This window comes from Schistocerca cancellata, chromosome 1 (genome assembly GCF_023864275.1).
Source record: "Schistocerca cancellata isolate TAMUIC-IGC-003103 chromosome 1, iqSchCanc2.1, whole genome shotgun sequence".
NCBI lineage: Eukaryota > Metazoa > Arthropoda > Insecta > Orthoptera > Acrididae > Schistocerca > Schistocerca cancellata.
In genome coordinates this window covers 376,490,332-376,634,510 of record NC_064626.1, presented here as the reverse complement: position 1 = coordinate 376,634,510, position 144,179 = coordinate 376,490,332, and positions in this window count along the sequence as shown.

Sequence of the window (144,179 nt, the reverse complement as noted above, 5' to 3'; positions counted from 1 at the left end):
GCTAACGTTACGCAACAGTTTTTTCGTGATAACAACTTTGAAGTGATTCCTCATGCTCCCTACTCACCTGACCTGGCTCCTAGTGACTTTTGGCTTTTTCCAACAATGAAAGACACTCTCCGTGGCCGCACATTCACCAGCCGTACTGCTATTGCCTCAGCGATTTTCCAGTGGTCAAAACAAACTCCTAAAGAAGCCTTCGCCGCTGCCATGGAATCATGGCGTCAGCGTTGTGAAAAATGTGTACGTCTGCAGGGCGATTACGTCGAGAAGTAACGCCAGTTTCATCGATTGCGGGTGAGTAGTTAATTAGAAAAAAAATCGGAGGCCTTAGAACTTGAATGCACCTCGTACTAGCAGTCGTGTAACTTTAAACACGAAACACGACGTCAGAATTATTGTCAGAAAAATATCCTGACTGAGAGGGACTGGAGACGCGTTTCACGACTTGTAAATCAAATTGCTTCAGACAGTGAATGAAGATCCACCCCAATTTCTTAGCGAGAGAAAATTGCGACGGAGACTGCATGCGATGAACAGTTGAAAGCGATCACCTTACAGGAGGCTATTGCTCACACAGGCACATAAAGACGGTAGCAAAGTTCATCGTGCTGGAAGAATATGTGACCAATTTTCTGAACACTCTCCTACTCTATTACTGCAAAATCACCTGACTTGGACCCCATAGAACATTTGTGGGGCATGTTGGAACAGCGGTAAAAACGCCGATATCAGCATCCCCACAGTTTGGTTGAATTATATGATCAAGTCCTCGGCGAGTGGCTTAACCTGGAATTGCACAATTCTGGACTCAACTTTCTAACAGAATGCAGTCTGTTATCAAGTCCAGGGTGAAATACACGGTACTAAATGATGCTTGTAATGATTTCTCTAGGGATGACCAATTTTTTGTTCAGTGAGCTTTACTTTTTCACCACTACATGGCCACCAACCGGCACAGCAAAGACTTGTGTCTAGAAAGAGCTTCCTTCACAGTAGTGAACCACTCGCTGACACTCCACATCAACACCGGGAGAAGAGATGGTAGGTCAGATGCCAGTATCTGGAGGAGTGGCTGATCCCGCAAGAAGTTCTTCCCCCAGGCCACACAGAGAAATTGTCCACATGGAAATCACTCAACCGCCTGCGTTCTTCTGTCACAAGATCCAAGAGTAATCTGGAGAGGTGGGGCTTCCAGGTGGACTCTCTCCAGTGTGACTGCGGAGCTGCCGTGCAGACGTCAACACATCTACTACAATGCACATTACCTCCAACTGTGTGCACCATGTAGGACTTCGTAAACGCTACACAAAATGCACTGGACGTTGCAAATTTTTGGGCATCCACTGTATAGATTAAAATCACGTTATGTTTGACTGCACAATCTGTGTCTAATCATTTATTTCATTCTTGACTAGTTTAATTTATAAACCATAATGTATGTATGTATGTAGTAATGTATCTAATATTGCTTTTTTTTTAGTTTGCTTCTGACACGATAAATAAATAACTTTTTCACCATGCCAAAACTGAAGCAAAAGCGTAGTGAAAGTAATTGCTTTCGTACACCCAACTTTTTAGGCGTCTTGTAGGGAATAACTTAAATGTGAATGCAGCAAATCTTCGGACGCGTAAAAGACGCCTTTGGACGGGAAGAACAAAGAATGAAAATGGCACTGGTTATGCATTCATAGCATGGGCAGCACTAGCTTGGCGATGCTGTCGTTTACCTGTGGAAATGTCTATTACTTCAACAGAGCTGAAATTTTATAAGCACTTAACGTACACAGCACACTGTATTGTGGACAAAATTATTATCTTAACGGACTCCTGTCCAGAAGTCACCATCATGAAAAATAATTTTGCACAACGATATAACAAATGGTTCAAATGGCTCTGAGCACTGTGGGACTTAACTTCTAAGCTCATCAGCCCCCTAGAACTTAGAACTACTTAAACCTAACTAACCTAAGGACATCACATACATCCATGCCCGAGGCAGGATTCGAACCTGCGATCGTAGCGGTCACGCGGTTCCAGACTGTAGCGCCTAGAACCGCACGGCCACCCGGCCGGCAACGATGTAACACCTCACGTCTATGACATTGTGAAAGAAGCCAGTAGACAGCAAAATTTGGTCAAAGAATTCATTATAATCTGAGTTAAAGGTCACCGCGGTATCTTTACCAACTCACTAAACAAGGTTCATCTTTGGGTACAATATACTATTCAGAGGTGTCGTACACCAATTTTAAATTACAATGGGAATGAGGTGGGATGAAGAACGCAGAAGTTCGATTAACAAATAACGGCAACTCATTGCTGCACTAGCCAACAGCTCTCTAGTGAATTTGATACAGCCATGAAAGGTATGAAAAACAATCGTGGTTGCTTGAAAAATACTATAATGTGTAGGACTGACTGACGCCCCTCTTTGGAGATGTGGAAATGAGGAAGATATGGATTACATAATCTTAAGACGTTCTGAAAAGAAAAAATGACAGTAGGCCGAACACTAAAATAACTGAATGGTGTGGTGCACACAGACCACCACCGTGTTCGCACTTTGAGAACAACAAGAACTGACGAACTGACAACTTAAATTCTGCACGTGTTTCTATTCTGTGAAAATCGATAGAAAACTATTTTGGACCAAAAATGTGCCAGTAAATTCACGAAATACAACATACGAATGCAGTCCGATATAACAACATCAGGAACGAGAGCAACCGAAACGAAGAAAGATAAGTCCTTTGGAATGACTGCGTCTAAGCAGTACGACAAAAGACCAAAACGCCATACACATTTTAAAGCATCCATAGAGCGAATTTGCTAGAAATTTATGAAAAATGTACTGCTTATTTTGAAGATTAATTTAATTTTGTTCTTCCGTGTTCGAAGTAACATTGTGATTAGCGCCTAAATATAGAAAATAAATAAATAAATAGTTACATTTGTATCATTCTGAGATTGTACGTAGATTTCATACCGTATCTGATACGATGTTAAATGTTTAACCGTAATAATAATGTTCGTAACCTACATTTCCAACGGTATTGTGCCGAAAAACTTTCATTTATCCTTAAACTTTCAGTTTATAGATTTGTTAATCTTCAGTCTCTTCAACATAGTGAAAAATTTTAACATCAGTCATAGAAAATATACCGGGTGGCAACAATTAAAGTGCATCTACTCACAGGATTCCAGCGTGGGATGTAATTATCGTATGACAGTGAAACGTGGTAAATATGCTAATACGTTAATGCGGAACCGATTTACGCTGAAAAAATTTAGTTGCAATTTAGGCCAGCAGGAGCAAAATTGGCGCCGTGAATGCAAGAAAGACATTTGTATAGAAGTGTTCCATATGTAATGGATTAGGAACGGGACGTGAATAGAAAAAGCCAAACAAGTGAGACAGGCATAATGTTGATTTTGTTATTCACCGCCGCTAACACAATCTGTTCAGTATGAATACCGAACACGTCGACGAGTCGACGAGGTGCTGTACAGCGCCAGAGGTCCACTTGATGGGCAAAATTGGAACTTTTTTCCCACCGAAAATCGGTTCGCATTAATGCATTAGTATTCGTACCAAGTTTTGCTGCTATACCACAATTATAGCCCACACTGGACCTCCGTGGGTAGATGCAATGTAATAATAACGATGCGGTACTTATGTGCCAGATGGTATTCTGTAAACTTTCTCACGGAATTTAGAGCTCTGTAAAGCGTTCTTCTTACCATACAATCGTATAACAAATGTTTCTAATGGCTCAATAAGGGAAATGAGCATATCCCGATTGGCTTCTGTGTAGGCCATTGATCATAAAGTCGACTTGACAGGCCCCACTCTGATAGGTGATTTAGTTTGGAAGGGGGGACGATATGTGTTTAATCTACGAAGTAAGAAAAAGAAACCAAGCTTTAACGGATTCTATCGCACGTTGATAGTGCAACATACCCTGCAAGCTGCTGAAAAGTGAACTGCTCAAAATTCATATAGTATTTGCATGCATTTACAAAATATGATGTGCAATTCGAAAACGGCATGTGTGGCAGTGCAAGGAATAAACAAAACTCAGGTTAAACATCTGGCAAAGATAAATTAATTGATAAACAAAAAGAAGTGAAACCATCGAGGGTAATAAAATACGTTGTTACCAACGAATAGCGTTTGTGAAATGAAATTGAGATCTGAATACAATTTAACGAACAGTATAGTTAAGTATGATAAGTATTGTATCTCATTCGGATAAATATTGGGAACGGTGGGGTAAAGTGGCCACTGTAAGGGAAAACCATTCATCAAACTGTGGTTACTGACCATTGGCTAACACATTTTGAATCTACTTATTATAAAGTATCACATTAAATACTTCCCAGTAAAAAGTATATAATGTAAAGGATCTATATGAATTCTTCTAAGACATTACATAGTGGCCACTTTTTACAACCTAACGGGTAAGTGGCCAGTGCAGACACACATACTCCAAAAGTGAAGAGCAATCCACTTTCGGCTGAAGTAACGCCCCAGCTAGACTTCTGTCCTTAAATGGAAATACTTAGCTGTTCTTGGACCGAACTATGAACGGCTTCATCCACATTATAAATATGATGAGCAGGTTGAAATTCTTTTTCTTGCACTGTTTTAAGGGTACCAAAGAACTTGTCTATTTTCGGTTTGTTAAGAGCTTGTCCTCTAGCCGTTGAGGCAGGTTTCCTAAAACAATATCAGGGCGATGTCTTTGCGGTATTGTGTTAAACTGTGCCAATTGGAATGCTAATGTCTATAGGTCGTTCACTGTAAATCCACAATATCTCTTTTCCGTTTCAAAAACGTAATCAAAGGTCTCGTGTTCTTGTTCTTTATTGCACACAATCCAGAAGCATCCAATAATTTTTTACCACTTACTGCAGCTCTGTTTTTTTCCTAGAACTCTTTTTTTTTGGCGTACTACGAGCAACATAAAATTACTTTCCTGCTGTAGAAGAAGGCATCTTATCATTCTTTACCGTCTCACAGCAGAGTCCCGTGTTTGCTTCCCTGCTTTACAGATATATTTTCTAGACATCTTGATGTCCTAGTATCTAAAAGAACATCAAGGGGTCGCAGCAGACCGTTTTCAGTCGGACCTTTGTATTAAGCAAAATATAACAGAACAGAGACCATTTAAATAACATTCATTAATTAGTTCAAAATCCTCACTAAGGACAGAGTGACAGATGATAGCTTTCTATGTAAAAAGATTTGGAAGTCTGTGATATTACGAGGGGCATTCAGTAAGCAATGCAACACTTTTTTTTCTGAAAACAGGTTGGTATCATTCAGTATTCCAACAGACCATATTACTCCCCCCTCTTTTGGCTATAAAAAACCTTATTTTTCAACATGATCTCCGGTCAATGTGACTGCCTTACGCCATCTTAGTGGGAGGGTGGTATGCCCATATTCTACCACTGTTCTGGTCGACGTCGGAGTCAATCTCCTGCTGCTCCAACAACCTTCCCATTACCCACGTTGAGCTTCCCTCGGAGTGCATGCTTCATTGGGGCAAGCAGATGAGAGTCGGAAGGTGAGGGATCCACGCTGCAGGGTGGAAGAGGGAGAACAGTCCAATGAAGTTTTGTGAGCTCCTCTCGTGTGAGCGGACTTGTATGAGTTATTGCGATGTCATGGAGAAGGAAACGTTCATTTGCACTTCGAATGGAAGTGTCCACGCCTTCCAACATTGCAGGAATCGCAGCTGTGAACGGCCAGCCCGTACAGGGGAGATCGCACAGGTTTTGCGCGACCTTGTTGGCGACGATGACAGACGTCTCGCCCAACGACTCACCGTGTTTTTATTCACTGCCAGGTCTCCTTAAACGTTCTGCAAGTGCCTATTAGTATCGGCGATGCTCTAGTGCTCCGCTAAAAGAAACTCATCTGCGTCACAGACGCTATGTATAGCGCCGCCACCTACCGAAACTTCATGAAACTATAGGGGATGAAGCGGGAATATTCCACGATGTCCCACAATAAATTCCGCTTTTTTCCAACAGAAACTGGCTGAGAAAAACATGTGTTGCATTACGTATTGAACGCCCCTCGTATATTTGATGTATGGGAGTAACTGACTGTTATTGGGATAAACAGATGGCCAATTTTCCCGACGAGTAAAGTGACCACTTTTCCCATTCGGATGCCTCGTTCGCATCATAAGAAACATGAGAGAACTACATGTTGTTTAAACATCGATATTGTAAAAAATATTACTCTCGTTTAAGTGCATAACAAGAATAATATAATCTCTTACCTTACATCAGACATCTGAAAATCTGTAAACTCACTGACAACAATGATGGCATACATCAGAACTAGTCTCACCACCTCTTGGTAAGCGGAGACTCTAATATTGTTTTAGGAAACCTGCCTCAACGGCTAGAGGACAAGCTCTTAACAAGCTCAAAATAGACAAGTTCTTTGGTACCCTTAAAACAGTGCAAGAAAAAGAATGCCATCCTGCTCATCATATTTATAATGTGGCCACTTTCTCCGCCCTGGCCACTTCACCTCAAATTTCCCAATTTCAGTACTCTTTCGATTTGCCGCAGTTAATGACTTAATTTGCAAATGCTGTACATACTCGTTTAGCACACGGGACAGAAACAATGTTCTGAAAGAATTGATGCTGCAATGATAAACAAATCGTAAAATTATGATAGTGGATGCTTCATAGATATCCTGTGTAGTATTACTTTCTTGGTCTACAGCTACACTTCGCCATTCACTGAGAAGTAGATAGAACATGGTACTTTTTATTCTACCGTATATTCGAATTTCTTCCCGTTTCATTCAGGGGCAGAGCGTGGAGAGAATTACCGGTTTTGCGCCTCTCTGCGAAATACTGTAAGGTTAATTTTAAATGCAGTAACAGTCTTATGACACTCCCCTGGGGCACACCAGATCGTATTTCACTGCCGCGCCCAACCTGCTAGGAAATTTTGGATCTAGTTGCAAACCTTGTGATGGTTCATTTGTGGGGACATGAATACATGAATAACGATTTATCAATTCAGTACCTATCATTCTTTGCCTAAATGTCAATGGAGTAAATCTGCTACGAACGGCGACTGCACCTCGGCAGCAGTGAGAAATCTGCCTGGCTAATGGTCCACCATGAAAGAGATGTACATTGTGCAGCGACTTGCTGAAGTAGGAAAACAGGCGCTCAGAATCTTGCGAACGCCGGGGACAGTAAAGTAAATCCGTACATCCCAATGTCTCCTACGAATCCTATGCGATAGATGGAGTAATTATGAAACCACAGCAGCTTCGCGAACTTCAAGGCTATTTGTGAACGTCAGTTGGATGGGAGTTCTTAACAGCGAGGATCTAGAACGGCAGTGGCGTAGAAGGGAGCCAAGTGATCAATAAGAGCTCACTTTTGTGCATTACGCTGAGGCAACCAATCAAAAGAGTAAGAAGGAGAAAAGGATATATGAGCATTTAGGAAACATAGGGTTCGGAGTTGTGTGGAGAGACAGTATCGAGTAACCACCGCGAAAAAAGAAGCTTGGCGCTGTACCTGGAGCAGTGGAAAGCGGAGATACGCAGTGGTAGCAGGTAAAGGTAAACTGCGGACGGGAACTCACTGTAGTTTATTTACGGGATGGAGGAAAGCATTCTGCACGGGGGTAAGACTGGAAGACACGACGTGTTCTACGGGGTGTCACACCTAAAACCGTTACGTCTCACATACCGAGTAATCATCTCTAACTGCTTGTGGTATGGCGACACTGTCTCGATAGATGGCTACACTGCATTTTATCAGAAAGTTGAGTGCAGCTGTGCGTTTGAGCGTCAGTTCTCATGAGAATTTCGTATGGTTCAGTTGTTACAGAAATGCGGCAGTTCGCATTATAACAGCGAATTGATGTTTTTGAGTGTTACATAAAGGCAGGCTCCATCAAGTAATGTAAAGACATGTTTCAAGCGAAGTATCCTGGTAGGAAACTTACCACGACCAGCATATTCAAGATCTGTACAAGAAACGAAGGGTTATAGTATCCGTTCAGGTTATGCAGAAGAACAGGCGACCGATAGTGAGGACCCCTGAAACTATAGACAGGATTCTCCTGGACATTATAAGAAGGCCCGGAAAGTCGGTGGGGGTTATCGCAGCAGGTTGGTGTGTTTCGTAGATTATGAACTCAAATATGTGAAATTAAAAGGCTATCGTATTAGTGTGATGCCAGAGTTGAAATTTGAGGATTAGGAAAAAAGGGTTCATATTGCAACTAGCTGTTAACAGCGGTAGCTAACAATTACTGGGCCCTTTGTATTACTTAATGTGAGAGGAAGCCTTTTTTCATTTGTCAGGTTATGTAATTTCTAGAACTATAGATACTGATCGTAGGACAAACCATATATTCTGCCTTAAGAACCTCTCTATTCGGAGAAAATAGGTGTTTGGTGTACGTTGCCCACCATGCTCATTATTGGACTCACATTTTTCAGTTACGCCTTAAACAGTGCCAGATATTTAGAGATCATTGACCCTATGCACAATTAACACATGCAGAGAAGCTGTATGCCCTATTCCAACAAGTTGGAGTAACAGTTCACACATCCAACCAAAGTGTGGCCCACATGACCAATGTTTTCCTTGAACACAGACTTGTCAGAAGATACCTCTGGCCCCCAAGGACGTAGGACATAACTTCGTGTGATTTTTACACTCAAAAGCAAAGTGTACGCTGACAATCCTCACATAACAGACGATCTTAGACGGGAACCATGTTCCTGGTAACACATCACACGAAGTCAGCGACGCCTGGGTGCCCATGGCCACCAATTCCAGCATCTCTTATAAAGAGGTAACTACTTGTTTTAACGCTACTATTATCTATTACTTTTTATTAAGTTCATTGTAACTTTAACCTCGAGGATGAGGCGTCCCGGTTTTGTGTGGCACACCCTGTGTTTCTGTAAATAGTTTGCAGTAGGAATTCACAGTTTCTAAGGGTGTTATTCAGACTTTGTTAAGCATGACGCTTCAGAATGAGTGAGAGTAAGGAGATGAAAATTACCGGGGGTGAATGGGGTAGCTTCACTTTTAATTTATTTCGGGATGCTCTTCTCAACAAACTTATCCTCTTCAAGTTTTTACAGATTTTTGTGTTGTCGCTTTATTTATGGTGTACGCCGCTTTCCTTGTGTACGGTACATGTAAGTGAACGGGAGAGGTGTTCGTCTAATTTTATTTATTTTTGTCAATGTTCCGTTGTTGATATCTCTGCAGTACGCCGATCCTATGAACGAACACAGTCACAGGGATCTGATTTTCATATTTAGAAAATTGCCCTTGTCTCAATGGGTGAATTTGGATGGTGAGGCTGGCGACCAATTATACATTGTTAGCTCTATTGGTGGATAATGTTGGAGGCAGTTCAATGTGAATATTTTTCTTTGGATGGGTTAATGTAGGCGTGGCACGGTAAAAACAAGTTATACATCCCATAGGAATACGTCCTCTCTTGCAGGCGTCGATGTAGTACTGGATCTAAAGCGTTCCGAAAGCCTGTAAACTCCAAATCAGCCTGTTCTCATCTAACAGTGGTATTTATTATATTTGTGTAAAGGGCGAGTCGATGCAAACCAGGTTTGGCTTCTTACCATTTAAATCAACATAGCCATTGCGAGAGCTATTTTTTTCCAACCACTGATCGGTCTCAACAACAAATCCACAGTTAAAATCCGGTGTAGCTTTGCGCATGTATCTTGGCCAGATGTTTCTAGTATGCCCGTCGATCGCGTCATGTAGCTCTTTTCAGTCCTGCGCGCTCAGTGGGCACGTAAAGATATCTAGAACAATACTGTCTCCCGCCATGTATGAGGGCTTCATGAGAGATTTCGTGCACATAATGAAACTGTCATACGTTTACGTCTTCAAGACCATTCTCGGCCGCACTCTGCAGGGCCATTGAAGACATTCTTGCAGTGTTTTCGAGAAGTGTTTGATAACCCACAATAAAGCACGTAATTGGCTCTCCCTGCGTTTAATCTCTGCTCACATGAACCGCTGGCTGTGAATACAACGTTTTGGCACAGACAACGAACTGCAGAGCAGAGTTGAGAATTGGCGGAAAGCATAGGCGGCTGCCTTCTACGATTAGGTTATTGGAAAGTTGGTACAACGCTACGACAAACGACTAAATCAGAGGGTCCACTACGTAGATAAATAACTGGAATTGTAGCTAAATATTTCAGATAAAACATTTTCGATTTTCGCAGTGGTTTCCATTTCGTGACCGATCGGACCTTACTTTTCGAACAGCCCTCGTAAGTTTGCGAACGACCTCGCAGTTATGCTTCCCGCCACACGCGACTGTATCGCAGTCGCTCAGGTAAGTAGGCGCACAAATTGCGCTGAATGTGGGCTACAATGGCAATGACTCTCGCCGTTTTAAACTAGAACGCCTCCATAGTATGTACTGTTGAAATCCAGTGTCGCTTTCTGGTGTGCTTCATTTTGTTCCCATACACGGCGAAAATGTTTCTGGCTGCCTCCGCTGCTTTCATCCCTCTGTTCAACTCAAACAGAAGAATACATCCTAAATGTTCCCATTTCTTCACTTAGCGTTCCATTTTATAGCGTCCACAGCTCCATTCACCATCTCGACAAAATGACAATATTTGCAATCAAATAGAAACATTGAACTACAAAGAAAAAAATGACAATCAACAAATTAACTTATAGCAAGCGGAATACCAACAAGCGAAACGATAACGCTGCGGGCTTACGCACCAACTTAATAATACAATACTTCAGTCCAATACCACTTCACTTTCTCTTAAAAAGGTACGTAAAATTTATTATTCTCGGGATAAATCAAGGAGATTTGCTCACTGACTTCTCATATAGTATGTTACACTACAGACTTATATTTCTACAAAAATATTTTTTAGAGTTGCAGGGAAAGTTTTTTTAGGTTTGAGGCTTCGTAATTCTCTTGTAAATGCATGTATTATTTTTATCCTGGAGGACTGAGGACCTTTTTAAAAAATCGATACTGTACGTGAAAGGCTTCGCAATTGTTTCCTATTCCTTGTCATATACGCATGAACAGGCTCTTTGATCTCCAGTTTTGTGTAATCTCTTAATGCAATCACAATGGTTTTGAATATATATTGTAATGAAAATGAAAAGTATTAAGATCCTTAAAATAATTTCTCTAGGACTCTTTTTGCTTCTTTTTCAATACAATTCGAATAATTTTATACGTAGTGTGTGAATATACTATTGACTTCTGTGTTGACAGAATTCCCCTTTAGTGTTGTTCCTTATTGCAGATGTGGCTCGAAATGCCCATGACAGACAGTGGATAAGAAGTGATGATAGGCGTACGGAGTCATTTCTGTCATTACGAGTATCACTGAGCCTAACGTATTGGAAACAGTATCCGTCTGCTATTTCCATTTTAGCACACTGCCTGTCATTATAACTAAAGACTGAATTTACTTCGTTTACTACCTCCCAGTCCAAAGATACATCCAAGTGTTTCTCTCTTTTGTTCACTGGTGAAAACGACGTACATAGTTTTCTTTTCAGATTAATAATTATCTCATATTGCGTGAGCCACTGTGCTATATTATTGACACTTATAAAAGTTGTAATTACATGACGTTGTTGGCATGGAGAGAGCGATCTGTAAACTTGAATGCTTTAAATTCTTTATTAAAACCTTTACTTGCGAAGGTCGCAATGTCAGAAACAGTGATTACTTGTTTCAATCGCTTAAACGGCCATCCTCAGATCATTATAAAAACGCGCAGTGCCCAAATTAAAAGAATAGGTAAGACACTAAGTTGATATGTCCTAAAGGATGTTAACACTTAAATGACTAAGTGTCTTGCATATTCTCTTGATGCAGACCTTGTTTGTATCCTGATCTGAAGATGACCATTTAAGTAGTTGAAACTACTAATCACTATTTTCTACACTGTGATCTTCACAAATAATGGTTCTAATAACAAAAATCTAACGTGTTGAAGATACGAAAGCGTGTTTCTCCGGTACCTCAAAATTGCCACCTTCAGCACAGCCATGTCATCTGTACACAGTATCATATTTTCCTGTTCATGTCTTTGTACATTTTTGCAAATAAATGGAAAAGGATAGTTCTCATAACAGATCTATATATTGCCTCCTGTCATTGGGATATGAGCTATCTAGTGTGCTGCATGCTCACGAAAAACCATCGTTCTCAAGCTTATTTCATAGGGTTGCATGATAAATTATGTCATACGCATTGAATAAGTCAACTAAATCTCGATGCACTGCCATCCGTTTGTCAAAGCCCTGCAAAAGACTGCATACTCAGTTACTGTTTCCACTGAATTCCCTTTCGGCTGGTAATGTTATAATAATATGATTTTCCAGCAAAGAGTAAGTCTGTTTAACATGAGAATTTCTAATGTTTTTGAGAAGCCTGGTACTAAAGTTATTGGACTGTACATGTTAGGATCACCATTCTTCCTTTCTTTTGTACACACGTACTACTGGAATTAACTTATCAGGAAAAATTAATCACCTGGTATGTTCAGTCGCCTCGTGCAAGTCTTTCAACTAGACGCCAACTCGGCGACTTGAGCGTCGATGACGATGGAATGAAACGATTCGTACGGACGCCAACAATCAGTCCCCAAGCAGCGAAACTTCCTCAACCGACCAGGAATCGAACCAGGGGCCCTTGGATGTAGATGTATTAACCCTAATCACGAGCTGTAGGTTGCAGCAAAAAGAATTGCACTAATGTCAGATATTGTCAACTGCTCATTCCAAGAGCATGTTTATCAGGAAATATTCATTCTTGGAATGAGCAGTTAACATCTGACAGTGCTGTAATTATTTTTGCTGCCACCTGCTTATTTAGCTAGTTCGACATTTCATCATGTCCTACAGAATTCATTGCCTTTAGCTTTTTTTAACCGCTTTCAAGAGTATGAATGCCTTGGATTATCTATGGAGCGGTGACTTCCTTGGCTATTACTTCGATGACTGCAATAAGAGCTTCCACAATACGTTATTATCTTTCTGTTGTGACATCTGAGGTGAAACATGATGCTTTTACATAGCCTATTTCTCTATAAAACCACCATGTGGCTGTCGAACATAAAATATATATCCGACAGATAAATATCCGCCGGCCGGTGTGGCCGTGCGGTTATAGGCGCTTCAGTCTGCAACCGCGTGACCGCTACGGTTGCAGGTTCGAATCCTGCCTCGGGCATGGATGTGTGTGATGTCCTTAGGTTAGTTAGGTTTAAGTAGTTCTAAGTTCTAGGGGACTGATGACCACAGATGTTAAGTCCCATAGTGCTCAGAGCCATTTAAACCATTTGATAAATATCCATCACTAATCTCCTAAACAATCGCTACGTGAAAAACACTTCGAGTTCCATTAACAACGATGATCTACAATTTATGATTAACTACACGCTGCCAATTATTTCCGTCTTGCCATCCAACTACTAATGAGGAAATTTTAACCCAATCTCCGTACTCGTCCATTCCAACCTAACCCATTTTTTAGAGTTCTAGCTGGCTTTTCTTGGATCGGACATCATCGTGTTATTGAGGTTCACCGACATCAACCTTGGAATTGGATACAGCATAAGTATCTTTAAATTTACTGATTCCACGAGCTACTTACAAAGTCTAGAATGAAATTTTCACTCTACAGCGGAGTGTGCGCTGATATGAAACTTCCTGGCAGATTAAAACTGTGTGCCGGAACGAGACTCGAACTCAGGACCTTTGCTTTGCCCGCGAAAGGTAAAGGTCCCGAGTTCGAGTCTCGTTCCGGCACACAGTTTTAATCTGCCAGGAAGTTTCATACATACAAAGTGTTTCAGAATGGCGTTTTAGAAATTTGGGGACTGGTTCCTTTCACCAAAATAAGAAAAAAAGTCCAGTAAACATGGGCTCCAAAATTCATACCTTAAGAGATATAAGCGCTCGTTCATCCTCGATTCTGTGAACTACATCTCTTCTACTGCAACGCCTTGCTTACTATCTATCGGGAGAAGCTGGTATGGACCAAAACAAGGGAAAAAGTCCAGAACTTGGGCCCTAAAACGCGTACCTTATGTGCATTTGTTAAGTAGAAGAGAAGTGTTACACAGTAGCGAAGATGAATAAGTGCTCGTAACTCCTAAAGGACGCACTTTAGAGCCAATGTTTATTGGACACTTTTACCTTCTTTTGGTGTAATGAACATATCAACTGTCAGTGTGACTAAAAATTGGAGCCATGTAAAAAGATTTCATAATATTTATATACATCTATAGCTTGCAAACTGTGGAAAGTATCAAAGAGGACATTATGCATCACACTGGACCAAGTTTTGGGATTTCTTACAGTTCCATTCGCGTATGGAGGGCCGGTATAATGATCACTTAAGTGCCTCTGTGCGTGCTGTAATTACTCTAATCTTGTCGTAGTGGTCAATAAGGGAGCGACTCGTAGAGTCCTATATTTCTCCTCCTGATACTTTTTAAGCGGGTTTAGGTGTGATGGTTGGCATCAATCTTCAGGAGTACATCAGTTCAGACTCTTTAGCATTTTCTCGATGCTCTCCGTGGATAAAACGAGTCTGCGACTATACGTGCTACCTTTCATTGTACAGGGAGTGGAGGAGTGGACAAGAATATGTAAACACCACAAACGCAACACATTATAGTACCTTATACGGTGTAGCAGAATCGTTGATATTTTAAACAACTTCCCTCAAAACAGCGTCCAGTTGAGGTAACAATGATGCCGGTGAATAGCGGACAAGTCTCTTCTCTCCAAAGCAGACCGTAAAATCTCAATAATATTGAGATGTAGTGTCTGGTGGCCACGCGAGATGTGACAATTCATCCTCGTCCTCACAAAATCAGTTCTGGACGATTCGAGCTGCGTGAACGGGGATCGTGATGTCTTCGAATACAAATCACTGTTTGGGAACAAACATTGTACCATGGGATGGACTCGATCAGCAAAATGGTCATATTATTTTGGCAGTGACGCGACTTTGCAGAGTACCGATTGGTCCCATTGAATACTACGATACGGCTGCCCAAATCACGACTGAACCCTTGGGACGTAAACTCGACCAGACATTGGAAAAAGTGGTAACAAGACTCACCCGACGAAAAGACATTCTTCCGTTGCTCCACAGTCTAGATTTGATGAATCCAGCACCACGGTTTTGCGTTACGGGTATTTGCATCACTGATGTATGGTTTTGGAAATCTTGCTCGCAGTTCCATGCTTATGAAGCTCCCTTCATGTTGTTTTGGTGCTCACAGGGTTCACGAGTGCGACATTAAGTTCTGCAGTGACTTACGCAGCTGTCGTCTTATGTTTCGACACAGTCCTCGTTAACGAAGCTCTCTCACGGTTACTCAACACAAACTTTCGCCCGTGTCACGATTTAGGTGGTAACGTTTTTACTTTTACCCTGTATACGATATAAATTTTTTATAAAATGGTTCAAATGGCTCTGAGCACTATGGGACTTAACAGCTGTGGTCATCAGTCCCCTAGAACTTAGAACTACTTAAACCGAACTAAGCTAAGGACATCACACATATCCATGCCCAAGGCAGGATTCGAACCTGCGACCGTAGCAGTCGCGCGGTTCCGGACTGCGCGCCTAGAACCGCGAGACCACCGCAGCCGGCAATCTTTTATACGGAGCCTCTTCAGACACCTCACACTTCAGCTACTTTGATTACGGAAGCACCTACCATCCGAGCATCAACAATTTTCCCACGTTCGATTACACTTATCTCCGACGTAGTGCGTTCACAACTACATCTGACTAAGGCTGGCACTTGCAGCTTGCTGAGAACATTGCGCAGGTGCCGTTCGTGGTCAGATACAACAGCGCAACCTGTAGGCTTGCCTAGTGACTACATTTGTATTCAAGCATGGATTTCTCGTAGAGTTTCCATATTTTTGTCCAACCTTTGTATATATTAAATATCTCCTACTAGTCCTATTTCGTATAGGTCCTACACACCTGAGCATCATTGCGGGTCTTTCGTTAACAGTCTTGTTTGTACGCTGACTGTACTTTCCCAGTATCCCACCAATGAACCGCCGGGCACAATCCCACTGTGAACAAAATCTGACGATATTTCCGGGTTCGCGTGACACCCGTACAAAATAAAAGGGAACAATATGTGCAATCTCTGACTCTGTCTGCATCTTCTCTTGTTCTAAAATGTGTAAGGTACGAACAAAAAGTTTAGGTTCGAAGGCCGTACAATCCAGATCGGGCCCATCAGACAAAATCGTCCTGAGCATTGAGACAATCGTCCCAACGGCGGACGAGGCGACTGATACCCGGTGTGTCCTGCCTGAAGCACGGCCTCGTGCGACAGGGATCATCAAACCTACAGCACCTTTTTTAAAGGACAAAAGGCGTGATAATCGCGGGCGGGAGATAGTGACTATAGGGCGCGTGCTTCAGTGTCTCCCTCTTGAGTTGGCATTCCTTCTGCGTTACGGCAATTGCGATACAGAGGCGTGCGTTATCATGAAGCAACAGCATCCCTTGTCGCAGATGTTGTCTATCCTTCAGCAGCCAAGAAAATAAAATCAGATGTTGGTCCTCTTCAAACACATTTAGTAATAACATCGCCGTAGTTGCCGTTTTAGCGTTTACCACACTCACTTCGGAAAGACACGAATGCCACACCAATCCACCGTATACAAGTCGGTGCTTGAACAGCCAAAGAAACCTGCCTAATATCGGGTAGGTTCCCCGCGAGCACGCCATACTGCCGCAACACGACGTGGCATGGACTCGACTAATGTCTGAAGTAGTACTGGAGGGAATTGACACCATGAACCCTGTAGGGCTGTCCGGAAATCTGTAGGAGTGCGAAGAGGCGGAGATCTCTTCTGAACAGCACTTGCAAGGCATCCCAGATATGCTCAACAATGTTCAGGTCTGGGGAGTTTGGTGACCAACGGAAATGTTTAAACTCAGAACAGTTTTCCTGGAACCAAGCTGTAGCAATTCTGGACGTGTCGCATTGTCCTGCTGAAATTGCCTAAGTCCGTCGGAATGCACAATGGACATGAATGGATGTAGGTGATCAGACAGATGCTTACGTACCTGTCACATGTCACAGTCGTGCCATAGGGGTTCCATATCACTCCAACTGCACACGCCCCACACCTTTACAGAGCCTCCACCAGCTTGAACAGTCCCCTGCTGATATGCAGGGTCGATGGAGTCATGAGGTTGTCTCCATAGCCGCACACATCCATCCACTCGATACAATTTGAATCGAGACTCGTCCGACTAGGCAACGTGTTTCCAGTCATCAACAGTCCAATGTCAATGTCGACGATCCCAGACTGCTTCGTGCAGTGATCAAGAGTACACGAGTGGGAGTTCGGCTCCGAAATCCCGTATCGATGATGTTTCGTTGAAAGGGTCGCACGCTGACAATTGTTGATGGCCCAGCATTTAAACCTGCAGCAATTTGCTGAAGGGTTGCACTTGTGTGACGTTGAATGATTTTCGTCTGTCGTCTTTGGTCCCGTGCTTGCAGTATCTCTTTCCGGCCACAGCCATGTCGAAGATTTGATGTTTTACCGGATTCCTGATATTCAAGGTACACTCGTGAAGTGGACGTACGGAAAAATTTCCACTTCATTACTACCTCGGAGATACTGTGTCTCATCGCTGATGCGCCGACTATAACACCTCGTTGAAACTCACTTAAATCCTGATAACCTCCCATTGTAGCAGCAGTAACTGATCTAACAACTGCACCTATTAACTGTTATACAGGCGTTGTCGACTGCAGCACAGTATTCTGCCTGTTTACATATGTCTGTATTTGAAAACGCATGCCTGTACCAGTTTCTTTGGCGCTTCAGTGTATAACGGCATCTGAGTCGCAGTACGTCTCATATACGCTGCAGCAATGCGCTCAAACGGAAACTTTTTCATCGGTAGTCATGTAACGCGTAAAATGAGAAGGATTCTGCTTTCAGATTTTGAAATACTTGTATGAAGGGCAAATTCAGTTACACTGTGAATACTTTAAAAGAGATTAACTCTGATTCCTGAATTAATTTAAGTATTATGTAGGATCACTCTGCCGGAAGCTCACGAATAATAAAGGTTCATACAGTGTTTGGTTCCTGTTCATTGGAGTTTTGGTTTGAAAGGCAGCCTGATCATTTAAGTGAAACACTTCAGAATTTTCCTTATCGCTCCAATTAGGAACCGAGATGACATCAAATTCAGGCGTCGGTGATTGCTTTCTTCAATATGTCCATATCACTGAGTACCCCGTAAAATGCTGACAACAATTCGACTAGCACAGAAACGCAGTTTGCAGTGGCACGGTAACTTTTCTTGCTTGGTCACGAAAAGGTACTACCTATCAGTTAGGATATGCCAGTGCAATAAAGCAAAGCACATACTGTAGCTGCGGTACACTAGTATAGTTCCGAAGATATAATCAATGTGCAGGTTCAGTTTTAACGGTCGATCGTCGAGGGCTAAGCGCATTGATAATAGTAGCTTTAGTAGCATTCATGATTATAAAAATTTTCTTTTTACGGTCTTATTTATTATTTTCCCGACATAGCAATCCAAAAATATTGCCGGCCCGTGTGGCCGAGCGGTTCTAGGCACTTCAGTCTGGAACCGCGCGACCGCTAAGGTCGCAGGTTCAAATCCTGCCTCGGGCATGGATGTGTGTGATGTCCTTAGTTTAGTTAGGTTTAAGTAGTTCTAAGTCTAGGGGACTGATGACCTCAGACGTTAAGTCCCATAGCGCTCAGAGCCATTTGAACAAAAATTTCACTTTCTGTCAAGTTTCCAGAGCAATTGATCCTTGGTCCTAATAAAATTTAATGTTGGAATAGTTCATGATTTTTCACTTAAAAAAAACACAGATTCACGAAGTTTCTTTTTTAAAGAATGACTGGCTCTTTAATAGTTCCAATTAGCACTTTTCCATAATTAGTATTAATTTCCACTTTAAACAGCATTTAACGTAACTTATAATATCAAGCGACTTTAGTGTAGTGGTTCGCCGCAGCTGCGTTTCAAGTACAAAGATGATCTTTGTCTGTTGATTTATAATTGTCACTTCAAAACTTATTTCGCCCGTAATTTTACAAACCTTCATTTCTGCAATTTATGAATTTAGATTTATCTTTTGTATGCCTGCTAAAGAAAATCTCGGCATCCTAATCGCCGTGGGATATAATCCATAAACTATCACGTCCGTGCATTCAATATTCCAAAGATAGCATTAACGCGTATAATTTGATCTTCCGTTTCATTAAGGTCACTTCAACTTTAAAAAATCAACTTAACGTAATCCATAATATATTCCACTCTGATACGATTCGTAACAATTATCTTTACATAAAATTTTCAACTTAACACTTCAAAATTAATAACTTCACTTTTTATCCACTTTATTACAGTGAGACCACACAGTTATAATTACCCACGTATCAAATATTAACAACGTTGATGAGTAAGTTTGCACCATTTGTGATTAAAGCTGAACATGAACTCTCTCGATCTTTACAGTATCAATTCCATACAAATTCTTTTTCAGTTTGTAACACTCTTCTTTTTTTTCATTATTACGGCAAGACTGGGCGAGTCACTTCTGGGTGTCTGCTTTGGAACTCGACCGTCGTTGTTACATTTCTGATAGCTGGTAACTCTGACTATGTGACGACGGAAAGACCTTTCCTTCCGCCACTGCCACTCACCCACTCGTATCATGAGACAGAAATAAATACAAAATTTCTTCCAGTATTACAGTGTAAGAACAAAATATGAAATTCATTTTGCCGTATCTAAACATTATAACAAACCTACAGCTACTTACATTTCACGTGTCATGTGGCGGGAACAAATCAATGGTACAGCACTCCATACACTGTATCACAACAAGCTTTCAATTAATCATTTACGTATTTGAGATTGATGGGAACCTTTCCTGTGGCCGTTTCCCGATGAATCATAGGAACCTATGGGCCGGAAAATTCATTGTCGGCGATATGTAACTAAAACCTCATATCTACAACATTTGTTGAGTCACTCACTTGCGACTCACTGCGTAGCGTTGACAGTTCATCGTTTAGTACGAAAATAATTTATGAGTAAGGACGCCGTTACTCCAAACAACGTGTCCCTTGCTAATATTTCTTTTTTTTTCGTTTTTATAAATGGTAACAGCATTTCAGACGTATTCATCGTAATGTTTCAGTACCATGGGGTGCAGTGCAGCGGTCTAGTACTTTCTTTGCGTCTAGCAGTCGGAAGAACTGCTCCATATTTCCTTTCCTGTTTTAGAGCGCTGAACGCGTATCATACATCTTGCGTAGCTGCACCCTGCGGATAAGAAGGAATATTTTTTTACGGGGGAAGTCATTTGTCATCGAGGAGGGCTGCGTAGAATTTGTAACCCTTCTTAAAAGCAGCGTCGTAAATTGTGGTTCACACACAGCTCCAAGAAAAACAGGTGAGGTACTCTCTTGGCTTACTATGTCACCTACGCACGAATTACTTGTTCCCAGTTGCAAGACAGCGAATAAGTTGAGGAAATGAACATTTTCTAGGAAGTTGTCTTCCTCACATCAGCCGCTCAACCGGTAAACAGTGCATCTTTATGTATTTTGCTCTTCCTGCTATCTGAAATGACTCTTCTATTGCGATCAGTATTGTAGGAGAATGAGTGTTCACGATGGACGGCGAAGTTTTTCAAACGTTACGTGTTAGGGAAGCAGAAAAAATTGCGATGAGTATGAAGTAAGCACTAGGCAGAATAGGTCCCTGTCAGTGGAGCTACAGAAATGCCGTTGAGCCGTAGTTATATCATTCGTCACGTAGACGCTCTATTTTATTCATAAAAATGATAATTCGCAAAACAAACAAGCCGGATGGTAAGATTTCATCAGAAAAAAAGGGCCATTATTCCATTCTCTTCACGAGATAATTTCCATAACTGATGAAATATTCATCTCCTAGTCCCGCAACTTTTTCTCCGTTCATAGTATGCGGACGCTAGCGGTGATGTACACTCGCTCACGTAGTTGATACTGTGGTGGAACACCCTTTCGGCAGTATACTTTACTCCACGTGAAGATGAACTTCATACACTGGTACGCCACAAATCGCTCAGTCAAATACTAAGTGGTCATATAATTCTTAGCCTGCTCGTAAATCTGTCTTATCGAAACAACAGCAATAGTGTTGCTGCTTTTCGCAAGTATCGACGCATTAAAGGAATTAGGAGAGATCCTCTTGCCGCATCGGGACTGAAGAACATGATTTCAAAGTTAGAATTAATTGGAGATTTTGGAATTTTTACTGGCAGAGGCAGACGGTCAACTGCGACACAAATTGTTGAAGAACTTACTGTTTCCATGGCTGAGAATGCTGATAGCGATCTCAAGCAGAGCACGATCTGTTACGACAGCTGAACATTCCATCGTCCACTGATGTTTCGGGCAGCAGCAGAGCAATCCCCTATGCGGGACAGTGCTGTCGTGGATGCAGACTGTAACCTCCGTGACACAGTACTAGTCAAAGCCTGTGCTATGGTAAGTGAGCGGGATTCACCTTATGAGAAAGGATTTTCGCATAGATATCGACCGCGTGTACCTGAATGGTGTCAAATAAGACTTACATCCACTCTGTAATAACAATGATCCGTCAAGTAAGTTCGAAATGCAATTACACGTCAGGATGGATCAAAAGCAATCCAGAATATGCTACCAATGTGATAATAATACGGTCGCCAGCCTAATTAGGCATTAACTGACTTTCTTCCCTGTACGAGTTGGTATATATTCACGCAAAACAACAAGTTGTAACACTGCATAATGTAGTAGAATATTAGAACCAGAAAATCTATTGAACTGATAGTTTCACGTTCTGTATTGATAAGGAAAACCATGAATACGTAACACTACACTATAAAGTTTACTACAAAACTTTATACTGTCTATTAATCTGATTAAAATCGGGCATAGGTTACCCTAGAAATTGTACTTTCATGTCACACACAAAATGTCAATTTTGATAAAGATAAAACACTGAGAAATTTTGACTTTTATATTGACTTCAACTTTTTCTGGTCAAACCAATTTAGAGCACTTCAGAATTCTAGTGAATTGGGGGGGGGGGGGGGGGAGGGGAGGGAGGGAGAGAGAGAGATCCTGAAACTGTTATGGGTACTGTATTTAAAAAAATGATTACTGAATTTATTATTCGTTCAAGATTTCCAGTATATAAGTTGCTACTCTTTTCATATTATTTACTGCTCATTTAAATGGCTTTAAATCTGTCTCGAAATAATAAACTTCATTACTATATCAATACTAAAGTTATATTTCGACTTCGTTAGAACTTCGCTATTCATTTACTGGTTCATTAACAAAACATTTCTTTAAACACCATTCTAATATAGCTAGTTCTGCAAATAATTATTATTAACACAATTTTTAATTTTCATTTCGGGACACTCGGATTGCACAACGTTTGGAAAGGACCCTGTCTAGCTTAGTTGTGAGGATAATTAAATGATGGAAAAGTTCTGGTAAAATTTAGGTTATTATTGCACCTAACAACCACAGTTCACTCTCTGATCCACACCAATACAGTACTAAAAGTTTCAACCTGTTAGTATCGATGCGGCGGTTGGCGCGCGGCAAGGTGGCACACATACAACCCCAGCTATGGCTTTTGACGTATCGGCACTTTAATTCTTCTTAGCGTCGCAATACTTTTCCATTTAGTGCCTATGGAATTTTGCCATGCTGTGTTGGCGTCGGAACGGCACACCCGAGGCTCAGTGAAGCTACGTCTTCCAGGAGAGCCTCCTCGCCCCAGAAGGTGTTGCTCAAACCAGTGCCAAACTCCAACTACTACTGTGTTCGTTGTGCCGTGCAGTTCCCGCGCGCATTTTCCAGCGCTCGCCTGCCATCCACCTTTTACCGCTCCCTGACTGACCGGGTATTCACCCGAGGTTTTGCATTCTACATATCCTAACACATTGCCTACGTATGGACCAGACGCACGGTTACAATTTTAAACATCTTACAACAGTTTCAACATTTGTTACATTTCAATTCTATTACAATATTACTTGACATTTGACATAAACATTAATATTCACATTAAAACTTATTTACAATTTTCGTAACATAACGGCATGAAACAAAAAGAAATTAAATCAGAACATCAATTACACAAGTTCATCGTAAAATCAGATGAAAAGAATTACTTGTATGTACAATAGTACAGAGTCGTTGTTGTTACAAGACGTAAACATGGTACGTAACTGACAGATGTTTCCCTCCCATGTGGAAATTAAAAAGTGTTTCGTTCAATGGTTTATTCGTTATTTCTCTTCCGCACATCCTTACAAATGTTTCCACAAATCTCATTGTCCTACGATCGTTAGATTGTTATTCGGGTCCTCTCAAATAGCGAAAGTTTAACTATAACCACTCCGTAAGTAAAGTGTCATTTTGCCTAGAATAGAGCTGCAGCGTCAATACGTAAAGTCATTGCTTTGACTAATTTGACTGCAATGCCAGATGTGGCGAATAAAGCTAATGTTGCTAGAGTTAGGGTTAATTTTGTAATTTGAAGGCGCCAGTTAACCACGGATATTGAATTCATATTACGAAATGAATAAACTTTATGTTTCTTCCAATTTACACCCATGGTGGTCTGATTGTAACTCACGTGCTGAGTAGTGCAGTGATCATGTGGCCAAGGTTTTAAATAAGCAAGCAGAATGAGCTCTGGACTCTTCTTTTTCTGCGAGTGGTCGATTTGTTGCGAGCTCTTGGAAGTACTGTTTACGCCTACATCTACATGATTACTCTCCTCTTCACAGTCAAGTGCCTGTCAGTCGGCTCGTCGAACCACCTTCTAGCTATCTCTCTACCGTTCCACTCTGAACAGACCGCGGGAAAAAACGAATATCTAAAGCTTTCCGTGCGAACTCTGATTTCTCTTATTTTATAATAATGATCATTTCTCCCTACGTAGGTGGCAAAATATTTTCACACTCTGAGGATAAAGTTGGTGATTGTAATTTCATGAGAAGATCCTTCCGCAACGTGAAACACCTTTGATTGCCGTCCCAGTTTATGTATCATATACGTGATACTCTCTTCGCTGTTTCACGATAATACAAAACGAGACGCACTACCTTGTACTTTTTCGATCCACGCAGCAATACTCCAGAAGTGGACGGACAAGTGTAGTGTAGGCAGTCTCTTTACTAGATCTGTTGTATTTTCTAAGTATTCTGCCAGGAAACCGCAGTCTTTAGTTCACTTTTCCCACAACATTAGCTATGTGATTGTTATAATTTAAGTTATTCGTAACTGTAGTTCCTAAGTATTTAGTCGAATTAACAGCCTTTAAATTTGTGCGTTTTATGGTGTAACCGAAATCCAGTGGAGTCCTTTTAGTACTCAAGTGGATGACTTCCCACTTTTCATTATTTAGAGTCAATTTCCACTTTTCGCACCTTACAGATATCTTGTCTAAATCATTTTGCAGTTGGTTTTGATCATCTCATGACTTTACAAGACAGTAAATGATAGTGTCTGCAAACAATCTAATATGGCTGTTCAGATTGTTTTGTAAGTCGTTTATGTAGATCAGGAACAGCAGAGGGCCTATTAACACCTCCTTCGGGAACGCCATATTTTATTTCTGTTTTACTCAATGCCCTACCATCAATTACTGTGGACTGCGGCCTTTATGATAGGAAATCACGAAACCAGTCACACAACTGAAGCAACACTCCGTAGACTCGCAACTCGATTAGATGTCGCTTTTGCGGCCTGAGCGCCGCTTGGGCTTCAGTGTTATTTCGGACTTAAGAATATTTCGTTGTGCTGAGTTGAGAACTTACGATGTTTTTCGGAACTCTGGCTTTCGTTGAACTTAGGATCTCAAACTGTGTTTCAGTGACTGGACATTTTATAACAACGCCAATTCCATTGCTGTTTACGTATTTGTAGGCAACTGTGAACTATAGTGATTTTTGCTGCATTGTGTAATTTAGTAAGTAGAACGAACTTGAACGGTTATAGTCGCAATAACAGTGTTACTGAACTTAAGATTTCACTGTGAATGTTACCGAGATTTTACACTAGGCGCTACAGTCTGGAATCGCGCGACCGCTACGGTCGCAGGTTCGAATTCTGCCTCGGGCATGGATGTGTGTGATGTCCTTAGGTTAAAGTAGTTCTAAGTTCTAGGGGACTGATGACCTCAGAAGTTGAGTCCCATAGTGCTCAGGGCCATTTTTGATTTTACGCTATCGGACTACAAGAACTGGATGCATATTTTCGTGATTTTATTGCGCCCCTCTAAGCACTTATTCCGCATTTGTTGCTGTCTGTGAATGTTCTGCTTGCTCTACGTATCTATGTTTTACTTCACTATCTTAATTCACTGCTATCTTCTATTATCAGCTGATTTCGTCCCACCATTCGCATATATTTCTGTGTTTCAATAAATGTGTGGTTAAAAATTTAAAACATTCGCTGTAGACAACATTATTATTCAACGAGATTATTTTCGTATCGTTGCCCTATAATTTGCAATACGCGTTTTTACTTATTTATTTATTTTCATGTTCGTTAATTATGCTGATGAAACGGCTTTATGATTGATTTATGTTTCGATTAGCGCTTAAAAACCGACAGGGTAACTGACCCTTTTTGATTCATTGAGCCGTACTGAAATTGAAGGTTGCACAGTTGCCCTGGTGACGCTGCAATTAGTTGGACTCTCGACAGCAGGTGTTATGACGAGCAAGTAAAGCTACAACATCCGTGAGTAAATCCTATTGCCAGTAACTTCTTCTTTATTTTAACTATTTATATCCTGGTGTCTGAGGCGGAGTTCAGAATCGCACGAAATCACTTAAGGTGATATGGAAGATACCTGGGATCTCGCTGATTTGTGAACCAAACCAACTTTTGATCACAGGGTGGAGATTTTGGTCTAGTTCTCATTCATTTAGTGGTTGGGTATCCAGTGCTGAACGAGTTGCAGTACACATGTTAAATACATAAATACCTACCGAAAAGAAAGGACATTATTCTTGGCACCACGTATAACACTACTTTCTTTGCTGTCTAAGAATTATTCCTAGCCCTTATGCAGTTTATCTAAACATTTTATGTTGATTGTTTTCATAGCTTTGACAAATTGTAGAAATGACAGCGATTGGCACGATAAGCTGCTGTTTAGTAATGTTCTGTAATGTGAGATCAGTTTTGGTCAGCACCTATTTTACAAACGTTGTGTATACAGAAAAATTTCAGATTATAACGACGTTTTTAAATAGTAGTAAAAACAGAAGTTATTCTTACAGGTTTATCCTGTGTTTTCCATGAATGATTGACTACAACTGGCACTCGGTACATCTACCTGTGCGTCACTAAATATCGTTTATAAATATTATATTTTTACTTTATGTATGTAACTCTTGCTGCCAAAAAAGCCCTAAATGTTGCTTTTATTTGTACTACAGTTTTAAAAAATTCTGCATCCATGACGAATGCACAACAGTTACTCAATAGGGCTCTTTGGCCGAAACTTGTCACACATCACTGAATAAATGTGACAGCAGCTTAATGATATTACATAAAGTCTTTTCCACCATTAGTTAAACACGTTGAGCAGTGGCGGCTTTAATTTTGGCGGGCGTGGCACTCTGATAGGGCCACTAACTACTTCGACTCTCGATATCTACCTTGATCGTATGTCGGCAGCGAGGGTCTTTGGTCGGGGCGTGTGTTGTTGGTTTTTGGAGGACCCTGGTACCGACAGTTATCATAGGGCATGTGGATGGCAATTTGTTGGTTTTAGGAAACTCCTGCTGTCCGGTACGGGCCTCGAGGATCCGCGAGTGGTTAAGTTGGTCGAAAGCAAGCTTTGCCGGCTGGATTAAGGATTGACAACGGCGAGTTGCGTGAAGTGCAGCGGATGCTGCATGCAATCTGGTGAGCACGTTCCCGGCCAACTCTGCAAGCTTAAATTTTACGGCATCTGGAAGATAACCTGTACCGATCGAAGGCAATAACACTCCTGCCTGGAATCCTGGAAGCCCAAGCTCCTTCACACCTGAATGGAGTTAAGCGTTGTTTTTCTTGTTGGTATGTGTTATCGTAAGGACACGTCTGTATTAGTGTGGAATTAACGCGCCTCTGAGTGATTGTGTGATGATCATCTGACGTTGTAACTGATAATAATTTTTTGTTCCAGGCTATATTCCGTGCAAGTGCATTCTCTCTTGTCAACAGAATTGATAAAATTGAAATTGTAACATAGTCTGCATCGAAGACAAGGCACGTTTTATAGATTAATAAGCCCTACTGATAGGATTTGCAGGCGCTGATACTTCACCTTGCTAATTTTCACGTAATTTGAAGGAGTGTTAAGCTTGTAACTTAAATGTATAGTCACTTTTTAAATAAGTTAATATTGCCTACACCTAGACATTCTCGTTGCTAGCCTTGTTTGGGCAGAATACTGGTCCCTTCTGATGTGTGTTGGTAGGGCATTTTTGGCAGCGGACGACGCGTTCCTGTTTCCTGGGCCCTGAGCGGAGACGTATTTTCTTTCTGCTGCGGCAACACTTCCGTCGTCTCACGACGTCTACGTTGGTCAGCAATCTGGCGCCTCTACCAGCCGCCTCGTACTGGCTCAGGTTTGATACGTGCCACGGCGGACTGTCGCCAATTAATTCCGGAACTCTTGATTTGTACAATATTGTGAATTCAGCAAGCACATAAGCTTCGATGCGCGTTCTGCAAGCCAGAAGTTTCTTGTCGCTATACCTGATTTTTAACTAACTGTTTAAACCTTGTACCCGTATTAGTAGTTCTGGAGCGTGTTAAGTTTTAAATCCATTTACTTGTCAGTATTAACTGTTGAGTTTTTCCGTTTTTATCCACTGCCATTAGCTAACTCCACCCACTGGAAAGCTCGCCTGCTTGTTGCCTGTTGGCTGCGATAGCCACCTGCTGTATTTGCCAGCTTTTCTTGTATTTTGGGGCATTCTACAGGGTGGTTGTATGGGACATCAAAACAAATATTTTTTCCCTAATGTCATTTTTTCCTATGAGAATTATTTAAACCGGTGGAGGCCGTATTACACTCTTCAGTTGTTAGAGGCCGTATTACGATCTTCAGTTGTAGGCAACTGCTGTCCACCAGTGTAGCAGTGCATTGTCTCTGTTTGCTAATGGAGCGATACACCTGGAATGAGTTCACTGAGATGGTTGGTGCGTACTACGTAGCACACCACAACGGACGAGCTGCACAGCGGGTTTATCAACAACAATATCCTAATCGCCGTATCCTGCATCATACGACTTTTGCTGCTGTGTACCAACGTCTGCGTGAGACCGGGTCATTTAGCAGATTACCTGGACAGGGACGCCGTTGCACGGTAAGAACGCTGCAATTTGAGGAAGCTGTCTTGCAGCATGTAGAGCGGGATCCTTCAATCAGCACTTGTACAATTGCACATAACATGGGGACGAATAAGATGAATGTAAGAACAGTCCTTCGAGAGCAATTGTTACGTCCATTTCACTTACATCGTGTCCACAACCTAGAACCAGTTGATTATCCACCCAGAGCACAGTTTTCGCAGTGGTACCTGCAACAATGTGAAATGCATCTTACATTTCCATCCCATGTGTTGTTTACCGATGAAGCAACGTCCGGGCATGATGACTCTTCAACACGCACATTTCGCATGTTTGGAGTGAGGATAACCCACAGGCCACAGTTACTAGCGCTTATCAAGTGCGGTTCTTCGTTAATGTGTGGGTCGGTGTTGTAGGGACTGTTTAATTGTGCCGTATCTGGTACCTGGGCCATTAAATGGCAGGCACTATTACAATTTGCAGAGCATTGCCTGAATTGCTGAAGACGTCCCTCTCCCTACAAGACAACGCATGCGGTTCCAACATGACGGGGCGCCGGTACATTTCAGTCGTGTGCGTCGATTCCTGGTCCGACGGTTCCCAAATGGTTCAAATGGCTCTGAGCACTATGGGACTTAACTTCTGAGGTCATCAGTCGCCTAGAACTTAGAACTAATTAAACCTAACTAACCTAAGGACATCACACACATCCATGCCCGAGGCAGGATTCGAACCTGCGACCGTAGCGGTCGCTCGGCTCCAGACTGTAGCGCCTAGAACCGCACGGCCACACCGGCCGGCGACGGTTCCCAGAAACGTGGATTGGCAGAGGTGGTCCTGCACCATGGCCTGCTCGGTCCCCAGATATGTCCCCTCTGGACTTTTTTATGTGGTGAGAGATGCGCAACCTTGTTTACGCAACTCCTGTTGCATCAGAAGAGGATCTGCTTGCCCGGATAGTAGCAGCAGCAGGAACAATTCAGGATACACCTGGGTTTTTGCCCGTGTCAGACAGAACATGATCCGACAGTGTAACCTTTGTTTACGTGTCAATGGAGGCATTTTTGAAAATCTACTGTAATTGAAATTGGGTTGTGTTAATGTGTTGTCTCTTGGTCATAAAAAAATGGAAACGTGTTTGATGGTTTAATTAATTTACCGCCAGAGAAATCTTCCTCTACTAGTTTAAATGCTCCTCATAGGAAAATATGACATTAGGGAAAAATATTTGTTTTGATGTCCCCTACAATCTTCCAGAGTTTGTCGGTTTAAATTCTCTTCACCCTGTATATTTATTTAAGAGTCATTGTCAATGTTCCTGCTGGCCTGTGCCAGCTGGGAGTCACATTTTAAATGGTATGTCTTTCCAGTTTTCCTTGTATTTTGGGGCTTGAATATTTCTTTAAGAGTCATTGTAAATGTTTCTGCTGATGTGTATCAGCCGAGAGTCACATGTCAAATTGTATGCCTTCCCAGCTTTTCTTGTATTTTCGGAGACTGTGTATTTTATTGCTTAAGAGATTTTAGTAAGATATATGGATTGTTAAATGATTTACAACACCCACAATCAGTCGCGTGACTTCTTCCTTCTGTATTTTGGGAGGGGAGAGGGCGTTGTCTATCTGTTTAAGATGTTATCCATGCTGGGGAATTGTTAGTACCTTCATTGGCAGTCACCTGTAATTCGTTTTACTGGTAAAACTCAATTTATTGAACCAGCTTGCGGTCATACCTAGTTGCTGTGACTTCTTACTCGGATTTGGGGACCGTATACTGCTGGTTTCAAGCCCTGTTTCTAATGATATAAATTGTTAAAGTTTATTGTTAATGAAGTGATCCTGTGAGAGTTCTCTAAATTATTATGAGCGTTGTTATTCTCTTGACAAGTTTTTTAATTTCTAATCATACTAATTGTTGTTGAGCAAGCAAGTGTATTCCATGAAATGACAAACGATGAAATATGTGGGCCCACTTTTCATGTGTTTTTCCTTATAATTATTCAAACCCTTGTTGTGACGTATCAGTGTTGAAAGGTAGAAGTATCTGTTAAATATAAATCCAATGTTTTAGAATTATCTATTCTTTATAGCTTTAAATCGACATGTTACAATAACATGATCTGCGGACGAACTCCAATAGTATTATAACCACGATATATATATATGAAGATGGTATCTGTTCTTTCCCAATGTCCGGAAAAACAGATACCATCTTCATATATACATATAGTTAAGGCTCACCGGCCATTTGACCATCTTCGTCTCAGCGGATTCACGACCAGTGCCCGAACTCTTATGGTAATCGGCAAAAAGCCGCGAGTAATGAGTATGAGGGGCAGATGTACTATGAATATAGTGCCGGAGAATAAGTTGAGAATGTGGGTCTCACGGGATGCGTGCCAGAGATAAGTCCCTTCAGTCACACTGTCCTCTGTGTCCTCGGTGGCGCAGATGGATAGAGAGCCTGTCACGTAAGCAGGAAATCCCGGGTTCGTGTCCCGGTCGGGGCACACATTTTCAACTCTCCCCGTTGACTTATATCAACGCCTCTATGCAGCTAGGGGTATTCATTTCATTGTAGTTTATAATCACGAGTTTGTGGCAATTGGGCAAATAGAACGGTTGCTCCCTATGGTTGAGGGAAGTTTAGGGAACAATAATAAACCACCCGTTTTACAGCATGTGGTCCACCTCTGAAACGCAATACAGCAGCGATAATGCGTGGCCTGGATTCGACAAAGTCCTTAGTCGTTTCCGGAGGTACATATCTGTCATTAGATGTCTATGCATAGATGACGAAGTTCCAGTATAGTAAGGGCTGCTGTTCGTGGGGACGGAAATGAAGCCCGATAGCGCCCACATATGTTCCATCGTGTTCAAAGCAGGCAAACGTGCTGACCAAGCCGTAAACGTGAGTTCACTATCATGCTCCTCAAGCCACTATAGCACGATTCTTGCCTTGGGACACGAACAGTTATCTAGCAGGAAGATGTCATCGCCGTCTGGGCAGATTTCCCAGTAAATTGGTGGCTGCTCAGATTTATCAGCCGCTACTGCACCTGAGTCATGTTGATCTATAATTTGCAGTACGTGATGAAATGATGGATCTGACTCTATCAAAATTTGTTTTCTAAGTCTGGCATCAGTTACATTTTACACGATCACATCACTCAACATAACATCTGAATATAAAGCACCACGAGCGCATTTGAATTTGCATTTCCCTGTCATACCCTGCAAATCTCATATGTTTGTTCAGACGTTTTCTTGCAACGAAAGAATTGGTACCTAGCTGCTACCACATTCGCTTGTTGGTCATAATAGTTAGTTAGCGAATCAGCAACCTGTTAATAGGAAAATTCACTCGGAGTGGCGTTAAGGAACAATTTCTGAATGAGGCGAAAGACTGCACTTCCTACCGTTGACAAAAAGTAATGCAGTTTGACAGTACCTGGTACGTTGTGAGCAATGATGTGGGCGTCATACTGTTGCAACCAGTCTAGCAATTCCTCCTCTTTTTTGTTAAACTGGCGAAAAGGCAGTATGGGACTTGGAGCTACTGTTGTTACATGTTGCGTAACGTTCGCGGTTTAGTTTGCGAGTCACTCCTGTACCGTATTGAGAAGAGTTGCAATCTGCTGCATCTGAAACTGCAACATCTGTGTTAGCTGCGTTGCATCTATCGCTTGCAGCTGAGGCGCCTGAGCAGGAAGTGGAAGAGGTGGGTTGCTCATTTTGAAATAGGCAAATGCAACAAACAGACAATGCAAGCAATAACAATAAGCACACAAGCAAAGAAAATTTCTGCAACGCCCACCTGAAAACACGGAACAGAAAAAACACTGTAAGAGACAGTGTTAAAAGATGTAAACACACCGCTGCAGAGAAAAGACAAGGTAGGATTAAGGTGCCTGCAAAACACAAAATCCTTCGAGGAAAATACTATGGCAGCCAGGTTCTGGGTTGTCGCTATGGTATTCGTTCACCTCGTGGCCAATATTCCAATCTTGTTGTTCTGGGAAGCTTGCCTACTCTGTTCGCTAGACAAGCAACCAAACAACTCCTATTAATGAGTTTTATTACAATAAAAAAGATACAATAATTAAATCTGGCAATTAGACAGATGCGTCGCAAGTAAAGGGCGACGTACAAACTAATCAGTCTTCCTCAGTAGACAGCGCCAAGTCAGTGCTACGTAGAGAGTAAAAGCGAAGTGATTAACGCTGACGCTGCTATCGACGTCGCTAATGTTGAAGTTGCTATTGAGTTGGGCCCCACCAGTCAGACGCGGCTTTTATGCCCTCTTCACCTAGCTACTGTCGCGTTGTCGTCTTGTAGAGGGGTCAATCAGCGTGCTATTCGCTGACGTCTTCTCGCAGCCATCTGTTCTCTATCGTTCCCGACTGGCGTTCCGGCGCTGACTTCACGCTATAACACAGCCACCAGTAAAAGATGAGGTTTCACAAAAACTGCGTATAAGATAAAATTACACAGGTGCCTAAGGACCATTCGGAAGGAGGAATGAATATACCATTCGCTGGTCGCCTTTAAAATACATGAGTTTTTTCAATGAAACATCGGAAGATGAAACTGCACTAATGAGCCAAGACATTATGGCCATCTGCTTAGTAGCATGTTGGTCCATCTTCGGAACGAAACACTACAGCGATTTAGCGTGGCAGGGATTCGACAAGTCCTTTTTGGGTTTCTGAAGGCGTACTGCGCGAAATTTCTACGCAGAGATCGCGTAATTACCTTAAATTACTGGTGGAGCAGGTGGCGTGCCAGAGCGGAACTGACACCAGATAGCGTCCCAGATGTGTTCTATCGAGTTCAGACCAGGCGAATTTGGAGGGTGGAACATCAACGTCAGTCCACTATCATGATTTAGGCCTTGCGGCAATGACAGTTATCCTGCTGGAAAATGTCATCGATGTTGGGGAGGACATCATCAGGAAGGGATGCCAGTGGTCCGCAAGAATGTTCACTCAGATTGAATGCCGCCATTTGGTGTTGCATGTGCGTGACGCGATGAGGAAAGTTTATAAACAGAACACAGACGAATGTGGAGTCATTATAGTAACGATGCGAACAGTACACTGGAAAAGTCTGAAGACAGAAGAAACTTTGAGAAGGGCATATTATTATGATCCGGCACCTGGGAACGGGCATTTTGGAAGCGGCGAAGCTAGTCGGCTGTTCACGTGCCGCTGTGCGTGAATGGAAAGTGTTCGGGGACGGTGAAACCACGAGTAGAAGACAGAGTGGTGGACGTCTTCGCCACCTCACAGGAGGTGGACGCCACAGGACTGTCACGTCTCCAAAACAGTATAGGCAGCGGTCTGTGACAGATCTTATAGAGTACGATGCTGGTTCAGTCACTTCTCAGCGTACATTGCTGAACATGGGGCTTCCACAGCAGACGGCCCCTACGTGTTCCCATGTTGATCAAACGATATCGTCAGTTACGATTGCACTGGGCACGGGATCATCGAGATTGACCGTTATAAATGGAATCAAATCGCCCTGTCGGGAAAATCACGGTTTTTTCTGCATTACGAGGTGCATTCAAGTTATAAGGCCTCCGATTTTTTTTCTCCGGACTGGAAAGAGATAGAAACATGCGCATTGTTTTAAAATGAGGCCGCGTTCATTGTCAATACGTCCTAGAGATGGCAGCACCGTACGGCAGATGGAATTTTACCGCCAGTGGCGAGAATGAGAACTGTTTTAAATACTTAAAATGGCGACATTTTCCTTACTTGAACAGCGTGCAATCATTCGTTTTCTGAATTTGCGTGGTGTGAAACCAATTGAAATTCATCGACAGTTGAAGGAGACATGTGGTGATGGAGTTATGGATGTGTCGAAAGTGCGTTCGTGGGTGCGACAGTTTAATGAAGGCAGAACATCGTGTGACAACAAACCGAAACAACCTTGGGCTCGCACAAGCCAGTCTGACGACATGATCGAGGAAGTGGAGAGAATTGTTTTGGGGGATCGCCGAATGACTGTTGAACAGATCGCCTCCAGAGTTGGTATTTCTGTGTGTTCTGTGCACACAATCCTGCATGACGACCTGAAAATGCGGAAAGTGTCATCCAGGTGGGTGCCACGAATGCTGACGGACACCCACATGGCTGCCCGTGTGGCAAGTTGCCAAGCAATGTTGACGCGCAACGACAGCATGAATGGGACTTTCTTTTCGTCGGTTGTGACAATAGATGAGACGTGGATGCCATTTTTCAATCCAGAAACAAAGCGCCAGTCAGCTCAAGGGAAGCACACAGATTCACCGCCACCAAAAAAATTTCGGGTAACCGCCAGTGCTGAAAAATGACGGTGTCCATGTTCTGGGACAGCGAGGGCGTAATCCTTACCCATTGCGTTCCAAAGGGCACTACGGTAACAGGTGCATCCTACGAAAATGTTTTGAAGAACAAATTCCTTCCTGCACTGCAACAAAAACGCCCGGGAAGGGCTGCGCGTGTGCTGTTTCACCAAGACAACGCACCAGCACATCGAGCTAACGTTACGCAACAGTTTCTTCGTGATAACAACTTTGAAGTGATTCCTCATGCTCCCTACTCACCTGACCTGGCTCCTAGTGACTTTTGGCTTTTTCCAACAATGAAAGACGCTCTCCGTGGCCGCACATTCACCAGCCATGCTGCTATTGCCTCAGCGATTTTCCAGTGGTCAAAACAGACTCCTAAAGAAGCCTTCGCCACTGCCATGGAATCATGGCGTCAGCGCTGTGAAAAACGTGTACGTCTGCAGGGCGATTACGTCGAGAAGTAACGCCAGTTTCATCGATTTCGGGTGAGTAGTTAATTAGAAAAAAAATCAGAGGCCTTAGAACTTGAATGCACCTCGTAGGTTGATAGTCGTGTCCGAATACGCCGTCATGCAGGCGAACGGCTGCTCGAAACATGCACCGTGACACGGATGCAGCTCTGTGGCGACAGTATTATGCTGTGGGGCGACATTCACCTGGGCTTTTGGGCGACCTGTGGTAGCAACCAAAGGCACTATGACAGCTGTGCACTACGAGGACATTACTGCGGATCACAGCTTGCAGAATTCCGCCCACTCCCAAAAGTCTCGTCACAAGGCCCATGAAATCAATGCATTCAAAGCCTGCTGTAGGCATTTGCAAATATAGCAAGCAAATAGTTTCTTCATTGCTACACCGGTCCAAAAAACGTTTTGTTCGTTTGCATCTTAGTGGCAAACATGTAAAATTTCAGTTGGCCTCGGGACCTCTGTTACATCGCTGGATCGTAACACATATGAACTGTTAGGCTCCCCACGCCTGTCTAAAACCAGCGCACACCTGAAGGCTTATAATGGACAAGACATTCCCATTCTCGGAAAATGTGCTTTGCCTGTCATGTATCGCTCGCATACGCGAACTGTGATTTCCACTGTGCTACAATCACGCGATTGTGAGAACATATTTGACCTCGATTCATTTGATTTGTTTGGCTTTCTAATACAGGAAAATTTGTTGTCAGCGACTGGAGTAAATGCCAAAGACAGTGTAGCTAGCTAGCTTGCTGCAAGAATACCCTGCTCTCTTTCCCAAAGTTTAGGCAAGGTTAACAATTTTGTTGCACATATTACGATGAAAGACAATGCTCAGCCGAAATTTTTCCTGGCCCCAACTGTCCCCATTGCATTATGCGACAAATTTCCTGCAGAACCTAAAGACTTACAATATAGCGGAGCTATTGCGCCCATAAAAGCTAGTCAATGGGCAAGTCCACTGGTTTTGCTCCCTAAACCTTCAGGTCAAATTCGCCTCGTGCACGGTGATCTTCTGTATCTCTTCACCCGAGTTTCTCGGATCCCGAGGACAGCACGGCCACAGCAGCCGCCAGAGGGTGTCATTACGTCACCGCGGGACCACCCTATGGAGACGGAGCCTTCGCCGCCTCCACCTCTTCTCGTCCTACTGATGGACTCGCCCCTGCTGCAGCGGCCGACACCTTCTACATCTTGCTATGGGCTTCAGGAGGTGGACGTGTACCTTTCTGGGCGTTTTCCGGGGGACGTTTCCACTAGAGCGAAGCCGGATGATGGGGTACGACTGGAAGTCTGTCGTCCCCTGCAGCTACCCCTTCGGTCCATCAGAGCGTCCATGATCCAGCCTCCCCTCCCGCTGTCGTGTTCCATATACGATGACGGCCCGCCACTTTGGGAGAGGGGTGGGGGGGGGGGGGGGAAGTGTTACAGCTTAAAGTAAAGCGCTGGCACGCCAGTCGGGAACGAGAGAGAAGAGATGGCTGTCAGAAGAAACCAGCGAATAGCGCGTTGACCGACCATTCTCCAGGACGACAACGCGACAACAGGGGCCCCTAAGTGAAGAGACACAAGTGCCGCGCCTCGCTAGTGGGGCCCAGCTCAATAGCAGCTTCAAGATTAGCGACTTCGATTGCAGCGTCAGTACTAGTCACTTCGCCTGGACTCTCTACATAGCACAGACTTGGGATTTTCTGTACTGAAGAAGGTTCATTATTTTGCATGTCGCCGTTTTCTTGCTACACATCTGTGTAACTGCCAAAGTTAAGTATTGTATCTTTGCTTAGTGCAATAAAACTCATTAATACGAGTTGTTTGATTGTTTTTATAGCGAAAGAAGTCAACTAGGTCATTTGAGACTGGTGCGCCTTTTATTTCACACTATATATTTCGAGCACGTGCTCTGGGCACTCAAGAAATAAATTAGCAGTTACAAAGCAGTCAAAACTCACTCTCGCAGTGGTCAGGATATTTTGAAACCGACATGCTGGGAGACAAGCTAAAGTATGTTCCGGCAGCGACCTCGAAAACTGATAAAAAAAACACGCGCTGCAGGAAGCCTGCTGTTATAATTAATAAAGCTACAGTATATTAGAGACGTTACAGAGTAGCTGTTGTACACGGAGAAAACTTATATACCTAAGCTTTAAAAATAGAAACTTCGCAAATATTTCCGAAGTCACATTTTCTGGTCTGTTAGAGAATTGCTTTCGCTGTTGTTAACTCTGTCGTTGTCCTCGCCTGACAAAGTTGTGAAGCGGTAATTCTCGTTAGCAGCGGAGCCCAGCGCAGTTCTCCGCTCTAATGAATGTCGCCTGGCAGAAAAAAGCAAAGTCACGGGAGGAGCTATCGAAAGGCGCAATGGAAAATAAAAATAAAACGGAGAGCAGGAAATAATGATGGGGAAGTGCGGACATCGAGAAATACGACAAACTCACCTTTTCTCGTCAGCCTCAACAGTGCCGAAGATGTCAGATGAACGTGAACTACGGTGTACGAGAATGCGATTGCTACATTTCCAACATTATTCTCCCCTGCTGTCGCCTTTCTAGGTCCTTAGAAACGAGCAACATAGTATTACGTATTCCATGTACAGTCGTGGACAAAACGAGCGAGACCCCTCGCCTTTTCGTTATGCTGATCCGCACGGCTTTAAAGTCTGCTACACAGCATAACCGGCAAGGCGACGAAGTGCTACCAACATACTATGCACAGGCGTGAAATTGACAAACTATCTGAACTTTTTTAGGCTGTTTTCAATAATTTGTAAGACTATATTAATGCTGATTAGTGTGTTAAATACAACACGTAAAAATAAGACAGAATGAAGGAAGAAACGCTAATTGGTATGACCTGTCCCAATAAAAATGAATTTCAACTTATCGAGAAAACATAACTGTTTTAGGAAGACAAAGAACGCCGGATCGTTACGAATTATCAAAATATTATCCGCTTTCGGCCGCGAAACGGTCTGTGTCAACGTTCAGACCAGTCATACTGGATTACCGTTGCTGACCTACCATGAAAGTGTGCAAATTTAGCAATGCGTGAAGATTCATAACGAAATTCAGTTAAAAATCATTCAGTGCCACACTTAAGTCAATTCCATTATTGACAGAAGCGGAAAAAGTAGGCAGTAACATGTATGAAATTCTACAAGAGTGTCATATTGACATGCACAGGGCGCCAGTACAGAATAAAGGTAGCGATAAAACGTATTGGGGCCGCGAGAATTTCTTAAAATTGCTTTACTGATATTCTACCTGCCTCCATCGAGATTAGAACCGAAAACAAACCAGACCTTCCTTTCACTACGCTAGCAGACAACCCATGCAAACCTCTATTATTACCCCAGACATGAATAAGCCGGCAACTTCGCAATGAAAATGGTAAAATGAACTACAGATTCTGTTCCATAGAGCTTTCTGGGCTCAAAAACATGAATTTTCTTCCTTTATGTCACCGCTTATGTAATAATCATTCGGGATGTTTATCGAAATAACAAAATACTCTTATTAGAGGGTAAATTTAGTGGGATAATTCTGCACCACCTCAGGAAATAAACGGCTACATAGCTGCCAAACATATTCTACACTGTTTCTAATTCTCCACTAGACTCGCCACAGCCAGAAAACGTTCATTAGCTAAGTGTTTCTTAAGCTAGCTAGCAATGGGAATGTTGGCACTTCTAAAACGCGGTAGCATTAATACTGGGATGTGAACTACCACGTGTATAGGCAAATGGATTCTATTTGCATTCCTGTAAACGTGATTTGGATCGAAAGCGTAGCTACGATTAATATGCTGATGTATCGACTGCAACTAGAACATTTCGAATAAAGAGTAGGGGGTGTTATTTATGCAGCCCTCATCTTCAGTATCTGTCGTAGCTGTTTTCGTTGTTAGGATTTCGTCACCTAAACCGGTAAAAACGGAACCCTACAAGTCTCACTTTCTTGACCGTCTATCGGTCTACCCAAACTTTAAAACCCGTTTACCTCCAGAACGGGTAGACATAATAAGCGGAAATGTATCGCACTTCTTGTGGTAACCGGTCCCTTGGTGGTGTAAAAAAGTGAGCTTCTATGTCAACGCAATCTAAAGATACGGCCGTTTATGAAAAAAAAATTTACGTGAAAGGTCAAAAAATGGCTCCAAGAACTATGCGACCAAACTGCTTACGTCATCAGTCCCTAGCCCTATAACTACTTAAACCAACCTAACTTAACACACATCCATGCCCGGGGAAGGATTCGAACTGACGGCGCAAGCAGACGTGCGATCCGCGATATGACGCCGTTGAAAGCACGGCTAACCCGCGCCGGAAAGCTGTTAATATCATCTGATGTTGCTAACAAGTTATTTACTTCTGGTGAATGATTTTCTGCGCAGTTCATTTAAGATAGAATAACTAAAATATATTTGATGTTACGGAAGACGAAGGACGCCTAATTCATTTCCCTCTCTTTACTTATTATGTTACATTCGCAATCTGAGCATACGTATTATCCATAACCACACTTTAGCGCCACACAGATACGTGAATGAAACACATTGGAGTACAGTTTTAGACATAAAAACTGACCGCCGGCCGCCTGCCACAGAGACTAAGTCCGAGTCTATTCACTTAACGTAGCCAATAAAACTGACTGGCCATCTGCACAATCTGGCAACACTGTAAGATACGGAAGCGTTAGGAGGAAGTGTTGTCTACTTCCGAGATGTTCTCGGATTGTGTGAGCCCGTGGTCTAGTGCTAGCCGGCACGGTAGCTCAGCGTGTTCGGTCAGAGAGCCGGTTGGCCTCTGTAATAAAAAAACTGAGTGGAAGGATCAACCACCGAACTTGAACAGGATGTCCTGCGACGTCCGCAACGACCAAACACAACGATCAATAATGAACAATAAGAAAAAAAAAAGAAAAGAAAAAATGGTAATCGTCATGCATTCTAAGCTTATGGTCGCCTGTTCGTGTCCAACTATTTTTTTTACCACATTTCGGTCTAAAGTTATGATTCTGATTGAGCATCGAAGATAATTCGCTTAACATTCTACCCACCAGCAACGACAAGTATTCCAGAAACAATTCCGCAGGACAGCTCGTGGCTGCGCCGCGATCATAACAGCTTCCGTTCGAGCGTTTCCTCACACTGCAGCGGCTACCGGCCACCGGCCAGACGCCACCCGCCGCCTGAAATCCAGCGCCGCCCATGTGAACGCGGCGCCGCGTTGTCAGTGTATGTATCAACCGTCATTTTCGAATTTGAAGTTCTAGCTATCATCTTGCAGTTAAGCACTGGATTTTGCATACTTGAAAATCATGAACTACAGTTAAGCATTGTAAAATTGAGTCGCAAGTGGAAAAAGGTGTAACATCTGCAACACAACGTTTACTTTTGGTATAACAGAGGGGTGAATGCAGAGGAGGCAGCTAGAAAGATTTGAACTGTGTTTGGAGCGAGTGCTTTTGGTAAAAATACGCCAGAAAAAGATATTCGTGTTTCAACAAAGATCGTTCTGGCATGAATGATTTTCCACATTAAGGAAGTCTCGACTACTGATAGATGTGATAGATTACTATTTAACCATCATGCGATGTTTGCATTCAACAGGCAAAGTTCAGAAGTCTGGTGTAGGAGTACTGCATGCTCTAATTCGAAACAACAAAAATCAATGGAGTGACTATTATTGAACGCCATCAGGTCACTCATCGACCATTCCTATGCAGTACTGTTACTGGTGACGTATTTTGTTGCCTTTATTGTCAACTTCCTAAGAAGAAATAAAGGCTGTGCTCCACCAAAAGACGTAAACTCGAGGAAAGAGTAACGTGAACATGATATTTTACATCTGATAATTCCAAAAGTGTGTTTTGGGCTACGAATTCTGCCCCCAGGGTGTGTGCAACACAGCTGGCATTTGTTGCCACAACTGAGACACCTTTCTTTCGCAGTGTAAGAAAATCGAGCAACAAAACTACATCACCTGTGCTACTGTATGATAAAGCACTATGTTGATTTGAGAAAGAAAACAATCTAGGAGATTGATAGAAAAGTCGTCTGTCAGGCACTTGTATTGATAGGGAAGTCCTCTCTCAAGCACTTGTCCCTCTCGTCATATATTTGTAAAATTTTACCTTTCCCGCTCTTGATCGATCAACCGTCAAGGCAATTCATTTCTAGACGGAAATACTCTTAAAACTATTCTGGTTTAATGACATCGTTAGAACCAGTAGGTTTCTACAGGCGTAGAATTTGTAAACAACTTTAGCATTGTCAGATCGTTTTAGATATCGTGAAAGAAAATTCTGCTGCTGATTAATTTCTCTTTGATAATTACTGTTGCGTTTAGTAAACTAATGGAAAATGCAATTAAAATATTCACTGTACTAATACAAATTAAATTCAGCTTCCTACAGAAACATCACGACGGCAGTCTATCTTAATAAAGCATTAAGTGTCTGTGAGACGATCGAACCTATTTTAACACGAATTAGTAGGATATTACCAACTTTTGACTTCGAAAAGATCTGTATTTATTTCATTTACTGTACCATTCGCAAGTATTATGAAAATGTGACATTTCATAGGTAAAATTATGTATTCACAACAACAAAAAATATGTCGGCAGAAAACAAAAGTGGCATTATGAATTTGGCAGTACCGTAAGGTTTCCGCTCTGACACTAAGAGTTACTGAAAGTAGCAAGACGAATTTTGCTCGAGCGTTGTCTTACGATTCCCTTATTGAGTTTTTATCAGCCTGCTTGTAGCTGTGCTACAAAAGAATTAAAAATCTGGCTTTCAGCGAGTCGTGAATGGCGAACGAAAGCAGCTTGCACCTGTTAGCTAAGCATGTTACCTGGGAACTGGTTTTTTCCTAAACTGGGAAGACGTCCATTTGTGGTTGAATTGTTGGCAAATGTCAGTCAGACGTGTGCCGTTGGTCTAAGCGTTTCGGTGTGTTGAATTTGTACCAAAGATTTTTCTACAGGTTTTTTCTGCCCAAATAGAGAGTTGAAGTTTCCCACTAGTATTTTCACGTCATCCTGGTGAATTTTGCTCATAGTATTTTCGACTTGGTTCCAGAATTTTTCCCATGCACGTCTAAGCGCTACAGTCTGGAACCGAGCGACCGCTACGGTCGCAGGTTCGAATCCTGCCTCGGGTATGGATGAGTGTGATGTCCTGAGGTTAGTTAGGTTTAATTAGTTCTAAGTTCTAGGCGACTGATGACCTCAGAAGTTAAGTCGCATAGTGCTCAGAGCCATTTGAACCATTTTGAACCAGAATTTTTCGACATTTTCGATGTTTTTCTTATTTTCGATGTTGGTGGGGACACGTGCATTGATGAGTGTATATTTTTTACTGGGGCTCTGAAGGAGCATAGTACCTAAGCTTACACACTACTTAACCTAAATTATCCTAAGGACAAACACACAAACTCATGCCTGAGGGAGGACTCGAACCTCCGCCGGGATCAGCCACACAGCCCATGACTGGAGTGCCCTAGACCGCTCGGCTAATCCCGCGCGGCTACTAAAAGTATACTCGTCCACAAAACCCATGTGGACAATTATCTGATAATCGGTCAGGCTTCGCTTTGTCGCAGCTCTTTAGCATACAAGTCCATTTACTTTCAGGCTCCTCCTTACAATTCTTGCAATGCAAGGTAATTGAAAAATCCCATCCACTCGACGCCAACTGAGGAACTGACTGGTGCATGTGTTGTTCAACACACAGTAGTTGACAGCCTCACTAGAATCAATGACTGTGTGTGTGTGTGTGTGTGTGTGTGTGTGTGTGGGTGTGGGTGTGGGTGTGGGTGTTTTCGTTTTCATGCACAATCTGAATCAATACTATTAACATTAGAGAGAAAACCAAGAATACATAATTCATCAAATATGACTGTAAAGTATTTTAATGCGATGGGAAGTTACTAACTGAATATTCACCCAACCCACGTCCTGCATATTACGTTAGGTAAGATGTATTAACTCCATAGTATCGTTAGCAGAGACAGTGCGCTCTTGTTGTCGAGGCTCGCGACAAGCGCAGCGATCAGCAGTGCCCAATGCCGCCGCGATTTGTTTATGTTGGCTGAGCGTGGACACTGCAGCAGACGCTTCGCCATAAACAGAAAGAAATCACCTTGTCTCTGACCGCAGTGAGTGGATATCACTGCCTGCGTGTTCTTATAGTAACCAACGTGAGACTCTACTCACAGGAGCCATGGAGCAATTGCAATGGGTATCATGTCATTAGTCATCAGAATATTAACCAGTGATGAAATGTCCACTCTATATGAATCCCAAGAAAATAGGAACCTTCTCACAAAGGAATGTGAGGTGATATCAAAATTTATCCAACATACAAAAATTAACTGCAGGGCTTTCATGTATGCAGTAGTAGCACACAAGGAAATATTATGTCTTGGAAGCGTATATTTCATTTCCTCTTCTCATTTTAACGCCATTCTTTTAGTATGAAGTGGGAAAATAAACACGAAAAACTCAATTTCCTGAGAAGCATATAAGTCATTTCGTCTTCTCATATCATAACTTTTGTTTTAGTATGAGGTAAAAAAATAAACAGTTTAGGGTTCTGAAACATAATATGACACCAGATTCTTATCGTAGGCGCTATCGGAAACGCAAAAAGCAGGGAGCTGTCCATTGTTTTGTCCAAAAGTTGTTTCCTTTCATGCATTACTCACGTTAGGAGATTCTTATTTAAGGACTTGTGGGCATCAAGTTCTTCAGCAGAACAAGCCTTGTGTTATTGTGCTAATTACGGTATGGAAAAAATGCAACAAAGACGAGTTCCCCTGGAGCACATGTCTGTATTCAGCAATGACCGCCAGCTGCCACAAAACTTCACAGAATCCTTGCGGCGGGCAACACAACTGTGCGTGCACTTAAGACTTCATTCAGTAAGACGTCAGGAGATGAATGGAAACGTCAAATTAACGTTTCTTTCCGAGTCGTATTCAACCCAGAATGAGGTGTTATTAAGGTAGTTGAACGTTCTAGCAATTACACTTATATAATTCCGATATGAGTATTCAGATAGCCAAAAGAACCCGTTAGTGCGAAACCATCTGGAACTGCATTAACATCAAACTGCAAGAACTTGAGACAATACGTGGACTCTTCTCTTCGCTAGGTGACCTATTACTGATATTTAGGATTCTCACCTGCCTAGGCGTAATGGAAACGGAACTTCAGAGGCGCTTTCCGCTGTTCTTGACAAACATGAGAAACTTGTAATCACTGCGAGTTACAACTGCGTGATGATAATGGTTCAGGTTGTCAGTAGTTGTGGTGGTGTTATGCTGTCAAACTGCTTACGGCAACGTTAATGGTGGCGCACATAATTTAGCGCTGACTACCTACCTAAGTAAAGATAGTGTTGTGGCGTCGTCGCTTGTCTTTATTTGGCCTCGGCTTGAGTAATCCGATTTAACGAACATAGTACTACATTCGCGGGCTGCTAATGATACAGTATGACTACAGAGATCATCGTGCGGGTATTACATTAATTCTGCAATGAATTGCTTAAAAAATGTTACCCTCAGCTATGCAGCTGGAATGACTCATTACACAGGTACTCTATGTTGCACTTGGTTAAGTGATCAGTTCGCTGCAATCCTGCTTCTTCTATTTGTAAATGCTTGTATACGTCAAAAATGGTTCAAATGGTTCTGAGTGCTGTGGGACTTAACATCTGAGGTGGTCAGTCCGCTAGAACTTAGAACTACTTAAACCTAACTAACCTAAGGACATCAGACACATCCATGTCGGAGACTGGAGTCGAACCTGAGACCGTAGCTCTCGCGCGGTTCCAGACTGTAGCGCCTAGAACCGCTCGGCCACCCTGGCCGGCATACTTGTATACTGACCATTCGTTATTTGACTAAATATGAACTACAATCTAATTCGCATGTATATGGCATGGGTTAGCTCCGGCACGAAGGTATGACTAAGGATTGGTTTCCGTTGGAGTCCCGTTATTTTGATGGCAAGACTAATGTTCGCAAATCACCTCTATTGCCTCAAAAAACAATTGCATCTTAAATAGCGAAGGACCGACGTCCGCACTGTCACAGCGCGTTGAAATACAGCAACGACAGCAGATGAAAATTTGTGACCGACTGAGCTTCGAACCTAGACCTGCTGCTTACTAGACAGACGTTCTGACCACTGCACTATTACTTTTTTTTAAAGTTTGAGAATAATTTCAGCACCAGGTAGGCGGAGGCAAAGAGGGCAGGGGTCGAAAATCCGAGGCCTGGCCACAGTGCCTCCCCCATACCTGTCACTGAGCAGCTGCATTATTCACATGTATTCCATGTTTGCACTCATATATTCCTTTAAATTGTTGAACAAAATTGAAGTAGTAATTAAGGTAAAATAAATTACAGATTGTCGCCTCCAATCGTGTGCGATCCTTGTGGAACATAACTTATAACAGTGAACAGGGTGACGGAAAAATAAATAACAAACATTCATTCAGAAATATATTCACAATTTAAGTTATTATGCACTGGATGCATATGAAGTCTGTAAGGAAGCCATATATTTTTCAACAAATGGTAGAAGTTTCGGAGCCGGAGGGGGTTTGCCAAATTAGAACAGTTGTGATTTAAGAACCGACGTAAAAGAATATTCCAGGAATAAAAAAAAGTGAAAGAATAGTATTCTGCTTCTAATCAATAAAACTGTCCATCTCTTTGTAGCCCACATAAAGCAATAGATAAAAAATTTTTAAAACATTCCTTATATTTGTTATTCTTCTTCAGCTTAAAATGTTCTTCTGCAATATAAAACATGCACTCTTCTAAGTTCTAAGTTTTGTTTATTACGACGTACAACACAAACTGTCCCAGAAGCCACGAATAACTGTTATTCTTTGCGGACGGGTAACATTTCCAGTCAGGTTTAAAGCTTCAGTTATCGGTACATAACTTTCTGCGGTTCTGTGGATAGTGCTAATTTCTTCCTAGAACAGAAAACTTTAGATGAGCCGCGGAGACCCAAATAATTATACAGGAAGTTTCAGGAGGAATAATAAATATTGTAGGAGGTGGTAGTATAGACAAGTTGCAGAAAAAATGCCATATTACATGTGTCCAATTTTTATTTCGTACATACAGCTGGGTTCAATGCATTTATGTTTCGTATGTTGGTCCTTACAGGACCCAGTTGTCTACATTTCCTTGAAAATGACTTCCAGCGTTATTGGAAGAGGTTTATTTGGCTACAGGAATGCCTATGTTCCTCCAGCATGACGGGGCTCCTGCAAATTCTAGGCGTCAGGTGACACATTATCCAAACCTAACATTTTCTGGAAGATGGATCATTAGATATGGGCACTTTTCTTGGCCTTCAAGGTCCCTGGACGTTCTCTCTTTGGATTTTTGCCTGTGGGGATAGTTAAAGGCGAAGTCTACAAAGAAAAAGTAAACCCAAGAGCCGATTTGATCGTTCGGATTATGAATAGTGCAGCCCTCATAAAAGAACGCAAAGACGACCTCAGAAGATCTAGACATGGTGTTATCAAGAGAAGTCAAATGTGCATTGAAGTTGGTGGGGAAATTTTTGAAAATCAACTGTGAACGTCCTCATTTGCCTTTGATTTGAGTTTGTTAAGGTTACGTACACTCTTTGCCATAAAACTCGACCGGCGGCCGGCCGCTTCAGAGGCTAAGTCCGCGCCGATCGCGACATGGGACAAAAAAACTGGCCAACTCGCTAATTCTCTAAGTCCGGTTATCTGCACAATCTGGCAACACTGTAGACTGCGGCACTTCCTGGAGGAAAACTTGTCCCAAGATAGAGAGACTCTAGGCTGATTACGCCTGTGGTCTAGCGGTAGCGTGCGTTGTTTCTGTTCATAATGTCAGTGGATCGAGAGCAGCTGGCATAAAATATTTTTATAGCCTCTTCTGTCTGAATGCTGAAGACGTGAATGTAATGGTAGCGCAGATTCAATCTATTTCGCTTTATGACACACCGATATCAAAATTTTATCTAGTAACGATTTTGCGGCAGATTTCCTGCAGACTGTCCTCCTCTGGACGCCGTATGCGGCAAAGCTCCGGGATCCATTTGCTGGCTACTGGCAGCGGCCGTGGCGACAGCAGCGGCGCTGCACTCCCCCGTTCTTTATCGAAAGCGCCTGCTACCGCTCATCGCTTTTGATGATTTAAAACGCTTTATTATTAAATGTTGCTCCACAGAAAATTTCTACAATTTCCATTCACGCTCAAAAGCAACGGAGACAGACGCCCTGATTAGTAGGCGGGTAATCGGCAAGAGCTGAGTATGGCCCGAAATTAATTTTATAGACTGGAACGAAATTAAACCACCTCACTACATTCGATGCATTTATAAATGCTTCATACCTCGTTTCTTTTCCTTTCAAACTTAATTATTTGTGCAACTTTTGGTCAATGTTTGGATGTTTTCGTCAAGCCAGAGTGAGCGTCTGTGGTGTAAAGCGTATTACAGCTCTTGTTTCATTCCTTATGGTAAGTCTATGCGATAAACTGTGTGAATACCTTGCAATGCATTCTCTGTAGCAGTGCAGGCACACTGCACATTTGGAGTTCCATGTACGGGTTCATGAAGTATTTATTGTTGATCGGAAGTGATAGTTAAGGTCATCAGATTTCAACCAGAAAAATTTGTCGTTTTGAAGGTTTCAGAGAACGGAAAGGAATTGCTAACGCCGGTGTTAGAAAACGTCTACAGTTAAATGCTATTGCAAAAATTTAGAAGATGGGAACTATATTAATGAACAGGTGCACTTCATAAACAACCTTCCGACATGTTAGACCTATATGACGAACAAAGCTCAAATTTATATCGTTGACAGTCGGTTTGAATCTTTTCAGGGCCTATTTTACAGTGAAGCACCTTGGAATTTGCAAAGCAGAAATCCATGATATTAACTTAATTTACTAAGTCGAAATCGGACGAAGATTGATGTTTAAAGGCATTCTTCAGATTTCGCATAAGAAATTTTTACTAGCAGTTTGCAACTCCATTAATTAAAATGGAAAATAAAAGGTTGTAGTCAGCGGCTTCTACCGTGATTCGAACTTATAGTACAAGCACTGCAACGCACAAGGGAACCTCTGAGCTAACGACACACTGGCGGCCAGAGGCGGACTATAGTCACTGCGATGTTGCCTGAGCCTCAAAACGCAACCTTAAACACACAAACAGAGGAGGTGGAGATTACTGTTTTAACATCCCGTCGACCACGATGTCATTAGAGACGGAGCACAAGCTCGGATTAGGGAAGGATGGGGAAGGAAATCGGCCGTGCCCTTCCTAAGGAACCATCCCGGCATTTTCCTGAAGCGATTTAGGGAAATCATTGTAAACCTAAATCAGGATGGCCGGGCGCGGGATTGCACCGTCGTCCCCCCGAATGCACACACAAACAGGTGTTACTTATGTGAAGAACGCCGTTCTTGGAGTCCAGAAATTAAATATACTTTCTAATTGTGTCATCTTGCAGTGGATTATATCGTACGAGTCTTCGATGTGGAAAACGAATGTCAAGTGAATTTAGCGAGGTAACGCCGACCTACACCCGGAAGTAAATGCACTATCAGAGTGTTGACAAATACTTGCTACGACGCTGCCATTTCTCGGCTCTCTGACGAGGCAGCTCTTCAGCGAAATGCTTGCCGTGATTCTCCGATACGGTTCTTCAGAGTGGAGACGCGCGCGCACGTTTGGTTTTTATGCGGCGTTCTCCCCTGATGGTTTCTGACGTCGCCTTGTGGGCTATGTATACATATGAGACATTCAATTATCATTAATCCAGAATGATACAAGTTTCAGCTTCCGGCGTGGAAGAAGGCTGTTGACGCCGACATTATATCATTTCAACGTAGGGAAAGCAAAACGGATCATTCAATGTTTCTCATTCAACATAAAGCATGTGAGATAAATTTCCGTAAAGTTCATAATCATCTAAAAATACAAACGAAGTAAAAATACACCGGAAGCTTATTCGAATTGAATATAATGTAAGATACCAAACGCTTTGCACCTCGATGTCGAATTTGTCCACTTGCAATCGTTTGCAGCATGCACATAGAATGTCATGATTACCACGAGAATGAAGAAATATGTTGGTAAGGATGGAAGCAAGAAGAGACGCAGTCAACAAATATTCTATTCCTCATGGCATTCATTTCATTTGACACGTAAGAAGAGGTAAAGCGGGAATTTACTTTCGTTAACACGAAAGATATGCCGCACATATTGATAACGAGGAAGTCTGCGTCTTCATACGTTTCCTCCTTGAAATCTGTATGCTCTATTATATACTAAGTAGCCCGATCATTGTTTCAGTAATGTTACCCTCTTGTTTGACCCCGTAACGATGAACAGATTCCAAATGCATGTCTCTGCGTGAAAGTAGCTGTTCGAACCCTTCCTGGGTTGTTTTTTGTGTTTTATTGCTTGGAATTCCTGAAGCAGACCACTGTGCCTTCCCCCCTCGTGGGTTAGGTCTCAAAACTAAACCGCTTTGTATCCAATGGCATAATTTATTCATACAGCATCAGCATAAGACTCTTCCGAGTGAGAGAATGACAATAACAATCGTAACAAGAACAAGCAAATAATGAATGATGTTTATTCCAACGCAGAACGAGAATGCCTTTAAATATAAAAATCTATATCTATATCCATATCTATTGATCTTTGAGTTGGCACAATGCAAATATATTCTTAGCATTTAGTTACTGAATTTAGTTCTGGATGTTTGCAGAGAAAAGGAAAAGTCGGTACTTCTCGCTAGTGTAATATAATGTGAACACGACTCAAGCAGGTCCTCAAGCAGGCACTGCTGCATTCTGTTCCCTGACATTGCTCTGATGACGGTTAATGCAGATAGTTCCGATTATGAAATACAAAACGTATTGTAGGTTAGTTCCTAGGATAGTAACATTGAATTTGCGTTGTAGATGGCACATGAACGTGATGACTATCCATATTACTCATCAATATAAAAAGACAATATTTTGGGAATTTAGTAGGATTACTCAAAATGAATTCTGAAATTGGGTGACTGACCGCACAGGTGCTAAACGTCGTCAAGAGTATACGATGTCCTAATCGCATTAGGAATATGAAGATCGTCTTCGACAGCTCGCCACTTTCACATTGCTATCTCCACCCTACTCCAGACAGCTCTCGGTGGAGTTGCACTACGTTGCCGATGTTATGGAAGGCCTTCAAACCGACAACAGACCACATATTGAAAAATACAAGCGAATTCTCTTGCAGCGTAAGCTTATTGTAACTAATCTAAAAATTATTGGAGAGGAACATTGTCCTATTCAAAAAAAGTCAAATGTTACACACTGTTGACGTCAAACGGACATTATCTATGTCCTGTCTTGTGTCCTACTCATCTATAATATCAAGTGTACTATGAAAATGATTATATATAATGGATTATAAGGTAATGCATTGATACCAGATGGTGGGGGCCGGCCGATGTGGCCGTGCGGTTCTAGGCGCTTCAGTCTGGAACCGCGTGACCGCTACGGTCGCAGGTTCGAATCCTGCCTCGGGCATGGATGTGTGTGATGTCCTTAGGTTAGTTAGGTTTAAGTAGTTCTAAGTTCTAGGGGACTGATGACCTTAGAAGTTAAGTCCCATAGTGCTCAGAGCCATTTGAACCATTTGAACTATTTAACACAAAATGACATTAAAAATTTAAGTTATTCACGAGCAGCTAGTTGAGAATATGTATGAACATTAAATGACACGACGAACCGTCTTGTTCTGCATATGGATTCAAACCCAGCTCATGCAGACTAAGCAAAGATTTCGTGACTGACGGAAACTAACAGTCATTCCTGATTAGGCATACAGAGAGTGATATACCTCGATTTTAGACAGTATCAGTTAGCAAATATCAACTTTAAATTGCATAACGCAAACACTTTTAACAGACGTGAATTCCTACCCAGCATCTATTGTCCCTGTTAACGAACTACGAGAGATGTTAAATATTGCTTCTTCACAAGTAACTTACTTGAAATGCCGTGAGGTAAAGCTGTGTGTTGGACACGGATTCGAACCCGGAACCTAATCGGATTGCCATCGAAGCACAGTCAAATGTGACATATCGGAATTTCGCGGCAGTAACTAGATGTTTTAACTGAAATGACGAGACGAAACATTAATTTTTTCCTTCCCAGGACTCCAACCCGGCACCTATCGCTGTTATATTCTAGAGAAAACTAACAGTTAAATATGGGTTTGTTGCACCAGCAGTGACATGTGAGCATGTTTGAACTGAAATAATATGACGAAGAGTTCAGCGCTCACTGGGAATAGAGCCCCACACATATCGTTGTTGACTACACACAAAGAGACGTCAGCTACCGAATTTTTCTCCACCAGCTGCTCAGAATAGCATCTTGAACTTACAGTCATCTCGCAAATAGTTCTGTGTCTCACTGGGAGTTAAAAACGTCGGATATCGTTAGTGTGGACAGCGAATGAAAATACATTAAAAATCAAAATTATTATCCACCAGCAGATAGGTGTTCTCATGCTAGAGCTTGATAATACATAATTAAATCTTTAGTGCCGGGCCAGGATTCGATCCCATTCACGCATAATATGTGAAGGTGTTGAGGAATCTGCAGTTTTGAACAAACAACAAATTGTAGTCGAGCTGCATTGCCACGAAGGGATCAAATTCCGCGTTAAGGGCGGTCTGAGTTGCATTCCCAGTTCAGAACCAATTTTATCGACATACAGAAGCCCAAATAAAAGATGGAATAAGTGTCCTGTGACCATACATAGCGTTTGTGTCGTCACTTGAAATAAATAACTAGTATAAGAAAGGTTACTGGTGATAGAGTTTCTACATGTCGCCACTCCAGACTTTATTGTGGTTCAACCTGCCGTCTACTTGGTAAAGAAGGAATATCATCTTTAATGTGAATTTTCAGACCACGCAGCCATTATATCTCCTTCACTTGGTGTAGCCAGGAGAGAATGGAATCTGTCTCTCCCTATCTAAAATCATTGACAGAAGGGGGAATCGAACTCAGACCATAGGTATAACAACCTACCATCCGTCCAACAGACCACGAAATCCTCTTCTCTGCGAGTCATTTTTCTATCGTAACGCAGTTGCGCCACACTGGATGAGAATTCTGACACACAGGCTCCCTGTAGTAATTTGCAGCATGTTCAGTAAATTCATTTACTTGGTTGACCGAATCACCATGAACTAGCTGCCTCGGCTACCCAGTGCATACATTCGACTATTTTGTAATCACAGAAATAAAATCACGTTACTGCCACCTACACACAACTGCCAACATTGTAGGATGCAGAAGTTTAAATAGGAAGTGTTCCTTTCCACTTGAGCTATTCTATTGCGCTATCTGTTACTAGAAAACGTCGTTCAGTCCAAAAGAAAATCTGTAACTGTTTGTCTCTCAGAAGTCAAGACCTGGCCATATGCATAATCTCACAGTGCTGTGGAATCCAAACGTTCTGGAGGAATAGTTGCCGAGCTCTGGAGCTGTTGTAGCTACGTGTCAGCTTGTAGCATAGATAAGATGTCGCGACTTCGAATACATGCAGTGCTGTATTTTTTAAAACGCAATTCTGCTCTCTACTGAAGTTATCAATCTAATGGAACTTTGAACATAATTCCCTTCACTTCTCAACCCAAAGTAGTCGCATGTGGAAAAAGGACTAACTACTGTGACATTTTGTTCTATTCAGGTTTAAAGACAGCAGGCAGCAGATGCATCTCGAAGATGTGCAGGGAGAGCGCATCGTGCCATAATATGTCAGAAAAGTATTTTCTACATTAGCCGTCGTGTGGTAGTGATATTTGATTCTTCTTCAAACTTTGATTGACAGCTTTAACTCAGAACAAATTTTCTACATGCATGTAATCAATAAACTGCATGTGCATTGTCAGACTGTCATAGGTAACATCAGAGAATTCGCATATATCGTTGATGATTAATTTCTCTCTCATATTTACTATTGTTTTAACACCACTAAAGGAAACCTTACGAAAATTGTGCACTGTATTATAAGAAATGAAATAAAACTAACCATGATAACCTTACGACGAAAGTATCTGTACACAAGTATGCCTCTATCGACACGAATTAATAAAATTCTACTCACTTAGATTTTGATTGGGTCTGTGTTTAATTGGTATGCTGTGTCATACTCAAGAGGTATGCAAATGTGGCATTTCATAAATATAGTTACGTATTCCTAGAAACCCAAAATTCGCTTGTCAGCAGCGGAAAGAGGCGTTACCTGTTGTGCAGCATTGTAAGTTTTTCAACATTGCACTATGAGCTGAAAGCATTTTCTTGCGATTTCCTTATTGATGTTTGATCTGACTGCTTGTAGCTCTTTCACAGAAGGGATAAAAACGTCTCAGTCAGTGAGACTGGAACTGCGAACCGTAACAGACGCTGTTTCACAGGTCAGCACGTTACCACAGAGCTGGCGAGGAGGTATGGGTCTCAGTTCCCTATTACGACGGCAATAGCAACTAGAACTCGTAAACCGCTATTTAAAGGTCGAGATTAGTTGCGATTTCCACCTGCAACGACTTTCCTGGGCTGAAAACCGTAAATTTTCAATCTTTTGTTACCCTTCAAGCTATAATGACTCAGATTATTCAATGGAAATGACAGGTAAAATCAAGTGAACTTTGAGGCTTAATTCCGTGCACACCAGGAAGTAACTCGTCGATCACAGAGTTGCCAAACATACGTTGCCTTGTTGCCAAATCTCAGTTACAGTACCAGCAGGAAGAAGACGAACCGATGTGATCCTACAGCGGTCTGGGAAGTGACCATAGCTGGTGTCACCAAGTCGCGGCTGCTACGGCCTGGAATACGTAATGCGTCTGATTCGCTTTCTGTAACTAGGTTTAGGGACTGGAGCGTAGTTACTAATAATACTCAGAACTGACTGCAAACTGAGCATCATAAATCAGTAACTCTCATTATTGTTTTTATATTTCTTTCGTAAGTGCACTCAAAACTAAGAAAGTCATTCACAGGCGTTTTCGTGCCTCGCCGATAGTCGAGCACAACATACAAATAAAAATAAAAAAGAATGTGTGTGTGTGTGTGTGTGTGTGTGTGTGTGTGTGTGTGTGTGTGTGAGAGAGAGAGAGAGAGAGAGAGAGAGAGAGAGAAATAAAAAGCAATGAGAGAGAGTGTAAAAAATTGTTGTAAAGAAATTGAATCATGGTATTTAAAGAAATCTTTCATTAAAATGACATGTTCCACATCATTACGAAATGTCGTATTCATGATCTATGGAACAAGAGTTAATCTAATGTAATCTAATCTAATCTAATCACATCATATTGATGATTAGCCATGAAGAGTCATGAATTACCGAAAGTTTTGCCAATACCAGTAATCAAATCTAAACTTGAAAATAAAAGACGACAATTTTTGTAATAAACCGTGACTCCTATCAAGACCCTTTCATCCCTGTTATTTAACCACGAAAGATGTCTGATATACCTCCATTCTGAAGTAACAAAGTGTGCATGCATTTAAAGATGAAGTGCATGATGTGAAGTTCTGTGACGGAGATACGAACCCAACACGTAATCCGATTGTTAACTAAGAAAAATCAAATGTTACGTATCGGTTTTTCTTACGAGCCGCTAGGTGTCTGAATCTAAAATAAGGATACAAACTTTTGTGCCTAAGCGACAATCGAACTGCACACCTACCGTGCATCCACAAATATAGCTTAAGTATCAGTTGCTTACTCATGAACAGTAAGATGTGTGCGTGTTTGACCAGAAATAACGACACCTGTTGCGATTGTTGGCAACACATGAACAGACATTGAAATTGCGCATTAATTTTCACTAGCAGGTGGGTGTGCACTTGATAAAGCTAGAAATGAAATTATGAATATTTTTGTACTGGATCAGGTTTCAGACCCACATACTTACCTTTGGAGGAGACCTAGAGAAGATTTCAGTCTTGGGAAAAGGAACGAAATGACTGAACTATACTGTTCCGAGAGATTCAGATCCTCGAAAGAGGAGATACGAATTCGAATCACAGTCCAGCACCAAATTTTTGAACGTCTCTAGTTCAATCAAGTACAAGTAAAATAAGAGCCCTGTCCCTTTAAATGGCTGTCGGTTCATCAAATAAAATAAAATTTTCTAATGTAAGTAAGCTTACTGGCGACTGTATTTCTTTTTACCATGACTTCCGCTGTGTCATTTCCCAACGTAAACCGGCTCTGCCCAGTTGGTAATGAAGGAACGTGATGTTTAAGGCGGATTCTGGATTATAACGTCTTTCTCTTGAGGTTACCAGAGGTAAAATAAATCTGTTTGTGCCTCTTAAAAGTAAATGCCTGAACCCACGCATTGCACCTGTGATAGCTCGTTCCACCAGACCATTGTGGCCACATTACCCAGCCCCAGGAGTGTGCTGTAACGGATGATGTGCTTAGCTTACAAAATTAGTCACGGTGGAAAAAATGCGAGTCTATTAAATGGTCAAGTAGAAGCAAGCTTCTGACGCAGAGATTCTGCTATTCTCATGTCAGCAGGATGTAAAGACTCTTCTAGGCATCATAGGCTGGATGTGAAGCCATTTTGATTTTTCACAAATTCAGCAAATTTCTTAGTTCGAGAAAATCCACTGTGAAGTGTGAAGTTGCCGGATAATTCGATTATTACTGTTATTATTAATATGATTTTATTCATACTGCTGCTGTAACACAAGTGCTTGAACATCATTTAGTGCCTTTTGGTCACTATAGAAGTAGTTTCCCAAGAACAGGTTCTTTCCCTGTCTACGGAATCCTTTTCATGTTAATATCAAACACCAGCAATTACTCGTAGATTACACTAAAACTAAAGTAATTGACGAAGACGTTACTTGGTAACAAAAACGCACTGCCTTTCTTCATTTACTTTCGCCTAGAAATGGCTATAGAGTACTGACAAACCAAAAGGCAAGAGATCTTACTGCCTTCCGATATACGTTGCTGTTAGTTCTTCGACATGATTTGGTCGACATGACATGTTTCAAGTAGTGTATGACAGACAGTGTTTTAGAAAATCTATTGTTTCCCTTTGCAATAAACAGAAGTATTTTCATTCTAAGCTGTCCAAGTACAAAATTTTCGCAATATTAGTGCAAATTTAATATTCGCTTCTATAATGTATAAAAGTATTTCACAGTCGCAAAACTCGCATCCGAAACGTTGACCTTTCACTTAGTCGCTGACCATAAATTCTAGCTCAGAGTGACACCAGTTTAAATAACCTAATGTAGCGAAGACTGTTTGCCAGTGCTCTTTCTCACCGGAAAATACGCAATTGACTCATTTGGCTCCATAAGTACACTGTAACAGTAATTTCTGTGTGAAATTTGTCAGTAAGCTTTCGCCTTCCAACCGGCAAAATACGGAAGAGTACGGCCGGTAAACAATTCACAAACCACGATTTAGTGCCGATAAGACGATTTCTTTAAACATTGTCGAAGCTGAGGGGATTTAGTTTCTGCTTAAATCGTCTTAAGCAGCAACGTACACAGATATCTCAAATAGGAAAAAGCTGAATATCCAGGTACGAAGGTTGTAAAACAAACTTCCCACAGTTTGTGTCTGGTTGATCGTTTCGTCTGATAACACTGCTTAAGTATTTTGTCTAAGAGGTATCACAAGTAGTATCCCTGTAGCTGTGGGAATCATTGGTTGAAAACGAGTTTAACACCAATGGGTACAGTGCTGCTATATTTTCAAAATTATTATCAACCTAAGTCTGAGTTCATCCACAAACTGAGGCGTATTTATAATATTGAAGCTAGACTGTGTATCCTTGTCTTTCTTGAGCGGTCATTGGAAGGCGTTTACACACACGTATACAATACTATGAATACTTCGAACGCTATGGTTAACGTTGCTCTCATAAACAACTTTTTTTTTTAATTCTTCTGGGTCTTAAGCGTGCAATATGTGTTGTAGATACAGTCTCAGACCAAAAAATTGACCGCCGAGTCGTTCACGTAAGGTGGACAATACAGTCATGCTCCTCTCAGAATTCTATGTCTGGCAATTTGCTCGATCTAGCAACATGTAGACTGCGGCACTTCCCAGAGGAAGTCTTGACTCCAGTCTTAGTACATTACTCTTGACTACGACCGTAGTCTTGAGGTTAGACGCGAGACCAGCTAATATGATATTGTAGATTCGCTTGAATTACACTCATAGCTTCAGCACCGAGAGGAAAGGGGCGATAAAAATGTTGTCGATATGGGCTTTCGGTCGCCAGACGTCATATTAGCTGGTCTCGCGTTTTAGCTCAAGACTACGGTCGTGTTCCATCAGCGGTACGAATAAAATGATATTAATAATAACAGTAATAATCGAATTATCCGGCAACTTCACACTTCACAGTGGATTTTCTCGAACTAAGAAATTTGCTGAATTTGTGAAAAATCAAAGTGGCTTCACATCCAGCCTATGATGCCTAGAAGAGTCTTTACATCCTGCTGACATGAGAATAGCAGAATCTCTGCGTCAGAAGCTTGCTTCTACTTGACCATTTAATAGACTCGCATTTTTTCCACCGTGACTAATTTTGTAAGCTAAGCACATCATCCGTTACAGCACACTCCTGGGGCTGGGTAATGTGGCCACAATGGTCTGGTGGAACGAGCTATCACAGGTGCAATGCGTGGGTTCAGGCATTTACTTTTAAGAGGCACAAACAGATTTATTTTACCTCTGGTAACCTCAAGAGAAAGACGTTATAATCCAGAATCCGCCTTAAACATCACGTTCCTTCATTACCAACTGGGCAGAGCCGGTTTACGTTGGGAAATGACACAGCGGAAGTCATGGTAAAAAGAAATACAGTCGCCAGTAAGCTTACTTACATTAGAAAATTTTATTTTATTTGATGAACCGATAGCCATTTAAAGGGACAGGGCTCTTATTTTACTTGTACTTGATTGAACTAGAGACGTTCAAAAATTTGGTGCTGGACTGTGATTCGAATTCGTATCTCCTCTTTCGAGGATCTGAATCTCTCGGAACAGTATAGTTCAGTCATTTCGTTCCTTTTCCCAAGACTGAAATCTTCTCTAGGTCTCCTCCAAAGGTAAGTATGTGGGTCTGAAACCTGATCCAGTACAAAAATATTCATAATTTCATTTCTAGCTTTATCAAGTGCACACCCACCTGCTAGTGAAAATTAATGCGCAATTTCAATGTCTGTTCATGTGTTGCCAACAATCGCAACAGGTGTCGTTATTTCTGGTCAAACACGCACACATCTTACTGTTCATGAGTAAGCAACTGATACTTAAGCTATATTTGTGGATGCACGGTAGGTGTGCAGTTCGATTGTCACTTAGGCACAAAAGTTTGTATCCTTATTTTAGATTCAGACACCTAGCGGCTCGTAAGAAAAACCGATACGTAACATTTGATTTTTCTTAGTTAACAATCGGATTACGTGTTGGGTTCGTATCTCCGTCACAGAACTTCACATCATGCACTTCATCTTTAAATGCATGCACACTTTGTTACTTCAGAATGGAGGTATATCAGACATCTTTCGTGGTTAAATAACAGGGATGAAAGGGTCTTGATAGGAGTCACGGTTTATTACAAAAATTGTCGTCTTTTATTTTCAAGTTTAGATTTGATTACTGGTATTGGCAAAACTTTCGGTAATTCATGACTCTTCATGGCTAATCATCAATATGATGTGATTAGATTAGATTAGATTACATTAGATTAACTCTTGTTCCATAGATCATGAATACGACATTTCGTAATGATGTGGAACATGTCATTTTAATGAAAGATTTCTTTAAATACCATGATTCAATTTCTTTACAACAATTTTTTACACTCTCTCTCATTGCTTTTTATTTCTCTCTCTCTCTCTCTCTCTCTCTCTCTCTCTCTCTCACACACACACACACACACACACACACACACACACACACACACACACACACACATTCTTTTTTATTTTTATTTGTATGTTGTGCTCGACTATCGGCGAGGCACGAAAACGCCTGTGAATGACTTTCTTAGTTTTGAGTGCACTTACGAAAGAAATATAAAAACAATAATGAGAGTTACTGATTTATGATGCTCAGTTTGCAGTCAGTTCTGAGTATTATTAGTAACTACGCTCCAGTCCCTAAACCTAGTTACAGAAAGCGAATCAGACGCATTACGTATTCCAGGCCGTAGCAGCCGCGACTTGGTGACACCAGCTGTGGTCACTTCCCAGACCGCTGTAGGATCACATCGGTTCGTCTTCTTCCTGCTGGTACTGTAACTGAGATTTGGCAACAAGGCAACGTATGTTTGGCAACTCTGTGATCGACGAGTTACTTCCTGGTGTGCACGGAATTAAGCCTCAAAGTTCACTTGATTTTACCTGTCATTTCCATTGAATAATCTGAGTCATTATAGCTTGAAGGGTAACAAAAGATTGAAAATTTACGGTTTTCAGCCCAGGAAAGTCGTTGCAGGTGGAAATCGCAACTAATCTCGACCTTTAAATAGCGGTTTACGAGTTCTAGTTGCTATTGCCGTCGTAATAGGGAACTGAGACCCATACCTCCTCGCCAGCTCTGTGGTAACGTGCTGACCTGTGAAACAGCGTCTGTTACGGTTCGCAGTTCCAGTCTCACTGACTGAGACGTTTTTATCCCTTCTGTGAAAGAGCTACAAGCAGTCAGATCAAACATCAATAAGGAAATCGCAAGAAAATGCTTTCAGCTCATAGTGCAATGTTGAAAAACTTACAATGCTGCACAACAGGTAACGCCTCTTTCCGCTGCTGACAAGCGAATTTTGGGTTTCTAGGAATACGTAACTATATTTATGAAATGCCACATTTGCATACCTCTTGAGTATGACACAGCATACCAATTAAACACAGACCCAATCAAAATCTAAGTGAGTAGAATTTTATTAATTCGTGTCGATAGAGGCATACTTGTGTACAGATACTTTCGTCGTAAGGTTATCATGGTTAGTTTTATTTCATTTCTTATAATACAGTGCACAATTTTCGTAAGGTTTCCTTTAGTGGTGTTAAAACAATAGTAAATATGAGAGAGAAATTAATCATCAACGATATATGCGAATTCTCTGATGTTACCTATGACAGTCTGACAATGCACATGCAGTTTATTGATTACATGCATGTAGAAAATTTGTTCTGAGTTAAAGCTGTCAATCAAAGTTTGAAGAAGAATCAAATATCACTACCACACGACGGCTAATGTAGAAAATACTTTTCTGACATATTATGGCACGATGCGCTCTCCCTGCACATCTTCGAGATGCATCTGCTGCCTGCTGTCTTTAAACCTGAATAGAACAAAATGTCACAGTAGTTAGTCCTTTTTCCACATGCGACTACTTTGGGTTGAGAAGTGAAGGGAATTATGTTCAAAGTTCCATTAGATTGATAACTTCAGTAGAGAGCAGAATTGCGTTTTAAAAAATACAGCACTGCATGTATTCGAAGTCGCGACATCTTATCTATGCTACAAGCTGACACGTAGCTACAACAGCTCCAGAGCTCGGCAACTATTCCTCCAGAACGTTTGGATTCCACAGCACTGTGAGATTATGCATATGGCCAGGTCTTGACTTCTGAGAGACAAACAGTTACAGATTTTCTTTTGGACTGAACGACGTTTTCTAGTAACAGATAGCGCAATAGAATAGCTCAAGTGGAAAGGAACACTTCCTATTTAAACTTCTGCATCCTACAATGTTGGCAGTTGTGTGTAGGTGGCAGTAACGTGATTTTATTTCTGTGATTACAAAATAGTCGAATGTATGCACTGGGTAGCCGAGGCAGCTAGTTCATGGTGATTCGGTCAACCAAGTAAATGAATTTACTGAACATGCTGCAAATTACTACAGGGAGCCTGTGTGTCAGAATTCTCATCCAGTGTGGCGCAACTGCGTTACGATAGAAAAATGACTCGCAGAGAAGAGGATTTCGTGGTCTGTTGGACGGATGGTAGGTTGTTATACCTATGGTCTGAGTTCGATTCCCCCTTCTGTCAATGATTTTAGATAGGGAGAGACAGATTCCATTCTCTCCTGGCTACACCAAGTGAAGGAGATATAATGGCTGCGTGGTCTGAAAATTCACATTAAAGATGATATTCCTTCTTTACCAAGTAGACGGCAGGTTGAACCACAATAAAGTCTGGAGTGGCGACATGTAGAAACTCTATCACCAGTAACCTTTCTTATACTAGTTATTTATTTCAAGTGACGACACAAACGCTATGTATGGTCACAGGACACTTATTCCATCTTTTATTTGGGCTTCTGTATGTCGATAAAATTGGTTCTGAACTGGGAATGCAACTCAGACCGCCCTTAACGCGGAATTTGATCCCTTCGTGGCAATGCAGCTCGACTACAATTTGTTGTTTGTTCAAAACTGCAGATTCCTCAACACCTTCACATATTATGCGTGAATGGGATCGAATCCTGGCCCGGCACTAAAGATTTAATTATGTATTATCAAGCTCTAGCATGAGAACACCTATCTGCTGGTGGATAATAATTTTGATTTTTAATGTATTTTCATTCGCTGTCCACACTAACGATATCCGACGTTTTTAACTCCCAGTGAGACACAGAACTATTTGCGAGATGACTGTAAGTTCAAGATGCTATTCTGAGCAGCTGGTGGAGAAAAATTCGGTAGCTGACGTCTCTTTGTGTGTAGTCAACAACGATATGTGTGGGGCTCTATTCCCAGTGAGCGCTGAACTCTTCGTCATATTATTTCAGTTCAAACATGCTCACATGTCACTGCTGGTGCAACAAACCCATATTTAACTGTTAGTTTTCTCTAGAATATAACAGCGATAGGTGCCGGGTTGGAGTCCTGGGAAGGAAAAAATTAATGTTTCGTCTCGTCATTTCAGTTAAAACATCTAGTTACTGCCGCGAAATTCCGATATGTCACATTTGACTGTGCTTCGATGGCAATCCGATTAGGTTCCGGGTTCGAATCCGTGTCCAACACACAGCTTTACCTCACGGCATTTCAAGTAAGTTACTTGTGAAGAAGCAATATTTAACATCTCTCGTAGTTCGTTAACAGGGACAATAGATGCTGGGTAGGAATTCACGTCTGTTAAAAGTGTTTGCGTTATGCAATTTAAAGTTGATATTTGCTAACTGATACTGTCTAAAATCGAGGTATATCACTCTCTGTATGCCTAATCAGGAATGACTGTTAGTTTCCGTCAGTCACGAAATCTTTGCTTAGTCTGCATGAGCTGGGTTTGAATCCATATGCAGAACAAGACGGTTCGTCGTGTCATTTAATGTTCATACATATTCTCAACTAGCTGCTCGTGAATAACTTAAATTTTTAATGTCATTTTGTGTTAAATAGTTCAAATGGTTCAAATGGCTCTGAGCACTATGGGACTTAACTTCTAAGGTCATCAGTCCCCTAGAACTTAGAACTACTTAAACCTAACTAACCTAAGGACATCACACACATCCATGCCCGAGGCAGGATTCGAACCTGCGACCGTAGCGGTCACGCGGTTCCAGACTGAAGCGCCTAGAACCGCACGGCCACATCGGCCGGCCCCCACCATCTGGTATCAATGCATTACCTTATAATCCATTATATATAATCATTTTCATAGTACACTTGATATTATAGATGAGTAGGACACAAGACAGGACATAGATAATGTCCGTTTGACGTCAACAGTGTGTAACATTTGACTTTTTTTGAATAGGACAATGTTCCTCTCCAATAATTTTTAGATTAGTTACAATAAGCTTACGCTGCAAGAGAATTCGCTTGTATTTTTCAATATGTGGTCTGTTGTCGGTTTGAAGGCCTTCCATAACATCGGCAACGTAGTGCAACTCCACCGAGAGCTGTCTGGAGTAGGGTGGAGATAGCAATGTGAAAGTGGCGAGCTGTCGAAGACGATCTTCATATTCCTAATGCGATTAGGACATCGTATACTCTTGACGACGTTTAGCACCTGTGCGGTCAGTCACCCAATTTCAGAATTCATTTTGAGTAATCCTACTAAATTCCCAAAATATTGTCTTTTTATATTGATGAGTAATATGGATAGTCATCACGTTCATGTGCCATCTACAACGCAAATTCAATGTTACTATCCTAGGAACTAACCTACAATACGTTTTGTATTTCATAATCGGAACTATCTGCATTAACCGTCATCAGAGCAATGTCAGGGAACAGAATGCAGCAGTGCCTGCTTGAGGACCTGCTTGAGTCGTGTTCACATTATATTACACTAGCGAGAAGTACCGACTTTTCCTTTTCTCTGCAAACATCCAGAACTAAATTCAGTAACTAAATGCTAAGAATATATTTGCATTGTGCCAACTCAAAGATCAATAGATATGGATATAGATATAGATTTTTATATTTAAAGGCATTCTCGTTCTGCGTTGGAATAAACATCATTCATTATTTGCTTGTTCTTGTTACGATTGTTATTGTCATTCTCTCACTCGGAAGAGTCTTATGCTGATGCTGTATGAATAAATTATGCCATTGGATACAAAGCGGTTTAGTTTTGAGACCTAACCCACGAGGGGGGAAGGCACAGTGGTCTGCTTCAGGAATTCCAAGCAATAAAACACAAAAAACAACCCAGGAAGGGTTCGAACAGCTACTTTCACGCAGAGACATGCATTTGGAATCTGTTCATCGTTACGGGGTCAAACAAGAGGGTAACATTACTGAAACAATGATCGGGCTACTTAGTATATAATAGAGCATACAGATTTCAAGGAGGAAACGTATGAAGACGCAGACTTCCTCGTTATCAATATGTGCGGCATATCTTTCGTGTTAACGAAAGTAAATTCCCGCTTTACCTCTTCTTACGTGTCAAATGAAATGAATGCCATGAGGAATAGAATATTTGTTGACTGCGTCTCTTCTTGCTTCCATCCTTACCAACATATTTCTTCATTCTCGTGGTAATCATGACATTCTATGTGCATGCTGCAAACGATTGCAAGTGGACAAATTCGACATCGAGGTGCAAAGCGTTTGGTATCTTACATTATATTCAATTCGAATAAGCTTCCGGTGTATTTTTACTTCGTTTGTATTTTTAGATGATTATGAACTTTACGGAAATTTATCTCACATGCTTTATGTTGAATGAGAAACATTGAATGATCCGTTTTGCTTTCCCTACGTTGAAATGATATAATGTCGGCGTCAACAGCCTTCTTCCACGCCGGAAGCTGAAACTTGTATCATTCTGGATTAATGATAATTGAATGTCTCATATGTATACATAGCCCACAAGGCGACGTCAGAAACCATCAGGGGAGAACGCCGCATAAAAACCAAACGTGCGCGCGCGTCTCCACTCTGAAGAACCGTATCGGAGAATCACGGCAAGCATTTCGCTGAAGAGCTGCCTCGTCAGAGAGCCGAGAAATGGCAGCGTCGTAGCAAGTATTTGTCAACACTCTGATAGTGCATTTACTTCCGGGTGTAGGTCGGCGTTACCTCGCTAAATTCACTTGACATTCGTTTTCCACATCGAAGACTCGTACGATATAATCCACTGCAAGATGACACAATTAGAAAGTATATTTAATTTCTGGACTCCAAGAACGGCGTTCTTCACATAAGTAACACCTGTTTGTGTGTGCATTCGGGGGGACGACGGTGCAATCCCGCGCCCGGCCATCCTGATTTAGGTTTACAATGATTTCCCTAAATCGCTTCAGGAAAATGCCGGGATGGTTCCTTAGGAAGGGCACGGCCGATTTCCTTCCCCATCCTTCCCTAATCCGAGCTTGTGCTCCGTCTCTAATGACATCGTGGTCGACGGGATGTTAAAACAGTAATCTCCACCTCCTCTGTTTGTGTGTTTAAGGTTGCGTTTTGAGGCTCAGGCAACATCGCAGTGACTATAGTCCGCCTCTGGCCGCCAGTGTGTCGTTAGCTCAGAGGTTCCCTTGTGCGTTGCAGTGCTTGTACTATAAGTTCGAATCACGGTAGAAGCCGCTGACTACAACCTTTTATTTTCCATTTTAATTAATGGAGTTGCAAACTGCTAGTAAAAATTTCTTATGCGAAATCTGAAGAATGCCTTTAAACATCAATCTTCGTCCGATTTCGACTTAGTAAATTAAGTTAATATCATGGATTTCTGCTTTGCAAATTCCAAGGTGCTTCACTGTAAAATAGGCCCTGAAAAGATTCAAACGGACTGTCAACGATATAAATTTGAGCTTTGTTCGTCATATAGGTCTAACATGTCGGAAGGTTGTTTATGAAGTGCACCTGTTCATTAATATAGTTCCCATCTTCTAAATTTTTGCAATAGCATTTAACTGTAGACGTTTTCTAACACCGGCGTTAGCAATTCCTTTCCGTTCTCTGAAACCTTCAAAACGACAAATTTTTCTGGTTGAAATCTGATGACCTTAACTATCACTTCCGATCAACAATAAATACTTCATGAACCCGTACATGGAACTCCAAATGTGCAGTGTGCCTGCACTGCTACAGAGCATGCATTGCAAGGTATTCACACAGTTTATCGCATAGACTTACCATAAAGAATGAAACAAGAGCTGTAATACGCTTTACACCACAGACGCTCACTCTGGCTTGACGAAAACATCCAAACATTGACCAAAAGTTGCACAAATAATTAAGTTTGAAAGGAAAAGAAACGAGGTATGAAGCATTTATAAATGCATCGAATGTAGTGAGGTGGTTTAATTTCGTTCCAGTCTATAAAATTAATTTCGGGCCATACTCAGCTCTTGCCGATTACCCGCCTACTAATCAGGGCGTCTGTCTCCGTTGCTTTTGAGCGTGAATGGAAATTGTAGAAATTTTCTGTGGAGCAACATTTAATAATAAAGCGTTTTAAATCATCAAAAGCGATGAGCGGTAGCAGGCGCTTTCGATAAAGAACGGGGGAGTGCAGCGCCGCTGCTGTCGCCACGGCCGCTGCCAGTAGCCAGCAAATGGATCCCGGAGCTTTGCCGCATACGGCGTCCAGAGGAGGACAGTCTGCAGGAAATCTGCCGCAAAATCGTTACTAGATAAAATTTTGATATCGGTGTGTCATAAAGCGAAATAGATTGAATCTGCGCTACCATTACATTCACGTCTTCAGCATTCAGACAGAAGAGGCTATAAAAATATTTTATGCCAGCTGCTCTCGATCCACTGACATTATGAACAGAAACAACGCACGCTACCGCTAGACCACAGGCGTAATCAGCCTAGAGTCTCTCTATCTTGGGACAAGTTTTCCTCCAGGAAGTGCCGCAGTCTACAGTGTTGCCAGATTGTGCAGATAACCGGACTTAGAGAATTAGCGAGTTGGCCAGTTTTTTTGTCCCATGTCGCGATCGGCGCGGACTTAGCCTCTGAAGCGGCCGGCCGCCGGTCGAGTTTTATGGCAAAGAGTGTACGTAACCCTAACAAACTCAAATCAAAGGCAAATGAGGACGTTCACAGTTGATTTTCAAAAATTTCCCCACCAACTTCAATGCACATTTGACTTCTCTTGATAACACCACGTCTAGATCTTCTGAGGTCGTCTTTGCGTTCTTTTATGAGGGCTGCACTATTCATAATCCGAACGATCAAATCGGCTCTTGGGTTTACTTTTTCTTTGTAGACTTCGCCTTTAACCATCCCCACAGGCAAAAATCCAAAGAGAGAACGTCCAGGGACCTTGAAGGCCAAGAAAAGTGCCCATATCTAATGATCCATCTTCCAGAAAATGTTAGGTTTGGATAATGTGTCACCTGACGCCTAGAATTTGCAGGAGCCCCGTCATGCTGGAGGAACATAGGCATTCCTGTAGCCAAATAAACCTCTTCCAATAACGCTGGAAGTCATTTTCAAGGAAATGTAGACAACTGGGTCCTGTAAGGACCAACATACGAAACATAAATGCATTGAACCCAGCTGTATGTACGAAATAAAAATTGGACACATGTAATATGGCATTTTTTCTGCAACTTGTCTATACTACCACCTCCTACAATATTTATTATTCCTCCTGAAACTTCCTGTATAATTATTTGGGTCTCCTCGGCTCATCTAAAGTTTTCTGTTCTAGGAAGAAATTAGCACTATCCACAGAACCGCAGAAAGTTATGTACCGATAACTGAAGCTTTAAACCTGACTGGAAATGTTACCCGTCCGCAAAGAATAACAGTTATTCGTGGCTTCTGGGACAGTTTGTGTTGTACGTCGTAATAAACAAAACTTAGAACTTAGAAGAGTGCATGTTTTATATTGCAGAAGAACATTTTAAGCTGAAGAAGAATAACAAATATAAGGAATGTTTTAAAAATTTTTTATCTATTGCTTTATGTGGGCTACAAAGAGATGGACAGTTTTATTGATTAGAAGCAGAATACTATTCTTTCACTTTGTTTATTCCTGGAATATTCTTTTACGTCGGTTCTTAAATCACAACTGTTCTAATTTGGCAAACCCCCTCCGGCTCCGAAACTTCTTCCATTTGTTGAAAAATATATGGCTTCCTTACAGACTTCATATGCATCCAGTGCATAATAACTTAAATTGTGAATATATTTCTGAATGAATGTTTGTTATTTATTTTTCCGTCACCCTGTTCACTGTTATAAGTTATGTTCCACAAGGATCGCACACGATTGGAGGCGACAATCTGTAATTTATTTTACCTTAATTACTACTTCAATTTTGTTCAACAATTTAAAGGAATATATGAGTGCAAACATGGAATACATGTGAATAATGCAGCTGCTCAGTGACAGGTATGGGGGAGGCACTGTGGCCAGGCCTCGGATTTTCGACCCCTGCCCTCTTTGCCTCCGCCTACCTGGTGCTGAAATTATTCTCAAACTTTAAAAAAAAGTAATAGTGCAGTGGTCAGAACGTCTGTCTAGTAAGCAGCAGGTCTAGGTTCGAAGCTCAGTCGGTCACAAATTTTCATCTGCTGTCATTGCTGTATTTCAACGCGCTGTGACAGTGCGGACGTCGGTCCTTCGATATTTAAGATGCAATTGTTTTTTGAGGCAATAGAGGTGATTTGCGAACATTAGTCTTGCCATCAAAATAACGGGACTCCAACGGAAACCAATCCTTAGTCATACCTTCGTGCCGGAGCTAACCCATGCCATATACATGCGAATTAGATTGTAGTTCATATTTAGTCAAATAACGAATGGTCAGTATACAAGTATGCCGGCCAGGGTGGCCGAGCGGTTCTAGGCGCTACAGTCTGGAACCGCGCGAGAGCTACGGTCTCAGGTTCGACTCCAGTCTCCGACATGGATGTGTCTGATGTCCTTAGGTTAGTTAGGTTTAAGTAGTTCTAAGTTCTAGCGGACTGACCACCTCAGATGTTAAGTCCCACAGCACTCAGAACCATTTGAACCATTTTTGACGTATACAAGCATTTACAAATAGAAGAAGCAGGATTGCAGCGAACTGATCACTTAACCAAGTGCAACATAGAGTACCTGTGTAATGAGTCATTCCAGCTGCATAGCTGAGGGTAACATTTTTTAAGCAATTCATTGCAGAATTAATGTAATACCCGCACGATGATCTCTGTAGTCATACTGTATCATTAGCAGCCCGCGAATGTAGTACTATGTTCGTTAAATCGGATTACTCAAGCCGAGGCCAAATAAAGACAAGCGACGACGCCACAACACTATCTTTACTTAGGTAGGTAGTCAGCGCTAAATTATGTGCGCCACCATTAACGTTGCCGTAAGCAGTTTGACAGCATAACACCACCACAACTACTGACAACCTGAACCATTATCATCACGCAGTTGTAACTCGCAGTGATTACAAGTTTCTCATGTTTGTCAAGAACAGCGGAAAGCGCCTCTGAAGTTCCGTTTCCATTACGCCTAGGCAGGTGAGAATCCTAAATATCAGTAATAGGTCACCTAGCGAAGAGAAGAGTCCACGTATTGTCTCAAGTTCTTGCAGTTTGATGTTAATGCAGTTCCAGATGGTTTCGCACTAACGGGTTCTTTTGGCTATCTGAATACTCATATTGGAATTATATAATTGTAATTGCTAGAACGTTCAACTACCTTAATAACACCTCATTCTGGGTTGAATACGACTCGGAAAGAAACGTTAATTTGACGTTTCCATCCATCTCCTGACGTCTTACTGAATGAAGTCTGAAGTGCACGCACAGTTGTGTTGCCCGCCGCAAGGATTCTGTGAAGTGTTGTGGCAGCTGGCGGTCATTGCTGAATACAGACATGTGCTCCAGGGGAACTCGTCTTTGTTGCATTTTTTCCATACCGTAATTAGCACAATAACACAAGGCTTGTTCTGCTGAAGAACTTGATGCCCACAAGTCCTTAAATAAGAATCTCCTAACGTGAGTAATGCATGAAAGGAAACAACTTTTGGACAAAACAATGGACAGCTCCCTGCTTTTTGCGTTTCCGATAGCGCCTACGATAAGAATCTGGTGTCATATTATGTTTCAGAACCCTAAACTGTTTACTTTTTTACCTCATACTAAAACAAAAGTTATGATATGAGAAGACGAAATGACTTATATGCTTCTCAGGAAATTGAGTTTTTCGTGTTTATTTTCCCACTTCATACTAAAAGAATGGCGTTAAAATGAGAAGAGGAAATGAAATATACGCTTCCAAGACATAATATTTCCTTGTGTGCTACTACTGCATACATGAAAGCCCTGCAGTTAATTTTTGTATGTTGGATAAATTTTGATATCACCTCACATTCCTTTGTGAGAAGGTTCCTATTTTCTTGGGATTCATATAGAGTGGACATTTCATCACTGGTTAATATTCTGATGACTAATGACATGATACCCATTGCAATTGCTCCATGGCTCCTGTGAGTAGAGTCTCACGTTGGTTACTATAAGAACACGCAGGCAGTGATATCCACTCACTGCGGTCAGAGACAAGGTGATTTCTTTCTGTTTATGGCGAAGCGTCTGCTGCAGTGTCCACGCTCAGCCAACATAAACAAATCGCGGCGGCATTGGGCACTGCTGATCGCTGCGCTTGTCGCGAGCCTCGACAACAAGAGCGCACTGTCTCTGCTAACGATACTATGGAGTTAATACATCTTACTTAACGTAATATGCAGGACGTGGGTTGGGTGAAAATTTAGTTAGTAACTTCCCATCGCATTAAAATACTTTACAGTCATATTTGATGAATTATTTATTGTTGGTTGTCTCTCTAATGTTAATAGTATTGATTCAGATTGTGCATGAACACGAAAACACACACACACACACACATACACACACACACACACACACACACACACACACAGACACACAGTCATTGATTCTAGTGAGGCTGACAACTACTGTGTGTTGAACAACACATGCACCAGTCAGTTCCTCAGTTGGCGTCGAGTGTATGAGTTTTTTCAATTACCTTGCAGTGCAAGAATTGTAAGGAGGAGCCTGAAAGTAAATGGTCTTGTATGGTAAAGAGCTGCTACAAAGCAAATCTTGACCGATTATCAGATAATTGTCCACATGGGTTTTGTGGACGAGTATACTTTAAGTAGCCGCGCGGGATTAGCCGAGCGGTCTAGGGCGCTGCAGTCATGGGCTGCGTGGCTGATCCCGGCGGAGGTTCGAGTCCTCCCTCGGGCATGAGTGTGTGTGTTTGTCCTTAGGATAATTTAGGTTAAGTAGTGTGTAAGCTTAGGTACTGATGACCTTAGCAGTTGAGTCCCATAAGACTTCACACACATTTGAACATTTTTTTATACTTTTAGTAACCAACCCACCCACGATCATTACTTAAGATTTCTGGAAGGCTTAGGGAATTGATTTCATTAAGTCTTCGACAGTGTAGCGTGATGGTTTACTTCCCAACATATGTTTCTATATTTGTCCAAAGGTCGCTTGCTTTTGTAGATCGACGTGGCAATGGCCTTGTTACCTCTGCCCACATATTCTGTATCTGGTTGATGTTTGGTGATCGTGGAACAAACGGCAACAGCTTTATCCTCTCTTGGGCCTGAAACCAATCACGCACTGCTCTGCTATGATGGATGGGGCTCTGCTCCTGTAAATAAACTATTATCTCGTTAGTCCATGTATTTATATTTAAATAACGTATTTGTAATAAGCACATTGGATTATTATTTTCCACAGTGTTTAAGAATTCAGGCCCTGTCAGAGATAAGTGATCTATATTCAACAGTCCGATTAAGAATGTGATTTGCCCAGTCTATCACATGATGAGAGTCGTAGTCAGATATCCACATTAAGACTGCCTAGCTGAATCCGATTAGAACTATCTGGTATCGAAACGAAATTACAGAAATCGGATAATTTGAACGTTTGTATTGCAACAATGCTGCGCACATAAATTCCTATGATGGAGTAACAGGTAGCAACTGGCTAAGAAAAAGTGAGAAATATGTCTTCTAGCAGAAATGTAACGTAATTATAACCCACATTTATGTGATGGAAATACTGAATCGAACAATACACATCTATTTCAGTGGTGGGAAGATACACCATATCGGATTTGCTGATGACATAATGACAATAATAATAATAATAATAATCGCGTGTGGCGGATAGGGGAAACCCTCCCCCATATGGGTGGTACCGAGGAAATCAAATACTAGGGGTGAACCAAATACTAACACAATCCTGAACGGCTACCAAATCCGTTGAACCCAAAATCCAGACACGTCTGAGTGAAATTCACCGCTACTCTGGTCACCGTCTCTTAGCTCAATGAGCTTGGCTGAAAATATTTGCTTTCAGAGGCTTCAACACCCTCTGGTCCTGTCCGGTCCTCGTATCACCCAAGCCAAACCAATGAAACACAAGCAAACATGAACTATGCAAGCAAAGTCAACTTTACCCCAGGTGGTACACAACCCGGCTGTCGACAGGCGGCAGTTGGATTTTCGGATTCTGGGGAGTCCAGGTTAGCACGGCAGAGAATATCGAAGATTTCTGGTAAATTTGCCTACAAGGAAGAAACATACATTTAAAAGTAAACATCGATACAATGATCCAAACACGAAAACTAAATAATCTCACAAAAGAAATCCACCGACAAAAAATTCTCATCCTTGCTCTTCAAGAACCACGACTAACTGACAATGAAACCTTGCATTAGGGAAACCATTGCGTCTTCAAAAGCAAAATACAACAAAAGGTAGCGAAAGGCGTACCAATCTTCGGCATTGCATTTCTCGAACACAGATCTATCATCAATTCTGTCAAAGAAATCACACCCATCAACAATGAAAAGGTTCAAATGACTCTGAGCACTATGGGACATAACACCGGAAGTCATCAGTCCCCTGGAACTTAGAACTAATTAAACCTAACTTAACCTAAGGACATCACACACTTCCATGCCCGAGGCAGGATTCGAACCATCGACCGTAGCAGTCGCGCGGTTCCGAACTGAATCGCCTAGAACCGCTCGGCCACCGTGGCCGGCCCATCAACAAGCGACTTATGACTATGCTCATTCAGAGCCACAGTAAAAAATATACACTCATCAATGCACGTGTCCCCACCAACATCGAAAATAAGAAAAACTCCGAAAATGTCGAAAAATTTTGGAACACACTCGAAAATACTATGAGCAAAATTCACCAGGATGACGTGAAAATACTAGTGGGATACTTCAACTCTCTATTTGGGACAGAAGAAACCTGTAGAAAAATCATTGGCACAAATTCAACACACCGTAACACTTAGACCAACGGCACACGTCTGACTGACATTTGCCAACAATTCAACCACAAAAGGACGTCTTCCCAGTTTAGGAAAAAACCAGTTCCCAGGTAACATGCTTAGCTAACAGGTGCAAGCTGCTTTCGTTCGCCATTCGCGACTCGCTGAAAGCCAGATTTTTAATTCTTTTGTAGCACAGCTACAAGCAGGCTGATAAAAACTCAATAAGGGAATCGTAAGACAACGCTCGAGCAAAATTCGTCTTGCTACTTTCAGTAACTCTTAGTGTCAGAGCGAAAACCTTACGGTACTGCCAAATTCATAATGCCACTTTTGTTTTCTGCCGACATATTTTTTGTTGTTGTGAATACATAATTTTACCTATGAAATGTCACATTTTCATAATACTTGCGAATGGTACAGTAAATGAAATAAATACAGATCTTTTCGAAGTCAAAAGTTGGTAATATCCTACTAATTCGTGTTAAAATAGGTTCGATCGTCTCACAGACACTTAATGCTTTATTAAGATAGACTGCCGTCGTGATGTTTCTGTAGGAAGCTGAATTTAATTTGTATTAGTACAGTGAATATTTTAATTGCATTTTCCATTAGTTTACTAAACGCAACAGTAATTATCAAAGAGAAATTAATCAGCAGCAGAATTTTCTTTCACGATATCTAAAACGATCTGACAATGCTAAAGTTGTTTACAAATTCTACGCCTGTAGAAACCTACTGGTTCTAACGATGTCATTAAACCAGAATAGTTTTAAGAGTATTTCCGTCTAGAAATGAATTGCCTTGACGGTTGATCGATCAAGAGCGGGAAAGGTAAAATTTTACAAATATATGACGAGAGGGAGAAGTGCTTGAGAGAGGACTTCCCTATCAATACAAGTGCCTGACAGACGACTTTTCTATCAATCTCCTGGATTGTTTTCTTTCTCAAATCAACATAGTGCGTTATCATACAGTAGCACAGATGATGTAGTTTTGTTGCTCGATTTTCTTACACTTCGACCGAAAGGAATGCTCGATGAGTGACCTGATGACGTTCAATAATAGTCACTCCGTTGATTTTTGTTGTTTCGAATTAGAGCATGCAGTACTCCTACACCAGACTTCTGAACTTTGCCTGTTGAATGCAAATGTCGCATGATGGTTAAATGGTAATCTATCATATATATCAGTAGTCGAGACTTCCTTAATGTGGAAAATCATTCATGCCAGAACGATCTTTGTTGAAACACGAATATCTTTTTCTGGCGTATTTTTACCAAAAGCACTCGCTCTAAACATAGTTCAAATCTTTCTAGCTGCCTCCTCTGCATTCACCCCTCTGTTATACCAAAAATAAACGTTGTGTTTCAGGTGTTACACCTTTTTCCACTTGCGACTCAATTTTACAATGCTTAACTGTAGTTCATGATTTTCAAGTATGCAAAATCGAATGTTTAACTCCAAGATGATAACTAGAACTTCAAATTCGAAAATGACGGTTGATACATACACTGAAAGCGTGGCGCCGCGTTCACATGGGCGGCGCCGGATTTCAGGCGGCGGGTGGCGTCTGGCCGGTGGCCGGTAGCCGCTGCAGTGTGAGGAAACGCTCGAACGGAAGCTGTTATGATCGCGGCGCAGCCACGAGCTGTCCTGCGGAGTTGTTTCTGGAATACTTGTCATTGCTGGTGGGTAGAATGTTAAGCGAATTATCTTCGATGCTCAATCAGAATCATAACTTTAGACCGAAATGTGGAAAAAAAAATTCTTGGACACGAACAGGAGACCATAAGTTTAGAATGCATGACGATTACCATTTTTTCTTTTCTTTTTTTTTTATTGTTCATTATCGATCGTTGTGTTTGGTCATTGCGGACGTCGCAGGACATCCTGTTCAAGTTCGGTGGTTGATCCTTCCACTCAGTTTTTTTATTACAGAGGCCAACCGGCTCTCTGACCGAACACGCTGAGCTACCGTGCCGGCTAGCACTAGACCACGGGCTCACACAATCCGAGAACATCTCGGAAGTAGACAACACTTCCTCCTAACGCTTCCGTATCTTACAGTGTTGCCAGATTGTGCAGGTGGCCGGTCAGTTTTATTGGCTACGTTAAGTGAATAGACTCGGACTTAGTCTCTGTGGCAGGCGGCCGGCGGTCAGTTTTTATGTCTAAAACTGTACTCCAATGTGTTTCATTCACGTATCTGTGTGGCGCTAAAGTGTGGTTATGGATAATACGTATGCTCAGATTGCGAATGTAACATAATAAGTAAAGAGAGGGAAATGAATTAGGCACCCTTCGTCTTCCGTAACATCAAATATATTTTAGTTATTCTATCTTAAATGAACTGCGCAGAAAATCATTCACCAGAAGTAAATAACTTGTTAGCAACATCAGATGATATTAACAGCTTTCCGGCGCGGGTTAGCCGTGCTTTCAACGGCGTCATATCGCGGATCGCACGTCTGCTTGCGCCGTCAGTTCGAATCCTTCCCCGGGCATGGATGTGTGTTAAGTTAGGTTGGTTTAAGTAGTTATAGGGCTAGGGACTGATGACGCAAGCAGTTTGGTCGCATAGTTCTTGGAGCCATTTTTTGACCTTTCACGTAAATTTTTTTTTCATAAACGGCCGTATCTTTAGATTGCGTTGACATAGAAGCTCACTTTTTTACACCACCAAGGGACCGGTTACCACAAGAAGTGCGATACATTTCCGCTTATTATGTCTACCCGTTCTGGAGGTAAACGGGTTTTAAAGTTTGGGTAGACCGATAGACGGTCAAGAAAGTGAGACTTGTAGGGTTCCGTTTTTACCGGTTTAGGTGACGAAATCCTAACAACGAAAACAGCTACGACAGATACTGAAGATGAGGGCTGCATAAATAACACCCCCTACTCTTTATTCGAAATGTTCTAGTTGCAGTCGATACATCAGCATATTAATCGTAGCTACGCTTTCGATCCAAATCACGTTTACAGGAATGCAAATAGAATCCATTTGCCTATACACGTGGTAGTTCACATCCCAGTATTAATGCTACCGCGTTTTAGAAGTGCCAACATTCCCATTGCTAGCTAGCTTAAGAAACACTTAGCTAATGAACGTTTTCTGGCTGTGGCGAGTCTAGTGGAGAATTAGAAACAGTGTAGAATATGTTTGGCAGCTATGTAGCCGTTTATTTCCTGAGGTGGTGCAGAATTATCCCACTAAATTTACCCTCTAATAAGAGTATTTTGTTATTTCGATAAACATCCCGAATGATTATTACATAAGCGGTGACATAAAGGAAGAAAATTCATGTTTTTGAGCCCAGAAAGCTCTATGGAACAGAATCTGTAGTTCATTTTACCATTTTCATTGCGAAATTGCCGGCTTATTCATGTCTGGGGTAATAATAGAGGTTTGCATGGGTTGTCTGCTAGCGTAGTGAAAGGAAGGTCTGGTTTGTTTTCGGTTCTAATCTCGATGGAGGCAGGTAGAATATCAGTAAAGCAATTTTAAGAAATTCTCGCGGCCCCAATACGTTTTATCGCTACCTTTATTCTGTACTGGCGCCCTGTGCATGTCAATATGACACTCTTGTAGAATTTCATACATGTTACCGCCTACTTTTTCCGCTTCTGTCAATAATGGAATTGACTTAAGTGTGGCACTGAATGATTTTTAACTGAATTTCGTTATGAATCTTCACGCATTGTTAAATTTGCACACTTTCATGGTAGGTCAGCAACGGTAATCCAGTATGACTGGTCTGAACGTTGACACAGACCGTTTCGCGGCCGAAAGCGGATAATATTTTGCTAATTCGTAACGATCCGGCGTTCTTTGTCTTACTAAAACAATTATGTTATCTCGATAAGTTGAAATTCATTTTTATTGATACAGTTCATACCAATTAGCGTTTCTTCTTTCAGTTCTGTCTTATATTTACGTGTTGTATTTAACACACTAATCAGCATTAATATAGTCTTACAAATTATTGAAAACAGCCTAAAAAAGTTCAGATAGTTTGTCAATTTCACGCCTGTGCATAGTATGTTGGTAGCACTTCGTCGCCTTGCCGGTTATGCTGTGTAGCAGACTTTAAAGCCGTGCGGATCAGCATAACGAAAAGGCGAGGGGTCTCGCTCGTTTTGTCCACGACTGTACAATTTGCACAACATTTCTAAATATTACGGGACAATGTAACTGAACAGTGAGCACCGATATATCTGTACCTGAGCGAGTATTGTACTCGTTCGTCAGAATGAATGTGAAAATTGCCACACAAGCAATCTCGCATGGCCAGGAACCAAAAATACTCACAAGAGTACCACATTTTAAGCTAGCGAAATGGTTAACATACTCGAGTCGCAAGCAGAAGGCCAGCGGCTCAAATCGTGCGGACAACCAGATTTAGGTTTTCCGTGGTTTCCCCAAAACGCGTCAGGCAGACTTCGAGGTGGTTTCTTTGAAAATGACGGGGCATATTCCTGTCTTCAATCTTCGACCAAACCGAGCATATGCCCCATCTCGTATGCCCTCGATGTCAACGGGATATTATATGCCAGTCTTCTGTTGCTCCTGTTGGGAGCACTTGATCGGAGTATAAAAGGAAAACTGAAAGTAGATTAGGAAATGAAGAGTTTAGTTTAGGAGAAACAGGGACATTCGAGACACATTTCAGCACTGTGCCTAACAGAGCACAAATGTAAAAGGCAGAAGAAAACATACACTGAATTCGTAGATTTGCAGAATACTTCTGTTATTGTGGAAAGAAGAAATGTTAGACGACGTAGCATGAATCACAGAGACTTTAGGGTAATCCATTCTGGTTATGGGCATCAGGTATGTAATCACCGCTAATGGACTGGTGTAAACTGTCAAAATTAGGAAAGGTGTAAGTCAGAGTTGTTTATTGTCACCACTGATATTTAATGTATACAATGAACAAAAAAACGAAACTAGTATGGTATGGTCCGATAATGAAGAAGCAGCGGTCGCCGTATTAAGCCGGAGGTTCATAAATGATGGCGGTCATAATATGGGAAAAAGCAAAACCAAAACTAAAGCAGTGCTAGCGCAGTAAGTGAGCATACTGGATGACTTACGTCTAATTTGCACGAGAGTTTCTTGTAGAAATGGGGGAATATTGATATCTCGGAAGCGAGAAAGATAAAGAAGAAAGGTGCAAGAAAAGTATTCTAGCAGCATTTACACGTGTCAAAATGTCTCTCTGTCGAGAAGCAGCTATTAATATTTAAAACCACATACCATGAGATCACAAAAAAACCATGAACAGCTGTGGAACATATATCTGTATGACTGTGAAAGATTGACAGTGGGTCAATGGTGAAAACAGAAATGAAATGATTAGAAACCTTAGAAACAGGGAGTGTCAGAGAACGTTTAAGATCACATGTATAGTACGTGTAAGGGATAAAGTCGTCCTGCAGCGATTTAGCTAGAAAAATGTTTAATAAAGAACATACAATGCCAAAAAAAATAGAATTGTGGGTCACATATTAACAGATAAGTCTTTACTGAAAATTAAAGTTAAGGGTTCGTGGCAGGAAAGAATCGTAGAGACACGCTTAGAAAGGAGTATACACAGCCCTCACTCACAAGTGAGGTGACAAGTAGATCATCATGGTAAGAGTATATGATAACAAATTCAGATCAAATGAAACACACGTGTCACAGTAAAGCGTACCCTAACAATCGCATCAACATGCTGAGTACCCCTCTCTGGAAGCAACGCTGGCGCGTATTCTCGCATGCAAACGATGATAAAGATGCCGTATAGCTACCTGCGATAGACTGTTTCAAGCATCTTGCGACTTTTGTTGTAATTTGGCAAAATTTCTTACAGGCTCTGGAGAACGAATAAGTTCCCACTTCACCACGTCCCACACGTGTTCGGTTGGGAAGGTATCTAGTGATCTCGCTGGCCAGAACAGTCGTTGCACCCCACACAGAGAGCACTGCATCGTAGTAGCCGTATGTGGACGTGCACTGTCATGCTGAAGAAGCACATCACCTTGCTGTCGAAGAAATGGCATTAGCACGGGGATAACAACCTGTGCAGTGTAGCGGGTACTGATTACTTACAGATATTTTTAATGACATTCATATAACCTACAAAGATAAATGGGGGTAAGGAATCAAATGAAAATAAGATAACTCATTCCGCGATGAGTTGTGGCCGACCGAACATCGTCCAGGGAAGAAATTCTGGTACGTATTGCACTTCCATGTTATCAAGGACCATTGGAACAATCTCCTTGTAGCAGGACTGATATCACGTACCAAATGTGACCGCAGACTGTAATTGATCCTCCAGCAGACCGTGAATCCTGTGGTGGGACCTATGTGTCGTGAGCGAATGCACAAGTGAATAGGCCGTTCACCAGATCTATGCCATACACGCACGTGCATAATTCACATACAGACACAACCTACTCTCATCATTGAAGACACCAGAGTGTTATTACACTCTCCAGACGAGTCTTTCGCGACACCACAGCAGCTGTACTTGGTAGAGATGTTGTGTCAGTCGTAGCCTAGCCAGAGACACACGTGATCACAGTCGTACTGCTAACAGATTAGGTTTGATTAGATTTACTTTCATTCCAATTGATCCGCAGTGAAGAGGTCCTCCAGGATATAGCACATGTCAGTTTTTATTCTATTTTATTTGCATCAGGCTCGTGGCCAATAATTCCTTCGTGTCTTTCATAATAGTGCATACGTGGACACTGGTCCCATAATTTCCATGATAAACTTATATTACGGATATGGGCTCCTATTTCTCCTCCACAACTATTGCTTGTAAACAGTGACTTAAAGAATACTGCTTTTGATAAACATTATTTAGCAGTCACTACCTACTATTTTTTTTGTCGTGAAATCTGTTTAATTCTCATCAGTACTAGTCAGTTTCAGAATCACAGAGTTTTCTTCTCAAGACACAAGTTTCACCAAACAGTCTAACTCATCTAGACTGCTAGAATCTGAACTGTATTCTCCATCTGCAGATAACATTACAGGTAGCAGCAATTCACCGGCGATTTGAGACAGCTACCTTACTGCAGCATGACTACTGCCCATGGATTCTGCACCGTTAACTCATGTGGTTCAAATGGCTCTATGGGACTTATCATCTGAGGTCGTCAGTCCCCCAGACTTAGAACTACTTAAACCTAACTAACCTAAGGACATCACACACATCCATGCCCGAGGCCGGATTCGAACCTGCGAACGTAGCAGCCGCGTGGTTCCGGACTGAAGCGCCTAGAACCGCTCGGCCACTGCGGTCGGCCACCGTGAGCTGCTACAGCACCGACTCAGAGTGTGAATTGCTACTAAATGGCTTGGAACACTCACTCAACCACTGTCGAATCTCCACCTTCTCAAATAAGTTCCCCATGTGACTCTTCAGGCTTCCTGGATGTATCTTTTGCAAATACACTTCCTGGTTTTCCACTGGATCACATTGTGCAAATCCCACAATACTTCATCAATACAACTGTTTGAAATCTTCAGGTGGCTGCAGATGCTGTTGTCACTGCTACAAGACACGACTGTTGATAATTGAGCAGCGACGTCAACATTTGTCAGACCAGGAGCAACAATACTCAGGCACGGAGAGGCCATCTCAGCTGGAGGAAAGCAGAGCTCATTGTGCCGGGAGCCGCAGAAAGGCCTTTCGTTCATATGCTGTGGTCTACTTCCGGATGCTCTAGTGGTTAAAAAGTGAATTAACTCAGCACTGCGCCTGCATTGAGTCATGAATCAGAACGCCGTTTCCAGTGGTCCTTGATGACACAGCAAGTGCAACGTCTACATGGATTTCTTCACTGCACGTTGTTCGGGCGGCCACCGCTGCTCGCAGAATGTATCGATCTTGAATTCGTTTGAATCCTTATCCCCACTTATCTCTGTATCTGAACTTCACTAAACAATCTACATAACAATGGGAATGTCGACGGTGCGTGTTGTATGTCTATTTTGGAAACAAACGTGTTCCATTCACTGATGGTATTCGCTGCTGACAACAATGATATCCTTTTTACTCCTGATCGATATGCACCTGTTGTATGGGTTCAGGGTCATGGCAGGTCTCCCAGCTCGAAAAGGAAATTGTATTCAAACATTTGTACACACATCCATCTCACATTTCTAGCCACGCCCCTACGGCGTGTGACTGAGCTGTTCTCTTTTTAAACAACAGCTCTTGCAGTTTTGGAGGATGGGACGTTAACACACCAGTCAGTCAGTTACCACAGCAAGTAATTGACGTGTTTAGTATAGGTGCGTCAGCGATGTCATACATACAGCAAAAATGAACAAAACCATTAATGTTTGGTACCCTTTAAATACTATGGCATACAAGGTAAGAAGGCGTTATCCAACCGAGGACGCTGTAGGACAGGACGACAACATTTTCGCAATGTTTTTAGTGGCTCCGATTATTCATAAACGTAAATATTCTTTGACTGTTCAATTAAAGTTACGCTGGATAGGATAGTGGATGAAAAAAACGACTTTATGGACAGTACCGTGATTAATAGTGTTGAAGACTGTAGTGCTAGTGGTAGCGGCGGAAACAATACTCCTGAAAGAGAAGCTAACTGTTCTGGTGACTATGAACCTTCACAAGAGAAGGAAGGCAATACTGTTAGTATTTTAATTAGGTTTCGGAAGAACCTGCTGAACGGGTTTATGACGATTATCATACATCTCCACGTAAGGTTGGGACCTACAGCCCGAAGACGCATCCATCAATAAAAAGCATATCGACCATTAAAGTAACATTTGGTAATGTGAAGAAAAAAAGCAACAAAGAACACCCATTTCGAAGAAACAAGGCACCCAAAGAACCGGAGATAACACAACACATTCTACCCCAATTTGACACAGCAAGGAATGAAGGAAAACGTATCTACTACTGACGCGTGAAATCTTGGCAACGCAGAAAGCAAGAGCAATTGGGAATACAAGGTGTTTTGAATGGTCATAGCATTTCTCAAGATAGAATACAGAATGTGCCGTAGAAACATCACTGCTTTCATGACAACCAGAGGTGTACAGGAAGACCAAGATGTTCACCAGTTTGGGGCCCGTTTTGTGGAAGAAGTGAACCAGAAAACTGCAAGTTTCCAAATACTGAATACTGCCACACTGTATTAGGAACACTTATCTACTTGTATTTAACGATGGACTAGCTTCTGGTGTGACACTATCTAAAAAAAAGGTGAAAAATTAACAGTTAGCTTGTTCTAGTCTGCACACAATACAACTCATAGTTATACAAGAGACGCTGGACTCCAAACAAGTAGACACCTAACATAAAACTGTATATTTGTCTTCAGGAAAAAATATTCGGCGCGAAAATTAAAAAGGCTATTGAAACAATCTTCCATCAAACATGCATTTGGAGGCTAGAACAGGGAGGAAAACTTCATAACACCATTTAAAAGCGTTTCTAAGAATGTTGTTAATAATAATATCGCAAATTACCAGAAATGGAGGCCTGTACTACTTTGTGATTCTCGGACCACATCAATAGCAAATGACTCATTTGTGAGTAAAGACAGTGATGCTTAACCATTCCGCCAAAAACAGCAAACTACACTCCTGGAAATTGAAATAAGAACACCGTGAATTCATTGTCCCAGGAAGGGGAAACTTTATTGACACATTCCTGGGGTCAGATACATCACATGATCACACTGACAGAACCACAGGCACATAGACACACGCAACAGAGCATGCACAATGTCGGCACTAGTACAGTGTATATCCACCTTTCGCAGCAATGCAGGCTGCTATTCTCCCATGGAGACGATCGTAGAGATGCTGGATGTAGTCCTGTGGAACGGCTTGCCATGCCATTTCCACCTGGCGCCTCAGTTGGACCAGCGTTCGTGCTGGACGTGCAGACCGCGTGAGACGACGCTTCATCCAGTCCCAAACATGCTCAATGGGGGACAGATCCGGAGATCTTGCTGGCCAGGGTAGTTGACTTACACCTTCTAGAGCACGTTGGGTGGCACGGGATACATGCGGACGTGCATTGTCCTGTTGGAACAGCAAGTTCCCTTACCGGTCTAGGAATGGTAGAACGATGGGTTCGATGACGGTTTGGATGTACCGTGCACTATTCAGTGTCCCCTCGACGATCACCAGTGGTGTACGGCCAGTGTAGGAGATCGCTCCCCACACCATGACGCCGGGTGTTGGCCCTGTGTGCCTCGGTCGTATGCAGTCCTAATTGTGGCGCTCACCTGCACGACGCCAAACACGCATACGACCATCATTGGCACCACGGCAGAAGCGATTCTCATCGCTGAAGACGACACGTCTCCATTCGTCCCTCCATTCACGCCTGTCGCGACACCACTGGAGGCGGGCTGCACGATGTTGGGGCGTGAGCGGAAGACGGCCTAACGGTGTGCGGGACCGTAGCCCAGCTTCATGGAGACGGTTGCGAATGGTCCTCGCCGATACCCCAGGAGCAACAGTGTCCCTAATTTGCTGGGAAGTGGCGGTGCGGTCCCCTACGGCACTGCGTAGGATCCTACGGTCTTGGCGTGCATCCGTGCGTCGCTGCGGTCCGGTCCCAGGTCGACGGGCACGTGCACCTTCCGCCGACCACTGGCGACAACATCGATGTACTGTGGAGACCTCACGCCCCACGTGTTGAGCAATTCGGCGGTACGTCCACCCGGCCTCCCGCATGCCCACTACACGCCCTCGCTCAAAGTCCGTCAACTGCACATACGGTTCACGTCCACGCTGTCGCGGCATGCTACCAGTGTTAAAGACTGCGATGGAGCTCCGTATGCCACGGCAAACTGGCTGACACTGACGGCGGCGGTGCAGAAATGCTGCGCAGCTAGCGCCATTCGACGGCCAACACCGCGGTTCCTGGTGTGTCCGCTGTGCCGTGCGTGTGATCATTGCTTGTACAGCCCTCTCGCAGTGTCCGGAGCAAGTATGGTGGGTCTGACACATCAGTGTCAATGTGTTCTTTTTTCCATTTCCAGGAGTGTACGTACAGCATTTGGATGCATATTTCTTCCGGCACCATAAAAAATATTGAAAAAGGATAACAGACTTTGACACTAAATTAGGAAACAGAATTTTGTTAATGAAAATGCATTCTGTTATTGATAACGAGTTGTCTACTCCAGTGTATCAACCTATGCTTCAATATTCCTGGAAAGCGGCTGGAAACAATACCCCCGCATATGTTGCTGAGTTCAAGAACTTGATTCAAGTGGCATTTGATTTTTCAGTTCAAGAATATAATCCTCAAAACTGTCCACGTACTGCTTTCGCCAAATGTACCTGCAGTGATTTTGTATATTGCTTCATATGCTTCACTGAAGAATCTTTTATACATTTTTAAAATCCGATAGTCAGAAAACTAGGAGCAACTTTCACCATCCTAATCACAGTGGTACGAAAAGCTTCTAAATGCAGTTGGAAAATTGCTGTTCGAGAAGAAAGTCTTTCCTTATGAATGCAATGGAAATGCGGAATAACGACGCTATGCTGGGCCATTTCCGCGGTGAGAGTTACCACATTATATTGCACAGAGCGTGTTTCGTCGGAGGGTAGCTACAGTTCTCTGTGTTTTTCGTTGTAAGCTTTGATAATCGCTTATTACAGGCTTTTTCGTTGTTGTGGGGTCGATTTTTTACAGAAACAAAAGCAACTGGACTACGAAAGAGAATAAATCACTATTACAATATTACTCCGTACGGAGCCGACGCACCTTACAGGTCTCTTGAACTAAAATATCCAGAAAATATCCCTGAACAACCTCCGAAATTTTGTCGAAGGATTCGGGTTCACCGTTATAATACGTCTGAAACTTCCGGTGTCTCCAGGTTTCTTCCAGATTTCTCTCATAATTATTAAAACATATGTTATCAATAATGAAACTGTGACGTGTAGAAAATTATAACTGACGGTTTTCCCTTTCACTCATTTTCCCGGTCCGCCATCCTATCACCCATGGTCTAGGCGTGGCGTCTTTGACTGGTAATCAAAAGTGATGTTTCGCTCACACCGACACAAGGAAATCAGTGGTCAAAATTTGCATAAGTTTATTGATCAAGGAAAGAAACATCTGCTTCGATGATAATTAAAAAATCATAATTATAGTGTCTCGCAGGTATGAATTCTTGACAGTATTGTGATTCCAGAGTCCGCAGCTCGTGGTCGTGCGGTAGCGTTCTCGCTTCCCGCGCCCGGGTTGCCGGGTTCGACTCCCGGCGGGGTCAGGGATTTTCTCTGACTCGTGATGACTGGGTGTTGTGTGATGTCCTTAGGTTAGTTAGGTTTAAGTAGTTCTAAGTTCTAGGGGACTGATGACCATAGATGTTGCCAACACACCTCAATTTTGTTCACAGAATTGCGCTCTGATTACTTTAATAACTCCTGGTGCAGCACGCCACGTTACGCTTATTTCAAAAACTCTACGCAATCAAAGTCCCATAGTGCTCAGAGCCATTTGAACCATTTTTTTGTGATTCCAGAATCTGGCAAAGTCACAGAATTAGGAACTTCATAGAGACAAATATACTTGTATGGAAAATATTCTAAGAAGGGAAACTGCTCATCGCAAATCCCCTCAGATTTAGTAGTAAGATGGCCCAGCGGATAGTCCGTTAAAAACTGAACACAGATAAAGCAAGAAAACACGAAGAAGCGGTACTGGTGAGAAAGAAAACAAAATAGAAACAGTTAACGGTCCAGGCTCAAGATGTGCAACATCGGGCAAATTTGAAGAGCTACGGCATCCTGATTATGTGGGTCCGCAGCTCGTGGTCGTGCGGTAGCGTTCTCGCTTCCCACGCCCGGGTTCCCGGGCTCGATTCCCGCTGGGGACAGGGATTTTCTCTGCCTCGTGATGACTGGGTGTTGTGTGATGTCCTTAGGTTAGTTAGGTTCAAGTAGTTCTAAGTTCTAGGGGACTGATAACCATAGATGTTAAGTGCCATAGTGCTCACAGCCATTTTGAACCTGGTTATGTGGTCACGGTGTTGGACTGCCAAGGGGGACATCCATGTTCGCGCCACTTTTTTTTCGCCACCCAAAATCATGAACTGTCCGCTCGGACTGTCCATTGTATCCAAATTTGTGTCTGTGTCGTGGTGTAATGTCCGTTTGCAACAGCGGGGTGTAAGGAAGGAACCTCCAGACGTATGTATCTCCTGTTTGTTCTTCTCAAGCACCACATGTTACGACTCCCGCGTTCCGTTTTGGAAATTTTCGCTCTTGGTCTCCTTTATTGTAACATAGTCCGCACCGATTTATTTCTTGCTTTCATTCCTGCGAGATGTTTATACGGCGCTTCGCATGCTCTAACTATTCATCACATTTACTTACCACGGTAATATATTCTTAACACATGACTCATATTCTATGAGCATTGTACAAGATGACAATTGTCATGACTACAGAAGGAGAACAGACACGTCAGTGACCAGACTGACAGTTCGTAATTTTGTGAAAAAAAGTGGGTACGAGAGAGATTTGAACATGGATCTCTCGGTTTTCAGTTCAACACCATGACCACACAACCACGACACATGGTTCCTACAACTCGCTCGAGGTTGCACATCTTGATCTCGGACCGTTCGCTACTTCTATTTTGGTTCTTTTTTCGCATTTCCGTAAACTTTCTTCCTGTTTTCATACTTGATCTGTGTTCAGTTTTCAACGGGCTATCTACTGGGCCGTCTTACAATTAAATCTGGGGGGGGGGGGGGGGGCACGCGATGGGGAGTTTCCGTTGTAAGTCCAATGAAGCTGTCCTGTATAGCACCAACATATGAACAGAACAGTCTAGCATGGGTACAATCTAAATTCGCCAAGGGAAACAACGATGAATGCTGAATGCAGCGGCGACGGTCCCTACGATGAGCTCCGAGAGCGTCTTAAGACGATGGGGTGAGCTGCACCCGCTCATAGGGTTGGAGAGGCTCTCGAAGCCGGAAGAACTGACTTCTGGAGCTTTGGCGCCGACTTTATAGCGCCCGGCGACACTATTTTCTGCTCACATGTGTGGCAGTCGCGAATAGGTCCGTCAGAAGTCACGGCCTGTGCAAGCGCTGGTACCACCGCCTCGCCGGCCGCGGTGGCCGTGCGGTTCTAGGCTCTTCAGTCCGGAACCGCGGGACTGCTACGGTCGCAGGTTCGAATCCTGCCTCGGGCATGGATGTGTGTGATGTCCTTAGGTTAGTTAGGTTTAAGTAGTTCTAAGTTCTAGGGGACTGATGACCTAAGATATTAAGTCCCAAAGTGCTCAGAGCCATTTGAACCACCGCCTCGTTCCCTCCGTTCCTGCGACAAGGCGAGTCCGTGACGCTGAGGTTTGCAGGGGTTATGTAGGCTGCATGCGCGACCGAGCTGCCCAAAGGGTTGCCGTTCGCTTTCGCGACGATCCCCGGTATAACGAAAATGATCTCGCTCTTGGGATGGATCCCCGCTACAGTTTAAATTATCAATGTATATGATCAGCAAAGATTGTTGACGACTTTTGGTATAATTAATCACCCTCGTTCTGCCAACGGCCTTGTGAATGAGGCTGGACAGGCAGACAGTATTTTAGCGCACTCTCTTGGGGTGACAATCTATTCTCAGAAGGTGGAAGAATCAGCACTGATCAGAGGCATGGGGATGCAGAGAACACTGTAAACCACTGCGTTAATGTCATTTGACCTGCAGTGAAAAAGAGTCACGATGATCTATCTATTGGCAAAATATTCCAGATTAGTCTCCTATTTGGATTTCCTGGAGAAAACTACCATCATAGGAAATACATAAATAACCAAAAAAGCTTAACATTCTGCTAGACAGAACGAGGGATGCCAGAAGTTTTAACCTGCCAGGGAAGCTAGAAAACCTGAAAAGGGAAATGCAGATGTTCAGTCTAAAGATGTACGCAGTAGTGATTAGCATCGCTGCCTGCAGATCGTGAGGCCCCAGGTTCAATTCCCGATCGACTCGGAGATTTTCTTCGCTTGGGGACTGGTTGATCGCGTTATCCTGACCATTTCATCTTATCTTTATCACAAAGACGCGCAACTCGCCGAAGTGACGTCACGCAGAAAGACTTGCACCAGGTGCCGGCCGAACAACCACAGACGGACAATAATTACGTATGATCATCTCATTTCAGTCTAGATTTATAGGTGGGGGATGGGGGTGTCAGTTGGGTCAAATCGAAAGAAGATAAGGACTTCTGGTCAGACGAATACTGGGTAGTATCAGTAGCAGCAGGAAATAGTAAAACGAGAGTAGCTTTCTTTATGATAATGAATCTAGCCCTGAGAGTGAGTTACAGCGAACAGTTCAGTGATAGGGTTGTGCTCATCAGAATCGACAGCAAAGCGACACCGTCAGAGAACGTAAATGAGGAGACTGGAAGGGTCATTCAGTATTTAAAGAGAGACGATAATGTAGTAATCAAAGGGAACTGGGGCGCGCAATTAGCGAAATGAACAGAAGACTGAGTTACGGGAGACTACGAACTCGGTAGTAGGAATGAGAGACTAGACGGATTAACTGAGTTCTGCAATAAATTTCAGCTAATTAAACAAATAAACTTTTCAATAATCACAAGAAGATGTGACACAGGAAAATTCCAGGTAATTTACGTCCTGGTCAGAGAAATATTCCGAAGTCAGCTATTGGATTTTAAGATCTGCCCAGTGGAATTTGTTGAGCATTTCTGTACCACTCTGATGCCGACTAAATGATCCCATGACGAGACGCGCCGAAACGATGTTCTCTATATATTCTATCAGTCCTACCCGGTAAGGATCCAGATTGATGAACAATACTCAAGAATCTATCGAACAAGCGCAGTGGAGTTTAAGAGAATCGTCCGGAAGAACCAATATAGAAAGAAGTGCGGTACTGAAATAGTGAGGACTGATGAGATGCATCTGAAATTCTCAAAGACCGTAGATGCTGCGATACTGCATACCGTAACAGGCCGTTCTAGTGAAGAGATATCGACTCTCTAAAAAGGGCAATCACAGAAGTTTGAAAGAAAGCCATAGATACAAAGAATAGAGATATTGGCAAATCATATTACCTGTCGACAATGCCTTTCGTTCTCAGGACTAGGAATCATTGTAAAATAAATTAGTTCGAATCTGTATCAGTGTGGGTTAATGGTGCTGACAACTGTGAAAAAATTAAACTCGTCGGTGACCTTACCCATTATTATAGAAATTAAATAAATTATTTCCTTTCCCTTATCATTACCAAAATAAAACAATATCAAACAAACAAACCATATGCGAGATACTCTGTGTGAGCGTTGGCCTTGGTCGTTACGCAACTGCTTATCGCTCTGCGTTTACAAACATGGCAAGCCAAATGAGACGCGTGCTGCTAAAGAGACTACAGCACACGTCCGGGATATCCACCCGACAGAAGAAATACTTCAACTGATTGCCGAAAAAGGAAGTTAAAAATGTTCAGGGAAAAACAGGAGTGAAATAAATAGGAAGTGCAGGGAAGCGAAGACCAAATAGCAGCAGGAAAAATTTCAAGAAATCGAAAACAAATGGTCATCGGAAGGACTCCATGAGATGCATAGCGCTGCAGACTACGGTGCTCAGGTGGCTTCTGGAATATCATGTATTTTTAATTTTTAAGTGAATACACCGCCATCTAACTGTACTATTACGATCCAGGCTTCTGCTTTTTATTCCATTATCGCGTGACTCAGTTTATGTCATTAACATATATTGCATGACATCAAACTCAAAACTGACCATAAATTAAGAAAAATATTCGCTGCACACGAAATGCCAGATGTAAAATCATCATTTTGTAAAACGATCACTAACCAATAGTGGGAGCACGATATATTTAATAAATATATGTAAGTATAGACATTCAGCGTAAAGAAGGGTCAAAACAACCTTCGGTGAAATTAAAAGCAAGTGTGACAACATCTATAGTGCAATGGTAATTCCACTGCTAAACACAGATTATAGAGCATACGCTTGGAAAGATCACACCGAAGATCTTTACGAGAGCGAATAATTGTGTGATGACGGAAGAAGTAATGGGCTATGTTGAAGGCATTGGAGATCTAATATTAGAGTCACAGCTTAAAAGATCGTTGGAAGACTTGCGATCATATAAGGTAGAAGGGACATATAACGTCCCTTCTGAATTTCTAAAATCATTGGGGGAGGCGGTAATCAAACGATGATATAAGTTGGTGTGTAGAATCCATGAGAATGGAGACATGTCATTCGACTTTCGGAAGAACACCATGCATACAGTCCCGGAGACAAGGTCAGATGAGTAACAAAAATAATATATAGAAGAATCGAAATGATTGTCAAGAAATTGTTAGATTATGAGATTGGTTTCAGTCTTTCGCCCCTACGGTTCAATCTACACATCGAAAAAAGAACGACAAAAATAAAAGGAAGATTCAAAGTGGGTTTAAAGATCAAGATGACAGGATACCAATGATATGATTCCCCAATCGCATTGTTGTCCTCACTGCAAGGACAGAAGAATTATTGGACGTGTAAAATGGAATGAACAGAACACAGACTGGCAGTAAACTGAAGAAAGACGAATGTAATGACCGGTAGCAGAAATGAGATTAGCAATGAACTTAATATCAAATGTAATGACTGTGAATTACACAAAGCTGAGGAATTCTGCTACCTCAGAAGCAAGAAACTCATGACAGATGAAGCAAGGAGGACATAAGACGCGGAGTAACACATGCAAAGCGAGCATTCCTGTCCAGAAGAAGAATATTACTATCAAACATAAGCTTTAATTGGAGGAGGTAATTTCTGAGAATGTCCGCTTTGCTGTGTACGACTTCGTACACAACGGTAGAGAGAGGTGGTCTGAGTGGCTGCCGCCAGCTGTCCTGTATCGTGGCGGCAGAGGGCGCTCGTGGTCCAGAGTGACTGCAAGTGTGGCTCAGTGGGCGTGCTGCAGTCAGTCCGCCGGATCTCACACGACTGCTGTCGGCGTTGGACGGAACCTTGGAATTCCGTTGTCAAGACCGACGCCCCGGTACAGTGGTACCGATGTGTGGTACCACACATTTGCAGTGCAGCTTTGTATGATAGTGTATCATGCACTGTGAGAAAACAGAAAAAGAGGAGAATCGAAGGGACTGAGGTCCGGTAGTACAGAAGGATGTTGAGAAATTAGATAGACTGACTGCTGTGTACTGAAAAGCCAAACAAGAAGAGTTTGCGACAGTTGGTACCAGAAGCCCCATGGACATCCGTCCACAACAGGGATACCACTACGCGCAAACTAATCACACTGCCCGCGAGGACCCCTGGAGTGGCAGCGTCACCAGGAGGAAAGACGAGTGCTTAAGTAACCGTGCAAGAACAGAAGTTGTCAGTTGCAAGTTGTAAATGAGACCAAGTCTTGCTAGGCAGCTCCTGCAGAACGTTCGTCTGCTCTTCAAGTCTCCGAGTCGTCGAGGGAGGTTGAGACAGTGGCCAATATAGTATAGACGGTGGGTAGTCTTCAGTGGAAACGTAACAGTGAATAGAATTATCGTGTACGGACGGAGACCGCCTGCCTAGAGTTTTAACTGACTACTGTTAATCTGGAACTGTTCTTCCAACGGTGCATCTAGACAGAAGAGTAGCTTTCTTCCAACTTCAGTTCAGAGAACATTATCTAGCATGTGCTCATGGAACTGTAGTCAGCGCCGGGCAGGTAGCCTAACCTGCATTCTAGCTCTAGCCAGCGTTACTATAGTTCCGTAATTTATTTTACTATCCACTATCCTGCATTACTTTCATTGTGTATGTCCTGCCCTCGAACAGACACATCCGCAGAGGGTTCATCGAACCATTTTCATACAACTTCTCTACCATTCCAATCTCGAATGGCGCGTGGGAAAAAAGGAACTCCTAAATCTTTCCGTTCGAGCTCTGATTTATCTTATTTTACTATCGTGATCATTCTCCCTACGTAGATGGGTGTCAACAAAATATTTTCGCATTCGGAAGAGAAAGTTGGTGATTGAAATTTCGTAAATAGATCACGCCGCAAAGAAAACCGCCTTTTGCCTCCCCAACTTGCGTATCATAGCAGTGACACTCTCACCCCTACTGCGCGATAACACGAAACGGGCTGCCCTTCTTTGCAGTTTTTCGATGTCCTCCGTCAATCCTATTTGGTAAGGATACCAGACCGCGCAGCAATATTCCAGCAGAGGACGGACAAGTGTAATGTAAGCTGTCTCTTTAGTGGGTTTGTCGCATCTTGTAAGTGTCCTGCCGGCCGGGGTGGCCGAGCGGTTCTAGGCGCTACAGTCTGGAACCGTGCGACCGCTGCGGTCACAGGTTCGAATCGTGCCTCGGGCATGGATGTGTGTGATGTCCTTAGGTTAGTTAGGTTTATGTAGTTCTAAGTTCTAGGGGACTGATGACCTTAGAAGTTAAGTCCCATAGTGCTCAGAGCCATTTTTTTTGTAAGTGTTCTCCCAACAAAGTGTAGTTTTTATTTATTTTATTTATTTATTTATTGTTCCGTGGGAACAAATTAAGAAGAAGTCTCCATGGTCATGGAACGAGTCAATACATGAAATTATAACACGATATTGGAAACAGGTAAAATGAAATTTAAAAAAACATACTCAGGTGACAAGTCGTAAGTTTAAATATAGAAAATCAACAATGTAACTCTGGAATTTGCTTAATTTTTTAGCTCTTCCAGGAGCTCCTCGACAGAATAGAAGGAGTGAGCCATGAGGAAACTCTTCAGTTTAGACTTAAAAGAGTTTGGGCTACTGCTAAGATTTTTGAGTTCTTGTAGTAGCTTATTGAAAATGGATGCAGCAGAATACTGCACTCCTTTCTGCACAAGAGTCAAGGAAGTGCATTCCACATGCAGATTGGATTTCTGCCTAGTATTAACTGAGTGAAAGCTGCTAACTCTTGGGAATAGGCTAATATTGCTAACAACAAACGACATTAAAGAAAATATATACTGTGAGGACAATGTCAGAATTCCCAGACTATTGAATAGGGGTCGACAAGAGGTTCTCGAACTTACACCACATATAGCTCGAACAGCCCGTTTTTGAGCCAAAAATATCCTTTTTGAATCAGAAGAATTACCCCAAAAAATAATACCATACGACATAAGCGTATGAAAATATGCGAAGTAGACTACTTTTCCTGTTGAAGTGTCACTTATTTCAGATACTGTTCTAATGGTAAATAAAGCAGCATTTAGTTTCTGTACAAGATCCTGGACATGGTATTTCCACAACAGCTTACTATCTATCCGAACGCCTAGGAACTTGAACTGTTCCGTCTCGCTTATAATATGCCCATTCTGTCTGATCAAAATATCGGTTCTTGTTGAATTGTGAGTTAGAAACTGTAAAAACTGAGTCTTACTGTGATTTAGCATCAAATTGTTTTTCCACAAGCCACGAACTTATTTCATGAACTACATTATTTGATACTGTTTCAATATTACACACAAGATCCTTCACTATCAAGCTGGTGTCATCAGCAAACAGAAATATTTTTGAATCACCTGTAATACTAGAAGGCATATCATTTACATAAATAAGAAACAGCAGCGGCTCCAGCACCGACCCTTGGGGAACGCCCCAGTTAACAGTGCCCCATTGGGACTCAACATCACTACCACTCTCAATATTGCGGAGAATTACCTTCTGCTTTCTGTTCTTAAAGTAAGAGGCGAACCAATTGTAAGCTTCTCCCCTTACTCCATAATGGTCCAACTTCTGCAGTAATATTTTGTGGTCCACATAGTCAAAAGCCTTCGTTAAATCAAAGAAAACACCTAGCGTTCGCAACCTTTTATTTAATCCGTCGAAAACCTCACAGAGAAAAGAGAATATAGCATTTTCAGTTGTTAAACCATTTCTAAAACCAAACTGAACATTTGACATCAAATTACGTGAATTTAAATACTCCAGTAACCTTGCATATACAACCTTCTCGATAACTTTAGCAAACACCGATGGCATAGAAATAGGTCTAAAATTGTCAACATTATCAATGTCTCCCTTTTTGTAAAGTGGCTTCACTACCGAGTACTTTAATCGGTCAGGAAACCGACCACTCTTAAAGGAAAAGTTACAGATATGGCTAAGTACTGGGCTAACATACATAGAACAATACTTCAGTGTTCTGCTAGATACCCCATCATATCCATGAGAGTTCTTGGTCTTTAGTGATTTAATTATTAACTCAATCTCCCTCTTGTCAGTATCATGGAGGAGCATTTCAGGTAACAGTCTCGGAACACTTTTTTCTAAGAGTGCTATATGATTCCCTGTTGGAACTAGGTTTCTATTTAGTTCACCTGCTATATTCAGAAAGTGATTATTAAATACTGTACATATATGCGACTTATCAGTAACACGGACATTCCGACTACGCACTGATTCTATATCCTCGACCTGTCTCTGCAGACCAGCCACTTCCTTTACGACTGACCATATGGTTTTAATTTTATCCTGAGACTTAGCTATTCTATCTGCATACCACATACTTTTTGCCTTCCTAATAACATTTTTAAGCACCTTACAATACTGTTTGTAATGGGCTGCTGCATTTAGATTTTGACTGTTTCTAACGTTTTGATATAATTGCCACTTTGTTCTACAAGATATTCTTACCCCTCTAGTCAGCCACCCAGGCTGCCTGTTTGTGCTAGTACCCTGTTTTGAACGTTCTAACGGAAAGCAACTTTCAAAGAGCACAAGAAAAATCTTGAGAAAAGCATTATATTTATCGTCTACTGTATCAGCGCTATAAATATCTTGCCACTCTTGTTCCTTGATAAGGTTTACAAAGGTCTCTACAGCAACTGGATCAGCTTTCCTAAACAGCTGATGACTATATTTAACACGTGTTGCAGCACAAAAATCTTTTAGAGTTAAAGTTTGTGCAACATGATCTGAAAGGCCATTCACCTTTTTGCTAACAGAATGCCCTTCTAGTAATGAGGAATGAACAAAAATGTTGCCTATGGTTGTTCTACTGTTCCCTTGCACTCTCGTTGGAAAGAATACGGTTTGCATAAGATTATATGAATTAAGGAGGTCTACCAGCATCCTCTTCCTTGCACAATCACTTATACAATTAATATTGAAGTCACCACATATAACTAACTTTTTGTATTTCCTATAAAGTGAACCAAGAACCTCCTCTAGCTTTAGCAAAAATGTTGTGAAATCGGAGTCTGGGGGTCTATAAATAACAACAATTAGAAGTTTAGCTCCGTTAAATTTAACCACACCTGCACCACATTCAAACACCTTTTCAGTGCAGTACTTTGAAACATCAATTGACTCAAACGGGATGCCGTTTTTCACATACATGGCTACTCCTCCACACCGCAAAGAGCTCCTCGAAAAGCTTCCAACCAACCTGTATCCTGGTAAAGGAAGCCTCTGAATTATCTCCTTATTTAAGAAGTGTTCAGATATATCAATAATTTCAGAGTCAACATCCACAAGCAGTTCACTAACTTTATCTCTAATACCTTGTATATTTTGATGAAATATACTAATCCCCTCATTACTCGGATACCTAAGCTTTGTCAAAAGTGGTTCCTTTGTTAGAGAGACTTCCCCACAATATTATCTATGTCGCCTTTCCAATTTAAGTTGCTCGCAATTGCATTTCCTAGGTATTTAGTCGAATTGACAGCCCTTAGATTTGTGCGATTTATCGTATGCCGAAAATTTAAAGGATTTCTTTTAGTACCCGTGTGGATGACCACGCACTTTATTTAGTGCCAATCGCCACTTTTCGCACGATACAGAAATTCTCTTTAGATCATTTTGTAATTGGAATTGATCGTCTGATGATTTTACTAGGCGGCAAATTACAGCGTCAACTGCAAACAATCTAAGGGGGCTGCTCAGATTAACACCTAGATCATTTATGTAAATCAGCGACAGCAGGGGGCCTATGACACTGTCTTGTCAGCGGCGAAATTTACACCAAACTGGACGCCCTCAGTCAACAACACTGGTAAGATAAGGAAAGACGAGCCTGTTTGCATATTCCCAGTTGGGACTCCCTCTGCCTCACTGCGAGACCTTTCGGATATTTGGCTGAAAAGAACGAAGCTATACGACAGCCTGTCCTGCCCTCACGAGCTGAAAATCAAAGACGAAGTAAATAAATTAAAAAACATCCCCTGTTTGAGTCTGTGTTTACGTCACAGTGCCGCTGCTTTGTTCTGGTACGTACTGTTCCCCACCGCGGGCATGGAGTCCATTCGTCAGCTTGCCAGGCGGCGGTCGTGCGTCTGCTGCATCGCGTGACCTGTCGCCCTCAACAGGCGGCGACCACCCGCAGCCCCCCTCCCCGCTCCACCCCCCATAGTCCACCGTGCACACACAACGGGCTCTGCGGCTGATCGCACCCGCTGCTTCCCGTAACTCAGCCGCACGCAGCAGGTGCTTTGGATGTGTGCCGTCAACTACGGTAATCCCGCGTTATTACACAGGACTCGGCATCCGACACCTCACTGACGGACGATACTGCCAATTACGAGGGCGCGCTCAAAAGTAATGGCTCCGAATTTTTTAAGTGGAAACTGTTAAAGCCTTGTAAGTAAAACAAACGTTATTAACATTCTACATCTTTATTCTTCATATCTACATATTTGCGGCGAGGCGATCTACCGGCCGCTACAGAGTTACGAACTCTAGCGTGTAACACGGCGGTGTGAAACGTAACTACGCCGATGTATGAGACACAGTGTGATGTAATCCAGTTTAGAATTCAAAGAGTTTGTCCACACATGGAGCAATCTCCCCCTCAGCTTGGCAGGCGACAAACGACCGCTATGACATCTGCAACAACCCGACGTACTGGGTTCACTACAACGGGTTTAAATTTCATAGAGTGGCAATACGTCCGCCGTGTCTCAAGCAAACTGAATGTGCGTCCGCTATTTTATCTGCAGTTCAGATGGTTCAAATGGCTCTGAGCTCTGTGCGACGTAACATCTGAGGTCATCAGTCCCCTAGAACTTGGAACTACTTAAACCTAACCAACCTAAGGACATCACACAAATCCACGCCCAAGGCAGGGTTCGAACCTGCGACCGTAGCGGTCGCGCGGTTCCAGACTGAAGGGCCTAGAACCGCGCGCCCACAATGGCCGGCTTACCTGCAGTCAAGGGCGTCGTCTTCTCTCTCACCCCCTGAAACTGACTTCAACTAACTTCAGATACCTCATGTTAGCTTTATTTTTTCTCAAAAGCAGTAAATAGCGGAGATTTCAGTATGCACTGGCTGCGAGGAGGAAAGTTGTAATCGACATATGGATAAACTTTTCGGTGTAGATAAAACTGCAGGACGACTACCAACGTAAATCAATGCAAAATGAGCAGGTACCACGTGATTGTGGCCGAGCGGTTCTAGGCGCTGCAGTCTGGAACCGCGCTGCTGCTACGGTCGCAGGTTCGAATCCTGCCTTGGGCATGAATGTGTGTGATGTCTTAGGTTAGTTAGGTTTAAGTACTTCTAAGTCTATGGGACTGATGACCTCAGATGTTAAGTCCCCTAGAGCTTAGAGCCATTTGAACCATTTGAACCACGTGAAGATTATGGCGTAAACTTCGAAATGCATTGTGGTTAGCTAATAGAAACGGTATATTTATTTGCATGAAAATATGTAAAAGCAGTGTAATTATTAAATTACAGACTTACTAGATGCTACTGATGACTCATTGAGCCGTGGTAAAAATTGCTGTTTCGAAGAGCGCGCCGCCGGCCGCGGTGGTCTAGCGGTTCTGGCGCTGCAGTCCGGAACCGCGGGACTGCTACGGTCGTAGGTTCGAATCCTGCCTGGGGCATGGGTGTGTGTGATGTCCTTAGGTTAGTTAGGTTTAAGTAGTTCTAAGTTCTAGGGGACTTATGACCTAAGATGTTGAGTCCCATAGTGCTCAGAGCCATTTGAACCATTTGAAGAGCGCGCCGCAGAGCGTAGTGTGAAGCAGTCGCCCCCCCGTTTCTGGCGGTGGCGCCACTGTCAGTCGCAGCTTTGGTGTCTCCCTCTGGTGGGAAAGGGGAAAGGTTGCATGTTCACGTGCATTTAAGACGCTCGATGAGCTCGCCAGTCGATAAGTTGGTCAGTCTGAGTGAGTCTGGGTCAGTCTCTCGTTCCCAGCTTGCTAGTCTGTCTCTTGTCCGAATTTGTGTCTGTCGTTCTGAGTGCTAGTATGTCTTTCGTTCGGATCAACCTTTAAAGCCGGCAAAATGAGTGAGAGTGTGTCCACTCCGCCAGTAAGAGAACTCAGCGTGTGGTCGCCCGGTCGGGGCTTAGTTCTTGCATCTGAGTCTGCGCGTTAGGCCGCCAGTCTGCTCGAGTTTGCTCAGGCAATGGGCATTGGCGGTTGGATCGATCGGTTGGTCGGTCGCGCACTGAGACACAAGATGACTTGTCCGTCGGCGCATGTGAGGTCCCCACGTGAGTCCAGTGGGCCGCGGCGTATAGCGAGGGGTAGTGGCTTCGCGGTCGACAGGAGAGCAACAGTAGACAACCCACGACATCAGTCTGGTCGGTGCGAGCTGCGACACCATGGTGTAACTGGTTCTCCGAGCGCTTCCGGGGGCGTTTTCATCTTGTGGAGCTTGGCTCGGTTCTTTCCTAGTGTAGGGAGGTCGTTTTGCCAGTGGACGTGTTTCCTCTGCATGGTTGGGTCCGAGCCAGTATTTCCGACGTCGTGTGTCTGGAAGTGAGTGGGAGGCGCACCAGCAGTGCAGTCGCGACGGAGCAGCAGTCGCGGACGGAGCAGCGGGCACTCGGTCGGTTGGTGCGGACCAGGAGAGGCGGGAGATCGGCGCGCCTTCCTGCGTCCGTTGAAGCGGCTGGCAGTGGACGTGTCGGGAGAGCGATTTGGGGATGCTGCTCCAGGTCTTCTCCAGAAATCGCAGTTTATTACAAGTTAAGTGATTGGTGATATGTTGTTTCATTTACTTGTTAAATCCTACTTGTTTTCTTGGCCAGTTTCTCGTTCCCAGCTTGTTCGTCTGTCTCTCGTCCGCTTTTGTTAGGCAGTTAGTGTCTGTCTGTCTGTCTGTCTGCCGTACGTTAGTAGCTGCCTCTGTCATGTTTGTCGGATTCGGTCTGTTAACGAATTTATTGCTTGAAGTGTAACGGGCTAATTTCTGAAATATGTTTTTATCTTGCCTCTCATCTTGAGAGGCGGTATATGTGTACTGTAGAGCAAGTTTGGCCAAAGTTGTATAATTTTATGTAAGATTGCATTTCACGGGCTTTTATTTAAATGGTCATTTCAGCATATAAAGTTGTCACCCTTCCACCGTAAGACTTTTGTTAGATGTTAAAATCAAGTTGCACCTTTGGTGGCAAGTTAATCTTTTGATTTTAGCATTTTGTATCATTTCCACCCCTCCTACGGGGTGCATAGTTTGTGTGCTTATGTGAATTGTTAAAGCTTTTACTTTAAGGTAATCTGGTGTGTTGCAGATTTGCACCTGTGTAGTCTTTCAGAGGTTGTTGTGAGCGGTCGTGACTACGGCCGTGCCAAAAGGGAGCGGCAAGATTCTCAGCTCGAAAGCTCATACACTCAAAAATTTGTTTCTTTCTGCCTCTGAATAAATTGTAATTTGATATTTAGAGGGTGCTTTCTGCTTATAGTGTGATTAAATGTGTTAATGTTCTTGATGAATCGCTAGTAAATAAAGAAAATTCTTTAAAAAAAGTTTTGAAAGTAAATTCACGGTTCACTCATTAACAGTATTATTGACCAAACTGTCGAAAGTTCGATTTCTAGTCTCTGGTTGTGTGATTTTGAAAATTATACACAGTTGAGTTTATTACTTTTGAATACATTATGGGAGTGGCAGTGATCAATGTGTTACAAATATTTACAATTAAAAACAGTCTTGATCACGATTTATTTATCAAGGTGACCTCTTTCTGTTGGACAATCACTAGTTCCTACTCAATGGTCTGAAGATGACCACAGCAGTGGTCGCAACCGGGCACCTTGATAAATAAATCGTGATCAAGACTGTTTTTAATAGTAAACAGTTGAGTTTGCCTTGGAGTAAAGGTGCCTCTGATCATTTGTGCCGCACATATATTTCTCTTCAAAGTTATTTGAGCAGATTTATCTCGCTGTAGTTCGAAACAATGTTTCCCGCTCCATATCTGCTTACCATCTCTGCGTTAGCTCCTGTCACTTCGATTCGTGCTCTTGAACGCTATATACACATTAGTCACGTTTAATTTATATTTCTCTAAACAGATTGCAAAGAAAACTTAAACGATTCACCAAATAAAGCAATTCGTTTTCCAAACAGATTAACAATGGACTGGTTCCTCTCAATGTGAATATGGCGTCCGAGTTAACGTTGGTTGACGCAAAGGGCGGTGTAACTCGTGTGTTAGCCACTCTTCGAAATTTAAACTCGTTGGTTCACTGTCTTCGATCATCTCATACAGTCTCGACTTGTTCACATCCGATTTTCATCAGTTTCCAGAATGTAAAGAACACCTTCGAGGCCATCGCTTTGATGTATGTATATATCTATTGAACCGGGGACCTAGAAACGACGGACAGGCTTCGACCCGCCGCAGCCCTCAGTGGTTCATAACCCCACAATACGCCACAGCAGCTGTAGTGTAACGACGTAAGTTTTGCATAAATGGTTTTCTTTTGATATATGACCATGTGCAGACTTCGTCACCTACGTCAGTTACAACACACTTCAAAATTATTTAAGTTCTTTTTAAATTGTCTCTAAATGGTTCTTGAACGAAACTGTAACTAAAACATTATCATTTGAGTCGTATGCGCAGAATTACGTCACTCCGTCCAATTGGTTCGCGTAAACTTTTTCAATTTAGATGTCTTTTGTTTCTCCTCAGAAATTATATTAATGCAGGTTATCTGCTTTAATAGATATTAGAGCCACACTGAATAAACTTCCAAGTCTCAAACTCGCGATGAACGCTGTTAAAAATTAATAATCTTGTCAAATGAATTACTTAACGTAATTATTCATAAATAAATTCTCGGAACACGTATTTAAACTTTTGTAGCATCCACTAGTTTATTATCTTCCTACATATAGACGTGAACCTGAGCCTTGACAAGACAGAACTGAACATTTACAACAAGATTAACCTTTCTATGACGTCATTGTTGTACAAAACATTACAAATTCCTATTTTTTCGATTTTTAGAAGCACGACTCAACAACTCGGTTTCAGAGGATCTTCCGTTGCTCTTTGGCTGTCGACCCGCGACGTATAGTGGCCAGCAATTTTCTCTCTGGCCCCGGCAGTGAAGATGCTGTCTCCGTTCGTTGCGCCGCCCTCTCCGTACATGAAACATAAAAAAATAAATACAAAACTTTAGATAATCCACAACAATTACAAAGATTTAAAAAATACATAAACAAAACACTAAATTAAATTTATATTCACCTGCAAACTGGGCTGACACTGGTGGATGGGTGACACTTCAATTTCGCGACCCACTACACAGTCCACCCAACCCACCGCCGCCCCACACAGAACCCAGGGTTGTTGTGCGGTTCGGCACCCAATGGACCCTCCCTCCCCCCCCTCCCCCCCCCCCCCCCCCCCGGGAACGTCTCATACCAGACGAGTGTAACCTCAAACGTTCAGTCTGTGCAGCAATCACCGACACAGTGAAACTGAAGCGGAATAATCAGCCGGCATCCGCCGAGGCAAATGGAAAACCACCTCAAATACCATCCACAGGCTGGACCTCGACACTAATCCACCGGGCGGATTCGTGCCAGGGATTGGCACGGCTTCCCGCTCGGGAAGTAGCGCGGTAGACCGCGCGGCTAGCCGGGCAGGCACCAATCATTTGGTCGAGCCCGCACATCATCAGCGCATGCGCGAGCCGTCCACAGGCAAGCTGTTTACTTCCTTGTCGTCAGTATGACGCAGCACGCAGCCGCGTCCCCTGTACGCGGTTCTGTATAGATCGGAGAAGCGGTAAGCGCGCTTTTCAGGTTCTGCTTTCCCTCCTATAGCTATTTACTTGTCGATTTGGTATAAGTGGAACATGCCTCCATTTTGTGACAACCACTTCTTAGTTTTCATTCTGGTCCAAATTAAGTCTTAACAATTTTCATTTATTTTCTCCTTACCAATGGATCAGTTTGGTACAATTTGTTTAGGATCTATCCACTGTATTGGATTACGGCTGTTTTATTCTACGACGTATGGCCTTTTAGCGGTGTTTTGTTCTGACAGACAACGAATGTTGGGTAAAAAGATTCCGAACTTTCCGCTCTAATGTTTTAGTTATGTAAGTACTAACATTTTGACATTTTCACTTAAATATATTTAATATTTTCCTTTTAAATTTAAAATATTAAAATAATTTAACACATGAGTGTGTATTTCAGGGTTGTTATTCCTTCTGTATTTTTGTAATGAGCCTTACTGCTATTTTTAATATTATTCTTTTTTATAAAACAGTTTCGCGACAGTTCATTCTGTTAACGAAATACACACAACACGACTAATTTCGGAATTTCCATATTCAGCACTATTGCCCAAATGAAGCTGACATCTGACTTACGTTATTGTGCAACATCTCCTATAAAAATACCAACTGTATTGATGTCAACGCCGATCTGTTCCAGGCAGATAAATTTTCTGGCCATATAATGAAATAATAAATAAAAAAAAAACCAAGGGGGCATAATTATTGGTGCTAACTTAGCATACACCAAACATCTTAAAAAAGCATATATTTTGTTTAATATTTTCTCCTAATTTTTTCTTTCCCAATTTCGGATTTATTTCGCTTTCAACTATCGCTTATCCTAGACGAAAAGGATCCTTTTTACCACTCCCAGTGGCATTTATTTGTGATTAGTACCCTGCCGCAGCTGCTACCACCAGTAAAACGAAACGGAGAGGGCCAGATGGCCGTGGGCGAGAAGTAACGGCGTTCCAGAGCGGTCCAATACTGTGAAAAGCAGCCAGCAGCGTGGGCCGCTACACACACCTCGGTAATATCCCCTTGTTATAGCGACCATCGTGCTTACCAGCTGCATATTTTGAAGATACTACAACATTACGGCGAAATATTTTTTTTTCTTTTAGTTGTCTTTTCTTTCAACATCTGAGAGAAATGCAGTAATACTAGTTTCGTATTTTTGTTCCGATGTACCTTCCGTAGGTGCCATTTTATGGAATTGTTGTATACTTACACATTTATTAACATGTAGTATAAAATATTTCTACGAACCTAACAGTGTAAAATTGTTCTTTCAGTTACGGGTTTGAACATTGTAATCTTTGTAATGTTATGCTAGACAGGTCGAGCTTTAGAAATTCGTCGTGAGGCTGCTAGGCGAAACTGGCACCAAAAGTACCTGGAGAGAAGCGGAGAAAGGAAATTGCCGTGAACTGCGCGAGAGGGGGAAGCTTGCATTGGCAGTAGCGGCTTTCGATTGGTTTCCAGGTACATAACATGGAGTGCTTCGGTACATACTGTGAACTATGAAATGAAAATGTAAACAGGTTGAAATACTCCATATCGTGGACTGACAAGGTGGCTTTGGAAATGCGACGTGTGAATAGTGCAGTCACTAGTTTGCCGAGTTGTTGGTTTTCTCCGTGTCGATCAGACAATGAATCTAATGGACTCACAAATTAAAGAAATTAACTGTGTCAATTATTGTACCGGCACTTAATAAGGTGAAAGCCATCAATCTGGACAGTGAAAAGACTATTGTACCAAGCTGACCGCGTTCTGTGAACAGTACAGACTGTGAAGTTGAAGTAAGTACACTACTGGCCATTAAAATTGCTACACCAAGAAGAAATGCAGATGAGAAACGAGTATTCATTGGACAAACTGCAACTGACATGTGATTACATTTTCACGCAATTTAGGTGCATAGATCCTGACAAATCAGTACCCAGAACAACCACCTCTGGCCGTAAAAACGGCCTTGATACGCCAGGGCATTGAGTCAAACAGAGCTTGGATGGCGTGTACAGGTACAGCTGCCCATCCAGCTTCAACACGATACCACAGTTCATCAAGAGTAGTGACTGGCGTATTGTGACGAGCCAGATGTTCGGCCACCATTGACCACACGTTTTCAATTGGTGAGAGATCTGGAGAATGTGTTGGCTAGGGCAGCCGTCGAACATTTTCTGTATCCAGAAAGGCCCGTACAGGACCTGCAAGACGCGGTCGTGCATTATGTAGGGTTTCGCAGGGATCGAATGAAGGGTAGAGCCACATCTGAACTATAACGTCCACTGTTCAAAGTGCCGTCAATGCGAACAAGAGGTAACCGAGACGTGGCGCCCCATACCATAATGCCGGGTGATACGCCAGTATGGCGATGACGAATGCACGCTTCCAATGTACGTTCACCGCAATGTCGCCAAACACGGATGTGACCATCATGATGCTGTAAACACACCCTGGATTCATCCGAAAAAATGACGTTTTGCCATTCGTGCACCCAGGTTCGTCGTTGAGTACATCATCGCAGGCTCTCCTGTCTGTGATGTAGCGTCAAGGGTAGCCGCAGCCATGGTCTCCGAGCTGATAGTCCATGCTGCTGCAAACGTCGCCGAACTGTTCGTGCAGATGGTTATTGTCTTGCAAACGTCCCCATCTGTTGACTCAGGGATCGAGACGTGACTGCACGATCCGTTACAGCCATGCGGATAAGATGTCTGTCATCTCGACTGCTAGTGATACGAGGCCGTTGGGATCCAGCACGGCGTTCCGTATTACCCTCCTGAACCTAACGATTCCATACTCTGCTAAGTCATTGGATCTCTACCAACGCGAGCAGCAATGTCGCGATACGACAAACCGCAATCGCGATAGGGTACAATCCGTCCTTTATCGAAGTCGGAAACGTGATGGTACGCATTTCTCCTCCTTACAGGAGGCATCACAACAACGTTTCACCAGGCAACGCCGGTCAACTGCTGTTTGTGTATGAGAAATCGGTTGGAAACTTTCCTCATGTCAGCACGTTGAAGGTGTCGCCACCGGCGCCAACCTTGTGTGAATGCTCTGAAAAGCTAATCATTTGCATATCACAGCATCTTCTTCCTGTCGGTTAAATTTCGCTTCTGTAGCATGTCCTCTTCGTGGTGTAGCAATTTTAATGGACAGTAATGTAACTCAGTCTTGTCATGAACTAATATTTCACGAAATAGTAAGAGGGGAAATGCGGTGTTTTGACTGTCGAATCACGTGACCGATAAGGGAACGTTCTCTAATGCTCACCGCGGACTATGTTACACACAGTGCGTCTTGCTTTGAGGTAATACGAAGATTACAATTGTTGAGCAGTGGTGAGAAAAGATTAATAATCACCGTAGAGTCGGTAAACATCACGTGTTTTATAAGTAAAGCACATTTGATCTGCATCGCCGACTGCAGGTACTTCACCCAACGAGGAGACTGTAGATGTCGCACTTTCTTTCTGAATCTGTAAACGACTGGCCATTTTCAAGGGGACAAGTACAGGAGCAGTTGTTAATGAGGAGGATCAAGAACCAGCTTTCTGTAACTGAATTAGTCCCGGAAAGGATGGATATAAAAGACAATGATCTGGCAAGACAAACGGGCTACGAATTGGAACATTGAAAATTGGAACATTGATGGGGAAAGTAGAGGAGGTAGTGGATGTGATGAAAAAAAAAGCCAGATATTATAGGCATGGGAGGAGCGAGATAGAAAGAAGAAGGTAGTGGGATACTAAGGAAAGGTTACAGACTGTACTCGAGTGGAAATGAAGAAGAAATACAAAAGGGAGCGAGATCTGTTGTGAGGGGTGGTCTAAAAGAAGAAATACAGAAGATAAGCCACAGCTTAAAGAAGCTCAGAAGCAAAAGGAAAAAGTATCAAGGTGGTTCAGGTGTATGCCACTCAAGTGGGCTGTACATCTCAAGAGAAGGGGATTTTGAGAACTACAAAAGCAGTTCAATCAATGGATAATAGTCATGGGCGACATGAATACGCATGTTGGGAGTGAAAGACAAGGGTATGGAAATGTACTGGAAGCAGAACGAGGGGGAAGTAGAAATGAAGAAGGAAAGAGATTACTGAAATTCAGCGCGAGGAATACGAGAGGTAACTCCTGGTTTCGAAAGAAAGAGATTCACAAAGTAACGTGGTACAGCAGGAATCTAGCGCAGTAATCTTTGATGGATTTCATGCTCTATGATTGGGAAACAATGAGGGCTGTAATGGACATAAAGGTAGTACCATCTGAGGCATTTGATAGTGACCACCAGCTACTTGCGATGAGGATGACAATTGTGAAGGATTGGAAAACGACAGAGAAGCAAGAAAGGAGAATTATATTATGAAACTGAAGTAAGAATAAATCAAGGGATAATGCCAGGAGATTACACTCCTGGAAATGGAAAAAAGAACACATTGACACCGGTGTGTCAGACCCACCATACTTGCTCCGGACACTGCGAGAGGGCTGTACAAGCAATGATCACACGCACGGCACAGCGGACACACCAGGAACCGCGGTGTTGGCCGTCGAATGGCGCTAGCTGCGCAGCATTTGTGCACCGCCGCCGTCAGTGTCAGCCAGTTTGCCGTGGCATACGGAGCTCCATCGCAGTCTTTAACACTGGTAGCATGCCGCGACAGCGTGGACGTGAACCGTATGTGCAGTTGACGGACTTTGAGCGAGGGCGTATAGTGGGCATGCGGGAGGCCGGGTGGACGTACCGCCGAATTGCTCAACACGTGGGGCGTGAGGTCTCCACAGTACATCGATGTTGTCGCCAGTGGTCGGCGGAAGGTGCACGTGCCCGTCGACCTGGGACCGGACCGCAGCGACGCACGGATGCACGCCAAGACCGTAGGATCCTACGCAGTGCCGTAGGGGACCGCACCGCCACTTCCCAGCAAATTAGGGACACTGTTGCTCCTGGGGTATCGGCGAGGACCATTCGCAACCGTCTCCATGAAGCTGGGCTACGGTCCCGCACACCGTTAGGCCGTCTTCCGCTCACGCCCCAACATCGTGCAGCCCGCCTCCAGTGGTGTCGCGACAGGCGTGAATGGAGGGACGAATGGAGACGTGTCGTCTTCAGCGATGAGAGTCGCTTCTGCCTTGGTGCCAATGATGATCGTATGCGTGTTTGGCACCGTGCAGGTGAGCGCCACAATCAGGACTGCATACGACCGAGGCACACAGGGCCAACACCCGGCATCATGGTGTGGGGAGCGATCTCCTACACTGGCCGTACACCACTGGTGATCGTCGAGGGGACACTGAATAGTGCACGGTACATCCAAACCGTCATCGAACCCATCGTTCTACCATTCCTAGACCGGCAAGGGAACTTGCTGTTCCAACAGGACAATGCACGTCCGCATGTATCCCGTGCCACCCAACGTGCTCTAGAAGGTGTAAGTCAACTACCCTGGCCAGCAAGATCTCCGGATCTGTCTCCCATTGAGCATGTTTGGGACTGGATGAAGCGTCGTCTCACGCGGTCTACACGTCCAGCACGAACGCTGGTCCAACTGAGGCGCCAGGTGGAAATGGCATGGCAAGCCGTTCCACAGGACTACATCCAGCATCTCTACGATCGTCTACATGGGAGAATAGCAGCCTGCATTGCTGCGAAAGGTGGATATACACTGTACTAGTGCCGACATTGTGCATGCTCTGTTGCCTGTGTCTATGTGCCTGTGGTTCTGTCGGTGTGATCATGTGATGTATCTGACCCCAGGAATGTGTCAATAAAGTTTCCCCTTCCTGGGACAATGAATTCACGGTGTTCTTATTTCAATTTCCAGGAGTGTATAACGGAAAGGTTACCAAAGGACGAGCCAAAAACAGGTAAGAGGAATGAGGACAATTTAAAAGTTCAAATGGCTCTGAGCACTATGGGACTTAACTTCTGAGGTCGTCAGTCCCCAATTTAAAAGTGCTGTGGTAAAAACTGCAGCAGCTGTTTATCGAAGTACAGAAAACGATGGAAGCAGACACATGGTGGAATGAAAGAGTCAAGGAGATAGTAGGAAAGAAGAACAAGGCCTTCAACATGTGGTTCCAAGAAAGGACCGAAACATCAAGACAAGAATATAAGAAAACAAAGTGAGATGCAAATAAGACAGTGGCTGAGGAGAGAAGAAAGTGTCCTCAGTTGAGCCTGATATACCTAGGCGAAACTTCTGGTTCATTCAGTCTGGCGTTTTGGAACAGAATGAAGTTGTCTCGTGCACTGTGGATTGATCATCCATTTCAAAGAATATGAACAGCCCCAGCACAGGCTGTGGAATGAATCCTCAGTCCATCCTCCTGCATCACCATTATTTTCTATAAAGTATTCCCCCTACGCTCATCCATTATTACCTTATTCCATTCCTCATGTGGGAGGCTATAGACGCAGTCCTCAGCTGTATGCTTACAGATAATGCACGTATTAAACTCTTCTCTGTCAAACACCAACATCTCATCGATTGAATGCATTTCCCAGAAATTTAATTAATTTTATTAATGCCTATATAAATAAACAATACATTCATCGAATTTACCACCCATGTTATGATAGCAATTTTTTTTAGGTGAGAGTTTTTCCAACACATTGCCAATTTTAAACAGCTACGTTTGTTTGAATTTCAAGCAGCAAGGTTCTAGGCTAATTGTCAGTACAGTTTTCCTCCAACAGGATAATACACATATAAATAAATGAACACAATTTGCAAGAAATTATCTTATGTCCTTCCTCTCCAACAACTCTGCACAGAGCCATTTTCCCAACAGTTCACAAGTACAGGGGGGGGGGGGGGGGGGGGGAGAGAAACTCTGTCTTCCAAAAACTGATTAAATAAAGAATATGCAATGTAAATTTTATAAATAAACAACTGGCTCAAAATTGAACTGAGGAGAGTGTGACAAAAAAGTGTCCCCGGATTGGCATCCCTTTTCCCAGAGTGTTGGGAGAGGGGTATCGTGTTTCTCAGAAGGTCAGATTATCCCAGACAGTCATAAATCAGCCTCCAGTGTGTCATAAATCAACTACCAAATTAGTTGGTTAAGAGGGAGGTAATTTGATCCTGAATGTATGCAACCTGCACAAACAAACTGTGTCATAATAAACTTTGTCGCACTACTAGTGTCAAAATGGTGAAGGCAGCAGTGGAGGTTGGCAAACAGTGGGTGTATCGTGTGATGAGGGTGGACTGGAATGAGAAGGGGTCTCCAGAAAAGTTGGATGAGGCCACTAATTGTACCTATATCAAGGAAGAGAATAGAGAGGATTGTAGAAACTACAGTGGAGTCACACTGCTGCTACCCTATGCTAAGGTATACCAAAAGATCCTGGGTATCAGAGTCCATACAAGGATTGACGACAAATTGTGAGAGGACCAGCATGGGCTCAGACATGGAGATTAACTGTGGACCTCATATTTGCAGTGAGGCAGCTCCAGGAGCTTCACTATGAATTTGAGGGAAACCTTGTGATGGCCTTTGTCGTTATGGAAAAGGCGTTCGATAGTTCCTGTAGAAGGAAGGTCTGAGTGAGAGTCGAAAAATAGATAACAACAGAGTGGATGACATACTGTGGAAGTCTGAGTTGTGTGAAAATGGGGAATGAAAGGACGGATTGGTTCCATCGAACAAGTGATGTGAAACAGAGCAGTGGATTGTCACCTCTCGTCCTCATTGTGTTTACCTTACTGGCGTGATGATGCATAGCGTTTGTACCTGTGGTCCAGCAAGAGACGTTTGCATAGCGGCTCACCATCGCAGGTGCAGCTAAAAGGCTGTCAGTGTTATAACAACTTTACATGTCTATGTAAATAAGAGCCAAGTCTACTTCTAGGAAATCATAAAGCATCACAGAAATAGATAACGGTCGCTTTTGTTGTTGTTGTAGAAGCTTTCGTGGTGTCTCAGCTTGTCTGCATGGAAATTCTCATCCTAAGAGGACCTGTTTACGAAAATAGTGATGATCCTAACGAGGCATCCCATGCTACCCTTCCTGGAAATCGTGACGTCTCAGAAACAGTGAATGTTCACACTGTTAAAAGGCTTCATCATGTATGTGCACGCTTGGGAAAACACCATTAACCAAAAAAGCATTCCTGTTGTTTGAAAAGACAGCACTGTCTAAGCACATTCGCGAAAATCAAAACAATTACACAAACAGAATTCGAAGCACTGTCCTGCAGAAGAGAAAAATGGCTGGAATTTTCGGTGTCCTACAGCCACTACAGATGTCCCCATGCCACAATGGCGCATGAGGGACAGTTTCCCACTGTGGATATTGCCCCCATCTTGCTAAGACCAGTCTGTAGAGGCTCCTACAGGATATCTTGCGAATGAAAGGGACATTCTGATTGGCTCTTAGTGAATTTACCCGCCAAATGACTGATGATGCCAGTGTGGGGACACTGTCCACCATTTTTTTTCTGCATATGAGACTTGCAGCAGCAAAACTATTTTGTACAGATCACCATATTGCACGGACAGTTAAACTTTCCAAAATTGGTCTACAGATCGTCAAAGACAGGAAGACACTTCCTCAATTACACTGCTCTGCCACTGACAGCGGAAGTTTGACTATTTCAGCGTGAAACCGATCTCCAACCCACCTATATATCACCACATACCATATCAGTCTAGTAAACACGCAATTAGTATCCTGCCCATATAACATCATCACTTCTGCATCCTGCATACAGCTAGCGACTACCAGACACACCTACAAATGCCGCGAAGACTGTTGTACAAATGCTGGGTTGGTGCCCCTCGTCACAAAGGCGTCACTGTTTCTGGCCCCTACCTGCTTGCTTGCTTGCTTTCTGCACCCATCTCCAGACTCTGGGATTACAAGAACACATATACTATCACATGGTTTTCCAGAATATCACACCATTTTCGCGATACTTCTCGATATCAACCAATTAGCAATATCGCTAGCATAGCAGTATCGCTTGCACACTAGAACTTCGAAGATATAGACTAGAAATTATTTCTCTAGAAACGTGAAACTTTAAAGACGTGCAACATGCTGTAAACCACTGAGTTACTAGAAACTTATGCCGTCTGCAAAGACCTTTACTTGAAAACTCGAAAAAACTAGAGGAAACTGCTGTTTCAACTCGCGAATACCAAATGTCGATGATATAACAAATTCCAAATCATCCTTATACACACATCAAAAAAAGTTTTGCGTCACCACGGTTCCAGAACTCCTGAAGATAGACGTTGATTGTGGATATTGTATCATAGACACAGTCCCTTTGACTGTTCAGAGATGTCACTAAACCTGTCCAAAGATGTAAACAACCATGCATGAACAGCGCCTATTAAACGGAGGAGGTCTGACAGCCAATCAGTTCCAGTCATTCCACTAGGAAGGACGTACATGGCTCGTGTTCTCTGTAGTTCAACCGTGCCTAGATGGTCAATATCGCGGTTCGATCGTGTCCGCATTGTTACTTTGTGCCAGGAAGGGCTCAACAAGGGAAGTGTCCAGGCATCTTGGGGTGAACCAAAGCGATGCTGTTCAGAGATGGAGGAGATACAGAGAGACAGGAGCTGTCGATGACATGCCTCGCTCAGGCCGCCCAAGGTGGATGACCGCTACCTATGGATTATCGCTCGGAGAACCCTGACAGCAACGCCACCATGTTGAATAATGCTTTTCGTGCAGCCACAGGACGTAGTGTTACGACTCAAAGTGTGCGCAATGGGCTGCATGATGATCAACTTCACTCCCAATGTCCATGGCGAGGTCCATCTTTGCAACCACGACACCGTGCAGCACAGTACAGATGGGCCCACCAACATGCCGAATGGATCGCTCAAGATTGGCATCGCATTCTCTTCACCGATGAGTGTCGCATGTGCCTTCAACCAGACAATCGTCGGAGACATGTTTGGAGGCAACACGATCAGGCTGAACGCCTTAGACACACTGTCCAGCGAGTTCATCAATGTGGTAGTTCCCTGCTGTTTTGAGGTGGCATTACGTGGGGCCGACACACGCCGCTGGTGGTCGTGGAAGGCGCCGTAACAACTGTACGATGCCATCCTCTGACCGATAGTGCAAACCATATCAGCAGCTTACTGACGAGGCATTCGTCTTCATGGATGACAATTCGCGCCCCCATCGTGCACATCTTGTGAATGACTTCCTTCAGGACAACGACATCGCTCGACTAGAGTAGCCAGCATGTTCTCCAGACATGAACCCTATCGAACATGCCTGAGATAGACTGAAAAGGGCTGTTTATGGACAACATGATCCACCAACCACTCTGAGGGATCTACGTCGAATCGCCGTTGAGTAGTGGAACAACCTGGACCAACAGTGTCTTGATGAGCTTGTGGATAGTATGCCACTACAAATACAAACATGCATCAATGCAAGAGGATGTGCTCCCAGATATTACAGATACCAGTGTGTAGAGCAATCTGGACCACCACCTCTGAAGGTCTCGCTGTACGGTGGTACAACATGCAATGTTTGGTTTTCATGAGCAATAAAAAGGGCGGAAATGATGTTTACGTTGATCTCTATTATAATTTTCTGTACACGTTCCGGAACTCTCGGAATCGAGGTGATGCAAAACTTTTTTTGGACGTGTGTAATTTACGAAGTCAACTAAGATGTTTCTCATGCCTAGAGAACCAGCAAACGTGTCTTTCACCGCTTTCACCTGCTAGATGCACACAACACACACCACAATCGATGTTCTCTCAACCAAATAAACACGGAAAATATGCAGAAGCAGTCAACCGGACAATTTACATGGGAGGGAATAATTGTCCAGTGCAAAAACACATCCATATTGAATCTTCTCAAACTTCCACTGAAAACACACTTGATCACGATGGCTGTCCACACATAGTGAGTATTATTTCGCTATTCAGCGATCTAGAGGACGACACAGTTAAGTCAGCAACATTCCTGCATCCCAACAGGCCTTTCCATTCGGACAGCTCGTGCCATTAGCCAGAAACATGAATTATTCCCGCCACAGGCCACCGCAGCCACGCACCGCGCACCTCCAGACAGAATCATTCTAGGAAACTGGCTACGTATATATTTTATCACTGTACTTACAATTAAATGTTACGATTGCGGCCTCAATTGAACGACGTCCACCAATGAGAAAAGTATCGGTAATACCCCCTCCTGATGGCTGTCGCTCTGGAAATAGAAATATGTGCACTATTTTTATGACCTGACATACTTTTCCCTTTGCTATCACAGTATTCCATGTCAAATCCATACCTTCCCTACGATTGCTAGTGAACAGTTTCAGTCAAAATTTTCTGCCTTAGTAACAGTTCATGCTTGTATTTCATGACAGAGGCCACTTAAAGTAAAGTAAAATTTCACTGCCAAACCTAATAACTAAATTAAGACTAATAACTAATAACAAATTAAAAGTGCGCAATTTCATTTATTCTCTATTTAGCTTAGCGAGTGACTTCTGCTGGATTGGTATGTATTTTATTGTTGTTATTTTGAAAGTAACATGAGTTGCTTAAAATAAATTGAGTTCAATCTTTCAATAATCAAAAGTAAATTGCTTGCCTTTTTCTAAATTTTGCATTACGTTATACTGAGGTTACTGAAAGTCATTTTTTTTTTACGTAACAGAGTTTAAGTTAAGCCAGACTCAGTGTTATCCGAGTCATTTATTTTTTTCGGGAACCGTTGTGAGGTGGAAAATCGTGACAATCTTCTGTTGCCATGCCAGTGATTATTTGCTTAAATTTCTTTGCCATTACCTTTCTCAATATTCTGTAGATTCATTGCCCTAGTGAAAAATGGTTCAAATGGCTCTGAGCACTGTGGGACTTAACTTCTGAGGTCATCAGTCCCCTAGAACTTAGAACTACTTAAACCTAACTAACCTAAGGACATCATACACAACCATGCCCGAGGCAGGATACGAACCTGCGACCGTAGCGGTAGCGCGGTTCCAGACTGTAGCGCCTAGAACCGCTCGGTCACTCCGGTCAGCTGCCCTAGTGAGCTGACGATCGTTTAATTATCCCTTCCTTTTGGCTAATCATTGTTTCCTTTGTGTTATCAGCGATTTTTGTAGTAAATATTACGTAGTACTCTTTTTTCTCCCTGTGCTGTCGTGAGCGATTGCACTACGTTCCAACCATTTCGAAATTATTATTAGTATTTAACTTAAGTTTAGAATAGACTCTTCCTTCAGAAAAGTCTGTTGTACACTGTCCTCCAACTAACTGGTGCAGTTTTCCTTCGGTAACGATAGCCTTACTAACTAAATTCCTGCCGAACAGACCATGAAGGTCCAACGGTACCAACCGGCCGCCGTGTCATCCTCAGCCCACAAGCGTCACTGGATGCGAATATGGAGGGGCATGGCGTCATTACACCGCTCTCCCGGCCGTAGGTCAGTTTCCGAGACCGGAGCCGCTACTTCTCAATCAAGTAGCTCCTCAGTTTGCCGAGTGCACCCCGCTTGCCAACAGCGCTCGGCAGACCGGATGGTCAACCATGCAAGTGCTAGCCTAGCCCGACAGCGCTTAACTTCGGTAAAGTGACGGGAATCGGTGTTACCAATGCGGCAAGGCCGTTGGCAACTATAGCCTTACACATCGTAAAATTTCATTAGGCGTAAGCAATAACGGTCAGTTATATCGCAATCCAGTAGGCCGATTAGAAAGGTGGAGGTTACAAGTCGACCACTGTTTCGCGTTTTGCAAGACAGTATCTTCTGCGATCATCCCTCATGCACTGCGCTACAGGGAGAACACATACAAATGTGCTCAAATGTGATCATACACACCTAAATCCCGCTGAGCATGCCTAACACACTCTTCTAAAGTTTTCAGTGACCCTTTCGCTTACTTTTTGGCGTTCTATTGTCTTGTATTAATGCTGGCGCCACAGAATTCCCGTCATATCCGCTTGTTTTACCTTTGTAGCCTTGGAATATGCTTCGGTCTTAGCAGCAGCGTTATTAGTGCGGAAACGCAGAGATACTTGCGTGCGACACGCCATCCCTTGTCCCCGCTGGAGCGTAAACAACAACCCTTGTCCCGCTTTGAGTACCACAGTACTTTGTCTTCCTTTGTGGGTCGCTAATTTTCTTCTCCTACGAGCACCTCATTCTAGGGTCTCAGCACTCCCGCGGCGTCTCACGAGGAGCACTTGCGTCTATTCTCCATGTCGCCTGTGAAGTGTCCCAACCGTTACGAGAGCTGCATCCTGAAATTGAACCTAAATTAGCCATGAAACTGGACAAACCTTCTTGTAGAAAATTATAATTTTGTCCATTACAGTTAAGCAGACACAATGGCGCTGCTACGTGAGTAACACACAGCGGAACCACTAGAGAAACTGCGGAACGACTGCAGCCCGCCCGCGCTTCGTGATCTGTTGTGATCGAGTGTCCAGGAGGGAGCGCTCTTGTGCTACAGGCTCACTGGAGCTAAACTACAACCTGACAGGACTGTACTTGATCACTCGTAAAGAACGATAGCTTCCCGCTGTCAAACGGCTACGTAATCTTCTCAGAAAACCAGAGGCGTAAAGTGCTATTGTGTAAATCTCCTATAAACAATACACAGGAGAACGATAGTATGAACTGCTAGCACTGAACCTGAATATTAACACACTCTTCTGTTAAGTTTTTCTAAGGACGTACATCAGCACTCTTAGAAAATTGAATGAGTGAGCAATGTTTATCGGATCCTTTCCATTCGCTTCTTGAGTTTAGAGTCTCTGTTGTACAATATTTTCCAGTAGGGAGTACTGGCTAAAAACTAGCTGACAAAGTGCATTATGATTCAGAAAGTAATATACTTGGATCACTCTAACTGAAATCGGACGAAAATCGTCAGACTTTGCAGCTTTTGCATAGTCAAATAACACGAACTTTTATGTTAAAATAACATCGGTTTGCCGTCTTGTTTTATTCGTCTTTCAATTGTATCTGTTACATGTAATTCGCATCATCTTTATGTAGAGGCTGGCCTACAAGCGTTTATACGCTTTGCTTCCTCGGAACTTTTCCTCTCAGCCGCACCCTTTATCCCTAAACTAACTACTCGTGAATGCCTTATTTACGCGAAATACCAGTCAGCTGGGGGTGGAATACTTGTGTGAAAGTGGCATTTCTGCAGCGAGACACTTACTTCTTCGGAGCTTGATGCCCTTTTTGGGATAAGTGGCTTTTCACAGGTATCGTACAGGTACATTAAAAGTTGTTGTCTGTCTACCAGAGCAGCATAGCGTGATATAGTCTACGACACATGTTATTGGGAGACAGTTTTAACACATGCTGATAGTTTGAGAAAACTTCGACTAGTCGCTCTTTATGATAATTTACTTTGACTGGACCAGTTTCAGCCTAGTTTGCCTATCTTCACACGGCGGTTACGTATGTACATTTATAAAGGCCATCAATTTTGCTTAAATTCTTATTTCCAATATGTAGGAATGATATTCAGAAAGGTAGTCGCAAAATAATCATAAAAAAGTGACTCGTAGGGGGCGGAGGAATTAATTATCATTAAAAAATTGACTGGTCGAAGTTTTTCAGTCAATCATTATATCAAGTCACCAAGTCCTAACATACCACACGCATAAAAAAGTTTAAAATATGTGTTTTATTGTTAAAGCGAGGGGTATTAATTAGAGGGAGAATGAATGGCTGAAACTGCATATCATTTGCCTGTCTTTCATGTGCAATGATTTTGTTTTCGTTGTTCACCCACTCAGATTTTGATTCTAAGAATCTCTCAGGGGGAATGCCACGGTGATACCCTAGTAAAGGCATGGCCTTTGAGGTACTCTTGGCTGTCTTCATTAGCGAATATTTTACAAATTGCAAGAGAGATTTAGTCGACTTTGTGTTGTTACCAGGAAATATCATGAGGAACTAATCTGTTATCGTCCCCCATTAATCTTACTTTAATTTTTGGAAGATTATGACGTGCATTAAACTTCTTTTTTAATATTTGCAGATTTTCCAATGGTTGTGATATTTGCCAATGATTTTAAGTTGCTGTCAAGTTAGTCTTTTTAAAGCCTTTGAAGTAGTCTCGTCGCCCTTAATCACTGCCTTCTTTATTCTATTACCGTCGAAATTCCATATTAATCGGTGAAACCGATGGCCATAGTACTCCGAGTCTGCTATAAGATGTTTTACTGATGAGTAAGCATCTGGATACACTTCTCGTCAGCCTTTTCTTGTGTTGCTACTGTAATGTCAGTGTGCCGCAATTCCACTTTCTCCACCTGCATGACTACAACAACACGCCGGCCGGTGTGGCCGAGCGGTTCAAGGCGCTTCAGTCTGGAACCGCGCGACCGCTACGGTCGCAGGTTCGAATCCTGCCTCGGGCATGGATGTGTGTGTTATCCTTAGGTTAGTTAGGTTTAAGTAGTTCTAAGTTCTAGGGGACTGATGACCTCAGATGTTAAGTCCCATAGTGCTCAGAGCCATTTGAACCATTTTTACAACAACACGTACCAACAACCTCTATGGGCTGCTTCTACTGCACCGTTGATTTCTAATTCAGCACCAGTTTCGTCCATACCAACCTCAGGCTCACCAAATTACCACGATTTGCCAAGATTCCCCACAACAACTCCTACCCTTCTGATCAACAACCATAAAACACTTCTCTCAAAATAATTCCAACAAAACACCAGAACACTATCTATCCTTGAAGCAAATAAACCAGAACTCCACTAGTCTCACATATCTAAACCCATGAGGACCAATCATAACCCAAATATCTCCCCCAACATGCTTATAACCAGACTGAGATTATTTAAATCTCCATTTCGTATCGTTTGAAATCAAAAAAAGTAATTCCCTGTCGTATACATAAACCTACTCATATCCACAAAAGATTATGTAGTCATTATATCTTCGTTCCCTGATTTATACTAACTCTTGTAGGGTAAACGCTCTGTTGTACCCTTTTTCGGATTTAAATTTCACTAACACCATTGTTATAAGCGTTTAACATTCGGTCATTTGATCCACGACTCCAACTATACCCTCATTTGTAATCATTGCATAGTTAATCACTTCCTAAAATAATGTTCCAACCTACAATGTTCCCCTCTATGTAATGCCTGCAAAGTTTCTCATTTCACCCACTCCTCGAAGTGTAAGTATAGCATCCATCCATTAAACCTGAACTAAGTAGTTACATTCCAGCCCCTAGTATTATGAGAGTAGCATAAGAGGTATTCCAAGTAAGAGCAACAGCCCCTCTAATGTTCTAAGTATAAATAAACGATTTTGTCTACATGAAGAACTTGGACAAAACTTCCACTTGCTGTAATGAAGGGCAGCTCTCTTTGAACGTGCATAAATGTTAGATAACACCTATAAAAAAGAGAAAGAACCCTGCTGTACCTAATTACAAGATTAATTGCGAACATGTTGAACACGTCACGTCGTATAAACATCTCGCGATAATACTCAGAAGCGACATGAAATGGGACAATGTTGTATAATCAGTATTTAAGAAGGCGTATGGAAGACTTACATTTGTTGGAATAGGTATGGGAAACTCATACTACACGCTAGTGCGATCAGTTGCTCAGTTTCTTTCGAGCGTTTGTAGTCATTATCAAGTACGTAAGATAACAGACATCGACTCGTGTGACGAATGGAATAGAAGGTTGGGGAGAGATCTGGAGAATGTGCTGGCCAGGGCAGCAGTCGAACATTTTCTGTATCCAGAAAGGCCCGTACAGGATCTGCAACAAGCGGTCGTGCATTATCGTGCTGAAATGTAGGGTTTCGCAGGGATCGAATGAAGGGTAGAGCCACGGGTCGTAACACATCTGAAATGTAACGTCCACTATTTAAAGTGCTGTCAACGCGAACAAGAGGTGACCGAGACGTGTAACCAATGGCACCCCATACCATCACGCCGGGTGATACGCCAGTACGGCGATGACGTATACACGCTTCCAATGTCCGTTCACCAACACGGATGCGACCATCATGATGCTGTAAACAGAACCTGGATTCATCCGAAAAAATGACGTTTTGCCTTTCGTGCACCCAGGTTCGTCGTTGAGTACACCATCGCAGGCTCTCCTGTCTGTGATGCAGCGTCAAGGGTAACCGCAGCCATGGTCTCCGAGCTGTTAATCCATGCTGCTGCAAACGTCGTCAAACTGTTCGTGCAGATGGTTGTTGTCTTACAAACGTCCCCATCTGTTGACTCAGGGATCGAGATGCGGATAAGATGCCTGTCATCTCGACTGCTAGTGATACCAGGCCGTTGTGATCCAGCACGGCGTTCCGTATTACCCTCCTGAACCCACCGATTCCATATTCTGCTAACAGTCATTGAATGTCGTCCAACGCGAGCAGCAGTGGCGATAAACCGCAATCGCGACAGGCTACAATCCGACCTTTATCAAAGTTGGAAACGTGATGGTACGCATTTCTTCTCCTTACACGAGGCATGACAACAATGTTTCATCAGGTAAAGCTGGTCAACTGTTGTTTGTCTAATCATTTGCATATCACAGCATCGTTTTCCTGTCGGTTAAATTTCTTGTCTGTAGCACGTCATCTTCGTGGTGTAGCAATTTTAATGGCCTATAGTGCAGTTTATATTTAATGGAAATTATTTTATTTTACATGTTAGTTATACGTTATTTTAATTTTAACTTTCTCTATTAAGTTCTCCCGTTGGCTGCTGTAGTTTATTTGCAGAAGAGGAAAACAGTAGCTTCAGTCACTGTATTTGAAAATTTTCCCTTGGAACATGGCATATAATCGTCTTCTCGGTTTGCGCGTCCCCTTCTGAATATCTCACTATTATGAAGGTTAGTAATAGCTACCACACTGACGTGTATATCATTAAGTACTGAAGCGAAGGTGTGCGCAGGTCGTGGTCTAGTAGTTAGCGTTGCTGCCTCAGGAGCATGTGGTCGCAGGTTCGATTACCTAATGGGTTGGAGGTTTTCTCCGCCCGGGAACATGGTATTTGTGTTATCCTCATCATTCAGGAGAAAGCCGAGACGGGACGTACAAAGATACAGAGTTTGTACGGGCACTGATAACCACCTCGTTGAGAGTCCCTTATTTTCAAACCAAGCTCGGCATTTATAGTGATATATACGGAGTCATTGAAATACATGCATTCCTTTACCGCGTGTGACTTCAAAACCGTCTGAAATACGAAATGAAAATATACCAATAGAAACAATATGTGGTGAATTTCTGTTGTTGTTTTCCTGTGAAAAATACTTTTCGTATTTAAAATCTTAATAGAAACGTATGGTAGGAGAGGTTTTGCTAAAGAGGCCAAACAAAACAAACTATATTACCTTTGGCCGTAAAACAAATGTTATGGCATATCATTTCTTATCACCATTTTGTGGCGGGGGGGGGGGGGGGAGTCCGCCGCTCGTGGTCTCGCGGTAGCGTTCTCGCTTCCCGAGTACGGGGTCCCGGGTTCGATTCCCGGCGGGGTCAGGGATTTTCACCTGCCTCGAGATGACTGGGTGTTTGTGTTGTCCTCATCATTTCATCATCATCCAGGAAAGTGGCGAAATTGGACTGAGCAAAGATTGGGTAATTGTACGGGCGCTGATAACCACGCAGTTGAGCGCCCCACAAACCAAATATCATCATCATCACCATTTTGTGGCGTCTTTTTTTCTGCCCTTTGCAAAGTAAGCACACGTGTTTCTGTGCACCATAGCTTTAGATAAAATACAAAATATTTTTTTCGGAAATGGTAAGTTGAATTTAATTATACAGGATGGGGCAAATAAAAGCGGCCCTGAGGACAGAGTTCCAGAATACAAAGAAATACATCAGAGGAAAGGAAATACAGTACTAACTTGACTATCACTAATAGAAAACTCAAACTCTCTATCGTCCGATTGTTACACAGCAAAACGTTCACACCGGAACGGTTATTAAAATTAAGCGTAGGCCAAGGATGGATTCCACACCTGTTTTTGGGCGGTGCGGACTGCAGGTCTCCAGAATTCTAGTAGTTCTGCTTATATTTTCCATTTAGCTGGTTAGTGACCGAGCCGATAATTTTAGCATCAGATCACAAGTGCCAAGCGTTTGTTCCCGAGTGTTCCACAATTCTAGAGTTACTACTATACAATGGCAAACGCTCTAACTTTAAAACCTTATGTGATCGGTTTACACAGTCGATGCTTGTTATTATTTTTATTTTTTTCGATGAGAATTTATTTTCGTCGCCACTAACAAAACTCGACAGAGAAAGAAATGTGCCGTCCCCTTCGTCGAAGGGCTAACGGACGCTTGGGTGGCGGCGTCCGAATCAAAAGCCGCCGGTTCGACTCCTGCTGCAGTTTCTAATTATTACATTTTACACCAAACTACTTGATTAGATTCTAAACCTCTCCGTGTTTTATATATGGAGTGAACACGTAACATTTTTGCCACTAATCCTTTCCTCGAACTGAGTCATTTAACTGCGAGGCCGCCTTGGCGCTATGAGAGAGGAGTACGTAATGTGCTGGTACCGCTTCTGTACCATCCTCAGCGACACAAAAAGGAAACTAAACCGTGCGAGCTGTCATCACAGTCACTTGCACTTGACACATACACGTAAGACACATCACTCACACCTCGCGAAGGAAAGGTGTCATTATACGCTGCGAGAAGAAACTTTTCCAATCATGCGGCTGAAACTATCACCTCAGATCAATACATCCTACAATGCACACGATCAACACAACAAATCTTCTGGGTAAAAGGTGCTATAGCACGCAGTACAGGAGTTAGTTTTCGGATTCTGCTAGGTGTTTGTCTGAAATGACACGATCCCTTTCTGGCGTTGAAGGGGCAGTCGCAGCATGTGCCGTATGTCTGTGAAGCTGATACAGTAAGGCTAATATGCAACTTTCAGAGATCTCGTCTTTACTATAGTCAATTATCCATATAATTAGAACTGTTCATCGATTATTATCCTTGTCCAAATGAAGCTTCAGTTCACTGCGTAAGACGTTATTCTGATAAGAATAATCATTTTACTCTGCTGTTTTGCAACTCGTCCCCTTTCATCCATCAAAACATTCGATGATTCTACATCGTGTATCTGTTGCAACTGCTGCTGCAAAGACGTATTGTCCCTGACACTCTGTTCACGCGTGTCGGCTAGTGTGAAAAATGCAGGTATACGAAAAACTGGTCCACATGCACTTTCTCTGTTGGACCTTAGACCGCTCTCTTTACTTTCAAACTGTCATATCTCCTAAGAATTGCTTCACTAACAGTGAGGTCAGCATATGTCACTGATACATTGAGGAAAAGGTTTGATCGCCGACACTATCAATGATTTTTTCCAGTTAGAACTTAAACGGGATACATCCCAAGCAGGGTGAACAACTAACGGGGAGGACTCGGAGGAGATGTGGCGACTCCAATTTCGAAGGCTGATATTAACGGCCAGAAGTGCACTCTTTTAATCACGTGGCTCTCCTCATAAAGCTCCTTCCTTCTTTTCATTTTTACCATTCCACACATTGTAAACAAATTTTTCCGTAGAAGTTTCTTTTGTGTGACACAACATGAATCTCGCTTACGAAAATTATGCAGTGATTAAAACAATGATGTCGTAATCGTGAGTGATGGGATTCTATTACTCGTCTGCCATATCTGGCTTAGGTTCTGCATCGATTATGAGTCACTGTATGAGACGTGCAGGGATTGCATAACTGGCAGCGCACTCCCGGCGAATGTCAGTAATTCTGGACCATATATGCGCTCGAAATTTTGACTTGTCACAAATGATCAATTTAAATAACCGTACGACAGCAATTCCATTTCAGTTTAATGCTGCCTTTGTCGACGCTGCATCACATACGCACTCGAATGTTTGAAAGTAGAACAAACACGCCTAGGCAGAAAAAGAGGAACGTTGGAATACTGCAGCCGGTGTAGATCGCGTCGCCAGAGACCGACAATGACATACGTATCCAGCGAGTCGACTCTGTACACGCATAAACAAATACACTGATAAGCCAAAACGTTACGACCACCGCCCACCGCTACGTTGAATGCCGCCCGGTGGCTTTGGGGGCAATGTGACGCGGTAACAACAGTATGTAAGCGGAGCAGGCACGGACGGGGGAGAACTCCCTAGCCAAGAAATGGGCTGCAAATGGAGAAATCCACTGAGATAAGCGACTCTGACAAAGGCTACATTATTGTTAAGCAGAGCCCGTGAACGAGTATCTCGAAAACGGTGAAGCTGATCGAATGTTCACGTGCTACTGTCGTCAGCATTTACGAAAAGAGATAGGACAGTGAAACTACCACTAGGCGCTACTGCTCTTCAGAAAACGTGGTGTTCGGAGACTTTTCTTCTCTGTAAAGTAGGATCGATGGTGATCTGAGCATCTCTGCCGAAAGAGCACAATGCTGGTGCACGCACAGGTGTTTCGGAGCACAACGATCATCATACATTGTTGACCATAGACCTCCGCAGCAGACCATCCCTGAGTGTTCACATGATGATCCAATGACATCGTCAGTTCCGATTGAATTGTGCACGGGACCAACGGGTTTCGGCAGCCGATCGATGGAAACGTGTCGGCTCTTTGGGTGAATCACATTTTTGCTACACTAGGTCGATGGTCGTCTCCACATACAACGTCATGGAGGTGAATGGCGGCTCGAAACGTGCAGCACGCCACGGACGCACGCTGGTGGGAGCAGTATACTATGGGAGACATTCCCTGCGCTTGCATGGGAGCTGTGATAGTAACTGAATACACCTTGACAGCTGAGAATCACCTGCATTTTTCATGCTTCACGTCTCCGCCGACGGCGATGTCACATTTCAACAGTATAATTGCCCGTGTCTCGGAGCCAGAACCGTGTAACAGTGGTTTGAAGAGCACTGTAGTAAATTCACGTCGATGGCTCGAAAACCAAATTCGCCTGATGTAAATCCTATGGAACTCATCTGGGCCCCTGTCGGGCACCATCACCGAGTACGCATATCAGCTGCCCAGTATTTATGGGAATTACACGACCTTTGCGTAGACATCTACTGCCACATACCTCCAGAAAACTGCCAAAAAACTGTCGGATCCCTGAAACGCAGAATCAGTGATGCATTTTGTTCCAAAGGTGGTCAAATAAGTACGAAGCAGGTGGTCATAATGCTTTGACTAACCAGTGGGTACTTAAACATACACTAAAGAGACAAAGAAACTAATACACCTGCCTATTATCGCGTAGGGCCCCCGCGATCACGCAGAAGTGCCGCAACAAGACGTGGAATGGACTTGACTGGTGTCTCAAGTAGTGCTGGAGGGAACTGACACCATGAATCCTGCAGGGCTGCCCATAAATCCGAGGGACTACGAGGGAGTGGAGATCTCTTCTGAACAGCACGTTGCAAGGCAGCGCAGTTATGCTCAATAATGTTCATGTCTGCGGAGTTTGGTGGCTAGCGGAAGTGTTTATACTCAGACGACTGTTCCTGGACCCACTCTGTAGCAGTTCTGGACGTGTGGGGTGTCGCATTGTCCTGCTAGAATTGCCCAAGTCCATCGGAATACACAATAGGCATGAATGGATGCAGGTGACTAGATAGCTTACGTACTTGTCACCTGGCGGAGTCGTATCTAGACGTAAAAGGGGTTCCATATCACTCCGACTTCACACGCCCCACATCATTACAGAGCCTCCACCACCAGAATCCATAGATTCATGAGGTTATCTCCATACCCCTACACGTCCATCCGCTCAATACAATTTGAAACGATACTCGTCCGACCAGGCAACTGTTGGTGTTGACAGGTCCAAACGAGGCGTAAAGCTTTGTGACGTGCAGTCATCAGGGGTACGCGAGTGGGCCTTCGGCTCCGAAAACCCACTGCGATGATGTTTCGTTGAATGGTTTCCACGCTGACACTCGTTGATGGCCCAGCATTGAAATACGCACCAATTTGAGGAAGGGTTGCACTTCTGTCACGTCGAACGATTCTCTTGAGTCGTCGGTGGTCCCGTTCTTAGAGGATCTTTCTCCTGCCGCAGCGATGTCGTAGATTTGATGTTTTGCCGGATTCCTGATATTCACGGTACACTCGTGAAATAGTCGTACGGGAAAATTCCCACTTCATTGCTGCTTTGCAGATGCTGTGTCCCATAGCTCGTGCGCTGACTATAAAACCATTTTCAAACTCACTTAAATCTCGATAACCTGCCGCTGTAGCAGCAGTAACCAATCTAACAACTGCGTTATTGAAAAAGAAAAACGCTACTCTTCTTTGGATCAATTCCATCATCTATCTACTCTAGCAATCCAAGTTTGTAAGGACGCGAGACTGATGAGAAAATCACAAGAAGCAATCAAACAAGGATTATGTAAGCTCCACTCCTTCGGAAGTGAATTTCGTTTCCTGAATTACATTCTTCCGATGAATTTGTCTGGCCTTTCCCTTTCCATCGTAAATCACACCGGACGCACATCAGTAGGTATTAAACCATTTCCATTGTTTCCAGAAACTGACAGCACATCGCCAATATGCTGCCGATTTGGTTGCACTATCGCTCGGAGGATGGCATTCGCGTATCTTACAGCCGTTACGGCACCTTCCATGACCACCAGCGGCGTACGCCGGCCCCACATAATGTCCCCCTAAGACATCATGGAACCTTCACCTAGCTGCACACACTGGACAGTGTGTCTAAGGCGTTCAGCCCCGGTCGGGCTGAACGCCGGGTTGCCTCCAAACACGTCTCCGATGATTGTCTGTTTGAAGGCGTATGCGACACTCATCTGTGAAGAGAACGTGATGCCAATCCTGAGCGATAGATTCGGCATGTCGTTGGGCCCATCTGTACCGCGCTGCATGGTGTCGTGGTTGCAAACATGGACCTCGCCATGGACGGAGGGAAGTTGCGCATCATGCAGCCTATTGCGCACGATTTGAGCTGTAACACGTCTCCGATGATTGTCTGCTTGAAGGCGTATGCGACACTCATCTGTGAAGAGAACGTGATGTCAATCCTGAGCGATAGATTCGGCATGTCGTTGGGCCCATCTGTACCGCGCTGCATGGTGTCGTGGTTGCAAACATGGACCTCGCCATGTACGGAGGGAAGTTGCGCATCATGCAGCCTGTTGCGCACGATTTGAGCTGTAACACGACTTCCTGCATTATTCAACAGGGTGTCGTTGCTGTCAGGGTTCCTCCGAGCAATACTCAGTAGGTAGTGGTCATCCACTGCAGTAGTAGCCCTTGGGCGGCCTGAGGGAGGCATCTCATCGACAGTTCCTGTCTCTTTGTATCTCCTCCATCTCTGAACAACATCGCTTTGGTTCACTCCTAAATGCCTGGACACTTCCCTTGATGAGAGCCCTTCCTGGTAATAATGTGAACGCGATCGAACCGCGATATTGACCGTCTAGCCATGGTTGAACTACAGACAACACGAGCCGTGTAGCTCCTTCCTGGTGGAATGACTGGAACTGATGGGCTGTCGGACCCCCTCCGTCTAATGAGCGCTGTTCATGCATGGTCGTTTACATCTCTGGGCGCGTTTAGTGACATCCCTGAACAGTCAAAGGGACTGTGTGTGTGATTCAATGTCCACAGTCAACGTCTATCTTAAGGAGTTATGGGAACCGGGGTGATGCAAAACATTTTTTGATGTGTATAAAAAAAGTGTTAGCGCTAAAGCTGTAGTCCATACATAATAATGTTCCGAAAAGAAGTCTTAAAGATGGTAACCATTATATGGGCTTACAGATCTTATTCTTTAAATTATACTGTTTAGAAAACTGTCAATTTTTTCAAGGTTCCCCTGGCATTCACCGATCAGTCTCCTTAAGAAAACGCTGAATGCAGAAGGATATGAACAGATTTAATAGCATTGTGTACTGTGTATAGTAGAGGAACAGGTAGGAGACGATGACTGTTTCAGCATAACAATGCAACCTGTTATAAAGCATCATTTGTAGCGCAATATTTTGTGAACAATAACAGTCCTGAAATGGGCTGAGCAGCCCAGCATCTGTACCAAAACCCAGAGGAACATCTTTGTGATGAGTCAGAACGTAGACTTCGCTGCAGACTCCAGCGATCATGATCTCTACCTTCTCTAGTTTTGGCTCTTGAGGAAGAATGGGCTGCCATTCCTCCACAAACATTCAGACACCTCATTCAAAGTGTCCCCAGCAAGAGGCCAAGCCGTTATAAAAGCGAAGGGCAGACGCACCACATGCTAATATTTACTAGTAAGTGTGGTGTCACCGCCAGACACCATACTTGCCTTTAAATCGGCCGCGGTCCGTTAGTATACGACGGACCCGCGTGTCGCCACTGCCAGTAATTGCAGACCGAGCGCCGCCGCACGGCAGGTCTAGAGAGACGTCCTAGCACTCGCCCCAGTTGTACAGCCGACTTTGCTAGCGATGTTACACTGACAAATACGCTCTCATTTGCCGAGACGATAGTTAGCATAGCCTTCAGCTACGTCATTTGCTACGACCTAGCAAGGCGCCATTACCAGTTTATATTGAGATTGTTATAATGTACCGTCAAGAGCGATGTACACCATTTATGGATTAAAGTTAAGTATACCAGCAACTACGTTCTTTTCTTACTAGACTCAACTACTTTACATTGTTCCAGACCTCACTCTGCGTGCGCTTAAACGCGTGCATTTCGGCCTCCTCTAGCAACACGGTGTTGGCTCTTTGCCAACACATCAGTAAGTATTCGGGTGTTTTTGATACAGTGAAAAGTAACGGCCATATAACACTTCCTTCGATACTCCCAAAGTCAACTCAGCGTCTGATTATTTCTCACCTGTTAACGAAACGTTAAGCTCTGTGTGCTAGGAAATTCTGAACCCAACCACATAGCTGATTGATTTTTCATAACCTTACATTTTGTTCACTAATCTGTAGTGCGGAAGTGCAAAAGTCAAGAACCACACATCGACAAGGCCGCCCTCGGGAACTCATAGGTGAAAAGAGCAACCTCAGTTTCATAAGAAACAGTCTGAGGAATCTATATCAGATCACACAGAGGAGAGATTCGTTGCTGTTTTAGTGTAATGTTTAACACAATGAATTTGTAATAGAAAGGAGTGCAATCCGAAGATTTTCGTGACAATGCAAATAAAGGACTGGAAGGACAGTAAAAGAACATATTAAATGCACGAACGTCACATGCTGTTAAAACAAAGTGCAGAATTTATGAGAGCATGACATCAGGAGAACTGAGTCCAACGTATAGATTTCAACAACATCTAAGTGCTGTCTAAGAAATGCAACATTTATGCAAGGAAAGTCATAGAAGCGGTTGAGATTTCTAAGAACGAATGTAGTTTCAATAGGGGTGACGTCTACAGGCTTCCAGTTTCGTGCCCAAGGATTATTACCAACTACCAAGAAGCCACTTCTCTGGCAACAATATTTGGACGAACATTCCCTCTCTCTCCCCCTTCCTCTCCCAATTCGCTGGAATTGTCCGGAATGTTCTTCAAACCAACCGCGAGCAATTGTGGACAGGTGACATGCCGCACCGCCATCCTAAAAAAATTTCATCGTTGTTTGAGAAAATGAAGTCCATTAATGGCTGAAAATTGTCGTTTCCAATCACTGATCGGTTCATTTACACCAGAGGACCCATTCCCTTCCATGTAAACACAGCCCACTCCGTTATATAGCCACCACCAGCTTGCACAGTGCCTTGTTGACAATTTGGATCCATGGCTTGGTGGCGTCTGCGCCACACTCGAACCATATCACCTCTTGGCGTAAATCGAGACTCACCTGACCAGGCACAATTTTTCAATAGTCTAGGCTTCAACCGATGTGGTCAGGAGCTCAAGAGGGCAAAGGCAGCACAGTAGGTAATTTGGGTTGTACACAATTCTAAATTTAACTCACAGTCCTACCACCTCTGGCAGCAACAGCGGGTCTAACCTAGCACAACATCTGGTCGAAATGAGCCTGCATGACAGTTATTGATACGCCTTTCTATCCTACTTTAACTCCATGGCAAAGTTCATCAACTCTAGCGGTTGGCGAGTAGTATTCGCAGCCCACCATCACATGTTTTCAATAGGTTAGAGACCTGAAAAAAAACAGGCTACCCTCTGCTTATAGGTAGGTCAGGAGGGCAAGGTCAAGATACAGTCTTGCATTATCTTGTCGAAAGGTAGCTTCACAGAGATTTCAAAGATAGGGCGCAGTCAATTCATAAAATTCTCTCCTTAACTGGGTCCACAGCCATCAAATTCATGTTAAATGAAGGCAGTTTCCACTTGGGCTGTAGATTCATGTAGTACTTTTCCTGTTACCGACCAGTTTGAACATCATGGTCATTATCGAACATCTATTCTACAAACTATAAGCGTATGACCACATCCACGCAAATGCCTGAAATTTACCAAGGGACTTAAATTTGCCAGTTGCAAATAACAGTGTTGCATTAACGTATGCCTCAGCGGAAATACATCTTCATTTAACAATGCCAGGCAAGTGACGCCTGTTGTTGAAATTACCTATAAGATCACGCCAGATGCTGGGCCCATAGCAACATGTCAAATGCTAGCTGCGTTCGTTCTTTTCGGAGCCTCTATACGCGAACAGGTGCACAATCATGTTGCGCATCGAAAAAGAGCTCGCCTTAAAAAACGACGATGTGTCAGTAAGAGACTAATTTGACGACGGTTGTCGTTCGGCGCTACGCAGTCGGTGCGCTTCTCACTGCTGCCGCGTCAAGGGATCCTTCAACAATGGCCCCAGTAGTGATAGCCATGGTTCTTATGATACCGTCGTAATATCTGTGTAGATACTGGCCTTGCTGCCAACAACACCATTTCCCGACACTGAAGATACGAAACGTGGCTGTATGATACTGCGAGGCCTAGGGAACACTATACACTGATCTGGGTTATTAATAAACAGCTTCAGATGTATTTAGTCCTTTATTACTTCGCAAAAACAGACATAATGTCCTATGGGATAACAGCAATCAGTGACTTTATAATCTTACTTAAAATCCGTCTTGATTGCAAATTTTTCTTTTTATTATTCATATGACCGGTTTCGGTTCATTCAGAACCATCTTCAGATCTGATATTTCAATTACAGGAGTAACCCGTCCAAATCCAGCAACTTTCACATGCTACGTCACATGTGACATATGAATAATAAAAAAAAAAAAATGCAATCAAGACGGATTTTAAGTAACTTTATTACTTCATCATTGCCGGTTTCGTGGCGTTAAAAGCGCATCAAATGAACATCTGCACAACATTAAGTCCAGAAAGAATAACAACCCTGTAATGCGCACTGGTATGGCAAATTATTTCAAGATTTATAAAATAAATTTAAAAGTATTAAAAACTTTCACATGAGATGTGAAAATGTTGGTACTTACATAATTAAAATATTAGAGCGGAAAAGCTTGGAACCTTTTCACCTAATATTCGTTGTCCGTCAGAAAAAAAACACCGCTAAAAGGTGGTATGTCATAGAATAAAATAGCCGGATTTCAGTATAGTGAATAGGTCCTATACAAAATCATACCATAGTGAGGTATTGGTAAGGAGAAAGTAAATGAATACTGTTAAGTCCTGATTTTGGGCCAGACAGAAAAACCAAGAAGTGGTTGCCACAAAATAGAGGGATGTTCTACCTGGAAAAAACCTCACTTACATCTTCTCCGACCTATAGGGAATCGCGAACAAGGGACGCGGCCGCGTGCTCTGTCATGTTGACGTTCACTGTCGACAACACGTGACGAGTCGTGGCGCGCTCTTGGGGCTCATATAAACGAGACCTCCACGGCCTAGCAGTCGGTCGTCGACTCATCTCCCAAGATGTTGTCCGCAGTCGGCAACCAAACATCAAGAGAAAGAATTTCCACTGTTCGACCACGGCCTCGTAGTCCGCAGGTTTTAATTAATGAAGACGCCGGCGGTCAAAGCCTACACGTTTATGATTATGCCCCCACAGAGGTTCGTGCACGAACTGACCTCTCGATTCTGTCCCATAAATATTCGATGGGACTCGTGTCGGGCGATGTGGCTGGCCAAATCATTCGCACGAACTGTCCAGAATCGTCTTCAAATGGTTCAAATGACTCTGAGCACTATGGGACTTAACATCTGAGGTCATCAGTCCCCTAGACTTAGAACTACTTAAACCTAACTAACCTAAGGACATCACACACATCCATGCCCGAGGCCGGATTCGAACCTGCAACCGTAGCCGTCACGCGATTCCAGACTGAAGCGCCTAGAATCGCTCGGCCACACCGACCGGCAGAATGGTCTTCGAACCAGTCACAAACAACTGCAGCCTGGTGGTACGACGCACTGCCATCCATAAAAATTCCATCGTTGTTTGGAGACACGAAGTCTATGAATGGATGCCATTGGTATCCAAGTAGCCAAACATAACCATTTCCAGTCAATGATCGATTCAGTTGGACCAGAGGACCCAATCCATTTCATGTAAACACAGACAACACCATTATGGAGCCACTACTAGCTTGCACAGAGCCTTGTTGACAACTTAGGTCCATGACTTTGGTTCGATTCCCGGCGGGGTCAGGGATTTTCTCTGCCTCGTGATGACTGGGTGTTGTGTTCTGTCCTTAGGTTAGTTAGGTTTAAGTAGTTCTAGGGGACTGATGACCATAGCTGTTAAGTCCCATAGTGCTCAGAGCCGTTTGAACCATTTGAACCATCCATGACTTTGTGGGGCCTGCGCCACACTCGAACTCTACTACGATCAGCTGTTACCAACCGAAATCGGGACCTATCAGACCAGGCAACGCTTTTAGAGTCGTCTAGAGACCAAACACTATGGTCAGGGCCCAGGAGGGGCGCTAGAGGCGATGTCGTGATGTTATCAAAGGCACTCGTGTTGGTCGTCTGCTGCCCATTAACGTTAAATTTCGCCGCACTCTCCTTACAGATACGACCCACATTGATTTCCACGGTTTCACGCAGTGCTGCATGTCTCTTACCACTGACAACTATACGCAAATGCAGCTGCTATCGGTAGTTAAGAGAAGGCCGTCGGCGGTCGGCGACTGCGTAGCCCGTAGGGAGAATTAATGTCTGGAATTTTTGTATTCTCGGCACGCTTTTGTCATTGTGGATCTCGGAATATTGAATTCTCTAACGATTCCCGAAGTGAAATGTCCAATGCTTCTAGCTCAACTACCAGTCTGCATTCCAGTTCTGTTAGCCGGCCGCGGTGGTCTAGCGGTTCTGGCGCTGCAGTCCGGAACCGCGGGACTGCTACGGTCGCAGGTTCGAATCCTGCCTCGGGCATGGGTGTGTGTGATGTCCTTAGGTTAGTTAGGTTTAAGTAGTTCTAAGTTCTAGGGGACTTATGACCTAAGATGTTGAGTTCCATAGTGCTCAGAGCCATTTGATCCATTTGAGTTCTGTTAATTTCCGTCAGGCGGCGATAAAAACGTTGGAAACCTTTCCACATGAATCAGCTGAGTCCAAAGGACATCTCCGGCAATGTACTGCCCTTTTATACCTTGTGTAGCCGATACTACCGCCATCTGTATAAGTGCACATCGCTGCCCCACGAATTCTGTTATCTCAGTGTAAGACGTCAACTGAAATTTAAAAATGGGAGCAATTCTTGTCGGCACACCTTTGCAGAAATGGAAGGTGGCAACTGACCTCAATTAGAGGTGAAAAACCAAGAGAGCGAGATGTTTATGAAAAAATTGTGAAAAATAATGTGTCGTCTGCGTCACGGAGGCGCAGAAAAGTACACTTGAATAGAGCGGAAGTAGCCTCGTTTACGATCGCTAACGAGGCAGCGCGCCTGTGAGAACAGACCGCCGTGAATACCTCGCTCTGCTGTTCGCCGTTTGCAGGTAACGCGAGCGAGCAGAGTGGCACGCCCCCTCCGCATTCATTCAAAAAAATAATTGTACCGCCGCCGCGCGTGCTGACACAGATAAGGCTGCTGCTCCCGCGAGGGGTTTCTTCTCGGGTCGCTTTCACGGCGGGGTGACGCTAATTCAGCGGGTGCCTTCCGTGAACCCACCAAAGCGCCATTGTTCGTATGGAGGTCGCCGAGGGCCAATAAGAGAAACGGGCACGCAGGTCGCCTCGAAACACAGACGCCGGCCCCGCAAAACAGCCACGAGTCGACGCGGGAAACTTTTTATTCTTCTAAGGTCAGCGCGCATTGGTTTTTTGTATCCTCTCGTGTACAATGAGAGGAGAGAGAACACTTCCGGTCGAAACACTGAGCGAAGCAGGACAGTGGTTTATACAACGAACTCGTTTCCTGGATGAGTGAATGTAACATTACAGTCCAGATAGTCGCATCGGCAGAGAAACGATTATATGCTTCTTTCATCCAATTAATTAATATTACAACCTAAGTTTGAATAATACAGCCGGCCATTGTGGCCGAGCGGTTCTAGGCGCTTCAGCCCGGAACAGCGCTGCTGCTACGGTCGCAGGTTCGAATCCTGACTCGGTCATGGATGTGTGTGATGTCCGTAGGTTAGTTAGGTTTAAGTAGTTCTATGTCTAGGGGACTGATGACCTCAGATGTTAAGTCGCATAGTGCTTGGAGCCATTTGAACCATTCTTGAATAATACAGCTTATTAAGATATCCTTACTTTTCCAGATCCAGTTTACACCTTCCCGCTTTGATAGCGTGATGAGAGATTTATACAACTAAAATTCTACCTCGGAACCCAGAACCTGGTAGCACTTGCAGCTTAGAAACAACAAACCGCCGATTTTCAATGTTTCGCATAATTATTGACGAAACTGAAAATGACTTCTTACGGGGTTTGTATGAAAAGTGTCCACCTGCTTATCTGGATGGTAACGTGCTTGCCTCCCGTGCAAGCGGGCCCGTGTTCGATTCCCGGCCGGGTTGGAGATTTTCTCCGCTCGTAGACTGGGTGTTGTGTTGTCCTCGTCATCATTTCATCCCTATCACCGGCACCCAAGTCCCCCAATGTGGCGTCGACTGTAATAAGACTTGCACTTGGCTGCCAAACTTCCCCGGACGGGCCTCCCGGCCAACATTGCCAAACGGTCATTTCATTTTCTTTTTTTGTATAAAAAGTAATGAGACTGATTTTTTGATGACGCGACTGTACTTCGCAGCGCGCGCTCGAACCTGGGGTCTGTTGTGGGGTGTGTATGAGCCGAAAACACGCGGCGTGCCAGTCGCCTGCGGGCTCTTGTCTCGGCAGTATCGTGTGTTGAGTGGACACGTCGCAAAGTCGACGGTCGTGGTGAAACATGCAGCAAATGATCGAGCAACGTTACGCCATCAAATTTTGTGTGAAACTAGGAAAGTCTGGTACGGAAACGTTGGATATGTGTCGGCAAGCCCACGGCGATGATTGCTTGTCAAAAGCCCAGGTTTTCAGGCGGTTGAAGAGCTTTAAAGAGGACCGGGACAGCGCTGAGGACGAGGACCATTTCGGACGCCCGTCAACCAGCAAAACTGACGAAAACATCGACCATGTGCGCGTTTTATTGAACACCGATCGGCAGATGAGAGTCATGATTACAGCAGACGACCTCGGACTTGATAAAATGACAGTGCACAACATCATCATCAAAGAATTGTCGATGAGGAAGATCTACGCCAAGGTGGTCCCGAAGATTTTGTCACACGTTCAAAAGCAAGCACCTGTGGACACCTTCCAACACAATCTCCAGGGTCTTGAAGCTGGTCTAGATTTTTTAGATAATGTTTTGATCGGATATGAAACCTGGGTGTATCAGTACAACACAGAGACAAAACACCTGAGTGCCGAATAGCACACCATAGCATCTCCACGTCCAAATAAGGCTCGTATGAGCAAATAGAAGATGAAACCCATGCTGATTGTGTTTTTCGACGTCAATGGCGTGGTTCATCATGAATTTGTGCTCCAACGCCAAACTGTCAACGGTGCGAAGTGGCCGGCCGCGGTGGCCGATCGGTTCTAGGCGCTTCAGTCCGGAACCGCGTGACCGCTACAGTGGCAGGTTCGAATCCTGTCCCGGGCATGGATGTGTGTGATGTCCTTAGGTTAGTTAGGTTTACGTAGTTCTAAGTGTAGGGAAGTGATGACCTCAGATGTTAAGTCCCATGGTGCTCAGAGCCATTTGAACCATTTGGTGCGAAGTGTTCAAGAGACTGAAAGGCAGGGTCCATCGTGTGAGGCCAGCCGTCGCCGATGATTGGGAGCTGCATCATGACAATGTGCTGAGTCACACCTGCTTCATGGTGGCCAGCTATCTGGCCAAGAAAGGGATTCCAACGATTCCCAAGCCCCCCTACAGTTCCGATGTGGCCCTGCCAGACTTCTTTTTGTTCCTCAAACTAAAAACTTCCCTGAAAGGACACCATCATGGGACCCTGGAGGAGGTCCAAGCCGCCACGACGAGGGCTTTTAAGACCATCCCAGATTCAGTGTTCGTGGCAGCATTTGAAGTGTGAAAATCTCGCACACAGCGGCTTGTTGACTGTCAAGGGTCATACATTGAAGAGGACTAAGTGGTTGTAGCGATATTTACAGTAACGTTTGATTCACAAGCTCAGTCTCATTACTTTTTATACAAACCATGTAATCTGCTCATTAACAGGTATAATCATACGTTAAAATTTTAACACAGTAAGACAAGTATTACCCATGCAAACTGTGTGTTTTTATTGAAGTAGTGTAACTGACCGTGCAGAAACACATGGACTTCATCTGCACAGTAAGCAATTAGCGATTTCCAACAAAGTATACACATAAGTTCAAACGTTTATGAAACCTTTTCTCGCTGAAGTCTCCATACGAATTTGAAAGAAAAAAGTTGATTGCCTACTACATTTCTGCTGTTCATGCAGTGAAACGTCAGCATTGGACATGACGTTTTGATTTATTACTTCTTTACAGTAAACTCTACTCGCAACGCAGTTTTCAGGTAGTATCCACATAATCCACTTAATGTACCAGCAAAATTATATCATTGTACGACGCGTAGTTCAGAAGATATGACGTCATAAACATTCAAATACGTGAAAAACTAGCTTTCGCTTAAAATAGCATGCACTAAAACTTCTAGATCATCGATCATTTTTCATTTTGTTACTTCTTTACTCCTAGTTCTATTCGTAACGCACTTTGCACACAATATCTATATTTATCATTTAACATTCCTCCAAAATTGTATCGTTGTACGGCACATAGTTCAAAAGACATGAAGCCATAAACATTGAGATGCGAGAAAAAACAAGCTTTTACTTCAAATGGAACTCTAATTACCCCGTGTATATTCGTCCACTGTTTGATAATGAGAGCACTTAGCGACTTTTAACACACTTTAAGCATAATTTCAAACCTTTCCTAAAGTGTACAAACTTAAAGGGAATAATTATCACATTAACTCATTTGCAAAGCAGTAAGACGTTTGAATTGTTTTATACAAGGGAGTTCGATTCTTTAAAAAGTCTGGGGTTTAATGGCTGTACTATGCTTAGGTGACAAAAGTCTTGGGATACCTCCTGGTATCGTGTCGTATCTCCCTTTGCTCGCCGTAGGGCAACAACTCGACACGGCATGGACTCAACAAGTCGGTGGAAGTCCACTGCAGAAATTACTGGGCCGTGCTGCCTCTATAGCCGTCCATAGTCGCTAAAGTGTGGGCAGTGCAGGATTTTATACACGAACAGATCCATCGATTATGTTCAATGAATGTCCGATTCGTTCAAATTGTCCAGAACGTTCTTCAAACCATACGCAAACAATTGTGGCCCAGTGACATGGCGCGCTGTCCTTCATAAAAATTCCATCGTTGTTTGGAAACATGAAGTGGATGGATGGCTGCAAATCGCCTCCAACTAGCCGAACATAACCATTTCCAGTCAATGATCGGTTCAGTTGGACCAGAGGACATAGTCCACTCCATGTGAATACAGCCAACAAAATTACAGCGCCACCACCAGCTGGCACAGTGCCTTGTTGAAAAGGTGGGTCCATGGCTTCACGGGATCTGCGCCACACTCAAACCGTTCCATCAGCTCTTACCAATTGAAATCGTGACTCATCCGAGGAGGCAACATCCTTCCAGTCATCTAGGATCCAACCGATATGGTCACGAGGCCAGGAGAGGGACTGTGGGCGATGTCGTGCTGTTAGCAACGGCACTCGCGTTGGTCATCTGCTGCCATAGCGCTTTCTACATCTACATTTATACTCCGCAAGCCACCCAACGGTGTGTGGCGGAGGGCACTTTACGTGCCACTGTCATTACCTCCCTTTCCTGTTCCAGTCGCGTATGGTTCGCGGGAAGAACGACTGTCTGAAAGCCTCTGTGCGCGCTCTAATCTCTCTAATTTTACATTCGTGATCTCCTCGGGAGGTATAAGTAGGGGGAAGCAATATATTCGATACCTCATCCAGAAACGCACCCTCTCGAAACCTGGCGAGCAAGCTACACCGCGATGCAGAGCGCCTCTCTTGCAGAGTCTGCCACTTGAGTTTCTTAAACATCTCCGTAACGCTATCACGGTTACCAAATAACCCTGTGACGAAACTCGCCGCTCTTCTTTGGATCTTCTCTATCTCCTCCGTCAACCCGATCTGGTACGGATCCCACACTGATGAGCAATACTCAAGTATAGGTCGAACGAGTGTTTTGTAAGCCACCTCCTTTGTTGATGGACTACATTTTCTAAGGACTCTCCCAATGAATCTCAACCTGGTACCCGCCTTACCAACAATTAATTTTATATGATCATTCCACTTCAAATCGTTCCGCACGCATACTCCCAGATATTTTACAGAAGTAACTGCTACCAGTGTTTGTTCCGCTATCATATAATCATACAATAAAGGATCCTTCTTTCTATGTATTCGCAATACATTACATTTGTCTATGTTATGGGTCAGTTGCCACTCCCTGCACCAAGTGCCTATCCGCTGCAGATCTTCCTGCATTTCGCTACAATTTTCTAATGCTGCAACTTCTCTGTATACTACAGCATCATCCGCGAAAAGCCGCATGGCACTTCCGACACTATCTACTAGGTCATTTCTATATATTGTGAAAAGCAATGGTCCCATAACACTCCCCTGTGGCACGCCAGAGGTTACTTTAATGTCTGTAGACGTCTCTCCGTTGATAACAACATGCTGTGTTCTGTTTGCTAAAAACTCTTCAATCCAGCCACACAGCTGGTCTGATATTCCGTAGGCTCTTACTTTGTTTATCAGGCTACAGTGCGGAACTGTATCGAACGCCTTCCGGAAGTCAAGAAAAATAGCATCTATCTGGGAGCCTGTATCTAATATTTTCTGGGTCTCATGAACAAATAAAGCGAGTTGGGTCTCACACGATCGCTGTTTCCGGAATCCATGTTGATTCCTACATAGTAGATTCTGAGTTTCCAAAAACGACATGATACTCGAGCAAAACACATGTTCTAAAATTCTACAACAGATCGACGTCAGAGATATAGGTCTATAGTTTTGCGCATCTGCTCGACGACCCTTCTTGAAGACTGGGACTACCTGTGCTCTTTTCCAATCATTTGGAACCTTCTGTTCCTCTAGAGACTTGCGGTACACGGCTGTTAGAAGGGGGCTTTATCCGAACGGATACCTTAGACGTGCGTGCCAAATTGATATCTGCGGTTATTTCATGCAGGGGTGCTTGTCTGTCAGTAGTGGCAATTCTACACAAACGCCGCTGCTCTCGGTCGTTACATGAAGGCTATCGGCCACTGTTGTCCGTGGTGAGAGGTAGTGCTTGAGATTTGGTATTCTCGGCACACTTTTGACACTCTGGATCTCGGAATACTCAATTCCCGAACGATTTCGAAATGGGGTGTCCAATGCTTCTAAGTCCAACTACCATTCCTCACACAAACTCTGTTAATTTCCATTGTGCAGCCAAAATCACGTTGGAAACCTTTTCATATTAATAACCTGAGTACAAATAACAGATCCACAAATGCACTGCTCTTTTATACGGCGTGTACGTGAAGCTACCGCCATTAGCCTATGCGCATACCGCTATCCCATGACTTCTGATGATGATGATGATGATTTCGGTTTGTGAGGCGCTCAAAGACAAGGTTATCAGCGACTGTACAATTTCCCAATTTTGTCACACTCCAGTCTCGCCAATGTCATGAATGATGGTGAAAGGATGAGGACAACCCAAACACCCAGTCCCCTGGCCGGGAATCGAACCAGTGATCCAGAGGCATCAACGCTAACCGCTAGACCACGATCTGCAGACCCCATGACTTCTGTCACTAGAATCCAGTAATTAGTAATTTTCGAATACATTTTGTTAATTTAATACATCTGTAGGTCGTCTGTAATGCCGGTAATGCACGCATATCGAAAGATATTGCATTAGACTAGACGGACACTGCCAACCTATAAGTATATAATATTGTTGCAGATGCTATGGAACTGGTACTAGGAAGTCTGGCTTATGAACGGAGTAATATTGTAAGATGTGTTTAATTTTAATCGACGTTGTTCAATTCGGCTATGAGCTAAGTAAAGTAGGGCGCTTACCTAAAGGGTAATTATTGCGGCCACTGTGGAGTCAAATGATGTGAGAGGTGGAATGTTTTATTGTATGTCTTCCTGTGCTGACAGCACACATGAGTGCGCGATTCGCACCCATCAGCTGCTATGGTGTTAATTTTGACGCGGAATAAAGTAGATTCGTGAATCCGCGTTACAGAGACGGTCATCTACAAATGCGATACTTAGCCGAGGAATACGATATTATATTAAAGATGTTATAATACGACACAATAAGTAGAAGAAATATGACGTTCAAAACATTTAGTAAACATTTCTGATCGTTGGAGGTATGAATTAAACAACGCCTTCAGTCACAACTTTTTCTTGGTTTATTAACTACACGATGCATTTCGGACCCTGTGGGTCCATTGTCAGGTGTAATTTGTCTTAATACATGTTTTATTATTCTATTAAGACAAATTAAACCTGACGATGGACCCACAGGGTCCGAAATGCAACGTGTAGTTAATAGAACACGAAAAAGTTGTGACTGAAGGAGTTGTTTAATTCATACCTCCAATGTTTTGAATACAGTCACGTTTTAAGCTGCAAAATATGGATAAAGTTACATTTCTGATCGTATCTCGTACAGCATAATGCACTTACACACAAGTACAATTGGTGTTACTAACCAGTTAACAATCCGCTGCATAGACAACACAGCACTTCATCAGGCAATCACAGTGTCACAAGTATGGAGTTGCTGAGAGAAGCAGCAATCTGAAACAGGGAACACTCGACGCGAAGTGTCCCGACTCGTGCCGACCTTAAATACCTGGGAGCCGGAGGTTAGCTTATCGCGCCGTTACTATAGTTAGTCTTTTGGGGGCTCACAGCGTACCGACTTACGTAAGTTACCAATTAATAATAAGATCGGTAAAAACGCGGACCGAAATGCCACCCCGCAAAATCAGTATTGGTGCTTGAGCAAAAATCTTTGACGACCACAGGGTTAGACCTTTCACAGGGCCGTCAGTGCACTCGATCCTTTGCAATATTTACAAAGGAACGAAATCGCAACTCGTCGGACCACACTACGTGCCTCCAATCAGCTACTGCCCAGTTCCTGTGTTGTTTGGTCTATTAAGATGTGCAGCCACATGTGCCGATGTTATCAATCGTCCTGTTTGGAGGTACTCGAGACCAAATGTCCCTGCATGCAGTTCACTTTGTAATGTTCACTCGGAAATTCATTCAGATGGAACTGCATTCACAGACAGCAAATAATTCCAGTCTTATTCGAAACTAACTGTCATTGACAAGGCACGGCAGTGCTCTCCAGTCCATGTCGGTTAGAAGACTTTACCACTTTTCTATCATTTTTTTCTTTTTTTGTTCGATATTTCTTTATTATATTTCTATTTCACAGTAATATACAATTTAAGTCAAAGGAAAAATAAAAACTTGTTGTTAAGAAGATTCGAACCAGAGACTCTCCAATTACCAAACTATGGCGTTTTGCAGTTTTTGTGTCAGCAGTGTATTTTATTATCAAAACATATAAAATAGTACAATTAAACTGAGGCTACGCTTCCAGTAGTTCTACGTAAGTACCACGACCACTCGAAAACATCAGAAAATAAGCGTTCTCAGGTGCCAACTCTCCAGTGGGGAGAACAAAATGCCTTTCCAGAATCCAGTCTTCTACAATTGTCCGTGCCGAGGTTCAAATCAGTATTCACCAGAATCAACTTGTTGCGGCTTGAGGGGGGGGGGGGGTTGATCCTTGAATACACTGTTTAAGTAATTAGCAAAGGTCAGACCATATCTGGAAATGTGTTGCAACTGATTGTGTCGTCTCTGTAAGAAATACCTCTTTGAAATACTCCCGAAAATTATAATGCACAGAAAGCCCTTCGATCCAATTAAACGCATATGTCATTGAATGGGAAAAGTAGGTCTGAAATTGGCGAAGGAGTATTCTGGGCTCGATCACATGGGGCAGTACTCAGAAATGGAAGGAAAGCATCTTCTGAATTAGAAGTCACACATTCGCAGAAGTCCACATGCCAGGTGATGTTCATCCGTGTCTACGAGCATCAAACGACACTGCGTGAACATTAGAGAGTCAGCTAGAGCAATGTTGTGCAGTCTTTGTCTTGCCGGAAACTTTTCGTTGACGACGAGATACCAGGTGGCTCGGATCTCCGTCGTAAAATATCGTTCGTGGATCGTTCGCCTCATCGCAGGCCACGACACTCCTGCTTGGCGTTTTTCAACCGCATTCCGAGGACGATTCACCATCAGCTGATCATATACTCACTTGCTGTAGGAACCCTAGTACAGTTGAGATTCGTGTGCAGCCGCTTCGGCTATCCAGAGACACTTCCCGACCTACCCAAATTCCTGACCTGTTGCACAATACTTCCGTAGCAACTCACTGCCTACCAACCTCATAGCTCGCAGCATTTAGCATGATTTCCGCAAGAGGTCGGACTTCAGATACATCCACACTGAAGCTACATCAGAAATGTCGCCAAGGCGTGTAGATATTATTATTATATGTGTGATGTCTGTCCTTTTGGACATGTCCAAAAGAACACTCAGCATACTTAAAATAGTAATATCTATACGCCTTCTTGACCATGTTACGAGGGTAATCCTAAAAGTAAGGTCTCCTGTTTTTTTATCTGTTATAAACAGTGCTTCACGCGCTGTGTGTAAACATGCGCACGCCTCGCTGAGGCGCTTAGTCTTGGCTGGGCAGCCGTTGAGAATGGAGCTCCCGTTGGATGTTACCGCCAAGTGCGAATTGCGCGCAGTTATTCGGTTTTTGAACGCAAAGGGCACTGTGCCGATTGAAATCCATCGCCAATTGACGCAAGTGTATGGTGAGTCGTGCATGGATGTCAAAAATGTTTGTAAGAGGTGTAGAGAGTTTGCAGCTTGTCGGACCGAAATTCACGACGAACAAAGGAGCGGGAGACCGTCAGTTTCTGAGGGACAGTGTTGAAGGTTGAGCAAAGCATGCGTGAAGATCGGTGGATCACCCTGGATGATCTCTGCACGTTGGTTCCTGAAGTTTCCCGAAGCACCGCTCACAGAATTTTAACGGAAACATTGAACTACCGCAAAGTGCGCGCAAGATGGGTGTCACGCATGCTGACTGAGGACCACATGCGGCAACAAGTTGATGCTTCCCGCACATTACATCACCGCCTTGCATCCGAACAGGACAACTTTCTGGACTCAATTGTCAGGGGTGACGAAACCTGGGCATACCACTTTACACCTGAGACCAAGCACCAATCACGCCAGTTCACAACTTTCTGAACAGCATGGCGACGATCCGGTATGACATGGGCATACAAAAACTGCCACAGCGTCTACAAAAATGCATCGACAGAAACGGAGATTATGTCGAAACATAGCTGAGTTTTCAAGCTGCAAACTGATGTAAACCAATGTAGAAATAAACAGTTCTATGTACATATAAAAAAATAGGAGACCTTACTTTTGGGATTACCCTCGTACATGTCTGAGAGTGGTACACCATTCCTTACAGACACGCTGAACACCCCACAGTAACATACCAACACATCGAAAACTTTCATTCATAGTGTGGTCATGAGCACCTCCAAACACAATAGCAGCATCCTACCATTTCACTGCACTGCATACAACCGACAAACATATAAACATCACTTCACTGCCAAGACGTTTGTCACCGGTGCAGTGTCACATGACAGCCTGCTAACAGGACTATAGCGTCTACAGCGCTCTATAGGGGCCAGCTTGGTCTTTTAAGGGGGTGACTAATATTTAGCTCGCTTAGCTTGTGCTTGTAACGAGGCTGCCTGTCTTAGAAATACTAATAATGAAAGGAGAAGGAGGATTTGGTGCAGTAGCACTCTCTGCAGTAGCATCGAACATGACGTCAAAATGCGTAACACCTCCGCCAGTTCCTACGTTTTCAAACGCTGCACCGTTAACACGGAACGGTGAACAGGAACTGTGCGCCATCACCTCTCTATCTTTTGCGTGTTAGTTCCCATTACTAACAGCATGCGTTAGTGACTTCTGGAAAAAATAAGGAAAATACGCAAGGGACACAAAAGACGACAAATATGTACATTTATAGACGTTTTGGAACCATATATAGTTTCTGACAATTTAGGTTACAAGAAGTGTCAGAAATTTCGAGACATAACAACAGTTTCTCGAAGGAAACTAAAAAAAGGGGAGCATTATAATGGAATTCACATAATTTTCCTGCTTATGAATATTTATGTGGGTTATTCTTAAAATCTTGTTCCTTTTTGCAGAATTTAGAATAATGCTACATAGATGTTAATGATTCACGCTCTTATTAATTATTTACCTTTCATATCTGAGGTAAAGCCAGAACCGGGGAAAAAAAAAAAAAAAAACAGAAATAGAGAGCCGGCCGCGGTGGTCTAGCGGTTCTGGCG